Source organism: Mesoplodon densirostris, chromosome 4, assembly GCF_025265405.1.
Source record: "Mesoplodon densirostris isolate mMesDen1 chromosome 4, mMesDen1 primary haplotype, whole genome shotgun sequence".
NCBI lineage: Eukaryota > Metazoa > Chordata > Mammalia > Artiodactyla > Ziphiidae > Mesoplodon > Mesoplodon densirostris.
Window position 1 is genome coordinate 113,204,285 of NC_082664.1, and position 111,332 is coordinate 113,315,616.

Genomic DNA, 111,332 nt, shown 5'->3' on the forward strand with positions numbered 1-111,332 from the left:
CACATCACGAACAGGACGCATTATTGGGAAGACGTGGCCAGCCCCTGCAACCCAATCATGACAGCCCATCCCACGACATCACACAGGACATGTCCTCATGATGCCTTGCCATCTTCTGCAGGCCAGCAGCCACCACGCAGGCTTCAATGCAGCACTCGGTCCTAACCCCACTCCACGATGACCCACTTAGTGCCAAAACTCTGTCGGGATCTGCAGTGGAGTAGCCGACATGGGCAATACCTAGCCCTAATCCATCAGCTCCCTTCCGTTGAAGACCAACCCCAGCCCACACCCAACCACTGCTCCATCCCCACCGGGCACTAAAGAAATTCAACGCGCCAAAACAAATGACTAGGAGGGACACAGGCCTGGCCTGAGGCTCCAGGCTCCAACCAGGGACGCTTCCTCATTTTGGCTTCCAGAAATAGCCCCCGAAGCTGCATGCACAAATGTGATCCTGGCCAAAGCACACCTTTCCAAGCTGCAAGCTTCCTGGGCCTGCACCAGCATGCACTCCGACTCTGAAGACCAGCAGGAGAGCCTTCCCCCTCGCATGCCCTCAATGGTCTTTCAGCAGGGACCTAATATGCGTAGATGACCCAGCTTATGGGCAGACACAGTGGACCCCCAGATAGGAGCACCTCGAATTCTGGAACCCTGGTGTGTGTTTGCATGCATGTCAGAAGGGGACGCTGGCACTCACTCCTCACTCTCCCCTACCCCCGAGAGACGAAAAGTGCTGGACCTCAGATTCGATGAGGAGACGGTAGAGTGTTCTCACTCATTTTGTTCAGATTTTCCAAGGAATGCATACAAGGGTGTCATCATCGATCCAAGCACAGGCTGAGATGCTGCAGAACACAACCGGGCATGCCGTGGGGGTCTGAAGAGGAGAGATGACCTCGGAGTACTCCAAAACCCTGGGGAATCCACAGCCCTCAGGCCACTCAGAAAGAGCAACAGTCAATCCACTCTTGCAGCCACTGGGACCGTCTGAGGAAAACCTCATATCCAATGGCACATCTTAGGGTGGGTGAAAGCCTACCTTCCTGAGTTAGCCAGAGCCACGCGTAGCAACATGCCCCCGCGTCATGTTTCCACTTTTCCTTAGCACCTGCAGTCATCAGCCAACACGTAGGTCTTCTTGTCTTTGCCGACGGCCAGCCTCGTCCAGCAGCTGCACCTGAGAACTGGACATAAATCAGGCAGGCTTCAGAATTGGACCGGTGTACTCAGAGATCATGATTCCTGAGAATTTTTACCTGGGCTTGAGCTCGAACCCTGCCTCCCAAGGACGTCTACCTTTACAGATAACTCAATGTTTGTCTGACAGCACGACTGCAGGAAGTAAGGTGTGTACCTTGGCTGGTACGTGAGAGGGTATATTTTTGTTTTCACGCATGTGCGCTTGTGTGACTGTTACTGCACACGAGGACGCGCTTGTGGGCGTCTTTGTGTGCCTCTGAATCCGCACCTTGCTCTCTGTGTGTCCCTGTGGCCCTCTCCTGAGACCTCGAACCATAAAAGCCAGAGTTTATACGCAGCGTCCTGGATTTGGAACCCCCAACTGAATGGAGAAAGACCTCTTCAAGCTTCAACAGACTGAATGTGAACTTTGAAACCCAGGGGGTTTTGAAATAGGCCACGGACTTCCACTCTTCCACAACCAAGCCTTCTGACCAATGCACAAACACCTGACGAGACCTGCTTTCCGACAGTGGGTGTAACATATAGATGGACCCAGAAATCCTGCAACCTAGTAGAATATGTAATGTGCACTTGGGGCCACTCCCATCATTATTAGGACCAAGGAAACCTCCTATGGGCGGGCCGACCTGCGACTGGCTACAGGCAAGATGCAGCCCATCACCTCTCAAGGGGCTAACGAAATTCGGCCCAACTGCCAATTGTTGCCAACTATGCCAAATAACTTTGCGAGGACCCATGGGAATGCCCACCACAGGAAGTGGTGGGCTTCAGTAACCAAGACCCACATTCAAACCCCACTGCGGAAACTAGGCTAGCTTCCCAGGCACGTGTTGCCAGCATCCAGCCACCAGGTTTGGCGGCCCTGAACCCGGAGGAAACACTCAAATTCTTGACAGTGTTGTCGTACGTGCCCTCCTCCTGCCCACCGGGTAAGTCGAACCTACTGGAAGCCACAGACATCATTCAAACACGGGGTCACTGTATACCAGGGATGGCAGACTGCAAACATGACTGCTTTGATGACACTGACCATACCCCATGCATCCTGGCACTTCTTCACTGACAGAGTGACACTACCGAGAACCTCCCAGATGTCAAAGGCACTCTCCCCGAGGACCACAGACCGATTTCGAATGGAAGAACTCTGCTTCGCGAGGGGACCTGCAAGCTTCAAAGGGCACAGTGGCTGTCCACGGCAGCGCACCTGGCATCAGAACACTGAACGCATCTCTGCTCCGCCAACGGACTGCTCCAGATAAACCACTAGCTATCCAAAACTCCTGCGTGCCACAAGGGCTGGCCGCATCATGCCCTCTCGGAGAAACACTTTCGCTTTGCACATTCCCAAACAAGGAAACAAAGTGGCCAAAGGGCATGTTCGCATAACCCAAATACCCCCAAGGTGAGCGGCACAGACGCTTCAACATGTCTAACTTCTCGGCATCCCGCAAGACACCCTTTGGGCGACATACCTCCGGCAACGGGATCACAACTCTACGCAGGTTAAGTATGTAACCACATCCTCATGTACTGCCAAAGCCATCCCCTTCGTGGGCAGCTGATGCCAGCACATCACGAACAGGACGCATTCTTGGGAAGACGTGGCCAGCCCCTGCAACCCAATCATGACAGCCCATCCCACGACATCACACAGGACATGTCCTCATGATGCCTTGCCATCTTCTGCAGGCCAGCAGCCACCACGCAGGCTTCAATGCAGCACTCGGTCCTAACCCCACTCCACGATGACCCACTTAGTGCCAAAACTCTGTCGGGATCTGCAGTGGAGTAGCCGACATGGGCAATACCTAGCCCTAATCCATCAGCTCCCTTCCGTTGAAGACCAACCCCAGCCCACACCCAACCACTGCTCCATCCCCACCGGGCACTAAAGAAATTCAACGCGCCAAAACAAATGACTAGGAGGGACACAGGCCTGGCCTGAGGCTCCAGGCTCCAACCAGGGACGCTTCCTCATTTTGGCTTCCAGAAATAGCCCCCGAAGCTGCATGCACAAATGTGATCCTGGCCAAAGCACACCTTTCCAAGCTGCAAGCTTCCTGGGCCTGCACCAGCACGCACTCCGACTCTGAAGACCAGCAGGAGAGCCTTCCCCCTCGCATGCCCTCAATGGTCTTTCAGCAGGGACCTAATATGCGTAGATGACCCAGCTTATGGGCAGACACAGTGGACCCCCAGATAGGAGCACCTCGAATTCTGGAACCCTGGTGTGTGTTTGCATGCATGTCAGAAGGGGACGCTGGCACTCACTCCTCACTCTCCCCTACCCCCGAGAGACGAAAAGTGCTGGACCTCAGATTCGATGAGGAGACGGTAGAGTGTTCTCACTCATTCTGTTCAGATTTTCCAAGGAATGCATACAAGGGTGTCATCATCGATCCAAGCACAGGCTGGGATGCTGCAGAACACAACCGGGCATGCCGTGGGGGTCTGAAGAGGAGAGATGACCTCGGAGTACTCCAAAACCCTGGGGAATCCACAGCCCTCAGGCCACTCAGAAAGAGCAACAGTCAATCCACTCTTGCAGCCACTGGGACCGTCTGAGGAAAACCTCATATCCAATGGCACATCTTAGGGTGGGTGAAAGCCTACCTTCCTGAGTTAGCCAGAGCCACACGTAGCAACATGCCCCCGCATCATTTTTCCTCTTTTCCTTAGCACCTGCAGTCATCAGCCAACGCGTAGGTCTTCTTGTCTTTGCCGACGGCCAGCCTCGTCCAGCAGCTGCACCTGAGAACTGGACATAAATCAGGCAGGCTTCAGAATTGGACTGGTGTACTCAGAGATCATGATTCCTGAGAATTTTTACCTGGGCTTGAGCTCGAACCCTGCCTCCCAAGGACGTCTACCTTTACAGATAACTCAATGTTTGTCTGACAGCACGACTGCAAGAAGTAAGGTGTGTACCTTGGCTGGTACGTGAGAGGGTATATTTTTGTTTTCACGCATGTGCGCTTGTGTGACTGTTACTGCACACGAGGACGCGCTTGTGGGCGTCTTTGTGTGCCTCTGAATCCGCAACTTGCTCTCTGTGTGTCCCTGTGGCCCTCTCCTGAGACCTCGAACCATAAAAGCCAGAGTTTATACGCAGCGTCCTGGATTTGGAACCCCACACTGAATGGAGAAAGACCTCTTCAAGCTTCAACAGACTGAATGTGAACTTTGAAACCCAGGGGGTTTTGAAATAGGCCACGGACTTCCACTCTTCCACAACCAAGCCTTCTGACCAATGCACAAACACCTGACGAGACCTGCTTTCCGACAGTGCGTGTAACATATAGATGGACCCAGAAATCCTGCAACCTAGTAGAATATGTAATGTGCACTTGGGGCCACTCCCATCATTTTTAGGACCAAGGAAACCTCCTATGGGCGGGCCGACCTGCGACTGGCTACAGGCAAGATGCAGCCCGTCACCTCTCAAGGGGCTAACGAAATTCGGCCCAACTGCCAATTGTTGCCAACTATGCCAAATCACTTTGCGAGGACCCATGGGAATGCCCACCACAGGAAGTGGTGGGCTTCAGTAACCAAGACCCACATTGAAACCCCACTGCGGAAACTAGGCTAGCTTCCCAGGCACGTGTTGCCAGCATCCAGCCACCAGGTTTGGCGGCCCTGAACCCGGAGGAAACACTCAAATTCTTGACAGTGTTGTCGTACGTGCCCTCCTCCTGCCCACCGGGTAAGTCGAACCTACTGGAAGCCACAGACATCATTCAAACACGGGGTCACTGTATACCAGGGATGGCAGACTGCAAACATGACTGCTTTGATGACACTGACCATACCCCATGCATCCTGGCACTTCTTCACTGACAGAGTGACACTACCGAGAACCTCCCAGATGTCAAAGGCACTCTCCCCGAGGACCACAGACCGATTTCCAATGGAAGAACTCTGCTTCGCGAGGGGACCTGCAAGCTTCAAAGGGCACAGTGGCTGTCCACGGCAGCGCACCTGGCATCAGAACACTGAACACATCTCTGCTCCGCCAACGGACTGCTCCAGATAAACCACTAGCTATCCAAAACTCCTGCGTGCCACAAGGGCTGGCCGCATCATGCCCTCTCGGAGAAACACTTTCGCTTTGCACATTCCCAAACAAGGAAACAAAGTGGCCAAAGGGCATGTTCGCATAACCCAAATACCCCCAAGGTGAGCGGCACAGACGCTTCAACATGTCTAACTTCTCGGCATCCCGCAAGACACCCTTTGGGCGACATACCTCCGGCAACGGGATCACAACTCTACGCAGGTTAAGTATGTAACCACATCCTCATGTACTGCCAAAGCCATCCCCTTCGTGGGCAGCTGATGCCAGCACATCACGAACAGGACGCATTCTTGGGAAGACGTGGCCAGCCCCTGCAACCCAATCATGACAGCCCATCCCACGACATCACACAGGACATGTCCTCATGATGCCTTGCCATCTTCTGCAGGCCAGCAGCCACCACGCAGGCTTCAATGCAGCACTCGGTCCTAACCCCACTCCACGATGACCCACTTAGTGCCAAAACTCTGTCGGGATCTGCAGTGGAGTAGCCGACATGGGCAATACCTAGCCCTAATCCATCAGCTCCCTTCCGTTGAAGACCAACCCCAGCCCACACCCAACCACTGCTCCATCCCCACCGGGCACTAAAGAAATTCAACGCGCCAAAACAAATGACTAGGAGGGACACAGGCCTGGCCTGAGGCTCCAGGCTCCAACCAGGGACGCTTCCTCATTTTGGCTTCCAGAAATAGCCCCCGCAGCTGCATGCACAAATGTGATCCTGGCCAAAGCACACCTTTCCAAGCTGCAAGCTTCCTGGGCCTGCACCAGCATGCACTCCGACTCTGAAGACCAGCAGGAGAGCCTTCCCCCTCGCATGCCCTCAATGGTCTTTCAGCAGGGACCTAATATGCGTAGATGACCCAGCTTATGGGCAGACACAGTGGACCCCCAGATAGGAGCACCTCGAATTCTGGAACCCTGGTGTGTGTTTGCATGCATGTCAGAAGGGGACGCTGGCACTCACTCCTCACTCTCCCCTACCCCCGAGAGACGAAAAGTGCTGGACCTCAGATTCGATGAGGAGACGGTAGAGTGTTCTCACTCATTTTGTTCAGATTTTCCAAGGAATGCATACAAGGGTGTCATCATCGATCCAAGCACAGGCTGGGATGCTGCAGAACACAACCGGGCATGCCGTGGGGGTCTGAAGAGGAGAGATGACCTCGGAGTACTCCAAAACCCTGGGGAATCCACAGCCCTCAGGCCACTCAGAAAGAGCAACAGTCAATCCACTCTTGCAGCCACTGGGACCGTCTGAGGAAAACCTCATATCCAATGGCACATCTTAGGGTGGGTGAAAGCCTACCTTCCTGAGTTAGCCAGAGCCACGCGTAGCAACATGCCCCCGCATCATTTTTCCTCTTTTCCTTAGCACCTGCAGTCATCAGCCAACGCGTAGGTCTTCTTGTCTTTGCCGACGGCCAGCCTCGTCCAGCAGCTGCACCTGAGAAGTGGACATAAATCAGGCAGGCTTCAGAATTGGACCGGTGTACTCAGAGATCATGATTCATGAGAATTTTTACCTGGGCTTGAGCTCGAACCCTGCCTCCCAAGGACGTCTACCTTTACAGATAACTCAATGTTTGTCTGACAGCACGACTGCAGGAAGTAAGGTGTGTACCTTGGCTGGTACGTGAGAGGGTATATTTTTGTTTTCACGCATGTGCGCTTGTGTGACTGTTACTGCACACGAGGACGCGCTTGTGGGCGTCTTTGTGTGCCTCTGAATCCGCACCTTGCTCTCTGTGTGTCCCTGTGGCCCTCTCCTGAGACCTCGAACCATAAAAGCCAGAGTTTATACGCAGCGTCCTGGATTTGGAACCCCACACTGAATGGAGAAAGACCTCTTCAAGCTTCAACAGACTGAATGTGAACTTTGAAACCCAGGGGGTTTTGAAATAGGCCACGGACTTCCACTCTTCCACAACCAAGCCTTCTGACCAATGCACAAACACCTGACGAGACCTGCTTTCCGACAGTGGGTGTAACATATAGATGGACCCAGAAATCCTGCAACCTAGTAGAATATGTAATGTGCACTTGGGGCCACTCCCATCATTTTTAGGACCAAGGAAACCTCCTATGGGCGGGCCGACCTGCGACTGGCTACAGGCAAGATGCAGCCCGTCACCTCTCAAGGGGCTAACGAAATTCGGCCCAACTGCCAATTGTTGCCAACTATGCCAAATCACTTTGTGAGGACCCATGGGAATGCCCACCACAGGAAGTGGTGGGCTTCAGTAATCAAGACCCACGTTCAAACCCCACTGCGGAAACTAGGCTAGCTTCCCAGGCACGTGTTGCCAGCATCCAGCCACCAGGTTTGGCGGCCCTGAACCCGGAGGAAACACTCAAATTCTTGACAGTGTTGTCCTACGTGCCCTCCTCCTGCCCACCGGGTAAGTCGAACCTACTGGAAGCCACAGACATCATTCAAACACGGGGTCACTGTATACCAGGGATGGCAGACTGCAAACACGACTGCTTTGATGACACTGACCATACCCCATGCATCCTGGCACTTCTTCACTGACAGAGTGACACTACCGAGAACCTCACAGAGATCAAAGGCACTCTCCCCGAGGACCAGAGACCGATTTCCAATGGAAGAACTCTGCTTCGCGAGGGGACCTGCAAGCTTCAAAGGGCACAGTGGCTGTCCACGGCAGCGCACGTGGCATCGGAACACTGAATGCATCTCTGCTCCGCCAACGGACTGCTCCAGATAAACCACTAGCTATCCAAAACTCCTGCGTGCCACAAGGGCTAGCCGCATCATGCCCTCTTGGAGAAACACTTTCGCTTTGCACATTCCCAAACAAGGAAACAAAGTGGCCAAAGGGCATGTTCGCATAACACAAATAACCCCAAGGTGAGCGGCACAGACGCTTCAACATATCTAACTTCTTGTCGTCCCGCAAGACACCCTTTGGGCGACATTCCTCCGGCAACCGGATCACAACTCTACGCAGGTTAAGTACGTAACCGCATCCTCATGTACTGCCAAAGCCATCCCCTTCGTGGGCAGCTGATGCCAGCACATCACGAACAGGACGCATTCTTGGGAAGACGTGGCCAGCTCCTGCAACCCAATCATGACAGCCCATCCCACGACATCACACCGGACACTGTCATCACGATGCCTTGCCGTCTTCTGTAGGCCAGCAGCCACCACGCAGGCTTCAATGCAGCACTCGGTCCTAACCCCACTCCACGATGACCCACTTAGTGCCAAAACTCTGTCGGGATCTGCAGTGGAGTAGCCGACATGGGCAATACCTAGCCCTAATCCATCAGCTCCCTTCCGTTGAAGACCAACCCCAGCCCACACCCACCCACTGCTCCATCCCCACCGGGCACTAAATGACTTCAACGCGTCAAAACAAATGACGGGGAGGGACACAGGCCTGGCCTGAGGCTCCAGGCTCCAACCAGGGACGCATCCTCATTTTGGCTTCCAGAAATAGCCCCCGAAGCTGCATGCACAAATGTGATCCTGGCCAAAGCACACCTTTCCAAGCTGCAAGCTTACTGGGCCTACACCAGCACGCACTCCGACACTGAAGACCAGCAGGAAAGCCTTCCCCCTCGCATGCCCTCAACGGTCTTTTAGCAGGGACCTAATATGCGTAGATGACCCAGCTTATGGGCAGACACAGTGGACCCCCAGATAGGAGCACCTCGAATTCTGGAACCCTGGTGTGTGTTTGCATGCAGGTCAGAAGGGGACGCTGGCCCTCACTCCTCACTCTCCCATACCCCCGAGAGACGAAACGTGCTGGACCTCAGATTCGATGAGGAGACGGTAGAGTGTTCTCACTCATTTTGTTCAGATTTTCCAAGGAATGCATACAAGGGTGTCATCATCGATCCAAGCACAGGCTGGGACGCTGCAGAACACAACCGTGCATGCCGTGGGGGTCTGAAGAGGAGAGATGACCTCGGAGTACACCAAAACCCTGGGGAATCTACAGCCCTCAGGCCACTCAGAAAGAGCAACAGTCAATCCACTCTTGCAGCCACTGGGACCGTCTGAGGAAAACCTCATATCCAATGGCACATCTTAGGGTGGGTGAATGCCTACCTTCCTGAGTTAGCCAGAGCCACGCGTAGCAACATGCCCCCGCGTCATGTTTCCACTTTTCCTTAGCACCTGCAGTCATCAGCCAACACGTAGGTCTTCTTGTCTTTGCCGACGGCCAGCCTCGTCCAGCAGCTGCACCTGAGAACTGGACATAAATCAGGCAGGCTTTAGAATTGGACCGGTGTACTCAGAGATCATGATTCATGAGAATTTTTACCTGGGCTTGAGCTCGAACCCTGCCTCCCAAGGACGTCTACCTTTACAGATAACTCAATGTTTGTCTGACAGCACGACTGCAGGAAGTAAGGTGTGTACCTTGGCTGGTACGTGAGAGGGTATATTTTTGTTTTCACGCATGTGCGCTTGTGTGGCTGTTACTGCACACGAGGACGCGCTTGTGGGCGTCTTTGTGTGCCTCTGAATCCGCACCTTGCTCTCTGTGTGTCCCTGTGGCCCTCTCCTGAGACCTCGAACCATAAAAGCCAGAGTTTATACGCAGCGTCCTGGATTTGGACCCCCACACTAAATGGAGAAAGACCTCTTCAAGCTTCAACAGACTGAATGTGAACTTTGAAACCCAGGGGGTTTTGAAATAGGCCACGGACTTCCACTCTTCCACAACCAAGCCTTCTGACCAATGCACAAACACCTGACGAGACCTGCTTTCCGACAGTGTGTGTAACATATAGATGGACCCAGAAATCCTGCAACCTAGTAGAATATGTAATGTGCACTTGGGGCCACTCCCATCATTTTTAGGACCAAGGAAACCTCCTATGGGCAGGCCGACCTGCGACTGGCTACAGGCAAGATGCAGCCCGTCACCTCTCAAGGGGCTAACGAAATTCGGCCCAACTGCCAATTGTTGCCAACTATGCCAAATCACTTGGCGAGGACCCATGGGAATGCCCACCACAGGAAGTGGTGGGCTTCAGTAATCAAGACCCACGTTCAAACCCCACTGCGGAAACTAGGCTAGCTTCCCAGGCACATGTTGCCAGCATCCAGCCACCAGGTTTGGCGGCCCTGAACCCAGAGGAAACACTCAAATTCTTGACAGTGTTGTCGTACGTGCCAGCCTCCTGCCCACCGGGTAAGTCGAACCTACTGGAAGCCACAGACATCATTCAAACACGGGGTCACTGTATACCAGGGATGGCAGACTGCAAACACGACTGCTTTGATGACACTGACCATACCCCATGCATCCTGGCACTTCTTCACTGACAGAGTGACACTACCGAGAACCTCACAGAGATCAAAGGCACTCTCCCCGAGGACCAGAGACCGATTTCCAATGGAAGACCTCTGCTTCGCGAGGGGACCTGCAAGCTTCAAAGGGCACAGTGGCTGTCCACGGCAGCGCACCTGGCATCGGAACACTGAATGCATCTCTGCTCCGCCAACGGACTGCTCCAGATAAACCACTAGCTATCCAAAACTCCTGCGTGCCACAAGGGCTAGCCGCATCATGCCCTCTTGGAGAAACACTTTCGCTTTGCACATTCCCAAACAAGCAAACAAAGTGGCCAAAGGGCATGTTCGCATAACCCAAATAACCCCAAGGTGAGCGGCACAGACGCTTCAACATATCTAACTTCTTGGCGTCCCGCAAGACACCCTTTGGGCGACATTCATCCGTCAACGGGATCACAACTCTACGCAGGTTAAGTACGTAACCGCATCCTCATGTACTGCCAAAGCCATCCCCTTCGTGGGCAGCTGATGCCAGCACATCACGAACAGGACGCATTCTTGGGAAGACGTGGCCAGCTCCTGCAACCCAATCATGACAGCCCATCCCACGACATCACACCGGACACTGTCATCATGATGCCTGGCCATCTTCTGCAGGCCAGCAGCCACCACGCAGGCTTCAATGCAGCACTCGGTCCTAACCCCACTCCACGATGACCCACTTAGTGCCAAAACTCTGTCGGGATCTGCAGTGGAGTAGCCGACATGGGCAATACCTAGCCCTAATCCATCAGCTCCCTTCCGTTGAAGACCAACCCCAGCCCACACCCACCCACTGCTCCATCCCCACCGGGCACTAAATGACTTCAACGCGTCAAAACAAATGACGGGGAGGGACACAGGCCTGGCCTGAGGCTCCAGGCTCCAACCAGGGACGCTTCCTCATTTTGGCTTCCAGAAATAGCCCCCGAAGCTGCATGCACAAATGTGATCCTGGCCAAAGCACACCTTTCCAAGCTGCAAGCTTACTGGGCCTACACCAGCACGCACTCCGACACTGAAGACCAGCAGGAGAGCCTTCCCCCTCGCATGCCCTCAACGGTCTTTTAGCAGGGACCTAATATGCGTAGATGACCCAGCTTATGGGCAGACACAGTGGACCCCCAGATAGGAGCACCTCGAATTCTGGAACCCTGGTGTGTGTTTGCATGCAGGTCAGAAGGGGACGCTGGCCCTCACTCCTCACTCTCCCATACCCCCGAGAGACGAAACGTGCTGGACCTCAGATTCGATGAGGAGACGGTAGAGTGTTCTCACTCATTTTGTTCAGATTTTCCAAGGAATGCATACAAGGGTGTCATCATCGATCCAAGCACAGGCTGGGACGCTGCAGAACACAACCGGGCATGCCGTGGGGGTCTGAAGAGGAGAGATGACCTCGGAGTACACCAAAACCCTGGGGAATCTACAGCCCTCAGGCCACTCAGAAAGAGCAACAGTCAATCCACTCTTGCAGCCACTGGGACCGTCTGAGGAAAACCTCATATCCAATGGCACATCTTAGGGTGGGTGAAAGCCTACCTTCCTGAGTTAGCCAGAGCCACGCGTAGCAACATGCCCCCGCGTCATGTTTCCACTTTTCCTTAGCACCTGCAGTCATCAGCCAACACGTAGGTCTTCTTGTCTTTGCCGATGGCCAGCCTCGTCCAGCAGCTGCACCTGAGAACTGGACATAAATCAGGCAGGCTTCAGAATTGGACCGGTGTACTCAGAGATCATGATTCATGAGAATTTTTACCTGGGCTTGAGCTCGGCCCTTGTCTCCCAAGGATGTCTACCTTTACAGAGAACTCAATGTTTGTCTGACAGCACGACTGCAGGAAATAAGGCGTGTACGTTGGCCGGTACGTGAGAGGGTATATTTTTGTTTTCACGCATGTGCGCGTGTGTGACTGTTACTGCACACGAGAACGCGCTTGTGGGCGTCTTCGTGTGCCTCTGAATCCGCATCTTGCTCTCTGTGTGTCCCTGTGGCCCTCTCCTGAGACCTCGAACCATAAAAGCCAGAGTTTATACACAGCGTCCTGGATTTGGAACCCCCAACTGAATGGAGAAAGACCTCTTCAAGCTTCAACAGACTGAATGTGAACTTTGAAACCCAGGGGGTTTTGAAATAGGCCACGGACTTCCACTCTTCCACAACCAAGCCTTCTGACCAACGCACAAACACCTGACGAGACCTGCTTTCCGACCGTGGGTGTAACATATAGATGGACCCAGAAATCCTGCAACCTAGTAGAATATGTAATGTGCACTTGGGGCCACTCCCATCATTTTTAGGACCAAGGAAACCTCCTATGGGCGGGCCGACCTGCGACTGGCAACACACAAGATGCAGCCCGGCACCTCTCAAGGGGCTAACATAATTCGGCCCAACTGCCAATTATTGCCAACTATGCCAAATCACTTTGCGAGGACCAATGGAATGCCCACCACAGGAAGTGGTGGGCTTCAGTAACCAAGACCCACGTTCAAACCCCACTGCGGAAACTAGGCTAGCTTCCCAGGCACGTGTTGCCAGCATCCAGCCACCAGGTTTGGCGGCCCTGAACCCGGAGGAAACACTCAAATTCTTGACAGTGTTGTCGTACGTGCCCTACTCCTGCCCACCGGGTAAGTCGAACCTACTGGAAGCCACAGACATCATTCAAACACGGGGTCACTGTATACCAGGGATGGCAGACTGCAAACATGACTGCTTTGATGACAGTGACCATACCCCATGCATCCTGGCACTTCTTCACTGACAGAGTGACACTACCGAGAACCTCCCAGATGTCAAAGGCACTCTCCCCGAGGACCACAGACTGATTTCCAATGGAAGAACTCTGCTTCGCGAGGGGACCTGCAAGCTTCAAAGGGCACAGTGGCTGTCCACGGCAGCGCACCTGGCATCAGAACACTGAACGCATCTCTGCTCCGCCAACGGACTGCTCCAGATAAACCACTAGCTATCCAAAACTCCTGCGTGCCACAAGGGCTGGCCGCATCAGGCCCTCTCGGAGAAACACTTTCGCTTTGCACATTCCCAAACAAGGAAACAAAGTGGCCAAAGGGCATGTTCGCATAACCCAAATACCCACAAGGTGAGCGGCACAGACGCTTCAACATGTCTAACTTCTCGGCATCCCGCAAGACACCCTTTGGGCGACATACCTCCGGCAACGGGATCACAACTCTATGCAGGTTAAGTATGTAACCACATCCTCATGTACTGCCAAAGCCATCCCCTTCGTGGGCAGCTGATGCCAGCACATCACGAACAGGACGCATTCTTGGGAAGACGTGGCCAGCCCCTGCAACCCAATCATGACAGCCCATCCCACGACATCACACAGGACATGTCCTCATGATGCCTTGCCATCTTCTGCAGGCCAGCAGCCACCACGCAGGCTTCAATGCAGCACTCGGTCCTAACCCCACTCCACGATGACCCACTTAGTGCCAAAACTCTGTCGGGATCTGCAGTGGAGTAGCCGACATGGGCAATACCTAGCCCTAATCCATCAGCTCCCTTCCGTTGAAGACCAACCCCAGCCCACACCCAACCACTGCTCCATCCCCACCGGGCACTAAAGAAATTCAACGCGCCAAAACAAATGACTAGGAGGGACACAGGCCTGGCCTGAGGCTCCAGGCTCCAACCAGGGACGCTTCCTCATTTTGGCTTCCAGAAATAGCCCCCGAAGCTGCATGCACAAATGTGATCCTGGCCAAAGCACACCTTTCCAAGCTGCAAGCTTCCTGGGCCTGCACCAGCACGCACTCTGACTCTGAAGACCAGCAGGAGAGCCTTCCCCCTTGCATGCCCTCAATGGTCTTTCAGCAAGGACCTAATATGCGTAGATGACCCAGCTTATGGGCAGACACAGTGGACCCCCAGATAGGAGCACCTCGAATTCTGGAACCCTGGTGTGTGTTTGCATGCATGTCAGAAGGGGACGCTGGCACTCACTCCTCACTCTCCCCTACCCCCGAGAGACGAAAAGTGCTGGACCTCAGATTCGATGAGGAGACGGTAGAGTGTTCTCACTCATTTTGTTCAGATTTTCCAAGGAATGCATACAAGGGTGTCATCATCGATCCAAGCACAGGCTGGGACGCTGCAGAACACAACCGGGCATGCCGTGGGGGTCTGAAGAGGAGAGATGACCTCGGAGTACTCCAAAACCCTGGGGAATCCACAGCCCTCAGGCCACTCAGAAAGAGCAACAGTCAATCCACTCTTGCAGCCACTGGGACCGTCTGAGGAAAACCTCATATCCAATGGCACATCTTAGGGTGGGTGAAAGCCTACCTTCCTGAGTTAGCCAGAGCCACGCGTAGCAACATGCCCTCGCATCATTTTTCCTCTTTTCCTTAGCACCTGCAGTCATCAGCCAACGCGTAGGTCTTCTTGTCTTTGCCGACGGCCAGCCTCGTCCAGCAGCTGCACCTGAGAACTGGACATAAATCAGGCAGGCTTCAGAATTGGACTGGTGTACTCAGAGATCATGATTCCTGAGAATTTTTACCTGGGCTTGAGCTCGAACCCTGCCTCCCAAGGACGTCTACCTTTACAGACAACACAATGTTTGTCTGACAGCACGACTGCAGGAAGTAAGGTGTGTACCTTGGCTGGTACGTGAGAGGGTATATTTTTGTTTTCACGCATGTGCGCTTGTGTGACTGTTACTGCACACGAGGACGCGCTTGTGGGCGTCTTAGTGTGCCTCTGAATCCGCACCTTGCTCTCTGTGTGTCCCTGTGGCCCTCTCCTGAGACCTCGACCATAAAAGCCAGAGTTTATACGCAGCGTCCTGGATTTGGAACCCCACACTGAATGGAGAAAGACCTCTTCAAGCTTCAACAGACTGAATGTGAACTTTGAAACCCAGGGGGTTTTGAAATAGGCCACGGACTTCCACTCTTCCACAACCAAGCCTTCTGACCAATGCACAAACACCTGACGAGACCTGCTTTCCGACAGTGGGTGTAACATATAGATGGACCCAGAAATCCTGCAACCTAGTAGAATATGTAATGTGCACTTGGGGCCACTCCCATCATTTTTAGGACCAAGGAAACCTCCTATGGGCGGGCCGACCTGCGACTGGCTACAGGCAAGATGCAGCCCGTCACCTCTCAAGGGGCTAACGAAATTCGGCCCAACTGCCAATTGTTGCCAACTATGCCAAATCACTTTGCGAGGACCCATGGGAATGCCCACCACAGGAAGTGGTGGGCTTCAGTAACCAAGACCCACATTCAAACCCCACTGCGGAAACTAGGCTAGCTTCCCAGGCACGTGTTGCCAGCATCCAGCCACCAGGTTTGGCGGCCCTGAACCCGGAGGAAACACTCAAATTCTTGACAGAGTTGTCATACGTGCCCTCCTCCTGCCCACCGGGTAAGTCGAACCTACTGGAAGCCACAGACATCATTCAAACACGGGGTCACTGTATACCAGGGATCGCAGACTGCAAACATGACTGCTTTGATGACACTGACCATACCCCATGCATCCTGGCACTTCTTCACTGATAGCGTGACACTACCGAGAACCTCACAGTGATCAAAGGCACTGTCCCCGAGGACCACAGACCGATTTCCAATAGAAGAACTCTGCTTCGCGAGGGGACCTGCAAGCTTCAAAGGGCACAGTGGCTGTCCACGGCTGCGCACCTGGCATCAGAACACTGAACGCATCTCTGCTCCGCCAACGGACTGCTCCAGATAAACCACTAGCTATCCAAAACTCCTGCGTGCCACAAGGGCTGGCCGCATCATGCCCTCTCGGAGAAACACTTTCGCTTTGCACATTCCCAAACAAGGAAACAAAGTGGCCAAAGGGCATGTTCGCATAACCCAAATACCCCCAAGGTGAGCGGCACAGACGCTTCAACATGTCTAACTTCTCGGCATCCCGCAAGACACCCTTTGGGCGACATACCTCCGGCAACGGGATCACAACTCTACGCAGGTTAAGTATGTAACCACATCCTCATGTACTGCCAAAGCCATCCCCTTCGTGGGCAGCTGATGCCAGCACATCACGAACAGGACGCATTCTTGGGAAGACGTGGCCAGCCCCTGCAACCCAATCATGACAGCCCATCCCACGACATCACACAGGACATGTCCTCATGATGCCTTGCCATCTTCTGCAGGCCAGCAGCCACCACGCAGGCTTCAATGCAGCACTCGGTCCTAACCCCACTCCACGATGACCCACTTAGTGCCAAAACTCTGTCGGGATCTGCAGTGGAGTAGCCGACATGGGCAATACCTAGCCCTAATCCATCAGCTCCCTTCCGTTGAAGACCAACCCCAGCCCACACCCAACCACTGCTCCATCCCCACCGGGCACTAAAGAACTTCAACACGCCAAAACAAATGACTAGGAGGGACACAGGCCTGGCCTGAGGCTCCAGGCTCCAACCAGGGACGCTTCCTCATTTTGGCTTCCAGAAATAGCCCCCGAAGCTGCATGCACAAATGTGATCCTGGCCAAAGCACACCTTTCCAAGCTGCAAGCTTCCTGGGCCTGCACCAGCACGCACTCCGACTCTGAAGACCAGCAGGAGAGCCTTCCCCCTCGCATGCCCTCAATGGTCTTTCAGCAGGGACCTAATATGCGTAGATGACCCAGCTTATGGGCAGACACAGTGGACCCCCAGATAGGAGCACCTCGAATTCTGGAACCCTGGTGTGTGTTTGCATGCATGTCAGAAGGGGACGCTGGCACTCACTCCTCACTCTCCCCTACCCCCGAGAGACGAAAAGTGCTGGACCTCAGATTCGATGAGGAGACGGTAGAGTGTTCTCACTCATTTTGTTCAGATTTTCCAAGGAATGCATACAAGGGTGTCATCATCGATCCAAGCACAGGCTGGGATGCTGCAGAACACAACCGGGCATGCCGTGGGGGTCTGAAGAGGAGAGATGACCTCGGAGTACTCCAAAACCCTGGGGAATCCACAGCCCTCAGGCCACTCAGAAAGAGCAACAGTCAATCCACTCTTGCAGCCACTGGGACCGTCTGAGGAAAACCTCATATCCAATGGCACATCTTAGGGTGGGTGAAAGCCTACCTTCCAGAGTTAGCCAGAGCCACGCGTAGCAACATGCCCTCGCATCATTTTTCCTCTTTTCCTTAGCACCTGCAGTCATCAGCCAACGCGTAGGTCTTCTTGTCTTTGCCGACGGCCAGCCTCGTCCAGCAGCTGCACCTGAGAACTGGACATAAATCAGGCAGGCTTCAGAATTGGACTGGTGTACTCAGAGATCATGATTCCTGAGAATTTTTACCTGGGCTTGAGCTCGAACCCTGCCTCCCAAGGACGTCTACCTTTACAAACAACTCAATGTTTGTCTGACAGCACGACTGCAGGAAGTAAGGTGTGTACCTTGGCTGGTACGTGAGAGGGTATATTTTTGTTTTCACGCATGTGCGCTTGTGTGACTGTTACTGCACACGAGGACGCGCTTGTGGGCGTCTTTGTGTGCCTCTGAATCCGCACCTTGCTCTCTGTGTGTCCCTGTGGCCCTCTCCTGAGACCTCGAACCATAAAAGCCAGAGTTTATACGCAGCGTCCTGGATTTGGAACCCCACACTGAATGGAGAAATACCTCTTCAAGCTTCAACAGACTGAATGTGAACTTTGAAACCCAGGGGGTTTTGAAATAGGCCACGGACTTCCACTCTTCCACAACCAAGCCTTCTGACCAATGCACAAACACCTGACGAGACCTGCTTTCCGACAGTGCGTGTAACATATAGATGGACCCAGAAATCCTGCAACCTAGTAGAATATGTAATGTGCACTTGGGGCCACTCCCATCATTTTTAGGACCAAGGAAACCTCCTATGGGCGGGCCGACCTGCGACTGGCTACAGGCAAGATGCAGCCCGTCACCTCTCAAGGGGCTAACGAAATTCGGCCCAACTGCCAATTGTTGCCAACTATGCCAAATCACTTTGCGAGGACCCATGGGAATGCCCACCACAGGAAGTGGTGGGCTTCAGTAACCAAGACCCACATTCAAACCCCAGTGGGGAAACTAGGCTAGCTTCCCAGGCACGTGTTGCCAGCATCCAGCCACCAGGTTTGGCGGCCCTGAACCCGGAGGAAACACTCAAATTCTTGACAGTGTTGTCGTACGTGCCCTCCTCCTGCCCACCGAGTAAGTCGAACCTACTGGAAGCCACAGACATCATTCAAACACGGGGTCACTGTATACCAGGGATGGCAGACTGCAAACATGACTGCTTTGATGACACTGACCATACCCCATGCATCCTGGCACTTCTTCACTGACAGAGTGACACTACCGAGAACCTCCCAGATGTCAAAGGCACTCTCCCCGAGGACCACAGACCGATTTCCAATGGAAGAACTCTGCTTCGCGAGGGGACCTGCAAGCTTCAAAGGGCACAGTGGCTGTCCACGGCAGCGCACCTGGCATCAGAACACTGAACGCATCTCTGCTCCGCCAACGGACTGCTCCAGATAAACCACTAGCTATCCAAAACTCCTGCGTGCCACAAGGGCTGGCCGCATCATGCCCTCTCGGAGAAACACTTTCGCTTTGCACATTCCCAAACAAGGAAACAAAGTGGCCAAAGGGCATGTTCGCATAACCCAAATACCCCCAAGGTGAGCGGCACAGACGCTTCAACATGTCTAACTTCTCGGCATCCCGCAAGACACCCTTTGGGCGACATACCTCCGGCAACGGGATCACAACTCTACGCAGGTTAAGTATGTAACCACATCCTCATGTACTGCCAAAGCCATCCCCTTCGTGGGCAGCTGATGCCAGCACATCACGAACAGGACGCATTCTTGGGAAGACGTGGCCAGCCCCTGCAACCCAATCATGACAGCCCATCCCACGACATCACACAGGACATGTCCTCATGATGCCTTGCCATCTTCTGCAGGCCAGCAGCCACCACGCAGGCTTCAATGCAGCACTCGGTCCTAACCCCACTCCACGATGACCCACTTAGTGCCAAAACTCTGTCGGGATCTGCAGTGGAGTAGCCGACATGGGCAATACCTAGCCCTAATCCATCAGCTCCCTTCCGTTGAAGACCAACCCCAACCCACACCCAACCACTGCTCCATCCCCACCGGGCACTAAAGAAATTCAACGCACCAAAACAAATGACTAGGAGGGACACAGGCCTGGCCTGAGGCTCCAGGCTCCAACCAGGGACGCTTCCTCATTTTGGCTTCCAGAAATAGCCCCCGAAGCTGCATGCACAAATGTGATCCTGGCCAAAGCACACCTTTCCAAGCTGCAAGCTTCCTGGGCCTGCACCAGCATGCACTCCGACTCTGAAGACCAGCAGGAGAGCCTTCCCCCTCGCATGCCCTCAATGGTCTTTCAGCAGGGACCTAATATGCGTAGATGACCCAGCTTATGGGCAGACACAGTGGACCCCCAGATAGGAGCACCTCGAATTCTGGAACCCTGGTGTGTGTTTGCATGCATGTCAGAAGGGGACGCTGGCACTCAATCCTCACTCTCCCCTACCCCCGAGAGACGAAAAGTGCTGGACCTCAGATTCGATGAGGAGACGGTAGAGTGTTCTCACTCATTTTGTTCAGATTTTCCAAGGAATGCATACAAGGGTGTCATCATCGATCCAAGCACAGGCTGGGACGCTGCAGAACACAACCGGGCATGCCGTGGGGGTCTGAAGAGGAGAGATGACCTCGGAGTACTCCAAAACCCTGGGGAATCCACAGCCCTCAGGCCACTCAGAAAGAGCAACAGTCAATCCACTCTTGCAGCCACTGGGACCGTCTGAGGAAAACCTCATATCCAATGGCACATCTTAGGGTGGGTGAAAGCCTACCTTCCTGAGTTAGCCAGAGCCACGCGTAGCAACATGCCCCCGCATCATTTTTCCTCTTTTCCTTAGCACCTGCAGTCATCAGCCAACGCGTAGGTCTTCTTGTCTTTGCCGATGGCCAGCCTCGTCCAGCAGCTGCACCTGAGAACTGGACATAAATCAGGCAGGCTTCAGAATTGGACCGGTGTACTCAGAGATCATGATTCATGAGAATTTTTACCTGGGCTTGAGCTCGAACCCTGCCTCCCAAGGACGTCTACCTTTACAGATAACTCAATGTTTGTCTGACAGCACGACTGCAGGAAGTAAGGTGTGTACCTTGGCTGGTACGTGAGAGGGTATATTTTTGTTTTCACGCATGTGCGCTTGTGTGACTGTTACTGCACACGAGGACGCGCTTGTGGGCGTCTTTGTGTGCCTCTGAATCCGCACCTTGCTCTCTGTGTGTCCCTGTGGCCCTCTCCTGAGACCTCGAACCATAAAAGCCAGAGTTTATACGCAGCGTCCTGGATTTGGAACCCCACACTGAATGGAGAAAGACCTCTTCAAGCTTCAACAGACTGAATGTGAACTTTGAAACCCAGGGGGTTTTGAAATAGGCCACGGACTTCCACTCTTCCACAACCAAGCCTTCTGACCAATGCACAAACACCTGACGAGACCTGCTTTCCGACAGTGGGTGTAACATATAGATGGACCCAGAAATCCTGCAGCCTAGTAGAATATGTAATGTGCACTTGGGGCCACTCCCATCATTTTTAGGACCAAGGAAACCTCCTATGGGCGGGCCGACCTGCGACTGGCTACAGGCAAGATGCAGCCCGTCACCTCTCAAGGGGCTAACGAAATTCGGCCCAACTGCCAATTGTTGCCAACTATGCCAAATCACTTTGCGAGGACCCATGGGAATGCCCACCACAGGAAGTGGTGGGCTTCAGTAATCAAGACCCACGTTCAAACCCCACTGCGGAAACTAGGCTAGCTTCCCAGGCACGTGTTGCCAGCATCCAGCCACCAGGTTTGGCGGCCCTGAACCCGGAGGAAACACTCAAATTCTTGACAGTGTTGTCCTACGTGCCCTCCTCCTGCCCACCGGGTAAGTCGAACCTACTGGAAGCCACAGACATCATTCAAACACGGGGTCACTGTATACCAGGGATGGCAGACTGCAAACACGACTGCTTTGATGACACTGACCATACACCATGCATCCTGGCACTTCTTCACTGACAGAGTGACACTACCGAGAACCTCACAGAGATCAAAGGCACTCTCCCCGAGGACCAGAGACCGATTTCCAATGGAAGAACTCTGCTTCGCGAGGGGACCTGCAAGCTTCAAAGGGCACAGTGGCTGTCCACGGAAGCGCACCTGGCATCGGAACACTGAATGCATCTCTGCTCCGCCAACGGACTGCTCCAGATAAACCACTAGCTATCCAAAACTCCTGCGTGCCACAAGGGCTAGCCGCATCATGCCCTCTTGGAGAAACACTTTCGCTTTGCACATTCCCAAACAAGGAAACAAAGTGGCCAAAGGGCATGTTCGCATAACCCAAATAACCCCAAGGTGAGGGGCACAGAGGCTTCAACATATCTAACTTCTTGTCGTCCCGCAAGACACCCTTTGGGCGACATTCCTCCGGCAACCGGATCACAACTCTACGCAGGTTAAGTACGTAACCGCATCCTCATGTACTGCCAAAGCCATCCCCTTCGTGGGCAGCTGATGCCAGCACATCACGAACAGGACGCATTCTTGGGAAGACGTGGCCAGCTCCTGCAACCCAATCATGACAGCCCATCCCACGACATCACACAGGACATGTCCTCATGATGCCTTGCCATCTTCTGCAGGCCAGCAGCCACCACGCAGGCTTCAATGCAGCACTCGGTCCTAACCCCACTCCACGATGACCCACTTAGTGCCAAAACTCTGTCGGGATCTGCAGTGGAGTAGCCGACATGGGCAATACCTAGCCCTAATCCATCAGCTCCCTTCCGTTGAAGACCAACCCCAGCCCACACTCAACCACTGCTCCATCCCCACCGGGCACTAAAGAAATTCAACGCACCAAAACAAATGACTAGGAGGGACACAGGCCTGGCCTGAGGCTCCAGGCTCCAACCAGGGACGCTTCCTCATTTTGGCTTCCAGAAATAGCCCCCGAAGCTGCATGCACAAATGTGATCCTGGCCAAAGCACACCTTTCCAAGCTGCAAGCTTCCTGGGCCTGAACCAGCATGCACTCCGACTCTGAAGACCAGCAGGAGAGCCTTCCCCCTCGCATGCCCTCAATGGTCTTTCAGCAGGGACCTAATATGCGTAGATGACCCAGCTTATGGGCAGACACAGTGGACCCCCAGATAGGAGCACCTCGAATTCTGGAACCCTGGTGTGTGTTTGCATGCATGTCAGAAGGGGACGCTGGCACTCACTCCTCACTCTCCCCTACCCCCGAGAGACGAAAAGTGCTGGACCTCAGATTCGATGAGGAGACGGTAGAGTGTTCTCACTCATTTTGTTCAGATTTTCCAAGGAATGCATACAAGGGTGTCATCATCGATCCAAGCACAGGCTGGGACGCTGCAGAACACAACCGGGCATGCCGTGGGGGTCTGAAGAGGAGAGATGACCTCGGAGTACTCCAAAACCCTGGGGAATCCACAGCCCTCAGGCCACTCAGAAAGAGCAACAGTCAATCCACTCTTGCAGCCACTGGGACCGTCTGAGGAAAACCTCATATCCAATGGCACATCTTAGGGTGGGTGAAAGCCTACCTTCCTGAGTTAGCCAGAGCCACGCGTAGCAACATGCCCCCGCATCATTTTTCCTCTTTTCCTTAGCACCTGCAGTCATCAGCCAACGCGTAGGTCTTCTTGTCTTTGCCGATGGCCAGCCTCGTCCAGCAGCTGCACCTGAGAACTGGACATAAATCAGGCAGGCTTCAGAATTGGACCGGTGTACTCAGAGATCATGATTCATGAGAATTTTTACCTGGGCTTGAGCTCGAACCCTGCCTCCCAAGGACGTCTACCTTTACAGATAACTCAATGTTTGTCTGACAGCACGACTGCAGGAAGTAAGGTGTGTACCTTGGCTGGTACGTGAGAGGGTATATTTTTGTTTTCACGCATGTGCGCTTGTGTGACTGTTACTGCACACGAGGACGCGCTTGTGGGCGTCTTTGTGTGCCTCTGAATCCGCACCTTGCTCTCTGTGTGTCCCTGTGGCCCTCTCCTGAGACCTCGAACCATAAAAGCCAGAGTTTATACGCAGCGTCCTGGATTTGGAACCCCACACTGAATGGAGAAAGACCTCTTCAAGCTTCAACAGACTGAATGTGAACTTTGAAACCCAGGGGGTTTTGAAATAGGCCACGGACTTCCACTCTTCCACAACCAAGCCTTCTGACCAATGCACAAACACCTGACGAGACCTGCTTTCCGACAGTGGGTGTAACATATAGATGGACCCAGAAATCCTGCAGCCTAGTAGAATATGTAATGTGCACTTGGGGCCACTCCCATCATTTTTAGGACCAAGGAAACCTCCTATGGGCGGGCCGACCTGCGACTGGCTACAGGCAAGATGCAGCCCGTCACCTCTCAAGGGGCTAACGAAATTCGGCCCAACTGCCAATTGTTGCCAACTATGCCAAATCACTTTGCGAGGACCCATGGGAATGCCCACCACAGGAAGTGGTGGGCTTCAGTAATCAAGACCCACGTTCAAACCCCACTGCGGAAACTAGGCTAGCTTCCCAGGCACGTGTTGCCAGCATCCAGCCACCAGGTTTGGCGGCCCTGAACCCGGAGGAAACACTCAAATTCTTGACAGTGTTGTCCTACGTGCCCTCCTCCTGCCCACCGGGTAAGTCGAACCTACTGGAAGCCACAGACATCATTCAAACACGGGGTCACTGTATACCAGGGATGGCAGACTGCAAACACGACTGCTTTGATGACACTGACCATACACCATGCATCCTGGCACTTCTTCACTGACAGAGTGACACTACCGAGAACCTCACAGAGATCAAAGGCACTCTCCCCGAGGACCAGAGACCGATTTCCAATGGAAGAACTCTGCTTCGCGAGGGGACCTGCAAGCTTCAAAGGGCACAGTGGCTGTCCACGGAAGCGCACCTGGCATCGGAACACTGAATGCATCTCTGCTCCGCCAACGGACTGCTCCAGATAAACCACTAGCTATCCAAAACTCCTGCGTGCCACAAGGGCTAGCCGCATCATGCCCTCTTGGAGAAACACTTTCGCTTGGCACATTCCCAAACAAGGAAACAAAGTGGCCAAAGGGCATGTTCGCATAACCCAAATAACCCCAAGGTGAGGGGCACAGAGGCTTCAACATATCTAACTTCTTGTCGTCCCGCAAGACACCCTTTGGGCGACATTCCTCCGGCAACCGGATCACAACTCTACGCAGGTTAAGTACGTAACCGCATCCTCATGTACTGCCAAAGCCATCCCCTTCGTGGGCAGCTGATGCCAGCACATCACGAACAGGACGCATTCTTGGGAAGACGTGGCCAGCTCCTGCAACCCAATCATGACAGCCCATCCCACGACATCACACCGGACACTGTCATCATGATGCCTTGCCATCTTCTGCAGGCCAGCAGCCACCACGCAGGCTTCAATGCAGCACTCGGTCCTAACCCCACTCCACGATGACCCACTTAGTGCCAAAACTCTGTCGGGATCTGCAGTGGAGTAGCCGACATGGGCAATACCTAGCCCTAATCCATCAGCTCCCTTCCGTTGAAGACCAACCCCAGCCCACACCCACCCACTGCTCCATCCCCACCGGGCACTAAAGGACTTCAACGCGTCAAAACAAATGACGGGGAGGGACACAGGCCTGGCCTGAGGCTCCAGGCTCCAACCAGGGACGCTTCCTCATTTTGGCTTCCAGAAATAGCCCCCGAAGCTGCATGCACAAATGTGATCCTGGCCAAAGCACACCTTTCCAAGCTGCAAGCTTACTGGGCCTACACCAGCACGCACTCCGACACTGAAGGCCAGCAGGAGAGCCTTCCCCCTCGCATGCCCTCAACGGTCTTTTAGCAGGGACCTAATATGCGTAGATGACCCAGCTTATGGGCAGACACAGTGGACCCCCAGATAGGAGCACCTCGAATTCTGGAACCCTGGTGTGTGTTTGCATGCAGGTCAGAAGGGGACGCTGGCCCTCACTCCTCACTCTCCCATACCCCCGAGAGACGAAACGTGCTGGACCTCAGATTCGATGAGGAGACGGTAGAGTGTTCTCACTCATTTTGTTCAGATTTTCCAAGGAATGCATACAAGGGTGTCATCATCGATCCAAGCACAGCCTGGGACGCTGCAGAACACAACCGGGCATGCCGTGGGGGTCTGAAGAGGAGAGATGACCTCGGAGTACACCAAAACCCTGGGGAATCTACAGCCCTCAGGCCACTCAGAAAGAGCAACAGTCAATCCACTCTTGCAGCCACTGGGACCGTCTGAGGAAAACCTCATATCCAATGGCACATCTTAGGGTGGGTGAAAGCCTACCTTCCTGAGTTAGCCAGAGCCACGCGTAGCAACATGTACCCGCGTCATGTTTCCACTTTTCCTTAGCACCTGCAGTCATCAGCCAACACGAAGGTCTTCTTGTCTTTGCCGACGGCCAGCCTCGTCCAGCAGCTGCACCTGAGAACTGGACATAAATCAGGCAGGCTTCAGAATTGGACCGGTGTACTCAGAGATCATGATTCATGAGAATTTTTACCTGGGCTTGAGCTCGGACCCTGTCTCCCAAGGATGTCTACCTTTACAGAGAACTCAATGTTTGTCTGACAGCACGACTGCAGGAAATAAGGCGTGTACGTTGGCCGGTACGTGAGAGGGTATATTTTTGTTTTCACACATGTGCGCGTGTGTGACTGTTACTGCACACGAGAACGCACTTGTGGGCATCTTCGTGTGCCTCTGAATCCGCATCTTGCTCTCTGTGTGTCCCTGTGGCCCTCTCCTGAGACCTCGAACCATAAAAGCCAGAGTTTATACACAGCGTCCTGGATTTGGAACCCCCAACTGAATGGAGAAAGACCTCTTCAAGCTTCAACAGACTGAATGTGAACTTTGAAACCCAGGGGGTTTTGAAATAGGCCACGGACTTCCACTCTTCCACAACCAAGCCTTCTGACCAACGCACAAACACCTGACGAGACCTGCTTTCCGACAGTGGGTGTAACATATAGATGGACCCAGAAATCCTGCAACCTTGTAGAATATGTAATGTGCACTTGGGGCCACTCCCATCATTTTTAGGACCAAGGAAACCTCCTATGGGCGGGCCGACCTGCGACTGGCAACACACAAGATGCAGCCCGGCACCTCTCAAGGGGCTAACATAATTCGGCCCAACTGCCAATTATTGCCAACTATGCCAAATCACTTTGCGAGGACCCATGGGAATGCCCACCACAGGAAGTGGTGGGCTTCAGTAACCAAGACCCACATTCAAACCCCACTGCGGAAACTAGGCTAGCTTCCCAGGCACGTGTTGCCAGCATCCAGCCACCAGGTTTGGCGGCCCTGAACCCGGAGGAAACACTCAAATTCTTGACAGTGTTGTCGTACGTGCCCTCCTCCTGCCCACCGGGTAAGTCGAACCTACTGGAAGCCACAGACATCATTCAAACACGGGGTCACTGTATACCAGGGATCGCAGACTGCAAACACGACTGCTTTGATGACACTGACCATACCCCATGCATCCTGGCACTTCTTCACTGATAGCGTGACACTACCGAGAACCTCACAGTGATCAAAGGCACTGTCCCCGAGGACCACAGACCGATTTCCAATAGAAGAACTCTGCTTCGCGAGGGGACCTGCAAGCTTCAAAGGGCACAGTGGCTGTCCACGGCAGCGCACCTGGCATCAGAACACTGAACGCATCTCTGCTCCGCCAACGGACTGCTCCAGATAAACCACTAGCTATCCAAAACTCCTGCGTGCCACAAGGGCTGGCCGCATCATGCCCTCTCGGAGAAACACTTTCGCTTTGCACATTCCCAAACAAGGAAACAAAGTGGCCAAAGGGCATGTTCGCATAACCCAAATACCCCCAAGGTGAGCGGCACAGACGCTTCAACATGTCTAACTTCTCGGCATCCCGCAAGACACCCTTTGGGTGACATACCTCCGGCAACGGGATCACAACTCTACGCAGGTTAAGTATGTAACCACATCCTCATGTACTGCCAAAGCCATCCCCTTCGTGGGCAGCTGATGCCAGCACATCACGAACAGGACGCATTCTTGGGAAGACGTGGCCAGCCCCTGCAACCCAATCATGACAGCCCATCCCACGACATCACACAGGACATGTCCTCATGATGCCTTGCCATCTTCTGCAGGCCAGCAGCCACCACGCAGGCTTCAATGCAGCACTCGGTCCTAACCCCACTCCACGATGACCCACTTAGTGCCAAAACTCTGTCGGGATCTGCAGTGGAGTAGCCGACATGGGCAATACCTAGCCCTAATCCATCAGCTCCCTTCCGTTGAAGACCAACCCCAGCCCACACCCAACCACTGCTCCATCCCCACCGGGCACTAAAGAACTTCAACATGCCAAAACAAATGACTAGGAGGGACACAGGCCTGGCCTGAGGCTCCAGGCTCCAACCAGGGACGCTTCCTCATTTTGGCTTCCAGAAATAGCCCCCGAAGCTGCATGCACAAATGTGATCCTGGCCAAAGCACACCTTTCCAAGCTGCAAGCTTCCTGGGCCTGCACCAGCACGCACTCCAACTCTGAAGACCAGCAGGAGAGCCTTCCCCCTCGCATGCCCTCAATGGTCTTTCAGCAGGGACCTAATATGCGTAGATGACCCCGCTTATGGGCAGACACAGTGGACCCCCAGATAGGAGCACCTCGAATTCTGGAACCCTGGTGTGTGTTTGCATGCATGTCAGAAGGGGACGCTGGCCCTCACTCCTCACAATCCCATACCCCGAGAGACGAAACGTGCTGGACCTCAGATTCGATGAGGAGACTGTAGAGTGTTCTCACTCATTTTGTTCAGATTTTCCAAGGAATGCATACAAGGGTGTCATCATCGATCCAAGCACAGGCTGGGACGCTGCAGAACACAACCGGGCATGCCGTGGGGGTCTGAAGAGGAGAGATGACCTCGGAGTACTCCAAAACCCTGGGGAATCCACAGCCCTCAGGCCACTCAGAAAGAGCAACAGTGAATCCACTCTTGCAGCCACTGGGACCGTCTGAGGAAAACCTCATATCCAATGGCACATCTTAGGGTGGGTGAAAGCCTACCTTCCTGAGTTAGCCAGAGCCACGCGTAGCAACATGCCCCCGCATCATTTTTCCTCTTTTCCTTAGCACCTGAAGTCATAAGCCAACGCCTAGGTCTTCTTGTCTTTGCCGACGGCCAGCCTCGTCCAGCAGCTGCACCTGAGAACTGGACATAAATCAGGCAGGCTTCAGAATTGGACCGGTGTACTCAGAGATCATGATTCATGAGAATTTTTACCTGGGCTTGAGCTCGAACCCTGCCTCCCAAGGACGTCTACCTTTACAGAGAACTCAATGTTTGTCTGACAGCACGACTGCAGGAAGTAAGGTGTGTACCTTGGCCGGTACGTGAGAGGGTATATTTTTGTTTTCACGCATGTGCGCTTGTGTGACTGTTACTGCACACGAGGACGCGCTTGTGGGCGACTTTGTGTGCCTCTGAATCCGCACCTTGCTCTCTGTGTGTCCCTGTGGCCCTCTCCTGAGACCTCGACCCATAAAAGCCAGAGTTTATACGCAGCGTCCTGGATTTGGAACCCCACACTGAATGGAGAAAGACCTCTTCAAGCTTCAACAGACTGAATGTGAACTTTGAAACCCAGGGGGGTTTGAAATAGGCCACGGACTTCCACTCTTCCACAACCAAGCCTTCTGACCAATGCACAAACACCTGATGAGACCTGCTTTCCGACAGTGGGTGTAACATATAGATGGACCCAGAAATCCTGCAACCTAGTAGAATATGTAATGTGCACTTGGGGCCACTCCCATCATTTTTAGGACCAAGGAAACATCCTATGGGCGGGCCGACCTGCGACTGGCTACAGGCAAGATGCAGCCCATCACCTCTCAAGGGGCTAACGAAATTCGGCCCAACTGCCAATTGTTGCCAACTATGCCAAATCACTTTGCGAGGACCCATGGGAATGCCCACCACAGGAAGTGGTGGGCTTCAGTAATCAAGACCCACGTTCAAACCCCACTGCGGAAACTAGGCTAGCTTCCCAGGCACGTGTTGCCAGCATCCAGCCACCAGGTTTGGCGGCCCTGAACCCGGAGGAAACACTCAAATTCTTGACAGTGTTGTCCTACGTGCCCTCCTCCTGCCCACCGGGTAAGTCGAACCTACTGGAAGCCACAGACATCATTCAAACACGGGGTCACTGTATACCAGGGATGGCAGACTGCAAACACGACTGCTTTGATGACACTGACCATACCCCATGCATCCTGGCACTTCTTCACTGACAGAGTGACACTACCGAGAACCTCACAGAGATCAAAGGCACTCTCCCCGAGGACCAGAGACCGATTTCCAATGGAAGAACTCTGCTTCGCGAGGGGACCTGCAAGCTTCAAAGGGCACAGTGGCTGTCCACGGCAGCGCACCTGGAATCGGAACACTGAATGCATCTCTGCTCCGCCAACGGACTGCTCCAGATAAACCACTAGCTATCCAAAACTCCTGCGTGCCACAAGGGCTGGCCGCATCAGGCCCTCTCGGAGAAACACTTTCGCTTTGCACATTCCCAAACAAGGAAACAAAGTGGGCAAAGGGCATGTTCGCATAACCCAAATACCCCCAAGGTGAGCGGCACAGACGCTTCAACATGTCTAACTTCTCGGCATCCCGCAAGACACCCTTTGGGCGACATACCTCCGGCAACGGGATCACAACTCTACGCAGGTTAAGTATGTAACCACATCCTCATGTACTGCCAAAGCCATCCCCTTCGTGGGCAGCTGATGCCAGCACATCACGAACAGGACGCATTCTTGGGAAGACGTGGCCAGCTCCTGCAACCCAATCATGACAGCCCATCCCACGACATCACACAGGACATGTCCTCATGATGCCTTGCCATCTTCTGCAGGCCAGCAGCCACCACGCAGGCTTCAATGCAGCACTCGGTCCTAACCCCACTCCACGATGACCCACTTAGTGCCAAAACTCTGTCGGGATCTGCAGTGGAGTAGCCGACATGGGCAATACCTAGCCCTAATCCATCAGCTCCCTTCCGTTGAAGACCAACCCCAGCCCACACCCAACCACTGCTCCATCCCCACCGGGCACTAAAGAAATTCAACGCACCAAAACAAATGACTAGGAGGGACACAGGCCTGGGCTGAGGCTCCAGGCTCCAACCAGGGACGCTTCCTCATTTTGGCTTCCAGAAATAGCCCCCGAAGCTGCATGCACAAATGTGATCCTGGCCAAAGCACACCTTTCCAAGCTGCAAGCTTCCTGGGCCTGCACCAGCACGCACTCCGACTCTGAAGACCAGCAGGAGAGCCTTCCCCCTCGCATGCCCTCAATGGTCTTTCAGCAGGGACCTAATATGCGTAGATGACCCAGCTTATGGGCAGACACAGTGGACCCCCAGATAGGAGCACCTCGAATTCTGGAACCCTGGTGTGTGTTTGCATGCATGTCAGAAGGGGACGCTGGCACTCACTCCTCACTCTCCCCTACCCCCGAGAGACGAAAAGTGCTGGACCTCAGATTCGATGAGGAGACGGTAGAGTGTTCTCACTCATTTTGTTCAGATTTTCCAAGGAATGCATACAAGGGTGTCATCATCGATCCAAGCACAGGCTGGGACGCTGCAGAACACAACCGGGCATGCCGTGGGGGTCTGAAGAGGAGAGATGACCTCGGAGTACTCCAAAACCCTGGGGAATCCACAGCCCTCAGGCCACTCAGAAAGAGCAACAGTCAATCCACTCTTGCAGCCACTGGGACCGTCTGAGGAAAACCTCATATCCAATGGCACATCTTAGGGTGGGTGAAAGCCTACCTTCCTGAGTTAGTCAGAGCCACGCGTAGCAACATGCCCCCGCATCATTTTTCCTCTTTTCCTTAGCACCTGCAGTCATCAGCCAACGCGTCGTTCTTCTTGTCTTTGCCGACGGCCAGCCTCGTCCAGCAGCTGCACCTGAGAACTGGACATAAATCAGGCAGGCTTCAGAATTGGACCGGTGTACTCAGAGATCATGATTCATGAGAATTTTTACCTGGGCTTGAGCTCGAACCCTGCCTCCCAAGGACGTCTACCTTTACAGAGAACTCAATGTTTGTCTGACAGCACGACTGCAGGAAGTAAGGTGTGTACCTTGGCTGGTACGTGAGAGGGTATATTTTTGTTTTCACGCATGTGCGCTTGTGTGACTGTTACTGCACACGAGGATGCGCTTGTGGGCGTCTTTGTGTGCCTGTGAATGCGCACCTTGCTCTCTGTGTGTCCCTGTGGCCCTCTCCTGAGACCTCGAACCATAAAAGCCAGAGTTTATATGAAGCGTCCTGGATTTGGAACACCACACTGAATGGAGAAAGACCTCTTCAAGCTTCAACAGACTGAATGTGAACTTTGAAACCCAGGGGGTTTTGAAATAGGCCACGGACTTCCACTCTTCCACAACCAAGCCTTCTGACCAATGCACAAACACCTGACGAGACCTGCTTTCCGACAGTGGGTGTAACATATAGATGGACCCAGAAATCCTGCAACCTAGTAGAATATGTAATGTGCACTTGGGGCCACTCCCATCATTTTTAGGACCAAGGAAACCTCCTATGGGCGGGCCGACCTGCGACTGGCTACAGGCAAGATGCAGCCCGGCACCTCTCAAGGGGCTAACGAAATTCGGCCCAACTGCCAATTGTTGCCAACTATGCCAAATCACTTTGCGAGGACCCATGGGAATGCCCACCACAGGAAGTGGTGGGCTTCAGTAACCAAGACCCACATTCAAACCCCACTGGGGAAACTAGGCTAGCTTCCCAGGCACGTGTTGCCAGCATCCAGCCACCAGGTTTGGCGGCCCTGAACCCGGAGGAAACACTCAAATTCTTGACAGTGTTGTCCTACGTGCCCTCCTCCTGCCCACCGGGAAAGTCGAACCTATTGGAAGCCACAGACATCATTCAAACACGGGGTCACTGTATACCAGGGATGGCAGACTGCAAACACGACTGCTTTGATGACACTGACCATACCCCATGCATCCTGGCACTTCTTCACTGACAGAGTGACACTACCGAGAACCTCACAGAGATCAAAGGCACTCTCCCCGAGGACCAGAGACCGATTTCCAATGGAAGAACTCTGCTTCGCGAGGGGACCTGCAAGCTTCAAAGGGCACAGTGGCTGTCCACGGAAGCGCAGCTGGCATCGGAACACTGAATGCATCTCTGCTCCGCCAACGGACTGCTCCAGATAAACCACTAGCTATCCAAAACTCCTGCGTGCCACAAGAGCTAGCCGCATCATGCCCTCTTGGAGAAACACTTTCTCTTTGCACATTCCCAAACAAGGAAACAAAGTGGCCAAAGGGCATGTTCGCATAACCCAAATAACCCCAAGGTGAGCGGCACAGAGGCTTCAACATATCTAACTTCTTGGCGTCCCGCAAGACACCCTTTGGGCGACATTCCTCCGGCAACGGGATCACAACTCTACGCAGGTTAAGTACGTAACCGCATCCTCATGTACTGCCAAAGCCATCCCCTTCGTGGGCAGCTGATGCCAGCACATCACGAACAGGACGCATTCTTGGGAAGACGTGGCCAGCTCCTGCAACCCAATCATGACAGCCCATCCCACGACATCACACCGGACACTGTCATCATGATGCCTTGTCATCTTCTGCAGGCCAGCAGCCACCACGCAGGCTTCAATGCAGCACTCGGTCCTAACCCCACTCCACGATGACCCACTTAGTGCCAAAACTCTGTCGGGATCTGCAGTGGAGTAGCCGACATGGGCAATACCTAGCCCTAATCCATCAGCTCCCTTCCGTTGAAGACCAACCCCAGCCCACACCCACCCACTGCTCCATCCCCACCGGGCACTAAATGACTTCAACGCGTCAAAACAAATGACGGGGAGGGACACAGGCCTGGCCTGAGGCTCCAGGCTCCAACCAGGGACGCTTCCTCATTTTGGCTTCCAGAAATAGCCCCCGAAGCTGCATGCACAAATGTGATCCTGGCCAAAGCACACCTTTCCAAGCTGCAAGCTTACTGGGCCTACACCAGCACGCACTCCGACACTGAAGACCAGCAGGAGAGCCTTCCCCCTCGCATGCCCTCAACGGTCTTTTAGCAGGGACCTAATATGCGTAGATGACCCAGCTTATGGGCAGACACAGTGGACCCCCAGATAGGAGCACCTCGAATTCTGGAACCCTGGTGTGTGTTTGCATGCAGGTCAGAAGGGGACGCTGGCCCTCACTCCTCACTCTCTCATACCCCCGAGAGACGAAACGTGCTGGACCTCAGATTCGATGAGGAGACGGTAGAGTGTTCTCACTCATTTTGTTCAGATTTTCCAAGGAATGCATACAAGGGTGTCATCATCGATCCAAGCACAGGCTGGGACGCTGCAGAACACAACCGGGCATGCCGTGGGGGTCTGAAGAGGAGAGATGACCTCGGAGTACTCCAAAACCCTGGGGAATCCACAGCCCTCAGGCCACTCAGAAAGAGCAACAGTCAATCCACTCTTGCAGCCACTGGGACCGTCTGAGGAAAACCTCATATCCAATGGCACATCTTAGGGTGGGTGAAAGCCTACCTTCCTGAGTTAGCCAGAGCCACGCGTAGCAACATGCCCCCGCGTCATGTTTCCACTTTTCCGTAGCACCTGCAGTCATCAGCCAACGCGTAGGTCTTCTTGTCTTTGCCGACGGCCAGCCTCGTCCAGCAGCTGCACCTGAGAACTGGACATAAATCAGGCAGGCTTCAGAATTGGACCGGTGTACTCAGAGATCATGATTCATGAGAATTTTTACCTGGGCTTGAGCTCGGACCCTGTCTCCCAAGGATGTCTACCTTTACAGAGAACTCAATGTTTGTCTGACAGCACGACTGCAGGAAATAAGGCGTGTACGTTGACCGGTACGTGAGAGGGTATATTTTTGTTTTCACGCATGTGCGCGTGTGTGACTGTTACTGCACACGAGAACGCGCTTGTGGGCGTCTTCGTGTGCCTCTGAATCCGCATCTTGCTCTCTGTGTGTCCCTGTGGCCCTCTCCTGAGACCTCGAACCATAAAAGCCAGAGTTTATACACAGCGTCCTGGATTTGGAACCCCCAACTGAATGGAGAAAGACCTCTTCAAGCTTCAACAGACTGAATGTGAACTTTGAAACCCAGGGGGTTTTGAAATAGGCCACGGACTTCCACTCTTCCACAACCAAGCCTTCTGACCAACGCACAAACACCTGACGAGACCTGCTTTCCGACCGTGGGTGTAACATATAGATGGACCCAGAAATCCTGCAACCTAGTAGAATATGTAATGTGCACTTGGGGCCACTCCCATCATTTTTAGGACCAAGGAACCCTCCTATGGGTGGGCCGACCTGCGACTGGCAACACACAAGATGCAGCCCGGCACCTCTCAATGGGCTAACATAATTCGGCCCAACTGCCAATTATTGCCAACTATGCCAAATCACTTTGCGAGGACCCATGGGAATGCCCACCACAGGAAGTGGTGGGCTTCAGTAACCAAGACCCACGTTCAAACCCCACTGCGGAAACTAGGCTAGCTTCCCAGGCACGTGTTGCCAGCATCCAGCCACCAGGTTTGGCGACCCTGAACCCGGAGGAAACACTCAAATTCTTGACAGTGTTGTCGTACGTGCCCTCCTCCTGCCCACCGGGTAAGTCGAACCTACTGGAAGCCACAGACATCATTCAAACACGGGGTCACTGTATACCAGGGATGGCAGACTGCAAACATGACTGCTTTGATGACACTGACCATACCCCATGCATCCTGGCACTTCTTCACTGACAGAGTGACACTACCGAGAACCTCCCAGATGTCAAAGGCACTCTCCCCGAGGACCACAGACCGATTTCCAATGGAAGAACTCTGCTTCGCGAGGGGCCCTGCAAGCTTCAAAGGGCACAGTGGCTGTCCACGGCAGCGCACCTGGCATCAGAACACTGAACGCATCTCTGCTCCGCCAACGGACTGCTCCAGATAAACCACTAGCTATCCAAAACTCCTGCGTGCCACAAGGGCTGGCCGCATCATGCCCTCTCGGAGAAACACTTTCGCTTTGCACATTCCCAAACAAGGAAACAAAGTGGCCAAAGGGCATGTTCGCATAACCCAAATACCCCCAAGGTGAGCGGCACAGACGCTTCAACATGTCTAACTTCTCGGCATCCCGCAAGACACCCTTTGGGCGACATACCTCCGGCAACGGGATCACAACTCTACGCAGGTTAAGTATGTAACCACATCCTCATGTACTGCCAAAGCCATCCCCTTCGTGGGCAGCTGATGCCAGCACATCACGAACAGGACGCATTCTTGGGAAGACGTGGCCAGCTCCTGCAACCCAATCATGACAGCCCATCCCACGACATCACACAGGACATGTCCTCATGATGCCTTGCCATCTTCTGCAGGCCAGCAGCCACCACGCAGGCTTCAATGCAGCACTCGGTCCTAACCCCACTCCACGATGACCCACTTAGTGCCAAAACTCTGTCGGGATCTGCAGTGGAGTAGCCGACATGGGCAATACCTAGCCCTAATCCATCAGCTCCCTTCCGTTGAAGACCAACCCCAGCCCACACCCAACCACTGCTCCATCCCCACCGGGCACTAAAGAAATTCAACGCACCAAAACAAATGACTAGGAGGGACACAGGCCTGGCCTGAGGCTCCAGGCTACAACCAGGGACGCTTCCTCATTTTGGCTTCCAGAAATAGCCCCCGAAGCTGCATGCACAAATGTGATCCTGGCCAAAGCACACCTTTCCAAGCTGCAAGCTTACTGGGCCTACACCAGCACGCACTCCGACACTGAAGACCAGCAGGAGAGCCTTCCCCCTCGCATGCCCTCAACGGTCTTTTAACAGGGACCTAATATGCGTAGATGACCCAGCTTATGGGCAGACACAGTGGACCCCCAGATAGGAGCACCTCGAATTCTGGAACCCTGGTGTGTGTTTGCATGCATGTCAGAAGGGGACGCTGGCCCTCACTCCTCACTCTCCCATACCCCCGAGAGACGAAACGTGCTGGACCTCAGATTCGATGAGGAGACGGTAGAGTGTTCTCACTCATTTTGTTCAGATTTTCCAAGGAATGCATACAAGGGTGTCATCATCGATCCAAGCACAGGCTGGGACGCTGCAGAACACAACCGGGCATGCCATGGGGGTCTGAAGAGGAGAGATGACCTCGGAGTACACCAAAACCCTGGGGAATCTACAGCCCTCAGGCCACTCAGAAAGAGCAACAGTCAATCCACTCTTGCAGCCACTGGGACCGTCTGAGGAAAACCTCATATCCAATGGCACATCTTAGGGTGGGTGAAAGCCTACCTTCCTGAGTTAGCCAGAGCCACGCGTAGCAACATGCCCCCGCGTCATGTTTCCACTTTTCCTTAGCACCTGCAGTCATCAGCCAACACGTAGGTCTTCTTGTCTTTGCCGACGGCCAGCCTCGTCCAGCAGCTGCACCTGAGAACTGGACATAAATCAGGCAGGCTTCAGAATTGGACCGGTGTACTCAGAGATCATGATTCATGAGAATTTTTACCTGGGCTTGAGCTCGGACCCTGTCTCCCAAGGATGTCTACCTTTACAGAGAACTCAATGTTTGTCTGACAGCACGACTGCAGGAAATAAGGCGTGTACGTTGGCCGGTACGTGAGAGGGTATATTTTTGTTTTCACGCATGTGCGCGTGTGTGACTGTTACTGCACACGAGAACGCGCTTGTGGGCGTCTTCGTGTGCCTCTGAATCCGCATCTTGCTCTCTGTGTGTCCCTGTGGCCCTCTCCTGAGACCTCGAACCATAAAAGCCAGAGTTTATACACAGCGTCCTGGATTTGGAACCCCCAACTGAATGGAGAAAGACCTCTTCAAGCTTCAACAGACTGAATGTGAACTTTGAAACCCAGGGGGTTTTGAAATAGGCCACGGACTTCCACTCTTCCACAACCAAGCCTTCTGACCAACGCACAAACACCTGACGAGACCTGCTTTCCGACCGTGGGTGTAACATATAGATGGACCCAGAAATCCTGCAACCTAGTAGAATATGTAATGTGCACTTGGGGCCACTCCCATCATTTTTAGGACCAAGGAAACCTCCTATGGGCGGGCCGACCTGCGACTGGCAACACACAAGATGCAGCCCGGCAGCTCTCAAGGGGCTAACATAATTCGGCCCAACTGCCAATTATTGCCAACTATGCCAAATCACTTTGCGAGGACCCATGGGAATGCCCACCACAGGAAGTGGTGGGCTTCAGTAACCAAGACCCACATTCAAACCCCACTGCGGAAACTAGGCTAGCTTCCCAGGCACGTGTTGCCAGCATCCAGCCACCAGGTTTGGCGGCCCTGAACCCGGAGGAAACACTCAAATTCTTGACAGTGTTGTCGTACGTGCCCTCCTCCTGCCCACCGGGTAAGTCGAACCTACTGGAAGCCACAGACATCATTCAAACACGGGGTCACTGTATACCAGGGATCGCAGACTGCAAACACGACTGCTTTGATGACACTGACCATACCCCATGCATCCTGGCACTTCTTCACTGATAGCGTGACACTACCGAGAACCTCACAGTGATCAAAGGCACTGTCCCCGAGGACCACAGACCGATTTCCAATAGAAGAACTCTGCTTCGCGAGGGGACCTGCAAGCTTCAAAGGGCACAGTGGCTGTCCACGGCAGCGCACCTGGCATCAGAACACTGAACGCATCTCTGCTCCGCCAACGGACTGCTCCAGATAAACCACTAGCTATCCAAAACTCCTGCGTGCCACAAGGGCTGGCCGCATCATGCCCTCTCGGAGAAACACTTTCGCTTTGCACATTCCCAAACAAGGAAACAAAGTGGCCAAAGGGCATGTTCGCATAACCCAAATACCCCCAAGGTGAGCGGCACAGACGCTTCAACATGTCTAACTTCTCGGCATCCCGCAAGACACCCTTTGGGTGACATACCTCCGGCAACGGGATCACAACTCTACGCAGGTTAAGTATGTAACCACATCCTCATGTACTGCCAAAGCCATCCCCTTCGTGGGCAGCTGATGCCAGCACATCACGAACAGGACGCATTCTTGGGAAGACGTGGCCAGCCCCTGCAACCCAATCATGACAGCCCATCCCACGACATCACACAGGACATGTCCTCATGATGCCTTGCCATCTTCTGCAGGCCAGCAGCCACCACGCAGGCTTCAATGCAGCACTCGGTCCTAACCCCACTCCACGATGACCCACTTAGTGCCAAAACTCTGTCGGGATCTGCAGTGGAGTAGCCGACATGGGCAATACCTAGCCCTAATCCATCAGCTCCCTTCCGTTGAAGACCAACCCCAGCCCACACCCAACCACTGCTCCATCCCCACCGGGCACTAAAGAACTTCAACATGCCAAAACAAATGACTAGGAGGGACACAGGCCTGGCCTGAGGCTCCAGGCTCCAACCAGGGACGCTTCCTCATTTTGGCTTCCAGAAATAGCCCCCGAAGCTGCATGCACAAATGTGATCCTGGCCAAAGCACACCTTTCCAAGCTGCAAGCTTCCTGGCCCTACACCAGCACGCACTCCGACTCTGAAGACCAGCAGGAGAGCCTTCCCCCTCGCATGCCCTCAATGGTCTTTCAGCAGGGACCTAATATGCGTAGATGACCCAGCTTATGGGCAGACACAGTGGACCCCCAGATAGGAGCACCTCGAATTCTGGAACCCTGGTGTGTGTTTGCATGCATGTCAGAAGGGGACGCTGGCACTCACTCCTCACTCTCCCCTACCCCCGAGAGACGAAAAGTGCTGGACCTCAGATTCGATGAGGAGACGGTAGAGTGTTCTCACTCATTTTGTTCAGATTTTCCAAGGAATGCATACAAGGGTGTCATCATCGATCCAAGCACAGGCTGGGACGCTGCAGAACACAACCGGACATGCCGTGGGGGTCTGAAGAGGAGAGATGACCTTGGAGTACACCAAAACCCTGGGGAATCCACAGCCCTCAGGCCACTCAGAAAGAGCAACAGTCAATCCACTCTTGCAGCCACTGGGACCGTCTGAGGAAAACCTCATATCCAATGGCACATCTTAGGGTGGGTGAAAGCCTACCTTCCTGAGTTAGCCAGAGCCACGCGTAGCAACATGCCCCCGCATCATTTTTCCTCTTTTCCTTAGCACCTGCAGTCATCAGCCAACGCGTAGGTCTTCTTGTCTTTGCCGACGGCCAGCCTCGTCCAGCAGCTGCACCTGAGAACTGGACATAAATCAGGCAGGCTTCAGAATTGGACCGGTGTACTCAGAGATCATGATTCATGAGAATTTTTACCTGGGCTTGAGCTCGAACCCTGCCTCCCAAGGACGTCTACCTTTACAGAGAACTCAATGTTTGTCTGACAGCACGACTGCAGGAAGTAAGGTGTGTACCTTGGCCGGTACGTGAGAGGGTATATTTTTGTTTTCACGCATGTGCGCTTGTGTGACTGTTACTGCACACGAGGACGCGCTTGTGGGCGTCTTTGTGTGCCTCTGAATCCGCACCTTGCTCTCTGTGTGTCCCTGTGGCCCTCTCCTGAGACCTCGACCCATAAAAGCCAGAGTTTATACGCAGCGTCCTGGATTTGGAACCCCACACTGAATGGAGAAAGACCTCTTCAAGCTTCAACAGACTGAATGTGAACTTTGAAACCCAGGGGGGTTTGAAATAGGCCACGGACTTCCACTCTTCCACAACCAAGCCTTCTGACCAATGCACAAACACCTGATGAGACCTGCTTTCCGACAGTGGGTGTAACATATAGATGGACCCAGAAATCCTGCAACCTAGTAGAATATGTAATGTGCACTTGGGGCCACTCCCATCATTTTTAGGACCAAGGAAACATCCTATGGGCGGGCCGACCTGCGACTGGCTACAGGCAAGATGCAGCCCATCACCTCTCAAGGGGCTAACGAAATTCGGCCCAACTGCCAATTGTTGCCAACTATGCCAAATCACTTTGCGAGGACCCATGGGAATGCCCACCACAGGAAGTGGTGGGCTTCAGTAATCAAGACCCACGTTCAAACCCCACTGCGGAAACTAGGCTAGCTTCCCAGGCACGTGTTGCCAGCATCCAGCCACCAGGTTTGGCGGCCCTGAACCCGGAGGAAACACTCAAATTCTTGACAGTGTTGTCCTACGTGCCCTCCTCCTGCCCACCGGGTAAGTCGAACCTACTGGAAGCCACAGACATCATTCAAACACGGGGTCACTGTATACCAGGGATGGCAGACTGCAAACACGACTGCTTTGATGACACTGACCATACCCCATGCATCCTGGCACTTCTTCACTGACAGAGTGACACTACCGAGAACCTCACAGAGATCAAAGGCACTCTCCCCGAGGACCAGAGACCGATTTCCAATGGAAGAACTCTGCTTCGCGAGGGGACCTGCAAGCTTCAAAGGGCACAGTGGCTGTCCACGGCAGCGCACCTGGCATCGGAACACTGAATGCATCTCTGCTCCGCCAACGGACTGCTCCAGATAAACCACTAGCTATCCAAAACTCCTGCGTGCCACAAGGGCTGGCCGCATCAGGCCCTCTCGGAGAAACACTTTCGCTTTGCACATTCCCAAACAAGGAAACAAAGTGGGCAAAGGGCATGTTCGCATAACCCAAATACCCCCAAGGTGAGCGGCACAGACGCTTCAACATGTCTAACTTCTCGGCATCCCGCAAGACACCCTTTGGGCGACATACCTCCGGCAACGGGATCACAACTCTACGCAGGTTAAGTATGTAACCACATCCTCATGTACTGCCAAAGCCATCCCCTTCGTGGGCAGCTGATGCCAGCACATCACGAACAGGACGCATTCTTGGGAAGACGTGGCCAGCTCCTGCAACCCAATCATGACAGCCCATCCCACGACATCACACAGGACATGTCCTCATGATGCCTTGCCATCTTCTGCAGGCCAGCAGCCACCACGCAGGCTTCAATGCAGCACTCGGTCCTAACCCCACTCCACGATGACCCACTTAGTGCCAAAACTCTGTCGGGATCTGCAGTGGAGTAGCCGACATGGGCAATACCTAGCCCTAATCCATCAGCTCCCTTCCGTTGAAGACCAACCCCAGCCCACACACAACCACTGCTCCATCCCCACCGGGCACTAAAGAAATTCAACGCACCAAAACAAATGACTAGGAGGGACACAGGCCTGGCCTGAGGCTCCAGGCTCCAACCAGGGACGCTTCCTCATTTTGGCTTCCAGAAATAGCCCCCGAAGCTGCATGCACAAATGTGATCCTGGCCAAAGCACACCTTTCCAAGCTGCAAGCTTCCTGGGCCTGCACCAGCACGCACTCCGACTCTGAAGACCAGCAGGAGAGCCTTCCCCCTCGCATGCCCTCAATGGTCTTTCAGCAGGGACCTAATATGCGTAGATGACCCAGCTTATGGGCAGACACAGTGGACCCCCAGATAGGAGCACCTCTAATTCTGGAACCCTGGTGTGTGTTTGCATGCATGTCAGAAGGGGACGCTGGCACTCACTCCTCACTCTCCCCTACCCCCGAGAGACGAAAAGTGCTGGACCTCAGATTCGATGAGGAGACGGTAGAGTGTTCTCACTCATTTTGTTCAGATTTTCCAAGGAATGCATACAAGGGTGTCATCATCGATCCAAGCACAGGCTGGGACGCTGCAGAACACAACCGGGCATGCCGTGGGGGTCTGAAGAGGAGAGATGACCTCGGAGTACTCCAAAACCCTGGGGAATCCACAGCCCTCAGGCCACTCAGAAAGAGCAACAGTCAATCCACTCTTGCAGCCACTGGGACCGTCTGAGGAAAACCTCATATCCAATGGCACATCTTAGGGTGGGTGAAAGCCTACCTTCCTGAGTTAGTCAGAGCCACGCGTAGCAACATGCCCCCGCATCATTTTTCCTCTTTTCCTTAGCACCTGCAGTCATCAGCCAACGCGTAGTTCTTCTTGTCTTTGCCGACGGCCAGCCTCGTCCAGCAGCTGCACCTGAGAACTGGACATAAATCAGGCAGGCTTCAGAATTGGACCGGTGTACTCAGAGATCATGATTCATGAGAATTTTTACCTGGGCTTGAGCTCGAACCCTGCCTCCCAAGGACGTCTACCTTTACAGAGAACTCAATGTTTGTCTGACAGCACGACTGCAGGAAGTAAGGTGTGTACCTTGGCTGGTACGTGAGACGGTATATTTTTGTTTTCACGCATGTGCGCTTGTGTGACTGTTACTGCACACGAGGATGCGCTTGTGGGCGTCTTTGTGTGCCTGTGAATGCGCACCTTGCTCTCTGTGTGTCCCTGTGGCCCTCTTCTGAGACCTCGAACCATAAAAGCCAGAGTTTATATGAAGCGTCCTGGATTTGGAACACCACACTGAATGGAGAAAGACCTCTTCAAGCTTCAACAGACTGAATGTGAACTTTGAAACCCAGGGGGTTTTGAAATAGGCCACGGACTTCCACTCTTCCACAACCAAGCCTTCTGACCAATGCACAAACACCTGACGAGACCTGCTTTCCGACAGTGGGTGTAACATATAGATGGACCCAGAAATCCTGCAACCTAGTAGAATATGTAATGTGCACTTGGGGCCACTCCCATCATTTTTAGGACCAAGGAAACCTCCTATGGGCGGGCCGACCTGCGACTGGCTACAGGCAAGATGCAGCCCGGCACCTCTCAAGGGGCTAACGAAATTCGGCCCAACTGCCAATTGTTGCCAACTATGCCAAATCACTTTGCGAGGACCCATGGGAATGCCCACCACAGGAAGTGGTGGGCTTCAGTAACCAAGACCCACATTCAAACCCCACTGGGGAAACTAGGCTAGCTTCCCAGGCACGTGTTGCCAGCATCCAGCCACCAGGTTTGGCGGCCCTGAACCCGGAGGAAACACTCAAATTCTTGACAGTGTTGTCCTACGTGCCCTCCTCCTGCCCACCGGGAAAGTCGAACCTATTGGAAGCCACAGACATCATTCAAACACGGGGTCACTGTATACCAGGGATGGCAGACTGCAAACACGACTGCTTTGATGACACTGACCATACCCCATGCATCCTGGCACTTCTTCACTGACAGAGTGACACTACCGAGAACCTCACAGAGATAAAAGGCACTCTCCCCGAGGACCAGAGACCGATTTCCAATGGAAGAACTCTGCTTCGCGAGGGGACCTGCAAGCTTCAAAGGGCACAGTGGCTGTCCACGGAAGCGCACCTGGCATCGGAACACTGAATGCATCTCTGCTCCGCCAACGGACTGCTCCAGATAAACCACTAGCTATCCAAAACTCCTGCGTGCCACAAGAGCTAGCCGCATCATGCCCTCTTGGAGAAACACTTTCGCTTTGCACATTCCCAAACAAGGAAACAAAGTGGCCAAAGGGCATGTTCGCATAACCCAAATAACCCCAAGGTGAGCGGCACAGAGGCTTCAACATATCTAACTTCTTGGCGTCCCGCAAGACACCCTTTGGGCGACATTCCTCCGGCAACGGGATCACAACTCTACGCAGGTTAAGTACGTAACCGCATCCTCATGTACTGCCAAAGCCATCCCCTTCGTGGGCAGCTGATGCCAGCACATCACGAACAGGACGCATTCTTGGGAAGACGTGGCCAGCTCCTGCAACCCAATCATGACAGCCCATCCCACGACATCACACCGGACACTGTCATCATGATGCCTTGTCATCTTCTGCAGGCCAGCAGCCACCACGCAGGCTTCAATGCAGCACTCGGTCCTAACCCCACTCCACGATGACCCACTTAGTGCCAAAACTCTGTCGGGATCTGCAGTGGAGTAGCCGACATGGGCAATACCTAGCCCTAATCCATCAGCTCCCTTCCGTTGAAGACCAACCCCAGCCCACACCCACCCACTGCTCCATCCCCACCGGGCACTAAATGACTTCAACGCGTCAAAACAAATGACGGGGAGGGACACAGGCCTGGCCTGAGGCTCCAGGCTCCAACCAGGGACGCTTCCTCATTTTGGCTTCCAGAAATAGCCCCCGAAGCTGCATGCACAAATGTGATCCTGGCCAAAGCACACCTTTCCAAGCTGCAAGCTTACTGGGCCTACACCAGCACGCACTCCGACACTGAAGACCAGCAGGAGAGCCTTCCCCCTCGCATGCCCTCAACGGTCTTTTAACAGGGACCTAATATGCGTAGATGACCCAGCTTATGGGCAGACACAGTGGACCCCCAGATAGGAGCACCTCGAATTCTGGAACCCTGGTGTGTGTTTGCATGCAGGTCAGAAGGGGACGCTGGCCCTCACTCCTCACTCTCCCATACCCCCGAGAGACGAAACGTGCTGGACCTCAGATTCGATGAGGAGACGGTAGAGTGTTCTCACTCATTTTGTTCAGATTTTCCAAGGAATGCATACAAGGGTGTCATCATCGATCCAAGCACAGGCTGGGACGCTGCAGAACACAACCGGGCATGCCATGGGGGTCTGAAGAGGAGAGATGACCTCGGAGTACACCAAAACCCTGGGGAATCTACAGCCCTCAGGCCACTCAGAAAGAGCAACAGTCAATCCACTCTTGCAGCCACTGGGACCGTCTGAGGAAAACCTCATATCCAATGGCACATCTTAGGGTGGGTGAAAGCCTACCTTCCTGAGTTAGCCAGAGCCACGCGTAGCAACATGCCCCCGCGTCATGTTTCCACTTTTCCTTAGCACCTGCAGTCATCAGCCAACACGTAGGTCTTCTTGTCTTTGCCGACGGCCAGCCTCGTCCAGCAGCTGCACCTGAGAACTGGACATAAATCAGGCAGGCTTCAGAATTGGACCGGTGTACTCAGAGATCATGATTCATGAGAATTTTTACCTGGGCTTGAGCTCGGACCCTGTCTCCCAAGGATGTCTACCTTTACAGAGAACTCAATGTTTGTCTGACAGCACGACTGCAGGAAATAAGGCGTGTACGTTGGCCGGTACGTGAGAGGGTATATTTTTGTTTTCACGCATGTGCGCGTGTGTGACTGTTACTGCACACGAGAACGCGCTTGTGGGCGTCTTCGTGTGCCTCTGAATCCGCATCTTGCTCTCTGTGTGTCCCTGTGGCCCTCTCCTGAGACCTCGAACCATAAAAGCCAGAGTTTATACACAGCGTCCTGGATTTGGAACCCCCAACTGAATGGAGAAAGACCTCTTCAAGCTTCAACAGACTGAATGTGAACTTTGAAACCCAGGGGGTTTTGAAATAGGCCACGGACTTCCACTCTTCCACAACCAAGCCTTCTGACCAACGCACAAACACCTGACGAGACCTGCTTTCCGACCGTGGGTGTAACATATAGATGGACCCAGAAATCCTGCAACCTAGTAGAATATGTAATGTGCACTTGGGGCCACTCCCATCATTTTTAGGACCAAGGAAACCTCCTATGGGCGGGCCGACCTGCGACTGGCAACACACAAGATGCAGCCCGGCAGCTCTCAAGGGGCTAACATAATTCGGCCCAACTGCCAATTATTGCCAACTATGCCAAATCACTTTGCGAGGACCCATGGGAATGCCCACCACAGGAAGTGGTGGGCTTCAGTAACCAAGACCCACATTCAAACCCCACTGCGGAAACTAGGCTAGCTTCCCAGGCACGTGTTGCCAGCATCCAGCCACCAGGTTTGGCGGCCCTGAACCCGGAGGAAACACTCAAATTCTTGACAGTGCTGTCGTACGTGCCCTCCTCCTGCCCAGCGGGTAAGTCGAACCTACTGGAAGCCACAGACATCATTCAAACACGGGGTCACTGTATACCAGGGATGGCAGACTGCAAACATGACTGCTTTGATGACACTGACCATACCCCATGCATCCTGGCACTTCTTCACTGACAGAGTGACACTACCGAGAACATCCCAGAGATCAAAGGCACTCTCCCCGAGGACCACAGACCGATTTCCAATGGAAGAACTCTGCTTCACGAGGGGACCTGCAAGCTTCAAAGGGCACAGTGGCTGCCCACGGCAGCGCACCTGGCATCAGAACACTGAACGCATCTCTGCTCCGCCAACGGACTGCTCCAGATAAACCACTAGCTATCCAAAACTCCTGCGTGCCACAAGGGCTGGCCGCATCATGCCCTCTCGGAGAAACACTTTCGCTTTGCACATTCCCAAACAAGGAAACAAAGTGGCCAAAGGGCATGTTCGCATAACCCAAATACCCCCAAGGTGAGCGGCACAGACGCTTCAACATGTCTAACTTCTCGGCATCCCGCAAGACACCCTTTGGGCGACATACCTCCGGCAACGGGATCACAACTCTACGCAGGTTAAGTATGTAACCACATCCTCATGTACTGCCAAAGCCAACCCCTTCGTGGGCAGCTGATGCCAGCACATCACGAACAGGACGCATTCTTGGGAAGACGTGGCCAGCCCCTGCAACCCAATCATGACAGCCCATCCCACGACATCACACAGGACATGTCCTCATGATGCCTTGCCATCTTCTGCAGGCCAGCAGCCACCACGCAGGCTTCAATGCAGCACTCGGTCCTAACCCCACTCCACAATGACCCACTTAGTGCCAAAACTCTGTCGGGATCTGCAGTGGAGTAGCCGACATGGGCAATACCTAGCCCTAATCCATCAGCTCCCTTCCGTTGAAGACCAACCCCAGCCCACACCCAACCACTGCTCCATCCCCACCGGGCACTAAAGAAATTCAACGCGCCAAAACAAATGACTAGGAGGGACACAGGCCTGGCCTGAGGCTCCAGGCTCCAACCAGGGACGCTTCCTCATTTTGGCTTCCAGAAATAGCCCCCGAAGCTGCATGCACAAATGTGATCCTGGCCAAAGCACACCTTTCCAAGCTGCAAGCTTCCTGGGCCTGCACCAGCACGCACTCCGACTCTGAAGACCAGCAGGAGAGCCTTCCCCCTCGCATGCCCTCAATGGTCTTTCAGCAGGGACCTAATATGCGTAGATGACCCAGCTTATGGGCAGACACAGTGGACCCCCAGATAGGAGCACCTCGAATTCTGGAACCCTGGTGTGTGTTTGCATGCATGTCAGAAGGGGACGCTGGCACTCACTCCTCACTCTCCCCTACCCCCGAGAGACGAAAAGTGCTGGACCTCAGATTCGATGAGGAGACGGTAGAGTGTTCTCACTCATTTTGTTCAGATTTTCCAAGGAATGCATACAAGGGTGTCATCATCGATCCAAGCACAGGCTGGGACGCTGCAGAACACAACCGGGCATGCCGTGGGGGTCTGAAGAGGAGAGATGACCTCGGAGTACTCCAAAACCCTGGGGAATCCACAGCCCTCAGGCCACTCAGAAAGAGCAACAGTCAATCCACTCTTGCAGCCACTGGGACCGTCTGAGGAAAACCTCATATCCAATGGCACATCTTAGGGTGGGTGAAAGCCTACCTTCCTGAGTTAGCCAGAGCCACGCGTAGCAACATGCCCCCGCGTCATGTTTCCACTTTTCCTTAGCACCTGCAGTCATCAGCCAACACATAGGTCTTCTTGTCTTTGCCGACGGCCAGCCTCGTCCAGCAGCTGCACCTGAGAACTGGACATAAATCAGGCAGGCTTCAGAATTGGACCGGTGTACTCAGAGATCATGATTCATGAGAATTTTTACCTGGGCTTGAGCTCGGACCCTGTCTCCCAAGGATGTCTACCTTTACAGAGAACTCAATGTTTGTCTGACAGCACGACTGCAGGAAATAAGGCGTGTACGTTGGCCGGTACGTGAGAGGGTATATTTTTGTTTTCACGCATGTGCGCGTGTGTGACTGTTACTGCACACGAGAACGGGCTTGTGGGCGTCTTCGTGTGCCTCTGAATCCGCATCTTGCTCTCTGTGTGTACCTGTGGCCCTCTCCTGAGACCTCGAACCATAAAAGCCAGAGTTTATACACAGCGTCCTGGATTTGGAACCCCCAACTGAATGGAGAAAGACCTCTTCAAGCTTCAACAGACTGAATGTGAACTTTGAAACCCAGGGGGTTTTGAAATAGGCCACGGACTTCCACTCTTCCACAACCAAGCCTTCTGACCAACGCACAAACACCTGACGAGACCTGCTTTCTGACAGTGGGTGTAACATATAGATGGCCCCAGAAATCCTGCAACCTAGTAGAATATGAAATGTGAACTTGGGGCCACTCCCATCATTTTTAGGACCAAGGAAACCTCCTATGGGCGGGCCGACCAGCGACTGGCTACAGGCAAGATGCAGCCCGGCACTTCTCAAGGGGCTAACGAAATTCGGCCCAACTGCCAATTGTTGCCAACTATGCCAAATCACTTTGCGAGGACCCATGGGGATGCCCACTACAGGAAGTGGTGGGCTTCAGTAACCAAGACCCACGTTCAAACCCCACTGCGGAAACTAGGCTAGCTTCCCAGGCACGTGTTGCCAGCATCCAGCCACCAGGTTTGGCGGCCCTGAACCCGGAGGAAACACTCAAATTCTTGACAGTGTTGTCCTACGTGCCCTCCTCCTGCCCACCGGGTAAGTCGAACCTACTGGAAGCCACAGACATCATTCAAACACGGGGTCACTGTATACCAGGGATGGCAGACTGCAAACATGACTGCTTTGATGACACTGACCATACCCCATGCATCCTGGCACTTCTTCACTGACAGAGTGACACTACCGAGAACCTCCCAGATGTCAAAGGCACTCTCCCCGAGGACCACAGACCGATTTCCAATGGAAGAACTCTGCTTCGCGAGGGGACCTGCAAGCTTCAAAGGGCACAGTGGCTGTCCACGGCAGCGCACCTGGCATCAGAACACTGAACGCATCTCTGCTCCGCCAACGGACTGCTCCAGATAAACCACTAGCTATCCAAAACTCCTGCGTGCCACAAGGGCTGGCCGCATCATGCCCTCTCGGAGAAACACTTTCGCTTTGCACATTCCCAAACAAGGAAACAAAGTGGCCAAAGGGCATGTTCGCATAACCCAAATACCCCCAAGGTGAGCGGCACAGACGCTTCAACATGTCTAACTTCTCGGCATCCCGCAAGACACCCTTTGGGCGACATACCTCCGGCAACGGGATCACAACTCTACGCAGGTTAAGTATGTAACCACATCCTCATGTACTGCCAAAGCCATCCCCTTCGTGGGCAGCTGATGCCAGCACATCACGAACAGGACGCAATCTTGGGAAGACGTGGCCAGCCCCTGCAACCCAATCATGACAGCCCATCCCACGACATCACACAGGACATGTCCTCATGATGCCTTGCCATCTTCTGCAGGCCAGCAGCCACCACGCAGGCTTCAATGCAGCACTCGGTCCTAACCCCACTCCACGATGACCCACTTAGTGCCAAAACTCTGTCGGGATCTGCAGTGGAGTAGCCGACATGGGCAATACCTAGCCCTAATCCATCAGCTCCCTTCCGTTGAAGACCAACCCCAGCCCACACCCAACCACTGCTCCATCCCCACCGGGCACTAAAGAACTTCAACACGCCAAAACAAATGACTAGGAGGGACACAGGCCTGGCCTGAGGCTCCAGGCTCCAACCAGGGACGCTTCCTCATTTTGGCTTCCAGAAATAGCCCCCGAAGCTGCATGCACAAATGTGATCCTGGCCAAAGCACACCTTTCCAAGCTGCAAGCTTCCTGGCCCTACACCAGCACGCACTCCGACTCTGAAGACCAGCAGGAGAGCCTTCCCCCTCGCATGCCCTCAATGGTCTTTCAGCAGGGACCTAATATGCGTAGATGACCCAGCTTATGGGCAGACACAGTGGACCCCCAGATAGGAGCACCTCGAATTCTGGAACCCTGGTGTGTGTTTGCATGCATGTCAGAAGGGGACGCTGGCACTCACTCCTCACTCTCCCCTACCCCCGAGAGACGAAAAGTGCTGGACCTCAGATTCGATGAGGAGACGGTAGAGTGTTCTCACTCATTTTGTTCAGATTTTCCAAGGAATGCATACAAGGGTGTCATCATCGATCCAAGCACAGGCTGGGACGCTGCAGAACACAACCGGGCATGCCGTGGGGGTCTGAAGAGGAGAGATGACCTCGGAGTACTCCAAAACCCTGGGGAATCCACAGCCCTCAGGCCACTCAGAAAGAGCAACAGTCAATCCACTCTTGCAGCCACTGGGACCGTCTGAGGAAAACCTCATATCCAATGGCACATCTTAGGGTGGGTGAAAGCCTACCTTCCTGAGTTAGCCAGAGCCACGCGTAGCAACATGCCCCCGCATCATTTTTCCTCTTTTCCTTAGCACCTGCAGTCATCAGCCAACGCGTAGGTCTTCTTGTCTTTGCCGACGGCCAGCCTCGTCCAGCAGCTGCACCTGAGAACTGGACATAAATCAGGCAGGCTTCAGAATTGGACCGGTGTACTCAGAGATCATGATTCATGAGAATTTTTACCTGGGCTTGAGCTCGGACCCTGTCTCCCAAGGATGTCTACCTTTACAGAGAACTCAATGTTTGTCTGACAGCACGACTGCAGGAAATAAGGCGTGTACGTTGGCCGGTACGTGAGAGGGTATATTTTTGTTTTCACGCATGTGCGCGTGTGTGACTGTTACTGCACACGAGAACGCGCTTGTGGGCGTCTTCGTGTGCCTCTGAATCCGCATCTTGCTCTCTGTGTGTCCCTGTGGCCCTCTCCTGAGACCTCGAACCATAAAAGCCAGAGTTTATACACAGCGTCCTGGATTTGGAACCCCCAACTGAATGGAGAAAGACCTCTTCAAGCTTCAACAGACTGAATGTGAACTTTGAAACCCAGGGGGTTTTGAAATAGGCCACGGACTTCCACTCTTCCACAACCAAGCCTTCTGACCAACGCACAAACACCTGACGAGACCTGCTTTCCGACCGTGGGTGTAACATATAGATGGACCCAGAAATCCTGCAACCTAGTAGAATATGTAATGTGCACTTGGGGCCACTCCCATCATTTTTAGGACCAAGGAAACCTCCTATGGGCGGGCCGACCTGCGACTGGCAACACACAAGATGCAGCCCGGCAGCTCTCAAGGGGCTAACATAATTCGGCCCAACTGCCAATTATTGCCAACTATGCCAAATCACTTTGCGAGGACCCATGGGAATGCCCACCACAGGAAGTGGTGGGCCTCAGTAACCAAGACCCACATTCAAACCCCACTGCGGAAACTAGGCTAGCTTCCCAGGCACATGTTGCCAGCATCCAGCCACCAGGTTTGGCGGCCCTGAACCCGGAGGAAACACTCAAATTCTTGACAGTGCTGTCGTACGTGCCCTCCTCCTGCCCAGTGGGTAAGTCGAACCTACTGGAAGCCACAGACATCATTCAAACACGGGGTCACTGTATACCAGGGATGGCAGACTGCAAACATGACTGCTTTGATGACACTGACCATACCCCATGCATCCTGGCACTTCTTCACTGACAGAGTGACACTACCGAGAACATCCCAGAGAACAAAGGCACTCTCCCCGAGGACCACAGACCGATTTCCAATGGAAGAACTCTGCTTCGCGAGGGGACCTGCAAGCTTCAAAGGGCACAGTGGCTGTCCACGGCAGCGCACCTGGCATCAGAACACTGAACGCATCTCTGCTCCGCCAACGGACTGCTCCAGATAAACCACTAGCTATCCAAAACTCCTGCGTGCCACAAGGGCTGGCCGCATCATGCCCTCTCGGAGAAACACTTTCGCTTTGCACATTCCCAAACAAGGAAACAAAGTGGCCAAAGGGCATGTTCGCATAACCCAAATACCCCCAAGGTGAGCGGCACAGACGCTTCAACATGTCTAACTTCTCGGCATCCCGCAAGACACCCTTTGGGCGACATACCTCCGGCAACGGGATCACAACTCTACGCAGGTTAAGAATGTAACCACATCCTCATGTACTGCCAAAGCCAACCCCTTCGTGGGCAGCTGATGCCAGCACATCACGAACAGGACGCATTCTTGGGAAGACGTGGCCAGCCCCTGCAACCCAATCATGACAGCCCATCCCACGACATCACACAGGACATGTCCTCATGATGCCTTGCCATCTTCTGCAGGCCAGCAGCCACCACGCAGGCTTCAATGCAGCACTCGGTCCTAACCCCACTCCACGATGACCCACTTAGTGCCAAAACTCTGTCGGGATCTGCAGTGGAGTAGCCGACATGGGCAATACCTAGCCCTAATCCATCAGCTCCCTTCCGTTGAAGACCAACCCCAGCCCACACCCAACCACTGCTCCATCCCCACCGGGCACTAAAGAAATTCAACGCGCCAAAACAAATGACTAGGAGGGACACAGGCCTGGCTTGAGGCTCAAGGCTCCAACCAGGGACGCTTCCTCATTTTGGCTTCCAGAAATAGCCCCCGAAGCTGCATGCACAAATGTGATCCTGGCCAAAGCACACCTTTCCAAGCTGCAAGCTTCCTGGGCCTGCACCAGCACGCACTCCGACTCTGAAGACCAGCAGGAGAGCCTTCCCCCTCGCATGCCCTCAATGGTCTTTCAGCAGGGACCTAATATGCGTAGATGACCCAGCTTATGGGCAGACACAGTGGACCCCCAGATAGGAGCACCTCGAATTCTGGAACCCTGGTGTGTGTTTGCATGCATGTCAGAAGGGGACGCTGGCACTCACTCCTCACTCTCCCCTACCCCCGAGAGACGAAAAGTGCTGGACCTCAGATTCGATGAGGAGACGGTAGAGTGTTCTCACTCATTTTGTTCAGATTTTCCAAGGAATGCATACAAGGGTGTCATCATCGATCCAAGCACAGGCTGGGACGCTGCAGAACACAACCGGGCATGCCGTGGGGGTCTGAAGAGGAGAGATGACCTCGGAGTACTCCAAAACCCTGGGGAATCCACAGCCCTCAGGCCACTCAGAAAGAGCAACAGTCAATCCACTCTTGCAGCCACTGGGACCGTCTGAGGAAAACCACATATCCAATGGCACATCTTAGGGTGGGTGAAAGCCTACCTTCCTGAGTTAGCCAGAGCCACGCGTAGCAACATGCCCCCGCATCATTTTTCCTCTTTTCCTTAGCACCTGCAGTCATCAGCCAACGCGTAGGTCTTCTTGTCTTTGCCGACGGCCAGCCTCGTCCAGCAGCTGCACCTGAGAACTGGACATAAATCAGGCAGGCTTCAGAATTGGACCGGTGTACTCAGAGATCATGATTCATGAGAATTTTTACCTGGGCTTGAGCTCGAACCCTGCCTCCCAAGGACGTCTACCTTTACAGATAACTCAATGTTTGTCTGACAGCACGACTGCAGGAAGTAAGGTGTGTACCTTGGCTGGTACGTGAGAGGGTATATTTTTGTTTTCACGCATGTGCGCTTGTGTGACTGTTACTGCACACGAGGACGTGCTTGTGGGCGTCTTTGTGTGCCTCTGAATCCGCACCTTGCTCTCTGTGTGTCCCTGTGGCCCTCTCCTGAGACCTCGAACCATAAAAGCCAGAGTTTATACGCAGCGTCCTGGATTTGGAACCCCACACTGAATGGAGAAAGACCTCTTCAAGCTTCAACAGACTGAATGTGAACTTTGAAACCAAGGGGGTTTTGAAATAGGCCACGGACTTCCACTCTTCCACAACCAAGCCTTCTGACCAATGCACAAACACCTGACGAGACCTGCTTTTCGACAGTGGGTGTAACATATAGATGGACCCAGAAATCCTGCAACCTAGTAGAATATGTAATGTGCACTTGGCGCCACTCCCATCATTTTTAGGACCAAGGAAACCTCCTATGGGCGGGCCGACCTGCGACTGGCTACAGGCAAGATGCAGCCCGTCACCTCTCAAGGGGCTAACGAAATTCGGCCCAACTGCCAATTGTTGCCAAGTATGCCAAATCACTTTGCGAGGACCCATGGGAATGCCCACCACAGGAAGTGGTGGGCTTCAGTAACCAAGACCCACATTCAAACCCCACTGCGGAAACTAGGCTAGCTTCCCAGGCACGTGTTGCCAGCATCCAGCCACCAGGTTTGGCGGCCCTGAACCCGGAGGAAACACTCAAATTCTTGACAGTGTTGTCCTACGTGCCCTCCTCCTGCCCACCGAGTAAGTCGAACCTACTGGAAGCCACAGACATCATTCAAACACGGGGTCACTGTATACCAGGGATGGCAGACTGCAAACATGACTGCTTTGATGACACTGACCATACCCCATGCATCCTGGCACTTCTTCACTGACAGAGTGACACTACCGAGAACCTCCCAGATGTCAAAGGCACTCTCCCCGAGGACCACAGACCGATTTCCAATGGAAGAACTCTGCTTCGCGAGGGGACCTGCAAGCTTCAAAGGGCACAGTGGCTGTCCACGGAAGCGCACCTGGCATCAGAACACTGAACGCATCTCTGCTTCGCCAATGGACTGCTCCAGATAAACCACTAGCTATCCAAAACTCCTGCGTGCCACAAGGGCTGGCCGCATCATGCCCTCTCGGAGAAACACTTTCGCTTTGCACATTCCCAAACAAGGAAACAAAGTGGCCAAAGGGCATGTTCGCATAACCCAAATACCCACAAGGTGAGCGGCACAGACGCTTCAACATGTCTAACTTCTCGGCATCCCGCAAGACACCCTTTGGGCGACATACCTCCGGCAACGGGATCACAACTCTACGCAGGTTAAGTATGTAACCACATCCTCATGTACTGCCAAAGCCATCCCCTTCGTGGGCAGCTGATGCCAGCACATCACGAACAGGACGCATTCTTGGGAAGACGTGGCCAGCTCCTGCAACCCAATCATGACAGCCCATCCCACGACATCACACAGGACATGTCCTCATGATGCCTTGCCATCTTCTGCAGGCCAGCAGCCACCACGCAGGCTTCAATGCAGCACTCGGTCCTAACCCCACTCCACGATGACCCACTTAGTGCCAAAACTCTGTCGGGATCTGCAGTGGAGTAGCCGACATGGGCAATACCTAGCCCTAATCCATCAGCTCCCTTCCGTTGAAGACCAACCCCAGCCCACACCCAACCACTGCTCCATCCCCACCGGGCACTAAAGAAATACAACGCGCCAAAACAAATGACGGGGAGGGACACAGGCCTGGCCTGAGGCTCCAGGCTCCAACCAGGGATGCTTCCTCATTTTGGCTTCCAGAAATAGCCCCCGAAGCTGCATGCACAAATGTGATCCTGGCCAAAGCACACCTTTCCAAGCTGCAAGCTTCCTGGGCCTGCACCAGCACGCACTCCGACTCTGAAGACCAGCAGGAGAGCCTTCCCCCTCGCATGCCCTCAATGGTCTTTCAGCAGGGACCTAATATGCGTAGATGACCCAGCTTATGGGCAGACACAGTGGACCCCCAGATAGGAGCACCTCGAATTCTGGAACCCTGGTGTGTGTTTGCATGCAGGTCAGAAGGGGACGCTGGCCCTCACTCCTCACTCTCTCATACCCCCGAGAGACGAAACGTGCTGGACCTCAGATTCGATGAGGAGACGGTAGTGTTCTCACTCATTTTGTTCAGATTTTCCAAGGAATGCATACAAGGGTGTCATCATCGATCCAAGCACAGGCTGGGACGCTGCAGAACACAACCGGGCATGCCGTGGGGGTCTGAAGAGGAGAGATGACCTCAGAGTACTCCAAAACCCTGGTGAATCCACAGCCCTCAGGCCACTCAGAAAGAGCAACAGTCAATCCACTCTTGCAGCCACTGGGACCGTCTGAGGAAAACCTCATATCCAATGGCACATCTTAGGGTGGGTGAAAGCCTACCTTCCTGAGTAAGCCAGAGCCACGCGTAGCAACATGCCCCCGCATCATTTTTCCTCTTTTCCTTAGCACCTGCAGTCATCAGCCAACGCGTAGGTCTTCTTGTCTTTGCCGACGGCCAGCCTCGTCCAGCAGCTGCACCTGAGAACTGGACATAAATCAGGCAGGCTTCAGAATTGGACCGGTGTACTCAGAGATCATGATTCATGAGAATTTTTACCTGGGCTTGAGCTCGAACCCTGCCTCCCAAGGACGTCTACCTTTACAGATAACTCAATGTTTGTCTGACAGCACGACTGCAGGAAGTAAGGTGTGTACTTTGGCTGGTACGTGAGAGGGTATATTTTTGTTTTCACGCATGTGCGCTTGTGTGACTGTTACTGCACACGAGGACGCGCTTGTGGGCGCCTTTGTGTGCCTCTGAATCCGCACCTTGCTCTCTGTGTGTCCATGTGGCCCTCTCCTGAGACCTCGACCCATAAAAGCCAGAGTTTATACGCAGCGTCCTGGATTTGGACCCCCACACTGAATGGAGAAAGACCTCTTCAAGCTTCAACAGACTGAATGTGAACTTTGAAACCCAGGGGGTTTTGAAATAGGCCACGGACTTCCACTCTTCCACAACCAAGCCTTCTGACCAATGCACAAACACCTGACGAGACCTGCTTTCCGACAGTGGGTGTAACATATAGATGGACCCAGAAATCCTGCAACCTAGTAGAATATGTAATGTGCACTTGGGGCCACTCCCATCATTTTTAGGACCAAGGAAACCTCCTATGGGCGGGCCGACCTGCGACTGGCTACAGGCAAGATGCAGCCCGTCACCTCTCAAGGGGCTAACGAAATTCGGCCCAACTGCCAATTGTTGCCAACTATGCCAAATCACTTTGCGAGGACCCATGGGAATGCCCACCACAGGAAGTGGTGGGCTTCAGTAATCAAGACCCACGTTCAAACCCCACTGCGGAAACTAGGCTAGCTTCCCAGGCACGTGTTGCCAGCATCCAGCCACCAGGTTTGGCGGCCCTGAACCCGGAGGAAACACTCAAATTCTTGACAGTGTTGTCCTACGTGCCCTCCTCCTGCCCACCGGGTAAGTCGAACCTACTGGAAGCCACAGACATCATTCAAACACGGGGTCACTGTATACCAGGGATGGCAGACTGCAAACACGACTGCTTTGATGACACTGACCATACCCCATGCATCCTGGCACTTCTTCACTGACAGAGTGACACTACCGAGAACCTCACAGAGATCAAAGGCACTCTCCCCGAGGACCAGAGACCGATTTCCAATGGAAGAACTCTGCTTCGCGAGGGGACCTGCAAGCTTCAAAGGGCACAGTGGCTGTCCACAGAAGCGCACCTGGCATCGGAACACTGAATGCATCTCTGCTCCGCCAACGGACTGCTCCAGATAAACCACTAGCTATCCAAAACTCCTGCGTGCCACAAGGGCTAGCCGCATCATGCCCTCTTGGAGAAACACTTTCGCTTTGCACATTCCCAAACAAGGAAACAAAGTGGCCAAAAGGCATGTTCGCATAACCCAAATAACCCCAAGGTGAGCGGCACAGACGCTTCAACATATCTAACTTCTTGGCGTCCCGCAAGACACCCTTTGGGCGACATTCCTCCGGCAACGGGATCACAACTCTACGCAGGTTAAGTACGTAACCGCATCCTCATGTACTGCCAAAGCCATCCCCTTCGTGGGCAGCTGATGCCAGCACATCACGAACAGGACGCATTCTTGGGAAGACGTGGCCAGCTCCTGCAACCCAATCATGACAGCCCATCCCACGACATCACACCGGACACTGTCATCATGATGCCTTGCCATCTTCTGCAGGCCAGCAGCCACCACGCAGGCTTCAATGCAGCACTCGGTCCTAACCCCACTCCACGATGACCCACTTAGTGCCAAAACTCTGTCGGGATCTGCAGTGGAGTAGCCGACATGGGCAATACCTAGCCCTAATCCATCAGCTCCCTTCCGTTGAAGACCAACCCCAGCCCACACCCACCCACTGCTCCATCCCCACCGGGCACTAAATGACTTCAACGCGTCAAAACAAATGACGGGGAGGGACACAGGCCTGGCCTGAGGCTCCAGGCTCCAACCAGGGACGCTTCCTCATTTTGGCTTCCAGAAATAGCCCCCGAAGCTGCATGCACAAATGTGATCCTGGCCAAAGCACACCTTTCCAAGCTGCAAGCTTACTGAGCCTACACCAGCACGCACTCCGACACTGAAGACCAGCAGGAGAGCCTTCCCCCTCGCATGCCCTCAACGGTCTTTTAGCAGGGACCTAATATGCGTAGATGACCCAGCTTATGGGCAGACACAGTGGACCCCCAGATAGGAGCACCTCGAATTCTGGAACCCTGGTGTGTGTTTGCATGCAGGTCAGAAGGGGACGCTGGCCCTCACTCCTCACTCTCCCATACCCCCGAGAGACGAAACGTGCTGGACCTCAGATTCGATGAGGAGACGGTAGAGTGTTCTCACTCATTTTGTTCAGATTTTCCAAGGAATGCATACAAGGGTGTCATCATCGATCCAAGCACAGGCTGGGACGCTGCAGAACACAACCGGGCATGCCGTGGGGGTCTGAAGAGGAGAGGTGACCTCGGAGTACACCAAAACCCTGGGGAATCTACAGCCCTCAGGCCACTCAGAAAGAGCAACAGTCAATCCACTCTTGCAGCCACTGGGACCGTCTGAGGAAAACCTCATATCCAATGGCACATCTTAGGGTGGGTGAAAGCCTACCTTCCTGAGTTAGCCAGAGCCACGCGTAGCAACATGCCCCCGCGTCATGTTTCCACTTTTCCTTAGCACCTGCAGTCATCAGCCAACACGTAGGTCTTCTTGTCTTTGCCGACGGCCAGCCTCGTCCAGCAGCTGCACCTGAGAACTGGACATAAATCAGGCAGGCTTCAGAATTGGACCGGTGTACTCAGAGATCATGATTCATGAGAATTTTTACCTGGGCTTGAGCTCGGACCCTGTCTCCCAAGGATGTCTACCTTTACAGAGAACTCAATGTTTGTCTGACAGCACGACTGCAGGAAATAAGGCGTGTACGTTGGCCGGTACGTGAGAGGGTATATTTTTGTTTTCACGCATGTGCGCGTGTGTGACTGTTACTGCACACGAGAACGCGCTTGTGGGCGTCTTCGTGTGCCTCTGAATCCGCATCTTGCTCTCTGTGTGTCCCTGTGGCCCTCTCCTGAGACCTCGAACCATAAAAGCCAGAGTTTATACACAGCGTCCTGGATTTGGAACCCCCAACTGAATGGAGAAAGACCTCTTCAAGCTTCAACAGACTGAATGTGAACTTTGAAACCCAGGGGGTTTTGAAATAGGCCACGGACTTCCACTCTTCCACAACCAAGCCTCTGACCAACGCACAAACACCTGACGAGACCTGCTTTCCGACCGTGGGTGTAACATATAGATGGACCCAGAAATCCTGCAACCTAGTAGAATATGTAATGTGCACTTGGGGCCACTCCCATCATTTTTAGGACCAAGGAAACCTCCTATGGGCGGGCCGACCTGCGACTGGCAACACACAAGATGCAGCCCGGCACCTCTCAAGGGGCTAACATAATTCGGCCCAACTGCCAATTATTGCCAACTATGCCAAATCACTTTGCGAGGACCCATGGGAATGCCCACCACAGGAAGTGGTGGGCTTCAGTAACCAAGACCCACGTTCAAACCCCACTGCGGAAACTAGGCTAGCTTCCCAGGCACGTGTTGCCAGCATCCAGCCACCAGGTTTGGCGGCCCTGAACCCGGAGGAAACACTCAAATTCTTGACAGTCTTGTCCTACGTGCCCTCCTCCTGCCCACCGGGTAAGTCGAACCTACTGGAAGCCACAGACATCATTCAAACACGGGGTCACTGTATACCAGGGATGGCAGACTGCAAACACGACTGCTTTGATGACACTGACCATACCCCATGCATCCTGGCACTTCTTCACTGACAGAGTGACACTACCGAGAACCTCCCAGATATCAAAGGCATTCGCCCCGAGGACCACAGACCGATTTCCAATGGAAGAACTCTGCTTCGCGAGGGGACCTGCAAGCTTCAAAGGGCACAGTGGCTGTCCACGGCAGCGCACCTGGCATCAGAACACTGAACGCATCTCTGCTCCGCCAACGGACTGCTCCAGATAAACCACTAGCTATCCAAAACTCCTGCGTGCCACAAGGGCTGGCCGCATCAGGCCCTCTCGGAGAAACACTTTCGCTTTGCACATTCCCAAACAAGGAAACAAAGTGGCCAAAGGACATGTTCGCATAACCCAAATACCCCCAAGGTGAGCGGCACAGACGCTTCAACATGTCTAACTTCTCGGCATCCCGCAAGACACCCTTTGGGCGACATACCTCCGGCAACGGGATCACAACTCTACGCAGGTTAAGTATGTAACCACATCCTCATGTACTGCCAAAGCCATCCCCTTCGTGGGCAGCTGATGCCAGCACATCACGAACAGGACGCAATCTTGGGAAGACGTGGCCAGCCCCTGCAACCCAATCATGACAGCCCATCCCACGACATCACACAGGACATGTCCTCATGATGCCTTGCCATCTTCTGCAGGCCAGCAGCCACCACGCAGGCTTCAATGCAGCACTCGGTCCTAACCCCACTCCACGATGACCCACTTAGTGCCAAAACTCTGTCGGGATCTGCAGTGGAGTAGCCGACATGGGCAATACCTAGCCCTAATCCATCAGCTCCCTTCCGTTGAAGACCAACCCCAGCCCACACCCAACCACTGCTCCATCCCCACCGGGCACTAAAGAACTTCAACGCGCCAAAACAAATGACTAGGAGGGACACAGGCCTGGCCTGAGGCTCCAGGCTCCAACCAGGGACGCTTCCTCATTTTGGCTTCCAGAAATAGCCCCCGAAGCTGCATGCACAAATGTGATCCTGGCCAAAGCACACCTTTCCAAGCTGCAAGCTTCCTGGGCCTGCACCAGCACGCACTCCGACTCTGAAGACCAGCAGGAGAGCCTTCCCCCTCGCATGCCCTCAATGGTCTTTCAGCAGGGACCTAATATGCGTAGATGACCCAGCTTATGGGCAGACACAGTGGACCCCCAGATAGGAGCACCTCGAATTCTGGAACCCTGGTGTGTGTTTGCATGCATGTCAGAAGGGGACGCTGGCACTCACTCCTCACTCTCCCCTACCCCCGAGAGACGAAAAGTGCTGGACCTCAGATTCGATGAGGAGACGGTAGAGTGTTCTCACTCATTTTGTTCAGATTTTCCAAGGAATGCATACAAGGGTGTCATCATCGATCCAAGCACAGGCTGGGACGCTGCAGAACACAACCGGGCATGCCGTGGGGGTCTGAAGAGGAGAGATGACCTCGGAGTACTCCAAAACCCTGGGGAATCCACAGCCCTCAGGCCACTCAGAAAGAGCAACAGTCAATCCACTCTTGCAGCCACTGGGACCGTCTGAGGAAAACCTCATATCCAATGGCACATCTTAGGGTGGGTGAAAGCCTACCTTCCTGAGTTAGGCAGAGCCACGCGTAGCAACATGCCCCCGCATCATTTTTCCTCTTTTCCTTAGCACCTGCAGTCATCAGCCAACGCGTAGGTCTTCTTGTCTTTGCCGACGGCCAGCCTCGTCCAGCAGCTGCACCTGAGAACTGGACATAAATCAGGCAGGCTTCAGAATTGGACCGGTGTACTCAGAGATCATGATTCATGAGAATTTTTACCTGGGCTTGAGCTCGAACCCTGCCTCCCAAGGACGTCTACCTTTACAGAGAACTCAATGTTTGTCTGACAGCACGACTGCAGGAAGTAAGGTGTGTACCTTGGCTGGTACGTGAGAGGGTATATTTTTGTTTTCACGCATGTGCGCTTGTGTGACTGTTACTGCACACGAGGACGCGCTTGTGGGCGTCTTTGTGTGCCTCTGAATCCGCATCTTGCTCTCTGTGTGTCCCTGTGGCCCTCACCTGAGACCTCGACCCATAAAAGCCAGAGTTTATACGCGGCGTCCTGGATTTGGAACCCCACACTGAATGGAGAAAGACCTCTTCAAGCTTCAACAGACTGAATGTGAACTTTGAAACCCAGGGGGTTTTGAAATAGGCCACGGACTTCCACTCTTCCACAACCAAGCCTTCTGACCAACGCACAAACACCTGACGAGACCTGCTTTCCGACAGTGGGTGTAACATATAGATGGACCCAGAAATCCTGCAACCTAGTAGAATATGTAATGTGCACTTGGGGCCACTCCCATCATTTTTAGGACCAAGGAAACCTCCTATGGGCGGGCCGACCAGCGACTGGCTACAGGCAAGATGCAGCCCGGCACTTCTCAAGGGGCTAACGAAATTCGGCCCAACTGCCAATTGTTGCCAACTATGCCAAATCACTTTGCGAGGACCCATGGGAATGCCCACTACAGGAAGTGGTGGGCTTCAGTAACCAAGACCCACGTTCAAACCCCACTGCGGAAACTAGGCTAGCTTCCCAGGCACGTGTTGCCAGCATCCAGCCACCAGGTTTGGCGGCCCTGAACCCGGAGGAAACACTCAAATTCTTGACAGTGTTGTCCTACGTGCCCTCCTCCTGCCCACCGGGTAAGTCGAACCTACTGGAAGCCACAGACATCATTCAAACACGGGGTCACTGTATACCAGGGATGGCAGACTGCAAACACGACTGCTTTGATGACACTGACCATACCCCATGCATCCTGGCACTTCTTCACTGACAGAGTGACACTACCGAGAACCTCCCAGATATCAAAGGCATTCGCCCCGAGGACCACAGACCGATTTCCAATGGAAGAACTCTGCTTCGCGAGGGGACCTGCAAGCTTCAAAGGGCACAGTGGCTGTCCACGGCAGCGCACCTGGCATCAGAACACTGAACGCATCTCTGCTCCGCCAACGGACTGCTCCAGATAAACCACTAGCTATCCAAAACTCCTGCGTGCCACAAGGGCTGGCCGCATCAGGCCCTCTCGGAGAAACACTTTCGCTTTGCACATTCCCAAACAAGGAAACAAAGTGGCCAAAGGACATGTTCGCATAACCCAAATACCCCCAAGGTGAGCGGCACAGACGCTTCAACATGTCTAACTTCTCGGCATCCCGCAAGACACCCTTTGGGCGACATACCTCCGGCAACGGGATCACAACTCTACGCAGGTTAAGTATGTAACCACATCCTCATGTACTGCCAAAGCCATCCCCTTCGTGGGCAGCTGATGCCAGCACATCACGAACAGGACGCAATCTTGGGAAGACGTGGCCAGCCCCTGCAACCCAATCATGACAGCCCATCCCACGACATCACACAGGACATGTCCTCATGATGCCTTGCCATCTTCTGCAGGCCAGCAGCCACCACGCAGGCTTCAATGCAGCACTCGGTCCTAACCCCACTCCACGATGACCCACTTAGTGCCAAAACTCTGTCGGGATCTGCAGTGGAGTAGCCGACATGGGCAATACCTAGCCCTAATCCATCAGCTCCCTTCCGTTGAAGACCAACCCCAGCCCACACCCAACCACTGCTCCATCCCCACCGGGCACTAAAGAACTTCAACGCGCCAAAACAAATGACTAGGAGGGACACAGGCCTGGCCTGAGGCTCCAGGCTCCAACCAGGGACGCTTCCTCATTTTGGCTTCCAGAAATAGCCCCCGAAGCTGCATGCACAAATGTGATCCTGGCCAAAGCACACCTTTCCAAGCTGCAAGCTTCCTGGGCCTGCACCAGCACGCACTCCGACTCTGAAGACCAGCAGGAGAGCCTTCCCCCTCGCATGCCCTCAATGGTCTTTCAGCAGGGACCTAATATGCGTAGATGACCCAGCTTATGGGCAGACACAGTGGACCCCCAGATAGGAGCACCTCGAATTCTGGAACCCTGGTGTGTGTTTGCATGCATGTCAGAAGGGGACGCTGGCACTCACTCCTCACTCTCCCCTACCCCCGAGAGACGAAAAGTGCTGGACCTCAGATTCGATGAGGAGACGGTAGAGTGTTCTCACTCATTTTGTTCAGATTTTCCAAGGAATGCATACAAGGGTGTCATCATCGATCCAAGCACAGGCTGGGACGCTGCAGAACACAACCGGGCATGCCGTGGGGGTCTGAAGAGGAGAGATGACCTCGGAGTACTCCAAAACCCTGGGGAATCCACAGCCCTCAGGCCACTCAGAAAGAGCAACAGTCAATCCACTCTTGCAGCCACTGGGACCGTCTGAGGAAAACCTCATATCCAATGGCACATCTTAGGGTGGGTGAAAGCCTACCTTCCTGAGTTAGCCAGAGCCACGCGTAGCAACATGCCCCCGCATCATTTTTCCTCTTTTCCTTAGCACCTGCAGTCATCAGCCAACGCGTAGGTCTTCTTGTCTTTGCCGACGGCCAGCCTCGTCCAGCAGCTGCACCTGAGAACTGGACATAAATCAGGCAGGCTTCAGAATTGGACCGGTGTACTCAGAGATCATGATTCATGAGAATTTTTACCTGGGCTTGAGCTCGAACCCTGCCTCCCAAGGACGTCTACCTTTACAGAGAACTCAATGTTTGTCTGACAGCACGACTGCAGGAAGTAAGGTGTGTACCTTGGCTGGTACGTGAGAGGGTATATTTTTGTTTTCACGCATGTGCGCTTGTGTGACTGTTACTGCACACGAGGACGCGCTTGTGGGCGTCTTTGTGTGCCTCTGAATCCGCATCTTGCTCTCTGTGTGTCCCTGTGGCCCTCACCTGAGACCTCGACCCATAAAAGCCAGAGTTTATACGCGGCGTCCTGGATTTGGAACCCCACACTGAATGGAGAAAGACCTCTTCAAGCTTCAACAGACTGAATGTGAACTTTGAAACCCAGGGGGTTTTGAAATAGGCCACGGACTTCCACTCTTCCACAACCAAGCCTTCTGACCAACGCACAAACACCTGACGAGACCTGCTTTCCGACAGTGGGTGTAACATATAGATGGACCCAGAAATCCTGCAACCTAGTAGAATATGTAATGTGCACTTGGGGCCACTCCCATCATTTTTAGGACCAAGGAAACCTCCTATGGGCGGGCCGACCAGCGACTGGCTACAGGCAAGATGCAGCCCGGCACTTCTCAAGGGGCTAACGAAATTCGGCCCAACTGCCAATTGTTGCCAACTATGCCAAATCACTTTGCGAGGACCCATGGGAATGCCCACTACAGGAAGTGGTGGGCTTCAGTAACCAAGACCCACGTTCAAACCCCACTGCGGAAACTAGGCTAGCTTCCCAGGCACGTGTTGCCAGCATCCAGCCACCAGGTTTGGCGGCCCTGAACCCGGAGGAAACACTCAAATTCTTGACAGTGTTGTCCTACGTGCCCTCCTCCTGCCCACCGGGTAAGTCGAACCTACTGGAAGCCACAGACATCATTCAAACACGGGGTCACTGTATACCAGGGATGGCAGACTGCAAACACGACTGCTTTGATGACACTGACCATACCCCATGCATCCTGGCACTTCTTCACTGACAGAGTGACACTACCGAGAACCTCCCAGATATCAAAGGCATTCGCCCCGAGGACCACAGACCGATTTCCAATGGAAGAACTCTGCTTCGCGAGGGGACCTGCAAGCTTCAAAGGGCACAGTGGCTGTCCACGGCAGCGCACCTGGCATCAGAACACTGAACGCATCTCTGCTCCGCCAACGGACTGCTCCAGATAAACCACTAGCTATCCAAAACTCCTGCGTGCCACAAGGGCTGGCCGCATCAGGCCCTCTCGGAGAAACACTTTCGCTTTGCACATTCCCAAACAAGGAAACAAAGTGGCCAAAGGACATGTTCGCATAACCCAAATACCCCCAAGGTGAGCGGCACAGACGCTTCAACATGTCTAACTTCTCGGCATCCCGCAAGACACCCTTTGGGCGACATACCTCCGGCAACGGGATCACAACTCTACGCAGGTTATGTATGTAACCACATCCTCATGTACTGCCAAAGCCATCCCCTTCGTGGGCAGCTGATGCCAGCACATCACGAACAGGACGCAATCTTGGGAAGACGTGGCCAGCCCCTGCAACCCAATCATGACAGCCCATCCCACGACATCACACAGGACATGTCCTCATGATGCCTTGCCATCTTCTGCAGGCCAGCAGCCACCACGCAGGCTTCAATGCAGCACTCGGTCCTAACCCCACTCCACGATGACCCACTTAGTGCCAAAACTCTGTCGGGATCTGCAGTGGAGTAGCCGACATGGGCAATACCTAGCCCTAATCCATCAGCTCCCTTCCGTTGAAGACCAACCCCAGCCCACACCCAACCACTGCTCCATCCCCACCGGGCACTAAAGAACTTCAACGCGCCAAAACAAATGACTAGGAGGGACACAGGCCTGGCCTGAGGCTCCAGGCTCCAACCAGGGACGCTTCCTCATTTTGGCTTCCAGAAATAGCCCCCGAAGCTGCATGCACAAATGTGATCCTGGCCAAAGCACACCTTTCCAAGCTGCAAGCTTCCTGGGCCTGCACCAGCACGCACTCCGACTCTGAAGACCAGCAGGAGAGCCTTCCCCCTCGCATGCCCTCAATGGTCTTTCAGCAGGGACCTAATATGCGTAGATGACCCAGCTTATGGGCAGACACAGTGGACCCCCAGATAGGAGCACCTCGAATTCTGGAACCCTGGTGTGTGTTTGCATGCATGTCAGAAGGGGACGCTGGCACTCACTCCTCACTCTCCCCTACCCCCGAGAGACGAAAAGTGCTGGACCTCAGATTCGATGAGGAGACGGTAGAGTGTTCTCACTCATTTTGTTCAGATTTTCCAAGGAATGCATACAAGGGTGTCATCATCGATCCAAGCACAGGCTGGGACGCTGCAGAACACAACCGGGCATGCCGTGGGGGTCTGAAGAGGAGAGATGACCTCGGAGTACTCCAAAACCCTGGGGAATCCACAGCCCTCAGGCCACTCAGAAAGAGCAACAGTCAATCCACTCTTGCAGCCACTGGGACCGTCTGAGGAAAACCTCATATCCAATGGCACATCTTAGGGTGGGTGAAAGCCTACCTTCCTGAGTTAGCCAGAGCCACGCGTAGCAACATGCCCCCGCATCATTTTTCCTCTTTTCCTTAGCACCTGCAGTCATCAGCCAACGCGTAGGTCTTCTTGTCTTTGCCGACGGCCAGCCTCGTCCAGCAGCTGCACCTGAGAACTGGACATAAATCAGGCAGGCTTCAGAATTGGACCGGTGTACTCAGAGATCATGATTCATGAGAATTTTTACCTGGGCTTGAGCTCGAACCCTGCCTCCCAAGGACGTCTACCTTTACAGAGAACTCAATGTTTGTCTGACAGCACGACTGCAGGAAGTAAGGTGTGTACCTTGGCTGGTACGTGAGAGGGTATATTTTTGTTTTCACGCATGTGCGCTTGTGTGACTGTTACTGCACACGAGGACGCGCTTGTGGGCGTCTTTGTGTGCCTCTGAATCCGCATCTTGCTCTCTGTGTGTCCCTGTGGCCCTCACCTGAGACCTCGACCCATAAAAGCCAGAGTTTATACGCGGCGTCCTGGATTTGGAACCCCACACTGAATGGAGAAAGACCTCTTCAAGCTTCAACAGACTGAATGTGAACTTTGAAACCCAGGGGGTTTTGAAATAGGCCACGGACTTCCACTCTTCCACAACCAAGCCTTCTGACCAACGCACAAACACCTGACGAGACCTGCTTTCCGACAGTGGGTGTAACATATAGATGGACCCAGAAATCCTGCAACCTAGTAGAATATGTAATGTGCACTTGGGGCCACTCCCATCATTTTTAGGACCAAGGAAACCTCCTATGGGCGGGCCGACCAGCGACTGGCTACAGGCAAGATGCAGCCCGGCACTTCTCAAGGGGCTAACGAAATTCGGCCCAACTGCCAATTGTTGCCAACTATGCCAAATCACTTTGCGAGGACCCATGGGAATGCCCACTACAGGAAGTGGTGGGCTTCAGTAACCAAGACCCACGTTCAAACCCCACTGCGGAAACTAGGCTAGCTTCCCAGGCACGTGTTGCCAGCATCCAGCCACCAGGTTTGGCGGCCCTGAACCCGGAGGAAACACTCAAATTCTTGACAGTGTTGTCCTACGTGCCCTCCTCCTGCCCACCGGGTAAGTCGAACCTACTGGAAGCCACAGACATCATTCAAACACGGGGTCACTGTATACCAGGGATGGCAGACTGCAAACACGACTGCTTTGATGACACTGACCATACCCCATGCATCCTGGCACTTCTTCACTGACAGAGTGACACTACCGAGAACCTCCCAGATATCAAAGGCATTCGCCCCGAGGACCACAGACCGATTTCCAATGGAAGAACTCTGCTTCGCGAGGGGACCTGCAAGCTTCAAAGGGCACAGTGGCTGTCCACGGCAGCGCACCTGGCATCAGAACACTGAACGCATCTCTGCTCCGCCAACGGACTGCTCCAGATAAACCACTAGCTATCCAAAACTCCTGCGTGCCACAAGGGCTGGCCGCATCAGGCCCTCTCGGAGAAACACTTTCGCTTTGCACATTCCCAAACAAGGAAACAAAGTGGCCAAAGGACATGTTCGCATAACCCAAATACCCCCAAGGTGAGCGGCACAGACGCTTCAACATGTCTAACTTCTCGGCATCCCGCAAGACACCCTTTGGGCGACATACCTCCGGCAACGGGATCACAACTCTACGCAGGTTAAGTATGTAACCACATCCTCATGTACTGCCAAAGCCATCCCCTTCGTGGGCAGCTGATGCCAGCACATCACGAACAGGACGCAATCTTGGGAAGACGTGGCCAGCCCCTGCAACCCAATCATGACAGCCCATCCCACGACATCACACAGGACATGTCCTCATGATGCCTTGCCATCTTCTGCAGGCCAGCAGCCACCACGCAGGCTTCAATGCAGCACTCGGTCCTAACCCCACTCCACGATGACCCACTTAGTGCCAAAACTCTGTCGGGATCTGCAGTGGAGTAGCCGACATGGGCAATACCTAGCCCTAATCCATCAGCTCCCTTCCGTTGAAGACCAACCCCAGCCCACACCCAACCACTGCTCCATCCCCACCGGGCACTAAAGAACTTCAACGCGCCAAAACAAATGACTAGGAGGGACACAGGCCTGGCCTGAGGCTCCAGGCTCCAACCAGGGACGCTTCCTCATTTTGGCTTCCAGAAATAGCCCCCGAAGCTGCATGCACAAATGTGATCCTGGCCAAAGCACACCTTTCCAAGCTGCAAGCTTCCTGGGCCTGCACCAGCACGCACTCCGACTCTGAAGACCAGCAGGAGAGCCTTCCCCCTCGCATGCCCTCAATGGTCTTTCAGCAGGGACCTAATATGCGTAGATGACCCAGCTTATGGGCAGACACAGTGGACCCCCAGATAGGAGCACCTCGAATTCTGGAACCCTGGTGTGTGTTTGCATGCATGTCAGAAGGGGACGCTGGCACTCACTCCTCACTCTCCCCTACCCCCGAGAGACGAAAAGTGCTGGACCTCAGATTCGATGAGGAGACGGTAGAGTGTTCTCACTCATTTTGTTCAGATTTTCCAAGGAATGCATACAAGGGTGTCATCATCGATCCAAGCACAGGCTGGGACGCTGCAGAACACAACCGGGCATGCCGTGGGGGTCTGAAGAGGAGAGATGACCTCGGAGTACTCCAAAACCCTGGGGAATCCACAGCCCTCAGGCCACTCAGAAAGAGCAACAGTCAATCCACTCTTGCAGCCACTGGGACCGTCTGAGGAAAACCTCATATCCAATGGCACATCTTAGGGTGGGTGAAAGCCTACCTTCCTGAGTTAGCCAGAGCCACGCGTAGCAACATGCCCCCGCATCATTTTTCCTCTTTTCCTTAGCACCTGCAGTCATCAGCCAACGCGTAGGTCTTCTTGTCTTTGCCGACGGCCAGCCTCGTCCAGCAGCTGCACCTGAGAACTGGACATAAATCAGGCAGGCTTCAGAATTGGACCGGTGTACTCAGAGATCATGATTCATGAGAATTTTTACCTGGGCTTGAGCTCGAACCCTGCCTCCCAAGGACGTCTACCTTTACAGAGAACTCAATGTTTGTCTGACAGCACGACTGCAGGAAGTAAGGTGTGTACCTTGGCTGGTACGTGAGAGGGTATATTTTTGTTTTCACGCATGTGCGCTTGTGTGACTGTTACTGCACACGAGGACGCGCTTGTGGGCGTCTTTGTGTGCCTCTGAATCCGCATCTTGCTCTCTGTGTGTCCCTGTGGCCCTCACCTGAGACCTCGACCCATAAAAGCCAGAGTTTATACGCGGCGTCCTGGATTTGGAACCCCACACTGAATGGAGAAAGACCTCTTCAAGCTTCAACAGACTGAATGTGAACTTTGAAACCCAGGGGGTTTTGAAATAGGCCACGGACTTCCACTCTTCCACAACCAAGCCTTCTGACCAACGCACAAACACCTGACGAGACCTGCTTTCCGACAGTGGGTGTAACATATAGATGGACCCAGAAATCCTGCAACCTAGTAGAATATGTAATGTGCACTTGGGGCCACTCCCATCATTTTTAGGACCAAGGAAACCTCCTATGGGCGGGCCGACCAGCGACTGGCTACAGGCAAGATGCAGCCCGGCACTTCTCAAGGGGCTAACGAAATTCGGCCCAACTGCCAATTGTTGCCAACTATGCCAAATCACTTTGCGAGGACCCATGGGAATGCCCACTACAGGAAGTGGTGGGCTTCAGTAACCAAGACCCACGTTCAAACCCCACTGCGGAAACTAGGCTAGCTTCCCAGGCACGTGTTGCCAGCATCCAGCCACCAGGTTTGGCGGCCCTGAACCCGGAGGAAACACTCAAATTCTTGACAGTGTTGTCCTACGTGCCCTCCTCCTGCCCACCGGGTAAGTCGAACCTACTGGAAGCCACAGACATCATTCAAACACGGGGTCACTGTATACCAGGGATGGCAGACTGCAAACACGACTGCTTTGATGACACTGACCATACCCCATGCATCCTGGCACTTCTTCACTGACAGAGTGACACTACCGAGAACCTCCCAGATATCAAAGGCATTCGCCCCGAGGACCACAGACCGATTTCCAATGGAAGAACTCTGCTTCGCGAGGGGACCTGCAAGCTTCAAAGGGCACAGTGGCTGTCCACGGCAGCGCACCTGGCATCAGAACACTGAACGCATCTCTGCTCCGCCAACGGACTGCTCCAGATAAACCACTAGCTATCCAAAACTCCTGCGTGCCACAAGGGCTGGCCGCATCAGGCCCTCTCGGAGAAACACTTTCGCTTTGCACATTCCCAAACAAGGAAACAAAGTGGCCAAAGGACATGTTCGCATAACCCAAATACCCCCAAGGTGAGCGGCACAGACGCTTCAACATGTCTAACTTCTCGGCATCCCGCAAGACACCCTTTGGGCGACATACCTCCGGCAACGGGATCACAACTCTACGCAGGTTATGTATGTAACCACATCCTCATGTACTGCCAAAGCCATCCCCTTCGTGGGCAGCTGATGCCAGCACATCACGAACAGGACGCAATCTTGGGAAGACGTGGCCAGCCCCTGCAACCCAATCATGACAGCCCATCCCACGACATCACACAGGACATGTCCTCATGATGCCTTGCCATCTTCTGCAGGCCAGCAGCCACCACGCAGGCTTCAATGCAGCACTCGGTCCTAACCCCACTCCACGATGACCCACTTAGTGCCAAAACTCTGTCGGGATCTGCAGTGGAGTAGCCGACATGGGCAATACCTAGCCCTAATCCATCAGCTCCCTTCCGTTGAAGACCAACCCCAGCCCACACCCAACCACTGCTCCATCCCCACCGGGCACTAAAGAACTTCAACGCGCCAAAACAAATGACTAGGAGGGACACAGGCCTGGCCTGAGGCTCCAGGCTCCAACCAGGGACGCTTCCTCATTTTGGCTTCCAGAAATAGCCCCCGAAGCTGCATGCACAAATGTGATCCTGGCCAAAGCACACCTTTCCAAGCTGCAAGCTTCCTGGGCCTGCACCAGCACGCACTCCGACTCTGAAGACCAGCAGGAGAGCCTTCCCCCTCGCATGCCCTCAATGGTCTTTCAGCAGGGACCTAATATGCGTAGATGACCCAGCTTATGGGCAGACACAGTGGACCCCCAGATAGGAGCACCTCGAATTCTGGAACCCTGGTGTGTGTTTGCATGCATGTCAGAAGGGGACGCTGGCACTCACTCCTCACTCTCCCCTACCCCCGAGAGACGAAAAGTGCTGGACCTCAGATTCGATGAGGAGACGGTAGAGTGTTCTCACTCATTTTGTTCAGATTTTCCAAGGAATGCATACAAGGGTGTCATCATCGATCCAAGCACAGGCTGGGACGCTGCAGAACACAACTGGGCATGCCGTGGGGGTCTGAAGAGGAGAGATGACCTCGGAGTACTCCAAAACCCTGGGGAATCCACAGCCCTCAGGCCACTCAGAAAGAGCAACAGTCAATCCACTCTTGCAGCCACTGGGACCGTCTGAGGAAAACCTCATATCCAATGGCACATCTTAGGGTGGGTGAAAGCCTACCTTCCTGAGTTAGCCAGAGCCACGCGTAGCAACATGCCCCCGCATCATTTTTCCTCTTTTCCTTAGCACCTGCAGTCATCAGCCAACGCGTAGGTCTTCTTGTCTTTGCCGACGGCCAGCCTCGTCCAGCAGCTGCACCTGAGAACTGGACATAAATCAGGCAGGCTTCAGAATTGGACCGGTGTACTCAGAGATCATGATTCATGAGAATTTTTACCTGGGCTTGAGCTCAAACCCTGCCTCCCAAGGACGTCTACCTTTACAGAGAACTCAATGTTTGTCTGACAGCACGACTGCAGGAAGTAAGGTGTGTACCTTGGCTGGTACGTGAGAGGGTATATTTTTGTTTTCACGCATGTGCGCTTGTGTGACTGTTACTGCACACGAGGACGCGCTTGTGGGCGTCTTTGTGTGCCTCTGAATCCGCATCTTGCTCTCTGTGTGTCCCTGTGGCCCTCACCTGAGACCTCGACCCATAAAAGCCAGAGTTTATACGCGGCGTCCTGGATTTGGAACCCCACACTGAATGGAGAAAGACCTCTTCAAGCTTCAACAGACTGAATGTGAACTTTGAAACCCAGGGGGTTTTGAAATAGGCCACGGACTTCCACTCTTCCACAACCAAGCCTTCTGACCAACGCACAAACACCTGACGAGACCTGCTTTCCGACAGTGGGTGTAACATATAGATGGACCCAGAAATCCTGCAACCTAGTAGAATATGTAATGTGCACTTGGGGCCACTCCCATCATTTTTAGGACCAAGGAAACCTCCTATGGGCGGGCCGACCAGCGACTGGCTACAGGCAAGATGCAGCCCGGCACTTCTCAAGGGGCTAACGAAATTCGGCCCAACTGCCAATTGTTGCCAACTATGCCAAATCACTTTGCGAGGACCCATGGGAATGCCCACTACAGGAAGTGGTGGGCTTCAGTAACCAAGACCCACGTTCAAACCCCACTGCGGAAACTAGGCTAGCTTCCCAGGCACGTGTTGCCAGCATCCAGCCACCAGGTTTGGCGGCCCTGAACCCGGAGGAAACACTCAAATTCTTGACAGTGTTGTCCTACGTGCCCTCCTCCTGCCCACCGGGTAAGTCGAACCTACTGGAAGCCACAGACATCATTCAAACACGGGGTCACTGTATACCAGGGATGGCAGACTGCAAACACGACTGCTTTGATGACACTGACCATACCCCATGCATCCTGGCACTTCTTCACTGACAGAGTGACACTACCGAGAACCTCCCAGATATCAAAGGCATTCGCCCCGAGGACCACAGACCGATTTCCAATGGAAGAACTCTGCTTCGCGAGGGGACCTGCAAGCTTCAAAGGGCACAGTGGCTGTCCACGGCAGCGCACCTGGCATCAGAACACTGAACGCATCTCTGCTCCGCCAACGGACTGCTCCAGATAAACCACTAGCTATCCAAAACTCCTGCGTGCCACAAGGGCTGGCCGCATCAGGCCCTCTCGGAGAAACACTTTCGCTTTGCACATTCCCAAACAAGGAAACAAAGTGGCCAAAGGACATGTTCGCATAACCCAAATACCCCCAAGGTGAGCGGCACAGACGCTTCAACATGTCTAACTTCTCGGCATCCCGCAAGACACCCTTTGGGCGACATACCTCCGGCAACGGGATCACAACTCTACGCAGGTTAAGTATGTAACCACATCCTCATGTACTGCCAAAGCCATCCCCTTCGTGGGCAGCTGATGCCAGCACATCACGAACAGGACGCAATCTTGGGAAGACGTGGCCAGCCCCTGCAACCCAATCATGACAGCCCATCCCACGACATCACACAGGACATGTCCTCATGATGCCTTGCCATCTTCTGCAGGCCAGCAGCCACCACGCAGGCTTCAATGCAGCACTCGGTCCTAACCCCACTCCACGATGACCCACTTAGTGCCAAAACTCTGTCGGGATCTGCAGTGGAGTAGCCGACATGGGCAATACCTAGCCCTAATCCATCAGCTCCCTTCCGTTGAAGACCAACCCCAGCCCACACCCAACCACTGCTCCATCCCCACCGGGCACTAAAGAACTTCAACGCGCCAAAACAAATGACTAGGAGGGACACAGGCCTGGCCTGAGGCTCCAGGCTCCAACCAGGGACGCTTCCTCATTTTGGCTTCCAGAAATAGCCCCCGAAGCTGCATGCACAAATGTGATCCTGGCCAAAGCACACCTTTCCAAGCTGCAAGCTTCCTGGGCCTGCACCAGCACGCACTCCGACTCTGAAGACCAGCAGGAGAGCCTTCCCCCTCGCATGCCCTCAATGGTCTTTCAGCAGGGACCTAATATGCGTAGATGACCCAGCTTATGGGCAGACACAGTGGACCCCCAGATAGGAGCACCTCGAATTCTGGAACCCTGGTGTGTGTTTGCATGCATGTCAGAAGGGGACGCTGGCACTCACTCCTCACTCTCCCCTACCCCCGAGAGACGAAAAGTGCTGGACCTCAGATTCGATGAGGAGACGGTAGAGTGTTCTCACTCATTTTGTTCAGATTTTCCAAGGAATGCATACAAGGGTGTCATCATCGATCCAAGCACAGGCTGGGACGCTGCAGAACACAACCGGGCATGCCGTGGGGGTCTGAAGAGGAGAGATGACCTCGGAGTACTCCAAAACCCTGGGGAATCCACAGCCCTCAGGCCACTCAGAAAGAGCAACAGTCAATCCACTCTTGCAGCCACTGGGACCGTCTGAGGAAAACCTCATATCCAATGGCACATCTTAGGGTGGGTGAAAGCCTACCTTCCTGAGTTAGCCAGAGCCACGCGTAGCAACATGCCCCCGCATCATTTTTCCTCTTTTCCTTAGCACCTGCAGTCATCAGCCAACGCGTAGGTCTTCTTGTCTTTGCCGACGGCCAGCCTCGTCCAGCAGCTGCACCTGAGAACTGGACATAAATCAGGCAGGCTTCAGAATTGGACCGGTGTACTCAGAGATCATGATTCATGAGAATTTTTACCTGGGCTTGAGCTCGAACCCTGCCTCCCAAGGACGTCTACCTTTACAGAGAACTCAATGTTTGTCTGACAGCACGACTGCAGGAAGTAAGGTGTGTACCTTGGCTGGTACGTGAGAGGGTATATTTTTGTTTTCACGCATGTGCGCTTGTGTGACTGTTACTGCACACGAGGACGCGCTTGTGGGCGTCTTTGTGTGCCTCTGAATCCGCATCTTGCTCTCTGTGTGTCCCTGTGGCCCTCACCTGAGACCTCGACCCATAAAAGCCAGAGTTTATACGCGGCGTCCTGGATTTGGAACCCCACACTGAATGGAGAAAGACCTCTTCAAGCTTCAACAGACTGAATGTGAACTTTGAAACCCAGGGGGTTTTGAAATAGGCCACGGACTTCCACTCTTCCACAACCAAGCCTTCTGACCAATGCACAAACACCTGACGAGACCTGCTTTCCGACAGTGGGTGTAACATATAGATGGACCCAGAAATCCTGCAACCTAGTAGAATATGTAATGTGCACTTGGGGCCACTCCCATCATTTTTAGGACCAAGGAAACCTCCTATGGGCGGGCCGACCTGCGACTGGCTACAGGCAAGATGCAGCCCGTCACCTCTCAAGGGGCTAACGAAATTCGGCCCAACTGCCAATTGTTGCCAACTATGCCATATCACTTTGCGAGGACCCATGGGAATGCCCACCACAGGAAGTGGTGGGCTTCAGTAATCAAGACACACGTTCAAACCACACTGCGGAAACTAGGATAGCTTCCCAGGCACGTGTTGCCAGCATCCAGCCACCAGGTTTGGCGGCCCTGAACCCGGAGGAAACACTCAAATTCTTGACAGTGTTGTCCTACGTGCCCTCCTCCTGCCCACCGGGTAAGTCGAACCTACTGGAAGCCACAGACATCATTCAAACACGGGGTCACTGTATACCAGGGATGGCAGACTGCAAACACGACTGCTTTGATGACACTGACCATACCCCATGCATCCTGGCACTTCTTCACTGACAGAGTGACACTACCGAGAACCTCACAGAGATCAAAGGCACTCTCCCCGAGGACCACAGACCGATTTCCAATGGAAGAACTCTGCTTCGCGAGGGGACCTGCAAGCTTCAAAGGGCACAGTGGCTGTCCACGGAAGCGCACCTGGCATCGGAACACTGAATGCATCTCTGCTCCGCCAACGGACTGCTCCAGATAAACCACTAGCTATCCAAAACTCCTGCGTGCCACAAGGGCTAGCCGCATCATGCCCTCTCGGAGAAACACTTTCGCTTTGCACATTCCCAAACAAGGAAACAAAGTGGCCAAAGGGCATGTTCGCATAACCCAAATACCCCCAAGGTGAGCGGCACAGACGCTTCAACATGTCTAACTTCTCGGCATCCCGCAAGACACCCTTTGGGCGACATACCTCCGGCAACGGGATCACAACTCTACGCAGGTTAAGTATGTAACCACATCCTCATGTACTGCCAAAGCCATCCCCTTCGTGGGCAGCTGATGCCAGCACATCACGAACAGGACGCATTCTTGGGAAGACGTGGCCAGCTCCTGCAACCCAATCATGACAGCCCATCCCACGACATCACACAGGACATGTCCTCATGATGCCTTGCCATCTTCTGCAGGCCAGCAGCCACCACGCAGGCTTCAATGCAGCACTCGGTCCTAACCCCACTCCACGATGACCCACTTAGTGCCAAAACTCTGTCGGGATCTGCAGTGGAGTAGCCGACATGGGCAATACCTAGCCCTAATCCATCAGCTCCCTTCCGTTGAAGACCAACCCCAGCCCACACCCACCCACTGCTCCATCCCCACCGGGCACTAAATGACTTCAACGCGTCAAAACAAATGACGGGGAGGGACACAGGCCTGGCCTGAGGCTCCAGGCTCCAACCAGGGACGCTTCCTCATTTTGGCTTCCAGAAATAGCCCCCGAAGCTGCATGCACAAATGTGATCCTGGCCAAAGCACACCTTTCCAAGCTGCAAGCTTACTGGGCCTACACCAGCACGCACTCCGACACTGAAGACCAGCAGGAGAGCCTTCCCCCTCGCATGCCCTCAACGGTCTTTTAGCAGGGACCTAATATGCGTAGATGACCCAGCTTATGGGCAGACACAGTGGACCCCCAGATAGGAGCACCTCGAATTCTGGAACCCTGGTGTGTGTTTGCATGCAGGTCAGAAGGGGACGCTGGCCCTCACTCCTCACTCTCCCATACCCCCAAGAGACGAAACGTGCTGGACCTCAGATTCGATGAGGAGACGGTAGAGTGTTCTCACTCATTTTGTTCAGATTTTCCAAGGAATGCATACAAGGGTGTCATCATCGATCCAAGCACAGGCTGGGACGCTGCAGAACACAACCGGGCATGCCGTGGGGGTCTGAAGAGGAGAGATGACCTCGGAGTACACCAAAACCCTGGGGAATCTACAGCCCTCAGGCCACTCAGAAAGAGCAACAGTCAATCCACTCTTGCAGCCACTGGGACCGTCTGAGGAAAACCTCATATCCAATGGCACATCTTAGGGTGGGTGAAAGCCTACCTTCCTGAGTTAGCCAGAGCCACGCGTAGCAACATGCCCCCGCGTCATGTTTCCACTTTTCCTTAGCACCTGCAGTCATCAGCCAACACGTAGGTCTTCTTGTCTTTGCCGACGGCCAGCCTCGTCCAGCAGCTGCACCTGAGAACTGGACATAAATCAGGCAGGCTTCAGAATTGGACCGGTGTACTCAGAGATCATGATTCATGAGAATTTTTACCTGGGCTTGAGCTCGGACCCTGTCTCCCAAGGATGTCTACCTTTACAGAGAACTCAATGTTTGTCTGACAGCACGACTGCAGGAAATAAGGCGTGTACATTGGCCGGTACGTGAGAGGGTATATTTTTGTTTTCACGCATGTGCGCGTGTGTGACTGTTACGGCACACGAGAACGCGCTTGTGGGCGTCTTCGTGTGCCTCTGAATCCGCATCTCGCTCTCTGTGTGTCCCTGTGGCCCTCTCCTGAGACCTCGAACCATAAAAGCCAGAGTTTATACACAGCGTCCTGGATTTGGAACCCCCAACTGAATGGAGAAAGACCTCTTCAAGCTTCAACAGACTGAATGTGAACTTTGAAACCCAGGGGGTTTTGAAATAGGCCACGGACTTCCACTCTTCCACAACCAAGCCTTCTGACCAACGCACAAACACCTGACGAGACCTGCTTTCCGACCGTGGGTGTAACATATAGATGGACCCAGAAATCCTGCAACCTAGTAGAATATGTAATGTGCACTTGGGGCCACTCCCATCATTTTTAGGACCAAGGAAACCTCCTATGGGCGGGCCGACCTGCGACTGGCAACACACAAGATGCAGCCCGGCACCTCTCAAGGGGCTAACATAATTCGGCCCAACTGCCAATTATTGCCAACTATGCCAAATCACTTTGCGAGGACCCATGGGAATGCCCACCACAGGAAGTGGTGGGCTTCAGTAACCAAGACCCACGTTCAAACCCCACTGCGGAAACTAGGCTAGCTTCCCAGGCACGTGTTGCCAGCATCCAGCCACCAGGTTTGGCGGCCCTGAACCCGGAGGAAACACTCAAATTCTTGACAGTGTTGTCCTACGTGCCCTCCTCCTGCCCACCGGGTAAGTCGAACCTACTGGAAGCCACAGACATCATTCAAACACGGGGTCACTGTATACCAGGGATGGCAGACTGCAAACACGACTGCTTTGATGACACTGACCATACCCCATGCATCCTGGCACTTCTTCACTGACAGAGTGACACTACCGAGAACCTCCCAGAGATCAAAGGCACTCTCCCCGAGGACCAGAGACCGATTTCCAATGGAAGAACTCTGCTTCGCGAGGGGACCTGCAAGCTTCAAAGGGCACAGTGGCTGTCCACGGAAGCGCACCTGGCATCCGAACACTGAATGCATCTCTGCTCTGCCAACGGACTGCTCCAGATAAACCACTAGCTATCCAAAACTCCTGCGTGCCACAAGGGCTAGCCGCATCATGCCCTCTTGGAGAAACACTTTCGCTTTGCACATTCCCAAACAAGGAAACAAAGTGGCCAAAGGGCATGTTCGCATAACCCAAATAACCCCAAGGTGAGCGGCACAGAGGCTTCAACATATCTAATTTCTTGGCGTCCCGCAAGACACCCTTTGGGCGACATTCCTCCGGCAACGGGATCACAACTCTACACAGGTTAAGTCCGTAACCGCATCCTCATGTACTGCCAAAGCCATCCCCTTCGTGGGCAGCTGATGCCAGCACATCACGAACAGGTCGCATTCTTGGGAAGACGTGGCCAGCTCCTGCAACCCAATCATGACAGCCCATCCCACGACATCACACCGGACACTGTCATCATGATGCCTTGCCATCTTCTGCAGGCCAGCAGCCACCACGCAGGCTTCAATGCAGCACTCGGTCCTAACCCCACTCCACGATGACCCACTTAGTGCCAAAACTCTGTCGGGATCTGCAGTGGAGTAGCCGACATGGGCAATACCTAGCCCTAATCCATCAGCTCCCTTCCGTTGAAGACCAACCCCAGCCCACACCCACCCACTGCTCCATCCCCACCGGGCATTAAAGAATTTCAATGCACCAAAATAAATGACAGGGAGGGACACAGGACTGGCCTGAGGCTCCAGGCTCCAACCAGGGACACTTCCCCATTTTGGCTTCCAGAAATAGCCCCCAAAGCTGCATGCACAAACGTGATCCTGGCCAAAGCACACCTTTCCAAGCTGCAAGCTTACTGGGCCTACACCAGCACGCACTCCGACACTGAACACCAGCAGGAGAGCCTTCCCCCTCGCATGCCCTCAACGGTCTTTAAGCAGGGACCTAATATGCGTACATGACCCAGCTTATGGGCAGACACAGTGGACCCCCAGATAGGAGCATCTCGAATTCTGGAACCCTGGTGTGTGTTTGCATGCAGGTCAGAAGGGGACGCTGGCCCTCACTCCTCACTCTCCCCTACCCCCGAGCGACGAAACGTGCTGGACCTCAGATTCGATGAGGAGACGGTAGAGTGTTCTCACTCATTTTGTTCAGATTTTCCAAGGAATGCATACAAGGGTGTCATCATCGATCCAAGCACAGGCTGGGACGCTGCAGAACACAACCGGGCATGCCGTGGGGGTCTGAAGAGGAGAGATGACCTCGGAGTACACCAAAACCCTGGGGAATCTACAGCCCTCAGGCCACTCAGAAAGAGCAACAGTCAATCCACTCTTGCAGCCACTGGGACCGTCTGAGGAAAACCTCATATCCAATGGCACATCGTAGGGTGGGTGAAAGCCTACCTTCCTGAGTTAGCCAGAGCCACGCGTACCAACATGCCCCCGCGTCATGTTTCCACTTTTCCTTAGCACCTGCAGTCATCAGCCAATGCGTAGGTCTTCTTGTCTTTGCCGACGGCCAGCCTCGTCCAGCAGCTGCACCTGAGAACTGGACATAAATCAGGCAGGCTTCAGAATTGGACCGGTGTACTCAGAGATCATGATTCATGAGAATTTTTACCTGGGCTTGAGCTCGGACCCTGTCTCCCAAGGACGTCTACCTTTACAGAGAACTCAATGTTTGTCTGACAGCACGACTGCAGGAAATAAGGCGTGTACGTTGGCCGGTACGTGAGAGGGTATATTTTTGTTTTCACGCATGTGCGCGTGTGTGACTGTTACTGCACACGAGGACGCGCTTGTGGGCGTCTTCGTGTGCCTCTGAATCCGCATCTTGCTCTCTGTGTGTCCCTGTGGCCCTCTCCTGAGACCTCGAACCATAAAAGCCAGAGTTTATACGCAGCGTCCTGGATTTGGAACCCCCAACTGAATGGAGAAAGACCTCTTCAAGCTTCAACAGACTGAATGTGAACTTTGAGACTCAGGGGGTTTTGAAATAGGCCACGGACTTCAACTCTTCCACAACCAAGCCTTCTGACCAACGCACAAACACCTGACGAGACCTGCTTTCCGACAGTGGGTGTAACATATAGATGGACCCAGAAATCCTGCAACCTAGTAGAATATGTAATGTGCACTTGGGGCCACTCCCATCATTTTTAGGACCAAGGAAACCTCCTATGGGCGGGCCGACCTGCGACTGGCAACACAAAAATGCAACCAGGCAGCTCTCAAGGGGCTAACATAATTCGGCCCAACTGCCAATTGTTGCCAACTATGCCAAATCACTTTGCGAGGACCCATGGGAATGCCCACCACAGGAAGTGGTGGGCTTCAGTAACCAACACCCACGTTCAAACCCCACTGCGGAAACTAGGCTAGCTTCCCAGGCACGTGTTGCCAGCATCCAGCCACCAGGTTTGGCGGCCCTGAACCCGGAGGAAACACTCAAATTCTTGACAGTGTTGTCCTACGTGCCCTCCTCCTGCCCACCGGGTAAGTCGAACCTACTGGAAGCCACAGACATCATTCAAACATGGGGTCACTGTATACCAGGGATGGCAGACTGCAAACATGACTGCTTTGATGACACTGACCATACCCCATGCATCCTGGCACTTCTTCACTGACAGAGTGACACTACCGAGAACCTCCCAGAGTTCAAAGGCACTCTCCCCGAGGACCACAGACCAATTTCCAATGGAAGAACTCTGCTTCGCAAGGGGACCTGCAAGCTTCAAAGGGCACAGTGGCTGTCCACGGCAGCGCACCTGGCATCAGAACACTGAACGCATCTCTGCTCCGCCAACGGACTGCTCCAGATAAACCACTAGCTATCCAAAACTACTGCATGGCACAAGGGCTGGCCCCATCATGCCCTCTCGGAGAAACACTTTCGCTTTGCACATTCCCAAACAAGGAAACAAAGTGGCCAAAGGGCATGTTCGCATAACCCAAATACCCCCAAGGTGAGCGGCACAGATGCTTCAACATGTCTAACTTCTCGGCATCCAGCAAGACACCCTTGGGCGACATACCTCCGGCAACGGGATCACAACTCTACGCAGGTTAAGTATGTAACCACATCCTCATGTACTGCCAAAGCCATCCCCTTCGTGGGCAGCTGATGCCAGCACATCACGAACAGGACGCATTCTTGGGAAGACGTGGCCAGCTCCTGCAACCCAATCATGACAGCCCATCCCACGACATCACACAGGACATGTCCTCATGATGCCTTGCCATCTTCTGCAGGCCAGCAGCCACCACGCAGGCTTCAATGCAGCACTCGGTCCTAACCCCACTCCACGATGACCCACTTAGTGCCAAAACTCTGTCGGGATCTGCAGTGGAGTAGCCGACATGGGCAATACCTAGCCCTAATCCAAAAGCTCCCTTCCGTTGAAGACCAACCCCAGCCCACACCCAACCACTGCTCCATCCCCACCGGGCACTAAAGAACTTCAACGCGCCAAAACAAATGACTAGGAGGGACACAGGCCTGGTCTGAGGCTCCAGGCTCCAACCAGGGACGCTTCCTCATTTTGGCTTCCAGAAATAGCCCCCGAAGCTGCATGCACAAATGTGATCCTGGCCAAAGCACACCTTTCCAAGCGGCAAGCTTACTGGGCCTACACCAGCACGCACTCCGACTCTGACGACCAGCAGGAGAGCCTTCCCCCTCGCATGCCCTCAACGGTCTTTCAGCAGGGACCTAATATGCGTAGATGACCCAGCTTATGGGAAGACACAGTGGACCCCCAGATAGGAGCACCTCGAATTCTGGAACCCTGGTGTGTGTTTGCATGCAGGTCAGAAGGGGACGCTGGCCCTCACTCCTCACTCTCCCCTACCCCCGAGAGACGAAACGTGCTGGACCTCAGATTCGATGAGGAGACGGTAGAGGGTTCTCACTCATTTTGTTCAGATTTTCCAAGGAATGCATACAAGGGTGTCATCATCGATCCAAGCACAGGCTGGGACGCTGCAGAACACAACCGGGCATGCCGTGGGGGTCTGAAGAGGAGAGATGACGTCGGAGTACTCCAAAACCCTGGGGAATCCACAGCCCTCAGGCCACTCAGAAAGAGCAACAGTCAATCCACTCTTGCAGCCACTGGGACGGTCTGAGGAACACCTCATATCCAATGGCACATCTTAGGGTGGGTGAAAGCCTACCTTCCTGAGTTAGCCAGAGCCATGCGTAGCAACATGCCCCCGCGTCATTTTTCCACTTTTCCTTAGCACCTGCAGTCATCAGCAAACGCGTAGGTTTTCTTGTCTTTGCTGACGGCCAGCCTCGTCCAGCAGCTGCACCTGAGAACTGGACATAAATCAGGCAGGATTCAGAATTGTACAGGTGTACTCAGAGATCATGATTCATGAGAATTTTTACCTCGGCTAGAGCTCGAACCCTACCTACCAAGGACGTCTACCTTTACAGAGAACTCAATGTTTGTCTGACAGCACGACTGCAGGAAGTAAGGCGTGTACGTTGGCCGGTACGTGAGAGGGTATATTTTTGTTTTCACGCATGTGCGCATGTGTGACTGTTACTGCACACGACGACACGCTTCTGGGCGTCTTTGTGTGCCTCTGAATCCGCATCTTGCTCTCTGTGTGTCCCTGTGGCCCTCTCCTGAGACCTCGAACCATAAAAGCCAGAGATTATACACAGCACCCTGGATTTGCGCCCCCCCAATGAATGGAGAAAGACCTCTTCAAGCTTCAACAGACTGAATGTGAACTTTGAAACACAGGGGGTTTTGAAATAGGCCACAGACTTCCACTCTTCCACAACCAAGCCTTCTGACCAACTCACAAACACCTGACGAGAACTGCTTTCCGACTGTGGGTGTAACATATAGATGGACCCAGAAATCCTGCAACCTAGTATAATATATAATGTGCACTTGGGGCCACTCCCATCATTTTTAGGACCAAGGAAAACCCCTATGGGCGGGCCGACCTGCGACTGGCTACAGGCAAGATGCAGCCCGGCACCTCTCAAGGGGCTAACGAAATTCGGCCCAACTGCAAATTGTTGCCAACTATGCCAAATCACTTTGCGAGGACCCATGGGAATGCCCACAACAGGAAGTGGTGGGCTTCAGTAACCAAGACACACGTTCAAACCCCACTGCGGAATCTAGGCTAGCTTCACAGGCACGTGTTGCCAGCATCCAGCCTCCAGGTTTGGCGGCCCTGAACCCGGAGGAAACACTCAAATTCTTGACAGTGTTGTCCTACGTGCCCTCCTCCTGCCCACTGGGTAAGTCGAACCTACTGGAAGCCACAGACATCATTTAAACTCGGGGTCACTGTATACCCGGGATGGCAGACTGCAAACACGACTGCTTTGATGACACTGACCATACTCCATGCATCCTGGCACTTCTTCACTGACAGAGTGACACTACCGAGAACCTCCCAGAGATCAAAGGCACTCTCCCCGAGGACCACAGACCGATTTCCAATGGAAGAACTCTGCTTCGCGAGGGGACCTGCAAGCTTCAAAGGGCACAGTGGCTGTCCACGGCAGTGCACCTGGCATCAGAACACTGAACGCATCTCTGCTCCGCCAACGGACTGCTCCAGATAAACCACTAGCTATCCAAAACTCCTGCGTGCCACAAGGGCTGGCCTCATCAGGCCCTCTCGGAGAAACGCTTTCGCTTTGCACATTCCCAAACAAGGAAACAAAGTGGCCAAAGGGCATGTTCGCATAACCCAAATACCCCCAAGGTGAGCGGCACAGACGCTTCAACATGTCTAACTTCTCGGCGTCCCGCAAGACACCCTTTGGGCGACATTCCTCCGGCAACCGGATCACAAATCTACGCAGGTTAAGTACGTTACCGCATCCTCATGTACTGCCAAAGCCATCCCCTGCGTGGGCAGCTGATGCCAGCACATCACGAACAGGACGCATTCTTGGGAAGACGTGGCCAGCTCCTGCAACCCAATCATGACAGCCCATCCCACGACATCACACAGGACATTTCCTCATGATGCCTTGCCATCTTCTGCAGGCCAGCAGCCACCACGCAGGCTTCAATGCAGCACTCAGTCCTAAGCCCACTCCACGATGACCCACTTAGTGCCAAAACTCTGTCGGGATCTGCAGTGGAGTAGCCGACATGGGCAATACCTAGCCCTAATCCATCAGCTCCCTTCCGTTGAAGACCAACCCCATCCCACACTCACCAAATGCTCCATCCCCACCGGGCACTAAAGAACTTCTACACGCGAAAACAAATGACAAGGAGGGACACAGGCCTGGCCTGAGGCTCCAGGCTCCAACCAGGGACGCTTCCATATTTTGGCTTCCAGAAATAGCCCCCGAAGCTGCATGCACAAATGTGATCCTGGCCAAAGCACACCTTTCCAAGCTGCAAGCTTACTGGGCCTACACGAACACGCACTCCGACTCTGAAGACCAGCAGGAGAGCCTTCCCCCTCGCATGCCCTCAACGGTCTTTTAGCAAGGACCTAATATGCGTAGATGACCCAGCTTATGGGCAGACACAGTGGACCCCCAGATAGGAGCACCTCGAATTCTGGAACCCTGGTGTGTGTTTGCATGCAGGTCAGAAGGGGACGCTGGCCGTCACTCCTCACTCTCCCCTACCCCCGAGAGATGAAACGTGCTGGACCTCAGATTCGATGAGGAGACGGTAGAGTGTTCTCACTCATTTTGTTCAGATTTTCCAAGGAATGCATACAAGGGTGTCATCACCGATCCAAGCACAGGCTGGGACGCTGCAGAACACAACCGGGCATGCCGTGGGGGTCTGAAGAGGAGAGATGACCTCGGAGTACTCCAAAACCCTGGGGAATCCACAGCCCTCAGGCCACTCAGAAAGAGCAACAGTCAATCCACTCTTGCAGCCACTGGGACTGTCTGAGGAAAACCTCATATCCAATGGCACATCTTAGGGTGGGTGAAAGCCTACCTTCCTGAGTTAGCCAGAGCCACGCGTAGCAACATGACCCCACGTCATGTTTCCACTTTTCCTTAGCACCTGCAGTCATCAGCCAACGCGTAGGTCTACTTTTTTTTGCCGACGGCCAGCCTCGTCCAGCAGCTGCACCTGAGAACTGGACATAAATCAGGCAGGCTTCAGAATTGGACCGGTGTACTCAGAGCTCATGATTCATGAGAATTTTTACCTGGGCTTGAGCTCGGACCCTGCCTCCCAAGCACGTCTACCTTTACAGAGAACTCAATGTTTGTCTGACAGCACGACTGCAGGAAATAAGGCGTGTACGTTGGCCGGTACGTGAGAGGGTATATTTTTGTTTTCACGCATGTGCGCGTGTGTGACTGTTACTGCACACGAGGACGCGCTTGTGGGCTTCTTTGTGTGCCTCTGCATCCGCATCATGCTGTCTGTGTGTCCCTGTGGCCCTCTCCTGAGACCTCGAACCATAAAAGCCAGAGTTTATACACAGCGTCCTGGATTTGGACCCCCCCACTGAATGGAGAAAGACCTCTTCAAGCTTCAACAGACTGAATGTGAACTTTGAAACCCAGGGGGTTTTGAAATAGGCCCCGGACTTCCACTCTTCCACAGCCAAGCCTTCTGACCAATGCAAAAACACCTGACAAGACCTGCTTTCCTACCGTGGGTGTAACATATAGATGGACCCCGAAATCCTGCAACCTAGTAGAATATGTAATGTGCACTTGGGGCCACTCCCATCATTTTTAGAACCAAAGAATCCTCCTATGGGCTGGCCGACCTGCGACTGGCTACAGGCAAGATGCAGCCCGGCACCTCTCAAGGGGCTAACGAAATTCTGCCCAACTGCCAACTGTTGCCAACTATGCCAAATCACTTTGCGAGGACCCATGGAAATGCCCACCACAGGAAGTGGTGGGCTTCAGTAAACAAGACCCATGTTCAAACCCCACTGCGGAAACTAGGCTAGCTTCCCAGGCACGTGTTGCCAGCATCCAGCCACCAGGTTTGGCGGCCCTTAACCCGGAGGAAACACTCAAATTCTTGACAGTTTTGTCCTACGTGCCCTCCTGCTGCCCACCGGGTAAGTCGAATCTACTGGAAGACACAGACATCATTCAAACTCGGGGTCACTGTATACCAGTGATGGCAGACCGCAAACTCGACTGCTTTGATGACACTGACCATACCCCATGCATCCTGGCACTTCTTCACTGACAGAGTGACACTACCGAGAACCTCCCAGAGATCAAAGGCACTCTCCCCGAGGACCACAGACCGATTTCCAATGGAAGAACTCTGCTTCGCGAGGGGACCTGCAAGCTTCAAAGGGCACAGTGGCTGTCCACGGCAGCGCACATGGCATCAGAACACTGAATGCATCTGTGCTCTGCCAACGGACTGCTCCATATAAACCACTAGCTATCCAAAACTCCTGCATGCCACAAGGGCTGGCCGCATCATGCCCTCTCGGAGAAACACTTTCGCTTTGCACATTCCCAAACAAGGAAACAAAGTGGCCAAAGGGCATGTTCGCATAACCCAAATACCCCCAAGGTGAGCGGCACAGAAGCTTCAACATGTCTAATTTCTTGGCGTCCCGCAAGACACCCTTTGGGCGACATTCCTCCGGCAACTGGATCACAACTCTACGCAGGTTAAGTACGTAACCGCATCCTCATGTACTGCCAAAGCCATCCCCTTCGTGGGCAGCTGATGCCAGCACATCACGAACAGGACGCATTCTTGGGAAGACGTGGCAAGCTCCTGCAACCCAATCATGACAGCCCATCCCACGACATCACACCGGACATGTCCTCATGATGCCTTGCCATCTTCTGCAGGCCAACAGCCACCACGCAGGCTTCAATGCAGCACTCGGTCCTAACCCCACTCCACGATGACCCACTTAGTGCCAAAACTCTTTCGGGATCTGCAGTGGAGTAGCCGACATGGGCAATAACTAGCCCTAATCCATCAGCTCCCTTCCGTTGAAGACCAACCCCAGCCCACACCCACCCACTGCTCCATCCCCACCCGGCACTAAAGAACTTCTACACACCAAAACAAATGACAAGGAGGGACACAGGACTGGCCTGAGGCTCCAGGCTCCAACCAGGGATGTTTCCACATTTTGGCTTCCAGAAATAGCCCCCGAAGCTGCATGCACAAATGTGATCCTGGCCAAAGAACACCTTTCAAAGATGCAAGCTTACTGGGCCTACACCAGCACGCACTCTTACTCTGAAGACCAGCAGGAGAGCCTTCCCCTTCGCATGCCCTACGGTCTTTCAGCAGGGACCTAATATGCATAGATGACCCAGCTTATGGGCAGACACAGTGGACCCCCAGATAGGAGCACCTCGAATTCTGGAACACTGGTGTGTGTTTGCATGCAGGTCAGAAGGGGACGCTGGCCCTCACTCCTCACTCTCCCCTACCCCCGAGAGACGAAACGTGCTGGACCTCAGATTCGATGAGGAGACGGTAGAGTGTTCTCACTCATTTTGTTCAGATTTTCCAAGGAATGCACACAAGGGTGTCATCATCGATCCAAGCACAGGCTGGGGCGCTGCAGAACACAACCGGGCATGCCGTGGGGTTCTGAAGAGGAGAGATGACCTCGGAGTACTCCAAAACCCTGGGGAATCCACAGCCCTCAGGCCACTCAGAAAGAGCAACAGTCAATCCACTCTTGCAGCCACTGGGACTGTCTGAGGAACACCTCATTTCCAATGGCAAATCTTAGGGTGGGTGAAAGCCTACCTTCCTGAGTTAGCCAGAGCCATGCGTAGCAACATGCCCCCACGTCATTTTTCCACTTTTCCTTAGCACCTGCAGTCATCAGCCAACGCGTAGGTCTTCTTGTCTTTGCTGACGGTCAGCCTCGTCGAGCAGCTGCACCTGAGAACTGGACATAAATCAGGCAGGCTTCAGAATTGTACAGGTGTACTCAGAGATCATGATTCATGAGAATTTTTACCTGGGCTTGAGCTCGAACCCTGCCTCCCAAGGACGTCTACCTTTACAGAGAACTCAATGTTTGTATGACAGCACGACTGCAGGAAGTAAGGTGTGTACCTTGGCTGGTACGTGAGAGGGTATATTTTTGTTTTCACGCATGTGCGCGTGTGTGACTGTTACTGCACACGAGGACGCGATTGTGGGCGTCTTTGTGTGCCACTGAATCCGCAACTTGCTCTCTGTGTGTCCCTGTGGCCCTCTCCTGAGACCTCGAACCATAAAAGCCAGAGTTTATACACAGCGTCCTGGATTTGGACCCCCCCCCCACTGAATGGAGAAAGACCTCTTCAAGCTTCAACAGAATGAATGTGAACTTTGAAACCCAGGGGGTTTTGAAATAGGCCACGGACTTCCACTCTTCCACAACCAAGCCTTCTGACCAATGCACAAACACCTGAAGAGACCTGCTTTCCAACAGTGGGTGTAACATATAGATGGACCCAGAAATCCTGCAACCTAGTAGAATATGTAATGTGCACTTGAGGCCACTCCCATCATTTTTAGGACCAAGGAAACCTCCTATGGGCGGGCCGACCTGCGACTGGCTACAGGCAAGATGCAGCCCGGCACCTCTCAAGGGGCTAACGAAATTCGGCCCAACTGCCAATTGTTGCCAACTATGCCAAATCACTTTGCGAGGACCCATGGGAATGCCCACCACAGGAAGTGGTGGGCTTCAGTAACCAAGACCCACGTTCAAACCCCACTGCGCAAACTAGGCTAGCTTCCCAGGCACGTTTTGCCAGCATCCAGCCACCAGGTTTGGCGGCCCCGAACCCGGAGGAAACACTCAAATTCTTGACAGTGTTGTCCTACGTGCCCTCCTGCTGCCCACCGGGTAAATCGAACCTACTGGAAGCCACAGACATCATTCAAACACGGGGTCACTGTATACCAGGGATGGCAGACTGCAAACACGACTGCTTTGATGACACTGATCATACCCCATGCCTCCTGGCACTTCTTCACTGAGAGAGTGACACTACCGAGAACCTCCCAGAGATCAAAGGCACTCTCCCCGAGGACCACAGACCGATTTCCAATGGAAGAACTCTGCTTCGCGAGGGGACCTGCAAGCTTCAAAGGGCACAGTGGCTGTCCACGTCAGCGCACCTGGCATCGGAACACTGAACGCATCTGTGCTCCGCCAACGGACTGCTCCAGATAAACCACTAGCTATCCAAAACTCCTGCGTGCCACAAGGGCTGGCCGCATCAGGCCCTCTCGGAGAAACGCTTTCGCTTTGCACATTCCCAAACAAGGAAACAAAGTGGCCAAAGGGCATGTTCGCATAACCCAAATACCCCCAAGTTGAGCGGCACAGACGCTTCAACATGTCTAACTTCTCGGCGTCCCGCAAGACACCCTTTGGGCGACATTCCTCCGGCAATGGGATCACAACTCTACGCAGGTTAAGTATGTAACCGCATCCTCACGTACTGCCAAAGCCATCCCCTTCGTGGGCAGCTGATGCCAGCACATCATGAACAGGACGCATTCTTGGGAAGACGTGGCCAACTCCTGCAACCCAATCATGACAGCCCATCCCACGACGTCACACAGGACATGTCCTCATGATGCCTTGCCATCTTCTGAAGGCCAGCAGCCAGCACGCAGCCTTCAATGCAGCACTCGGTACTAACCCCACTCCACGATGACCCACTTAGTGCCAAAACTCTGTCGGGATCTGCAGTGGAGTAGCCGACATGGGCAATACCTAGCCCTAATCCATCAGCTCCCTTCCGTTGAAGACCAACCCCAGCCCACACCCACCCACTGCTCCATCCCCACCGGGCATTAAAGAATTTCAATGCACCAAAATAAATGACAGGGAGGGACACAGGCCTGCCCTGGGGCTCCAGGCTCCAACCAGGGACACTTCCTCATTTTGGCTTCCAGAATTATCCCCCGAAGCAGCATGCACAAACGTGATCCTGGCCAAAGCACACCTTTCCAAGCTGCAAGCTTACTGGGCCTACACCAGCACACACTCCGACACTGAAGACCAGCAGGAGAGCCTTCCCCCTCGCATGCCCTCAACGGTCTTTCAGCAGGGACCTAATATGCGTACATGACCCAGCTTATGGGCAGACACAGTGGACCCCCAGATAGGAGCACCTCGAATTCTGGAACCCTGGTGTGTGTTTGCATGCAGGTCAGAAGGGGACGCTGGCCCTCACTCCTCACTCTCCCCTACCCCCGAGAGACGAAACGTGCTGGACCTCAGATTCGATGAGGAGACGGTAGAGTGTTCTCACTCATTTTGTTCAGATTTTCCAAGGAATGCATACAAGGGTGTCATCATCGATCCAAGCACAGGCTGGGACGCTGCAGAACACAACCGGGCATGCCATGGGGGTCTGAAGAGGAGAGATGACCTCGGAGTACACCAAAACCCTGGGGAATCCACAGCCCTCAGGCCACTCAGAAAGAGCAACAGTCAATCCACTCTTGCAGCCACTGGGACCGTCTGAGGAAAACCTCATATCCAATGGCACATCTTAGGGTGGGTGAAAGCCTACCTTCCTGAGTTAGCCAGAGCCACGCGTAGCAACATGCCCCCGTGTCATGTTTCCACTTTTCCTTAGCACCTGCAGTCATCAGCCAACACGTAGGTCTTCTTGTCTTTGCCGACGGCCAGCCTCGTCTAGCAGCTGCACCTGAGAACTGGACATAAATCAGGCAGGCTTCAGAATTGGACCGGTGTACTCAGAGATCATGAGTCATGAGAATTTTTACCTGGGCTTGAGCTCGGACCCTGCCTCCCAAGGACGTCTACCTTTACAGAAAACTCAATGTTTGTCTGACAGCACGACTGCAGGAAATAAGGCGTGTACGTTGGCCGGTACGTGAGAGGGTATATTTTTGTTTTCACGCATGTGCGCGTGTGTGACTGTTACTGCACACGAGGACGCGCTTGTGGGCTTCTTTGTGTGCCTCTGAATCCGCATCATGCTCTCTGTGTGTCCCTGTGGCCCTCTCCTGAGACCTCGAACCATAAAAGCCAGAGTTTATACACAGCGTCCTGGATTTGGACCCCCCCCCCACTGAATGGAGAAAGACCTCTTCAAGCTTCAACAGACTGAATATGAACTTTGAAACCCAGGGGGTTTGAAATAGGCCACGGACTTCCACTCTTCCACAGCCAATCCTTCTGACCAACGAAAAAACACCTGACAAGACCTGCTTTCCTACCGTGGGTGTAACATATAGATGGACCCAGAAATCCTGCAACGTAGTAGAATATGTAATGTGCACTTGGGGCCACTCCCATCATTTTTAGAACCAAAGAACCCTCCTATGGGCTGGCCGACCTGCGACTGGCTACAGGCAAGATGCAGTCCGGAACCTCTCAAGGGGGTAATGAAATTCGGCCCAACTGCCAATTGTTGCCAACTATGCCAAATCACTTTGCGAGGACCCATGGAAATGCCCACCACAGGAAGTGGTGGGCTTCAGTAACCAAGACCCACGTTCAAACCCCACTGCGGAAACTAGGCTAGCTTCCCAGGCACGTGTTGCCAGCATCCAGCCACCAGGTTTGGCGGCCCTGAACCCGGAGGAAACACTCAAATTCTTGACAGTGTTGTCCTACGTGCCCTCCTCCTGCCCACCGGGTAAGTCGAACCTACTGGAAGCCACAGACATCATTCAAACACGGGGTCACTGTATACCAGGGATGGCAGACCGCAAACACGACTGCCTTGATGACACTGACCATACCCCATGCATCCTGGCACTTCTTCACTGACAGAGTGACACTACCGAGAATTTCCCAGAGATCAAAGGCACTCTCCCCGAGGACAACAGACCGATTTCCAATGGAAGAACTCTGCTTCGCGAGGGGACCTGCAAGCTTCAAAGGGCACAGTGGCTGTCCACGGCAGCGCACCTGGCATCGGAACACTGAATGCATCTCTGCTCCGCCAACGGACTGCTCCAGATAAACCACTAGCTATCCAAAACTCCTGCGTGCCACAAGGGCTGTCCGCATCATGCCCTCTCGGAGAAACACTTTCGCTTTGCACATTCCCAAACAAGGAAACAAAGTGGCCTAAGGGCATGTTCGCATAACCCAAATACCCCCAAGGTGAATGGCACAGACGCTTCAACATGTCTAACTTCTCGGCGTCCCGCAAGACACCTTTTGGATGACAATCCACTGGCAATGGGATCACAACTCTACGCAGGTTAAGTATGTAACCGCATCCTCACGTACTGCCAAAGCCATCCCCTTCGTGGGCAGCTGATGCCAGCACATCACGAACAGGACGCATTCTTGGGAAGACTTGGCCAGCTCCTGCAACCCAATCCTGACAGGCCATCCCACGACGTCACACAGGACATGTCCTCATGATGCCTTGCCATCTTCTGCAGGCCAGCAGCCACCACGCAAGCTTCAATGCAGCACTCGGTACTAACCCCACTCCACGATGACCCACTTAGTGTCAAAGCACTGTCGGGATCTGCAGTGGAGTAGCTGACATGGGCAATACCTAGCCCTAATCCATCAGCTCCCTTCCATTGAAGACCAAGCCCAGCCCACACCCACCCACTGCTCCATCCCCACCGGGCATTAAAGAATTTCAATGCACCAAAACAAATGACAGGGAGGGCCACAGGCCTTGCCTGAGGCTCCAGGCTCCAACCAGGGACGCTTCCTCATTTTGGCTTCCAGAAATAGCCCCCGAAGCTGCATGCACAAACGTGATCCTGGACAAAGCACACCTTTCCAAGCTGCAAGCTTACTGGGCCTACACCAGCACGCACTCCGACTCTGAAGACCAGCAGGAGAGCCTTCCCCCTCGCATGCCCTCAACGGTCTTTCAGCAGGGACCTAATATGCGTAGATGACCCAGCTTATGGGCAGACACAGTGGACCCCCAGATAGGAGCACCTCGAATTCTGGAACCCTGGTGTGTGTTTGCACGCAGTTCAGAAGGGGACGCTGGCCCTCACTCCTCACTCTCCCCTACCCCCGAGAGACGAAACGTGCTGGACCTCAGATTCGATGAGGAGACGGTAGAGTGTTCTCACTCATTTTGTTCAGATTTTCCAAGGAATGCATACAAGGGTGTCATCATCGATCCAAGCACAGGCTGGGACGCTGCAGAACACAACCGGGCATGCCGTGGGGGTCTGAAGAGGAGAGATGACCTCGGAGTACACCAAAACCCTGGGGAATCCACAGCCCTCAGGCCACTCAGAAAGAGCAACAGTCAATCCCCTCTTGCAGCCACTGAGACCATCTGAGGAAAACCTCATATCCAATGGCACATCTTAGGGTGGGTGAAAGCCTACCTTCCTGAGTTAGCCACAGCCACGCATAGCAACATGCCCCCGCGTCATTTTTCCACTTTTCCTTAGCACCTGCAGTCATCAGCCAACGCGTAGGTCTTCTTGTCTTTGCCGACGGCCAGCCTCGTCCAGCAGCTGCACCTGAGAACTGGACATAAATCAGGCAGGCTTCAGAATTGGACCGGTGTACTCAGAGATCATGATTCATGAGAATTTTTACCTGGGCTTGAGCTCGGACCCTGAATCCCAAGGACGTCTACCTTTACAGAGAACTCAATGTTTGTCTGACAGCACGACTGCGGGAAATAAGGCATGCACGTTGGCCAGTACGTGAGAGGGTATATTTTTGTTTTCACGCATGTGCGCGTGTGTGACTGTTACTGCACATGAGGACGCGCTTGTGGGCATCTTCGTGTGCCTCTGAATCTGCATCTTACTCTCTGTGTGTCCCTGTGGCCCTCTCCTGATACCACGAACCATAAAAGCCAGAGTTTATACACAGCGTCCTGGATTTGGACCCCCCAACTGAATGGAGAAAGACCTCTTCAAGCTTCAACAGACTGAATGTGAACTTTGAAACCCAGGGGGTTTTGCAATAGGCCACGGACTTCCACTCTTCCACAACCAAGCCTTCTGACCAACGCACAAACACCTGACAAGACCTGCTTTCCTACCGTGCGTGTAACATATAGATGGACCCAGAAATCCTGCAACCTAGTAGAATATGTAATGTGCACTTGGGGCCACTCCCATCATTTTTAGGACCAAGGAAACCTCCTATGGGCGGGCAGACCTGCGACTGGCAACACACAAGATGCAGCCCGGCAGCTCTCAAGGGGCTAACGTAATTCGGCCCAACTGCCAATTGTTGCCAACTATGCCAAATCACTTTGCGAGGACCCATGGGAATGCCCACCACAGGAAGTGGTGGGCTTCAGTAACCAAGACACACGTTCAAACCCCACTGCGGAAAATAGGCTAGCTTCCCAGGCACGTGTTGCCAGCATCCAGCCACCAGGTTTGGCGGCCCTGAACCCGGAGGAAACACTCAAATTCTTGACAGTGTTGTCCTACGTGCCCTCCTCCTGCCCAGCGGGTAAGTCGAACCTACTGGAAGCCACAGACATCATTCAAACACGGGGTCACTGTATACGAGGGATGGCAGACTGCAAACATGACTGCTTTGATGACACTGACCATACCCCATGCATCCTGGCACTTCTTCACTGACAGAGTGACACTACCGAGAACCTCCCAGAGATCAAAGGCACTCTCCCCGAGGACCACAGACCGATTTCCAATGGAAGAACTCTGCTTCACGAGGGGACCTGAAAGCTTCAAAGGGCACAGTGGCTGTCCACGGCAGCGCACCTGGAATCAGAACACTGAACGCATCTCTGCTCCGCCAACGGACTGCTCCAGATAAACCACTAGCTATCCAAAACTCCTGCGTGCCACAAGGGCTGGCCGCATCATGCCCTCTCGGAGAAACACTTTCGCTTTGCACATTTCCAAACAAGGAAACAAAGTGGCCAAAGGGCATGTTCGCATAACCCAAATACCCCCAAGGTGAGCGGCACAGACGCTTCAACATGTCTAACTTCTCGGCGTCCCGCAAGACACCCTTTGGACGACAATCCTCCGGCAATGGGATCACAACTCTACGCAGGTTAAGTATGTAACCGCATCCTCACGTACTGCCAAAGCCATCCTCTTCGTGGGCAGCTGATGCCAGCACATCACGAACAGGACGCATTCTTGGGAAGACGTGGCCAGCTCCTGCAAACCAATCATGACATCCCATCCCACGACATCACACACGACATGTCCTCATGATGCCTTGCCATCTTCTGCAGGACAGCAGCCACCACGCAGGCTTCAATGCAGCACTCGGTCCTAACCCCACTCCACGATGACCCACTTAGTGCCAAAACTCTGTCGGGATCTGCAGTGGAGTAGCCGACATGGGCAATACCTAGCCCTAATCCATCAGCTCCCTTCAGTTGAAGACCAACTCCAGCCCACACCCAACCACTGCTCCATCCCCACCGGGCACTAAAGAACTTCAACACGCCAAAACAAATGACTAGGAGGGACACAGGCCTGGCCTGAGGCTCCAGGCTCCAACCAGGGACGCTTCGTCATGTTGGCTTCCAGAAATAGCCCCCAAAGCTGCATGCACAAATGTGATCCTGGCCAAAGCACACCTTTCCAAGCTGCAAGCTTACTGGGCCTGCACCAGCACGCACTCCGACTCTGACGACCAGCAGGAGAGCCTTCCCCCTCGCATGCCCTCAACGGTCTTTCAGCAGGGACCTAATATGCGTAGATGACCCCGCTTATGGGCAGACACAGTGGACCCCCAGATAGCAGCACCTCGAATTCTGGAACCCTGGTGTGTGTTTGCATGCAGGTCAGAAGGTGAAGGTGGCCCTCACTCCTCACTCTCCCCTACCCCCGAGAGACGAAACGTGCTGGACCTCAGATTCGATGAGGAGACGGTAGAGTGTTCTCACTCATTTTGTTCAGATTTTCCAAGGAATGCATACAAGGGGGTCATCATCGATCCCACCACAGGCTGGGATGCTGCACAACACAACTGGGCATGCCGTGGGGGTCTGAAGAGGAGAGATGACCTCGGAGTACTCCAAAACCCTGGGGAATCCACAGCCCTCAGGCCACTCAGAAAGAGCAACAGTTAATCAACTCTTGCAGCCACTGGGACCTTCTGAGGAAACCCTCTTATCCAATGACACATCTTAAGGTGGGTGAAAGCCTACCTTCCTGAGTTAGCCAGAGCCACGCGTAGCAACAATACCCCGCGTCATGTTTCCACATTTCCTTAGGAACTGCAGTCATCAGCCAACGCGTAGGTCTTCTTGTCTTTGCCGACGGCCAGCCTCGTCCAGCAGCTGCACCTGAGAACTGGACATAAATCAGGCAGGCTTCAGAATTGGACCGGTGTACTCAGAGATCATGATTCATGAGAATTTTTTCCTGGGCTTGAGCTCGAACCCTGCCTCCCAAGGACGTCTACCTTTACAGAGAACTCAATGTTTGTCTGACAGCACGACTGCAGGAAGTAAGGTGTGTACCTTGGCTGGTACGTGAGAGGGTATATTTTTGTTTTCACGCATGTGCGTGTGTGTGACGGTTACTGCACACGAAGACGCGCTTGTGGGCGTCTTTGTGTGCCTCTGAATCCGCACCTTGCTCTCTGTGTGTCCCTGTGGCCCTCTCCTGAGACCTCGAACCATAAAAGCCATAGTTTATACACAGCGTCCTGGATTTGGACCCCACCCACTGAATGGAGAAAGACCTCTTCAAGCTTCAACAGACTGAATGTGAACTTTGAAACCCAGGGGGGTTTGAAATAGGCCACGGACTTCCACTCTTCCAAAACCAAGCCTTCTGACCAATGCACAAACACCTGAAGAGACCTGCTTTCCAACAGTGGGTGTAACATATAGATGGACCCAGAAATCCTGCAACCTAGTAGAATATGTAATGTGCACTTGAGGCCACTCCCATCATTTTTAGGACCAAGGACACCTCCTATGGGCGGGCCGACCTGCGACTGGCTACAGGCAAGATGCACCCCGGCACATCTCAAGGGGCTAACGAAATTCGGCCCAACTTCCAATTGTTGCCAACTATGCCAAATCACTTTGCGAGGACCCATGGGAATGCCCACCACAGGAAGTGGTGGGCTTCAGTAACCAAGACCCACGTTCAAACCCTACTGCGCAAACTAGCCTAGCTTCCCAGGCACGTTTTGCCAGCATCCAGCCACCAGGTTTGGCGGCCCTGAACCCGGAGGAAACACTCAAATTCTTGACAGTGTTGTCCTACGTGCCCTCCTGCTGCCAACCGGGTAAGTCGAACCTACTGGAAGCCACAGACATCATTCAAACACGGGGTCACTGTATACCAGGGATGGCAGACTGCAAACACGACTGCTTTGATGACACTGACCATACCCCATGCATCCTGGCACTTCTTCACTGACAGAGTGACACTACCGAGAACCTCACAGAGATCAAAGGCACTCTCCCCGAGGACCACAAACCAATTTCCAATGGAAGAACTCTGCTTCGCGAGGGGACCTGCAAGCTTCAAAGGGCACAGTGGCTGTCCACGTCAGCGCACCTGGCATCAGAACACTGAACGCATCTCTGCTCCGCCAACGGACTGCTCCAGATAAACCACTAACCATCCAAAACTCCTGCGTGCCACAAGGGCTGGCCTCATCAGGCCCTCTCGGAGAAACGCTTTCGCTTTGCACATTCCCAAACAAGGAAACAAAGTGGCCAAAGGGCATGTTCGCATAACCCAAATACCCCCAAGGTGAGCGGCACAGACGCTTCAACATGTCTAACTTCTCGGCGTCCCGCAAGACACCCATTGGACGACAATCCTCCGGCAACGGGATCACAACTCTACGCAGGTTAAGTATGTAACCGCATCCTCACGTACTGCCAAAGCCATCCCCTTCGTGGGCAGCTAATGCCAGCACATCATGAACAGGACGCATTCTTGGGAAGACGTGGCCTGCTCCTGCAACCCACTCATGACAGCCCATCCCACGACGTCACACAGGACATGTCCTCATGATGCCTTGCCATTTTCTGAAGGCCAGCAGCCAGCACGCAGCCTTCAATGCAGCACTCGGTACTAACCCCACTCCACGATGACCCACTTAGTGTCAAAACACTGCCGGGATCTGCAGTGGAGTAGCCGACATGGGCAATACCTAGCCCTAATCCATCAGCTCCCTTCCGTTGAAGACCAACCCCAGCCCACACCCACCCACTGCTCCATCCCCCCCGGGCATTAAAAATTTCAATGCACCAAAATAAATGACAGGGAGGGACACAGGCCTGGCCTGAGGCTCCAGGCTCCAACCAGGGACACTTCCTCATTTTGGCTTCCAGAATTAGCCCACAAAGCTGCATGCACAAACGTGATCCTGGCCAAAGCACACCTTTCCAAGCTGCAAGCTTACTGGGCCTACACCAGCACACACTCCGACTCTGAAGACCAGCAGGAGAGCCTTCCCCCTCGCATGCCCTCAACGGTCTTTCAGCAGGGACCTAATATGCGTAGATGACCCAGCTTATGGGCAGACACAGTGGACCCCCAGATAGGAGCACCTCGAATTCTGGAACCCTGGTGTGTGTTTGCATGCAGGTCAGAAGGGGTCGCTGGCCCTCACTCCTCACTCTCCCCTACCCCCGAGAGACGAAACGTGCTGGACCTCAGATTCGATGAGGAGACGGTAGAGTGTTCTCACTCATTTTGTTCAGATTTTCCAAGGAATGCATACAAGGGTGTCATCATCGATCCAAGCACAGGCTGGGACGCTGCAGAACACAATCGGGCATGCCGTGGGGGACTGAAGAGGAGAGATGACCTCGGAGTACTCCAAAATCCTGGGGAATCCACAGCCCTCAGGCCACTCAGAAAGAGCAACAGTCAATCCACTCTTGCAGCCACTGGGACCGTCTGAGGAAAACCTCATATCCAATGGCACATCTTAGGGTGGGTGAAAGCCTACCTTCCTGAGTTAGCCAGAGCCACGCGTAGCAACATGCCCCCGCGTCATGTTTCCACTTTTCCTTAGCACCTGCAGTCATCAGCCAACACGTAGGTCTTCTTGTCTTTGCCGACGGCCAGCCTCGTCTAGCAGCTGCACCTGAGAACTGGACATAAATCAGGCAGGCTTCAGAATTGGACCGGTGTACTCAGAGATCATGATACATGAGAATTTTTACCTGGGCTTGAGCTCGGACCCTGTCTCCCAAGGACGTCTACCTTTACAGAGAACTCAATGATTGTCTGACAGCACGACTGCAGGAAATATGGCGTGTACGTTGGCCGGTACGTGAGAGGGTATATTTTTTTTTCACGCATGTGTGCGTGTGTGACTGTTACTGCACACGAGGACGCGCTTGTGGGCGTCTTCGTGTGCCTCTGAATCCGCATCTTGCTCTCTGTGTGTCCCTGTGGCCCTCTCCTGAGAGCTCGAACCATAAAAGCCAGAGTTTATACACAGCGTCCTGGATTTGGAACCCCCAACTGAATGGAGAAAGACCTCTTCAAGCTTCAACAGACTGAATGTGAACTTTGAAACCCAGGGGGTTTTGAAATAGGCCACGGACTTCCACTCTTCCACGACCAAGCCTTCTGAACAACGCACAAACACCTGACGAGACCTGCTTTCCGACCGTGGGTGTAACATACAGATGAACCCAGAAATCCTGCAACCTAGTAGAATATGTAATGTGCACTTGGGGCCACTCCCATCATTTTTAGGACCAAGGAAACCTCCTATGGGCGGGCCGACCTGCGACTGGCAACACACAAGCTGCAGCCCGGCAGCTCTCAAGGGGCTAACATAATTCGGCCCAACTGCCAATTGTTGCCAACTATGCCAAATCACTTTGCGAGGACCCATGGGAATGCCCACCACAGGAAGTGGTGGGCTTCAGTAACCAAGACCCACGTTCAAACCCCACTGCGGAAACTAGGCTAGCTTCCCAGGCACGTGTTGCCAGCATCCAGCCACCAGGTTTGGCGGCCCTGAACCCGGAGGAAACACTCAAATTCTTGACAGTGTTGTCCTACGTGCCCTCCTCCGGCCCAGCGGGTAAGTCGAACCTACTGGAAGCCACAGACATCATTCAAACACGGGGTCACTGTATACCAGGGATGGCAGACCGCAAACATGACTGCTTTGATGACACTGACCATACCCCATGCATCCTGGCACTTCTTCACTGACAGAATGACACTACCGAGAACCTCCCAGAGATCAAAGGCACTCTCCCCGAGGACCACAGACCGATTTCCAATGGAAGAACTCTGCTTCGCGAGGGGACCTGCAAGCTTCAAAGGGCACAGTGGCTGTCCACGGCAGCGCACCTGGCATCAGAACACTGAACGCATCTCTGCTCCGCCAACGGACTGCTCCAGATAAACCACTAGCTATCCAAAACTCCTGCGTGCCACAAGGGCTGGCCGCATCATGCCCTCTCGGAGAAACACTTTCGCTTTGCACATTCCCAAACAAGGAAACAAAGCGGCCAGAGGGCATGTTCGCATAACCCAAATACCCCCAAGGTGAGCGGCACAGACGCTTCAACATGTCTAACTTCTCGGCATCCCGCAAGACACCCTTTGGGCGACATACCTCCGGCAACGGGATCACAACTCTACGCAGGTTAAGTACGTAACCACATCCTCATGTACTGCCAAAGCCATCCCCTTCGTGGGCAGCTGATGTCAGCACATCACGAACAGGACGCATTCTTGGGAAGACCTGGCCAGCTCCTACAACCCAATCATGACATCCCATCCCACGACATCACACACGACATTTCCTCATGATGCCTTGCCATCTTCTGCAGGCCAGCAGCCACCACGCAGGCTTCAATGCAGCAGTCGGTCCTAACCCCACTCCACGATGACCCACTTAGTGCCAAAACTCTGTCGGGATCTGCAGTGGAGTAGCCGACATGGGCAATACCTAGCCCTAATCCATCAGCTCCCTTCCGTTGAAGACCAACCCCAGCCCACACCCACCCACTGCTCCATCCCCACCGGGCACTAAAGAACTTCTACACGCCAAAACAAATGACTAGGAGGGACACAGGCCTGGCCTGAGGCTCCAGGCTCCAACCAGGGACGCTTCCTCATGTTGGCTTCCAGAAATAGCCCCCGAAACTGCATGCACAAATGTGATCCTGGCCAAAGCACACCTTTCCAAGCTGCAAGCTTCCTGGGCCTGCACCAGCACGCACTCCGACTCTGACGACCAGCAGGAGAGCCTTCCCCCTCGCATGCCCTCAACGGTCTTTCAGCAGGGACCTAATACGCGTAGATGACCCAGCTTATGGGCAGACACAGTGGACCCCCAGATAGGAGCACCTCGAATTCTGGAACCCTGGTGTGTGTTTGCATGCAGGTCAGAAGGGGACGCTGGCCCTCACTCCTCACTCTCCCCTACCCCCGAGAGACGAAACGTGCTGGACCTCAGATTCGATGAGGAGACGGTAGAGTGTTCTCACTCATTTTGTTCAGATTTTCCAAGGAATGCATACAAGGGTGTCATCATCGATCTAAGCACAGGCTGGGACGCTGCAGAACACAACCGGGCATGCCGTGGGGATCTGAAGAGGAGAGATGACCTCGGAGTACTCCAAAATCCTGGGGAATCCACAGCCCTCAGGCCACTCAGAAAGAGCAACAGTCAATCCACTCTTGCAGCCACTGGGACTGTCTGAGGAACACCTCATATCCAATGGCACATCTTAGGGTGGGTGAAAGCCTACCTTCCTGAGTTAGCCAGATCCATACGTAGCAACATGCCCCCGCGTCATTTTTCCACTTTTCCTTAGCACCTGCAGTCATCAGCCAACGCGTAGGTCTTCTTTTCTTTGCTGACGGCCAGCCTCGTCCAGCAGCTGCACCTGAGAACTGGACATAAATCAGGCAGGCTTCAGAATTGTACAGGTGTACTCAGAGATCATGATTCATGAGAATTTTTACCTCGGCTAGAGCTCGAACCCTACCTACCAAGGACGTCTACCTTTACAGAGAACTCAATGTTTGTCTGACAGCACGACTGCAGGAAGTAAGGCGTGTACGTTGGCTGGTACGTGAGAGGGTATATTTTTGTTTTCACGCATGTGCGCATGTGTGACTGTTACTGCACACGACGAGGCGCTTCTGGGCGTCTTTGTGTGCCTCTGAATCCGCATCTTGCTCTCTGTGTGTCCCTGTGGCCCTCTCCTGAGACCTCGAACCATAAAAGCCAGAGATTATACACAGCGCCCTGGATTTGCACCCCCCCAATGAATGGAGAAAGACCTCTTCAAGCTTCAACAGACTGAATGTGAACTTTGAAACCCAGGGGGTTTTGAAATAGGCCACAGACTTCCACTCTTCCACAACCAAGCCTTCTGACCAACTCACAAACACCTGACGAGAACTGCTTTCCGACTGTGGGTGTAACATATAGATGGACCCAGAAATCCTGCAACCTAGTATAATATATAATGTGCACTTGGGGCCACTCCCATCATTTTTAGGACCAAGGAAACCTCCTATGGGCGGGCCGACCTGCGACTGGCTACAGGCAAGATGCAGCCCGGCACCTCTCAAGGGGCTAACGAAATTCGGCCCAACTGCCAATTGTTGTCAACTATGCCAAATCACTTTGCGAGGACCCATGGGAATGCCCACCACAGGAAGTGGTGGGCTTCAGTAACCAAGACCCACGTTCAAACCCCACTGCGGAAACTAGGCTAGCTTCACAGGCACGTGTTGCCAGCATCCAGCCACCAAGTTTGGCGGCCCTGAACCTGGAGGAAACACCTTAATTCTTGACAGTGTTGTCCTACGTGCCCTCCTCCTGCCCACTGGGTAAGTCGAACCTACTGTAAGCCACAGACATCATTTAAACTCGGGGTCACTGTATACCAGGGATGGCAGACCGCAAACACGACTGCTTTGATGACACTGACCATACTCCATGCATCCTGGCACTTCTTCACTGACAGAGTGACACTACCGAGAACCTCCCAGAGATCAAAGGCACTCTCCCCGAGGACCACAGACCGATTTCCAATGGAAGAACTCTGCTTCGCGAGGGGACCTGCAAGCTTCAAAGGGCACAGTGGCTGTCCACGGCAGTGCACCTGGCATCAGAACACTGAACGCATCTCTGCTCCGCCAACGGACTGCTCCAGATAAACCACTAGCTATCCAAAACTCCTGCGTGCCACAAGGGCTGGCCTCATCTGCCCTCTCGGAGAAACGCTTTCGCTTTGCACATTCCCAAACAAGGAAACAAAGTGGCCAAAGGGTATTTTCGCATAACCCAAATACCCCCAAGGTGAGCGGCACAGACGCTTCAACATGTCTAACTTAGTGGCATCCCGCAAGACACCCTTTGGGCGACATTCCTCCGGCAACTGGATCACAACTCTACGCAGGTTAAGTACGTAACCGCATCCTCATGTACTGCCAAAGCCATCCCCTGCGTGGGCAGCTCATGCCAGCACATCACGAAGAGGACACATTCTTGGGAAGACGTGGCCAGCTCCTGCAACCCAATCATGACAGCCCATCCCACGACATCACGCAGGACATGTCCGCATGATGCCTTGCCATCTTCTGCAGGCCAGCAGCCACCACGCAGGCTTCAATGCAGCACTCGGTCCTAACCCCACTCCACGATGACCCACTTAGTGCCAAAACTCTGTCGGGATCTGCAGTGGAGTAGCCGACATGGGCAATACCTAGCCCTAATCCATCAGCTCCCTTCCGTTGAAGACCAACCCCATCCCACACCCACCAACTGCTCCATCCCCACCGGGCACTAAAGAACTTCTACACGCGAAAACAAATGACAAGGAGGGACACAGGCATGGCCTGAGGCTCCAGGCTCCAACCAGGGACGCTTCCATATTTTGGCTTCCAGAAATAGCCCCCGAAGCTGCATGCACAAATGTGATCCTGGCCAAAGCACACCTTTCCAAGCTGCAAGCTTACTGGGCCTACACGAGCACGCACTCCGACTCTGAAGACCAGCAGGAGAGCCTTCCCCATAGCATGCACTCAACGGTCTTTCAGCAGGGACCTAATATGCGTAGATGACCCAGCTTATGGGCAGACACAGTGGACCCCCAGATAGGAGCACCTCGAATTCTGGAACCCTGGTGTGTGTTTGCATGCAGGTCAGAAGGGGACGCTGGCCCTCACTCCTCACTCTCCCCTACCCCCGAGAGACGAAACGTGCTGGACCTCAGATTCGATGAGGAGACGGTAGAGTGTTCTCACTCATTTTGTTCAGATTTTCCAAGGAATGCATACAAGGGTGTCATCATCGATCCAAGCACAGGCTGGGATGCTGCAGAACACAACCGGGCATGCCGTGGGGGTCTGAAGAGGAGAGATGACATCGGAGTACTCCAAAACCCTGGGGAATCCACAGCCCTCAGGCCACTCAGAAAGAGCAACAGTCAATCCACTCTTGCAGCCACTGGGACCGTCTGAGGAAAACCTCATATCCAATGGCACATCTTAGGGTGGGTGAAAGCCTACCTTCCTGAGTTAGCCAGAGCCACGTGTAGCAACATGCCCCCGCGTCATTTTTCCACTTTTCCTTAGCACCTGTAGTCATCAGCCAACGCGTAGGTCTTCTTGTCTTTGCCGACGGCCAGCCTCGTCCAGCAGCTGCACCTGAGAACTGGACATAAATCAGGCAGGCTTCAGAATTGGACCGGTGTACTCAGAGATCATGATTCATGAGAATTTTTACCTGGGCTTGAGCTCGGACCCTGCCTCCCAAGGACGTCTACCTTTACAGAGAACTCAATGTTTGTCTGACAGCACGACTGCAGGAAATAAGGCATGCACGTTGGCCGGTACGTGAGAGGGTATATTTTTGTTCTCACGCATGTGCGCGTGTGTGACTGTTACTGCACACGAGGACGCGCTTGTGGGCATCTTCGTGTGCCTCTGAAACTGCATCTTACTCTCTGTGTGTCCCTGTGGCCCTCTCCTGAGACCTCGAACCATAAAAGCCAGAGTTTATACACAGCGTCCTGGATTTGGAACCCCCAACTGAATGGAGAAAGACCTCTTCAAGCTTCAACAGACTGAATGTGAACTTTGAAACCCAGGGGTTTTGAAATAGGCCACGGACTTCCACTCTTCCACAACCAAGCCTTCTGACCAACGCACAAACACCTGACGAGACCTGTTTTCCTACCGTGGGTGTAACATATAGATGGACCCAGAAATCCTGCAACCTAGTAGAATATGTAATGTGCACTTGGGGCCACTCCCATCATTTTTAGGACCAAGGAAACCTCCTATGGGCGGGCCGACCTGCGACTGGCAACACACAAGATGCAGCCCGGCAGCTCTCAAGGGGCTAACGTAATTCGGCCCAACTGCCAATTGATGCCAACTATGCCAAATCACTTTGCGAGGACCCATGGGAATGCCCACCACAGGAAGTGGTGGGCTTCAGTAACCAAGACCCACGTTCAAACCCCACTGCGGAAACTAGGCTAGCTTCCCAGGCACGTGTTGCCAGCATCCAGCCACCAGTTTTGGCGGCCCTGAACCCGGAGGAAACACTCAAATTCTTGACAGTGTTGTCCTACGTGCCCTCCTCCTGCCCAGCGGGTAAGTCGAACCTACTGGAAGCCACAGACATCATTCAAACACGGGGTCACTGTATACCAGGGATGGCAGACCGCAAACGTGACTGCTTTGATGACACTGACCATACCCCATGCATCTTGGCACTTCTTCACTGACAGAGTGACACTACCGAGAACCTCCCAGAGATCAAAGGCCCTCTCCCGAGGACCACAGACCGATTTCCAATGGAAGAACTCTGCTTCGTGAGGGGAACTGCAAGCTTCAAAGGGCACAGTGGCTGTCCACGGCAGCGCACCTGGAATCAGAACACTGAACGCATCTCGGCTCCGCCAACGGACTGCTCCAGATAAACCACTAGCTATCCAAAACTCCTGCGTGCCACAAGGGCTGGCCGCATAAAGCCCTCTCGGAGAAACACTTTCGCTTTGCACATTCCCAAACAAGGAAACAAAGTGGCCAAAGGGCATGTTCGCATAACCCAAATACCCACAATGTGAGTGGCACAGACGCTTCAACATGTCTAACTTCTTGGCGTCCCGCAATACACCTTTTGGGCGACATTCCTCCGGCAACCGGATCACAACTCTATGCAGGTTAAGTACGTAACCGCATCCTCATGTACTGCCAAAGCCATCCCCTTCGTGGGCAGCTGATGCCAGCACATCACGAACAGGACGCATTCTTGGGAAGACGTGGCCAGCTCCTGCAACACAATCATGACAGCCCATCCCACGACATCACACCGGACATGTCCTCATGATGCCTTGCCATCTTCTGCAGGCCAACAGCCACCACGCAGGCTTCAATGCAGCACTCGGTCCTAACCCCACTCCACGATGACCCACTTAGTGCCAAAACTCTGTCAGGATACTGCAGTGGAGTAGCCGACATGGGCAATACCCAGCCCTAATCCATCAGCTCCCTTCCGTTGAAGACCAACCCCAGCCCACACCCACCCACTGCTCCATCCCCACCGGGCACTAAAGAACTTCTACACACCTAAACAAATGACAAGGAGGGACACAGGCCTGGCCTGAGGATCCAGGCTCCAAGCAGGGACGTTTCCACATTTTGGCTTCCAGAAATAGCCCCCGAAGCTGCATGCACAAATGTGATCCTGGCCAAAGCACACCTTTCCAATCTGCAAGCTTACTGGGCCTACACCAGCACGCACTCTGACTCTGAAGACCAGCAGGAGAGCCTTCCCCTTCGCATGCCCTCAACGGTCTTTCAGCAGGGACCTAATATGCGTAGATGACCCAGCTTATGGGCAGACACAGTGGACACCCAGATAGGAGCACCTCGAATTCTGGAACCCTGGTGTGTGTTTGCATGCAGGTCAGAAGGGGACGCTGGCCCTCACTCCTCACTCTCCCCTACCCCCGAGAGACGAAACGTGCTGGACCTCAGATTCGATGAGGAGACGGTAGAGTGTTCTCACTCATTTTGTTCAGATTTTCCAAGGAATGCATACAAGGGTGTCATCATCGATCCAAGCACAGGCTGGGACGCTGCAGAACACAACCGGGCATGCCGTGGGGGTCTGAAGAGGAGAGATGACCTCGGAGTACTCCAAAACCCTGGGGAATCCACAGCCCTCAGGCCACTCAGAAAGAGCAACAGTCAATCCACTCTTGCAGCCACTGGGACTGTCTGAGGTACACCTCATTTCCAATGGCACATCTTAGGGTGGGTGAAAGCCTACCTTCCTGAGTTAGCCAGAGCCATGCATAGCAACATGCCCCCGCGTCATTTTTCCACTTTTCCTTGGCACCTGCAGTCATCAGCTAACACGTAGGTCTTCTTTTCTTTGCTGACGGCCAGCCTCGTCCAGCAGCTGCACCTGAGAACTGGACATAAATCAGGCAGGCTTCAGAATTGTACAGGTGTACTCAGAGATCATGATTCATGAGAATTTTTACCTCGGCTAGAGCTCGAACCCTACCTACCAAGGACGTCTACCTTTACAGAGAACTCAATGTTTGTCTGACAGCACGACTGCAGGAAGTAAGGCGTGTACGTTGGCCGGTACGTGAGAGGGTTAATTTTTGTTTTCACGCATGTGCGCGTGTGTGACTGTTATTGCACACGACGACGCGCTTGTGGGCATCTTTCTGTGCCTCTGAATCCGCATCTTGCTCTCTGTATGTCGCTGTGGCCCTCTCCTGAGACCTCGAACCATAAAAGGCAGAGATTATACACAGCGCCCTGGATTTGCACCCCTCCACTGAATGGAGAAAGACCTCTTCAAGCTTCAACAGACTGAATGTGAACTTTGAAACCCAGGGGGTTTTGAAATAGGCCACGGACTTCCACTCTTCCACAGCCAAGCCTTCTGACCAACACAAAAACACCTGACGAGACCTGCTTTCCGACCGTGGGTGTAACATATAGATGGACCCAGAAATCCTGCAACCTAGTAGAATATGAAATGTGCACTTGGGGCCACTCCCATCATTTTTAGGACCAAAGAAACCTCCTATGGGCGGGCCGACCTGCGCCTGGCTACAGGCAAGATGCAGCCCGGCACCTCTCAAGGGGCTAACGAAATTCGGCCCAACTGCCAATTGTTGCCAACTATGCCAAATCACTTTGCGAGGACCCATGGGAATGCCCACCACAGGAAGTGGTGGGCTTCAGTAACCAAGACCCACGTTCAAACCCCACTGCGGAAACTAGGCTAGCTTCCCAGGCACGTGTTGCCAGCATCCAGCCACCAGGTTTGGCGGCCCTGAACCCGGAGGAAACACTCAAATTCTTGACAGTGTTGTCCTACGTGCCCTCCTCCTGCCCACTGGGTAAGTCGAACGTACTGGAAGCCACAGACGTCATTCAAACACGGGGTCACTGTATACCAGGGATGGCAGACCGCAAACACGACTGCTTTGATGACATTGACCATACCCCATGCATCCTGGCACTTCTTCACTGACAGAGTGACACTACCGAGAACCTCCCAGAGATCAAAGGCACTCTCCCCGAGGACCACAGACCGATTTCCAATGGAAGAACTCTGCTTCGCGAGGGGACCTGCAAGCTTCAAAGGGCACAGTGGCTGTCCACGGCAGCGCACCTGACATCAGAACACTGAACGCATCTCTGCTCCGCCAACGGACTGCTCCAGATAAACCACTAGCTATCCAAAACTCCTGCATGCCACAAGGGCTGGCCGCATCATGCCCTCTCGGAGAAACACTTTTGCTTTGCACATTCCCACACAAGGAAACAAAGTGGCCAAAGGGCATGTTCGCATAAACCAAATACCCCCAATGTGAGCGACACAGACACTTCAACATGTCTACCTTCTCGGTGTCCCACAAGACACCCTTTGGGCGACATTCCTCCGGCAGCGGGATCACAACTCTACGCAGGTTAAGTACGTAACCGCATCCTCATGTACTGCCAAAGCCATCCCCTTCGTGGGCAGCTGATGCCAGCACATCACGAACTGGACGCATTCTTGGGAAGATGTGGCCAGCTCCTGCAACCCAATCATGACAGCCCATCCCACGACATCACACAGGACATGTCCTCATGATGCCTTGACATCTTCTGCAGGGCAGCAGCCACCACGCAGGCTTCAATGCAGCACTCGGTCCTAACCCCACTCCACGATGACCCACTTAGTGCCAAAACTCTGTCGGGATCTGCAGTGGAGTAGCCGACATGGGCAATACCTAGCCCTAATCC

At 53.7% G+C, this 111,332-nt stretch overlaps 40 non-coding genes across 40 annotated transcripts; all 40 read right to left on the minus strand.

Moving 5' to 3' along the window:
- Positions 1-741: 741 nt before the first annotated feature.
- Positions 742-834, minus strand: LOC132489991 (small nucleolar RNA SNORD116). Its single transcript, XR_009532355.1, has one exon. It is a non-coding gene; the product is annotated as a small nucleolar RNA SNORD116 (small nucleolar RNA).
- A 2,684-nt stretch (positions 835-3,518) lies between these two features.
- On the minus strand, positions 3,519-3,611 carry LOC132489487 (small nucleolar RNA SNORD116). The gene has a single exon (XR_009531897.1). It is a non-coding gene; the product is annotated as a small nucleolar RNA SNORD116 (small nucleolar RNA).
- A 2,684-nt stretch (positions 3,612-6,295) lies between these two features.
- Positions 6,296-6,388, minus strand: LOC132489992 (small nucleolar RNA SNORD116). Its single transcript, XR_009532356.1, has one exon. It is a non-coding gene; the product is annotated as a small nucleolar RNA SNORD116 (small nucleolar RNA).
- Positions 6,389-9,073: 2,685 nt separating this feature from the next.
- Positions 9,074-9,166, minus strand: LOC132489993 (small nucleolar RNA SNORD116). Its single transcript, XR_009532357.1, has one exon. It is a non-coding gene; the product is annotated as a small nucleolar RNA SNORD116 (small nucleolar RNA).
- A 2,685-nt stretch (positions 9,167-11,851) lies between these two features.
- Positions 11,852-11,944, minus strand: LOC132489995 (small nucleolar RNA SNORD116). Its single transcript, XR_009532359.1, has one exon. It is a non-coding gene; the product is annotated as a small nucleolar RNA SNORD116 (small nucleolar RNA).
- A 2,683-nt stretch (positions 11,945-14,627) lies between these two features.
- LOC132489997 (small nucleolar RNA SNORD116) lies at positions 14,628-14,720 on the minus strand. The gene has a single exon (XR_009532360.1). It is a non-coding gene; the product is annotated as a small nucleolar RNA SNORD116 (small nucleolar RNA).
- A 2,683-nt stretch (positions 14,721-17,403) lies between these two features.
- LOC132489998 (small nucleolar RNA SNORD116) lies at positions 17,404-17,496 on the minus strand. Its single transcript, XR_009532361.1, has one exon. It is a non-coding gene; the product is annotated as a small nucleolar RNA SNORD116 (small nucleolar RNA).
- Positions 17,497-20,180: 2,684 nt separating this feature from the next.
- On the minus strand, positions 20,181-20,273 carry LOC132489999 (small nucleolar RNA SNORD116). The gene has a single exon (XR_009532362.1). It is a non-coding gene; the product is annotated as a small nucleolar RNA SNORD116 (small nucleolar RNA).
- Positions 20,274-22,957: 2,684 nt separating this feature from the next.
- On the minus strand, positions 22,958-23,050 carry LOC132490000 (small nucleolar RNA SNORD116). The gene has a single exon (XR_009532363.1). It is a non-coding gene; the product is annotated as a small nucleolar RNA SNORD116 (small nucleolar RNA).
- Positions 23,051-25,735: 2,685 nt separating this feature from the next.
- On the minus strand, positions 25,736-25,828 carry LOC132490001 (small nucleolar RNA SNORD116). Its single transcript, XR_009532364.1, has one exon. It is a non-coding gene; the product is annotated as a small nucleolar RNA SNORD116 (small nucleolar RNA).
- A 2,683-nt stretch (positions 25,829-28,511) lies between these two features.
- Positions 28,512-28,604, minus strand: LOC132490099 (small nucleolar RNA SNORD116). Its single transcript, XR_009532460.1, has one exon. It is a non-coding gene; the product is annotated as a small nucleolar RNA SNORD116 (small nucleolar RNA).
- A 2,684-nt stretch (positions 28,605-31,288) lies between these two features.
- Positions 31,289-31,381, minus strand: LOC132490002 (small nucleolar RNA SNORD116). Its single transcript, XR_009532365.1, has one exon. It is a non-coding gene; the product is annotated as a small nucleolar RNA SNORD116 (small nucleolar RNA).
- A 2,685-nt stretch (positions 31,382-34,066) lies between these two features.
- LOC132490003 (small nucleolar RNA SNORD116) lies at positions 34,067-34,159 on the minus strand. Its single transcript, XR_009532366.1, has one exon. It is a non-coding gene; the product is annotated as a small nucleolar RNA SNORD116 (small nucleolar RNA).
- Positions 34,160-36,843: 2,684 nt separating this feature from the next.
- On the minus strand, positions 36,844-36,936 carry LOC132490004 (small nucleolar RNA SNORD116). Its single transcript, XR_009532367.1, has one exon. It is a non-coding gene; the product is annotated as a small nucleolar RNA SNORD116 (small nucleolar RNA).
- Positions 36,937-39,620: 2,684 nt separating this feature from the next.
- Positions 39,621-39,713, minus strand: LOC132490005 (small nucleolar RNA SNORD116). The gene has a single exon (XR_009532368.1). It is a non-coding gene; the product is annotated as a small nucleolar RNA SNORD116 (small nucleolar RNA).
- A 2,684-nt stretch (positions 39,714-42,397) lies between these two features.
- LOC132490007 (small nucleolar RNA SNORD116) lies at positions 42,398-42,490 on the minus strand. The gene has a single exon (XR_009532370.1). It is a non-coding gene; the product is annotated as a small nucleolar RNA SNORD116 (small nucleolar RNA).
- Positions 42,491-45,175: 2,685 nt separating this feature from the next.
- LOC132490008 (small nucleolar RNA SNORD116) lies at positions 45,176-45,268 on the minus strand. The gene has a single exon (XR_009532371.1). It is a non-coding gene; the product is annotated as a small nucleolar RNA SNORD116 (small nucleolar RNA).
- A 2,684-nt stretch (positions 45,269-47,952) lies between these two features.
- On the minus strand, positions 47,953-48,045 carry LOC132490009 (small nucleolar RNA SNORD116). The gene has a single exon (XR_009532372.1). It is a non-coding gene; the product is annotated as a small nucleolar RNA SNORD116 (small nucleolar RNA).
- A 2,684-nt stretch (positions 48,046-50,729) lies between these two features.
- LOC132490010 (small nucleolar RNA SNORD116) lies at positions 50,730-50,822 on the minus strand. Its single transcript, XR_009532373.1, has one exon. It is a non-coding gene; the product is annotated as a small nucleolar RNA SNORD116 (small nucleolar RNA).
- A 2,684-nt stretch (positions 50,823-53,506) lies between these two features.
- LOC132490011 (small nucleolar RNA SNORD116) lies at positions 53,507-53,599 on the minus strand. The gene has a single exon (XR_009532374.1). It is a non-coding gene; the product is annotated as a small nucleolar RNA SNORD116 (small nucleolar RNA).
- Positions 53,600-56,283: 2,684 nt separating this feature from the next.
- LOC132489517 (small nucleolar RNA SNORD116) lies at positions 56,284-56,374 on the minus strand. Its single transcript, XR_009531925.1, has one exon. It is a non-coding gene; the product is annotated as a small nucleolar RNA SNORD116 (small nucleolar RNA).
- Positions 56,375-59,059: 2,685 nt separating this feature from the next.
- On the minus strand, positions 59,060-59,152 carry LOC132490012 (small nucleolar RNA SNORD116). The gene has a single exon (XR_009532375.1). It is a non-coding gene; the product is annotated as a small nucleolar RNA SNORD116 (small nucleolar RNA).
- Positions 59,153-61,835: 2,683 nt separating this feature from the next.
- Positions 61,836-61,928, minus strand: LOC132490013 (small nucleolar RNA SNORD116). Its single transcript, XR_009532376.1, has one exon. It is a non-coding gene; the product is annotated as a small nucleolar RNA SNORD116 (small nucleolar RNA).
- A 2,684-nt stretch (positions 61,929-64,612) lies between these two features.
- Positions 64,613-64,705, minus strand: LOC132490014 (small nucleolar RNA SNORD116). The gene has a single exon (XR_009532377.1). It is a non-coding gene; the product is annotated as a small nucleolar RNA SNORD116 (small nucleolar RNA).
- A 2,684-nt stretch (positions 64,706-67,389) lies between these two features.
- Positions 67,390-67,482, minus strand: LOC132490015 (small nucleolar RNA SNORD116). Its single transcript, XR_009532378.1, has one exon. It is a non-coding gene; the product is annotated as a small nucleolar RNA SNORD116 (small nucleolar RNA).
- A 2,684-nt stretch (positions 67,483-70,166) lies between these two features.
- LOC132490016 (small nucleolar RNA SNORD116) lies at positions 70,167-70,259 on the minus strand. Its single transcript, XR_009532379.1, has one exon. It is a non-coding gene; the product is annotated as a small nucleolar RNA SNORD116 (small nucleolar RNA).
- A 2,684-nt stretch (positions 70,260-72,943) lies between these two features.
- On the minus strand, positions 72,944-73,036 carry LOC132490018 (small nucleolar RNA SNORD116). The gene has a single exon (XR_009532381.1). It is a non-coding gene; the product is annotated as a small nucleolar RNA SNORD116 (small nucleolar RNA).
- Positions 73,037-75,720: 2,684 nt separating this feature from the next.
- Positions 75,721-75,813, minus strand: LOC132490019 (small nucleolar RNA SNORD116). The gene has a single exon (XR_009532382.1). It is a non-coding gene; the product is annotated as a small nucleolar RNA SNORD116 (small nucleolar RNA).
- Positions 75,814-78,497: 2,684 nt separating this feature from the next.
- LOC132490020 (small nucleolar RNA SNORD116) lies at positions 78,498-78,590 on the minus strand. The gene has a single exon (XR_009532383.1). It is a non-coding gene; the product is annotated as a small nucleolar RNA SNORD116 (small nucleolar RNA).
- A 2,685-nt stretch (positions 78,591-81,275) lies between these two features.
- Positions 81,276-81,368, minus strand: LOC132490021 (small nucleolar RNA SNORD116). The gene has a single exon (XR_009532384.1). It is a non-coding gene; the product is annotated as a small nucleolar RNA SNORD116 (small nucleolar RNA).
- A 2,682-nt stretch (positions 81,369-84,050) lies between these two features.
- Positions 84,051-84,143, minus strand: LOC132489888 (small nucleolar RNA SNORD116). The gene has a single exon (XR_009532256.1). It is a non-coding gene; the product is annotated as a small nucleolar RNA SNORD116 (small nucleolar RNA).
- Positions 84,144-86,827: 2,684 nt separating this feature from the next.
- Positions 86,828-86,920, minus strand: LOC132489480 (small nucleolar RNA SNORD116). Its single transcript, XR_009531890.1, has one exon. It is a non-coding gene; the product is annotated as a small nucleolar RNA SNORD116 (small nucleolar RNA).
- Positions 86,921-89,602: 2,682 nt separating this feature from the next.
- Positions 89,603-89,695, minus strand: LOC132490113 (small nucleolar RNA SNORD116). Its single transcript, XR_009532473.1, has one exon. It is a non-coding gene; the product is annotated as a small nucleolar RNA SNORD116 (small nucleolar RNA).
- Positions 89,696-92,382: 2,687 nt separating this feature from the next.
- LOC132490022 (small nucleolar RNA SNORD116) lies at positions 92,383-92,475 on the minus strand. The gene has a single exon (XR_009532385.1). It is a non-coding gene; the product is annotated as a small nucleolar RNA SNORD116 (small nucleolar RNA).
- Positions 92,476-95,161: 2,686 nt separating this feature from the next.
- Positions 95,162-95,254, minus strand: LOC132490023 (small nucleolar RNA SNORD116). Its single transcript, XR_009532386.1, has one exon. It is a non-coding gene; the product is annotated as a small nucleolar RNA SNORD116 (small nucleolar RNA).
- A 2,684-nt stretch (positions 95,255-97,938) lies between these two features.
- LOC132490068 (small nucleolar RNA SNORD116) lies at positions 97,939-98,031 on the minus strand. Its single transcript, XR_009532431.1, has one exon. It is a non-coding gene; the product is annotated as a small nucleolar RNA SNORD116 (small nucleolar RNA).
- A 2,684-nt stretch (positions 98,032-100,715) lies between these two features.
- LOC132490024 (small nucleolar RNA SNORD116) lies at positions 100,716-100,808 on the minus strand. Its single transcript, XR_009532387.1, has one exon. It is a non-coding gene; the product is annotated as a small nucleolar RNA SNORD116 (small nucleolar RNA).
- A 2,683-nt stretch (positions 100,809-103,491) lies between these two features.
- Positions 103,492-103,584, minus strand: LOC132489489 (small nucleolar RNA SNORD116). The gene has a single exon (XR_009531899.1). It is a non-coding gene; the product is annotated as a small nucleolar RNA SNORD116 (small nucleolar RNA).
- A 2,683-nt stretch (positions 103,585-106,267) lies between these two features.
- On the minus strand, positions 106,268-106,360 carry LOC132490025 (small nucleolar RNA SNORD116). The gene has a single exon (XR_009532388.1). It is a non-coding gene; the product is annotated as a small nucleolar RNA SNORD116 (small nucleolar RNA).
- Positions 106,361-109,043: 2,683 nt separating this feature from the next.
- Positions 109,044-109,136, minus strand: LOC132490026 (small nucleolar RNA SNORD116). The gene has a single exon (XR_009532389.1). It is a non-coding gene; the product is annotated as a small nucleolar RNA SNORD116 (small nucleolar RNA).
- Between the last annotated feature and the right edge of the window lie 2,196 nt (positions 109,137-111,332).